The sequence below is a fragment of the Paroedura picta genome, chromosome 2, assembly GCF_049243985.1.
Source record: "Paroedura picta isolate Pp20150507F chromosome 2, Ppicta_v3.0, whole genome shotgun sequence".
In the NCBI taxonomy this organism is placed as follows: domain Eukaryota; kingdom Metazoa; phylum Chordata; class Lepidosauria; order Squamata; family Gekkonidae; genus Paroedura; species Paroedura picta.
Window position 1 is genome coordinate 155894010 of NC_135370.1, and position 144179 is coordinate 156038188.

The window sequence follows — 144179 nt, forward strand, 5'->3', positions numbered from 1 at the left end:
GTGTTTTACAACACACAGAGCCTGTTTCAAATGCCTAAAGTCTACATGTTAAAAATGGTATTTTTTTCTAAGCAGATACTCACCCAACATACTGAATAACAGAGTGATTAAAATATAGAATTCACTGCCAGAGGATGTAGTGATTGCTTTAAAAGAGGGTTAGATAGATTCATGTAAGATACATCTATCAGTGGCTACGTGCCATGGTGGCTGAGGGGAACCTTCACATACAGAGGCACTAAACCTATGAATCCCAGAGCCAGGCAGCAACATCAGGGAAAGGCCTTCCAGAGGAATTGATTGGCTACTGTGCGAGACAGGATGCTGAACTAGATGGACCACTAGGTTAATCGAGCAGGGTTTTTCTTAACCTATGGCAGTTCTGATGAGGTCATAACTCATTTTTCCCCTATGGAACAAGGGAGAGGGAGTGTCTCTCCAGAGCAGTTAACGATGCTTCTCTGAATCAGCATTTTTCTTTTTTCTTTTTTAAGTCATCAGGATTACAAATTTAAAAGCCCATCCTAGCCACAACAACATTTTTTCCAGGAATTATTTTATTACAGGTCTGCTTTTGATTTTTCTTTTAATAGTTACAGAAGAAAACCATTGGTATAGTTCTGGAGCACTGCTTACCTCTGATGCAGTACATAAGACAGTCTGAGTCAGTGCAGAAGTACACTGATGCTTTTACACACATACACACAAGTGAGGCCCCACAAGAAATCTGTGGAGTTGTTATCCCATTTGTGGCAGAATGGGTCGGCTTCAGCCTGCTGACCCTATTCTACTCTGCAAACTCCAAGGGGTATCCAGTTCTCTCTCTCTCTCTCTGTCTGTCTCAAGTAATTACTTCTACCATTGATATCCACACAGAATTGCCCATTGAGAGGGTCAGAACTTCCAATTTTCCTTTTTAATTCTGAGGCCTTGCCTCTCTACCTCCTACTGCCCAGTGCCTGGCCACAATGGGAACAGGCCTGTCCCTGAAACAACAGCTGCATGCCAATTGCCAGCCTCCCTCCCTCCCTCTCTATGGCTCCCCTTTTCCAACAGCATTTCCAAAGTGGTGTGTATGTGTGGGGGGTGTCTATGTGGTGCAAAAAACCACTACTAGCATCAAAAGTTGTAGATCTTTACAGAGTATCTATTGAGCTTGTGACCATGTGGTCCATGGCAGACTTCAGGTGAGAGCTTTGTCTCCCCTACTGGAATCCACACCAAAGAGAACTCTTTCCTGGCTGCTAAGAGATTTTTATCACCTCTCCTTTTCCTCACCCACTGACCAGGTAAAGCTAGGTCAGAGAAGCATATCCTGAAGAGTCTACATGAATTCCCTTCCTGATGATGCTCTAGTACAGCCTTTCCATCTCGAACCCCTTCCCTGCAGACTCTGCCTAGGAAAACGACAGTTTTTTCTCCACAGTTGGAACCAAAGTAGCTTACAATATGCCCTCCTTGTTTTCATCAGCACAACAACCCTCTGAGGTGGATGAGGCTGTAAGTATGTAACTGGTTCAAAATCACCCAGTGACCTTCCACAGCAAGATCTAAACCTGGGTCTTGCAGAACCTACCTTAAATTTATAACTGCTGCAGGGCATTGGCTTCCATAGGATTCCTGATGTTAAAATGTTGCAAACAGCCAGGCCTACTTCAGTCATGCAAGTCCAGTAGTAACAAGTCATCCGGAGATTCATAGAATGATAGAGTTTGAAGATACCTCCACGGACATCTAGTCCAACCCCCTGCACAATGCAGGAGTTCACAACTACCTGCCTACCCACAGTGACCCCAATTTCATGCCCAAGTGATCCCCCCAAAAAAATCTCCAGGATCCAGCCTAGCCTGGATGAAATTCACCTACCATCCCTACCAGACCTAGGGTTCCCAACCTCCAGGTGGCACCTGGAGGGACTCCCCCCCCCAAAAAAAAATACAGCTGAATCTAGACAATAGAGATCTGTCTCCCTGGAGAAAGTGGCTGCTTTGGAGGGTGGATTCTATGGCCAGCTGAAGTTTCTTTCCTCCCCATAACTTGCCCTCCTCAGATTCTACCACAAAATCTTTAGGAATGTCCCAGCCCAGCGCTGGCAACTCTTGTCAAACCTAACCCCAAGAATCCTTCCCTCAAAGGCAGAGAAAGGGCCCTCCCCTGGCCTTTTACTGACAAAACCAGCAGATTTGGAAAGCAGTGGTTGCCTAGCAACAGCCAGAGGGAATTCATTATCTTAAAGCTACAGACACTCTTTTTATCATTTCTAACTTTTAAAAGCTGCCGCGTGTGTGTGTATGAATATGTATGCATATGTATATATAAGATTTCACATTTTTGTCTGCAGACCCTTTTCAGATTTTTAGAAATATCTGTCTTGCCCTTTTACAGCTTGTCACTGAATCCAGAGACATCCCAATTTTGCTATATAAACCGGAGAAGCTCGGAATTGACTCCAAGACTCCCCTACAGCCCCAGCTGATGCTCTACTTCTGTACCATTGCCCTTCCTAAAAGGGAGCAGAGCACCTTCTCTATGCTTTTTGGCCTGAAATGAGTCAAGGGGACACATTACATCCCAGAAGGCAACGTCCAACCACCTCTCTGCTCATCTTATGCCTCCAGCTGCCAAGAGTCAAGAAGACTGGCCCTCCTTCTTTAAGGCTACCAATAAGAGCAGGCTCTGTGAATAGTGACCGGTGGGTCCCCTTCTGAAACCCAGGAGAATTTACCTATTCCATATTTGTGTTTGGGTTTGCCCCCTTCTAGCCCTTTTGCAAGGAGAGAAGACACATTTTATAATAAAAAATATTTTTAAACACTCTGTGCTGCTGCCTTTTATTTTTTAAGGCAGTGTTTAAGAGTTAAGTAATCAGACTATAACCAAGATTAATAATTCAGAGGAGGAAAAAATAAATCACCCTAAACCAAGGGGGAAGAGGGAGTTTGGGATAGGCGGTTAAACGCCCGGCGTGTTCCTACTTGTCAGATTATTTTTTTTCTTCGTCTTCTTCTTCCCCTCCTGGGCTTCTCTGGCTGCTGCTTCTGGCGCCTCCAAACGGCCTCCTCCGATGCTCTACTGCCACCTTCACTAAAGGAGCGGATTTGCAAGGCGCTCCGAGACCAACCTGCCGGCAGTCTGGCTGAGGAGCCCTTTTTGCACCGCGATGGGGGTTTCCTTCCTGCCCTACAGCCAGGAATGGGATTTTATTCTCGAGGCAGGTTTGGAAATCGAGGAAGCAGAAGCGAGGGAAGGTTTTCTGAAAGGGAAAAGCGCCGACTTGCTTTCGTCCCCGCAGTTAATCACACGGGGGCTCTGGACCATTTTTCATCCGGCGTAATCTGGATATGAAGCGTGTCGGGACTCAACCAGGGCGCAGCTGCCATTCAGAGACTAGTCCCCAGTCACCCTTCTCACTGCCCGGGCGCTCTCCTTGGAGTCCTGCCGGTTCCTTTGAATGACAAGGCGACTGGGGCAAGAACCGAGCCTTGCCTTCCCTTTGGATAGATTCAAATGAGTAGCCGTGTTGATCTGAAGCAGCACAATAAAATCAGAGTCCAGTGGCACCTTTAAGACCAACAAAGATTTATTCAGGGCGTGAGCTTTCGAGTGCAAGCACTTCGTCTGACGAAGAGCGCTTGCACTCGAAAGCTCACGCCTTGCATTAATCTTTGTTGGTCTTCCCTTCGGAGTCACTCTGCGCGCCAGCACTCCTCTGGGTGGAAAAAACACAGCCGAGGAACAGCCATCTGCCGAAAGCGGATTACGTCCCTGGTCCCCACCCACCGTTCTTAACTCTTCGCGGTTTGACCGAGATGGAAGATGTCTATCAGCACGTTGCCCCAGGCGGCTTTTGACACACACACACACAGCTCCTTTCTCAGTGTGTCCCGACAGTCCCCACCCCACCCCTTTCGGCAAAACGGTCTCCAGCGCTCATTCTCGTCTCCTAAAGTGAGCGCACGAGCACCCTAAACCGTCCGGATCTTAAGGCGATCGGAACTCGTGGGTGGAAAGCAAAGCAGCAAAGCAGCACGAGGGCCAAGCTCCGCTCCAGGTGGCGGCAGGGAGGCAGCGCCAGAGGAGGCGAGAGCCCGTCGCTGTGCTACCCCCGAAAACACGCTCCCCCAGTGGTTGAGTCACGCACACACGGACGCAGCGCCCGCCGACCTTCGTCTTGGTTCTCCACTGGGAGGACAGAAGCCGAAAGTAGAGAGCTGGGGGTCGCGGACTAAAAGTGCAGAATTCAACTTCCACCCCCGCCAAAGAGGAGGTGAATGCTCGCCCCCCCTTTCAGAAACAGCGTTTAAGTCTGGGAGAATTCCAGGCTCGACCCCCCCCCCCTTCATTCATCCATTCATTCATCCCTTCATTCATTCGCAACCCTGTAAAGAGATAGGCACAGCTGATCCGCTCATCTCCCCCTCCCCAAGCCGGGGTTGTGTCCTTTTGCGGGCGCTTCCCCTCCAAAAAAGCCTCCCCTCCAGACACTCCGGGGCCAGCCATAACATAAACCTCTCGCTGGCAGCAGGAGGGACGGAGCCGCTCGCCTCTTCCCAGCGGCCCCGCCCGCAAAGGGTTAAGCGGCTGCTTCCCGTCTCCCCCCCCCCTTTTTTTTTTTTTTTTTGCTAGACGGTCGAGTTTCGAGGAAGGCGCTGTTCAGGGCGGGCGACGCTGCGTGTTGCCGCCGCCGCTGCTGTTGCAGCTCCTGGCTTGAAATCCGTCCGCCCGCGCTTGGAGAAGCTGGGAAGGCACCGCGGGGTCTGTCTCGTTGCCCGAGCCCTTCGCCGTCCGGGATCTGCGGCGGGGACCGAGGTTCGCTTCCCTCGCCCTTCACGCCCCCCCCCCCCGAGGGGCTTTGGGGAGGAAAGAAAGAAAACCCTCCACTCTTGGCGCATCTGGGCTGGATGACCGGCTGGACGGAGACTCGTCGCCCTCTGGGAGAGGGACTCCTCTAGTCGGGGGAAGGCGGTGATTATGAGGAGGATCGGGGCGCTTGCCAGCTATGGAACAAAGCCAGGCCTTGGCGGTGATCCTTAAATCAGTACAATGCAGGAATCCGGCTGCTTCCCTCTCCACCTTCCTGACCCAGTGGGGTTTGGGTGAGATCCAAAGGAAGAGCCCCGGCTGTCTCGTCAGGTAAAAAGCGGCTTCTTTGCGCCTTCGGCAGATGCTGCCCTTCGCCATCTGCCTCTTTTTCTTTCTTTTTTTAAGGAAAGGGACCCGGGGCATTGCTGCCTCCCGGGATTAAGTTGCAGAGGGGGAATGAGATGCGTGTAGGTTCGGCTCTGCGTGGCTGGAAAAGGGGAGAGGGGCACCTGGGGAAACTCTCCAGGCAGTGAGGGTCGCCTCTCTGCAGGAAAGTCGCCCGCCTGCCAGCCTGCCAGCCATCCTGCAGCCCCTTCTGCAGAGTCGGTTCTCCGCAGGGCACTACCGTCCGGCTTTCAGCGGGCAGACCCGGCTTGGTGGTGTTCGCTCAGGTGGATCCTGCGGCGGCATCTATTTCCCAGCCAACAGGTTTAGGCGCGCATCTTCGCAGTGCCTCCGTCCCGCTCCGCTCATCCACGTGGAACTGGACGAGGTCTTGCTGCCTGCGCGCTTCGGAGACGGTCGGCGATCGGAGCCATTCGTTCGCCCGTTCCACCTGTTTGCACTGCGCGGCTTCCCGTCCGGCAACGTCTACTCGGGAGTAAGATCAGTCGAGGCCCGCGAGATTTACACCTAGGCCCGGAGGAAAAATCGAGCTGCAGGGATAAGATCATGGGGGGGGGGGGAGGGGGCAGAGGGGAGGAAGCCTAAACGGGTCTGCCCCTATTAAGTCCCATTTTATTCAGTGGGACCGACTTCCAGGAACATATTGTCTCCCTAGCAGCCAGAATCAATTAACTGGAGAAATTCGGTCTCGTTTGTGGAAGCCACCCCTTTAGCGCCCCCCCCCGCACCCGAACACACCATTAAAGAAAACAAAGCCCCCTCTTATCCCCCCGACCGTCAGTCATTCCTTGCCTTCGCAGGCGAGGGGTGCTGCTTGCAAACTCTCTCGCTCTTCCCAAGGGCTGTTTTAACTCATTGGAGCCTGGCTCTTTTCTGAATTCTTCCGAAGGCCCCAGGAAACCGCCCCGATAACGGCACCCCCTCCCGGGCCCTGGTCGTCGGGTTCACGCTGTGGTTCGCCTCTGGTTGCCAGTTCTCCCGGCCTGACAACGCTTCCGCTCCAGACGTGGCTGGGCTCGCTGCCTCGATCTCTTCCCTCCAGGGTCAGATCAGGGGTGATTCCCCAGGGGATTGTGGGCCTCCGCGGCGAGCGGACTCATTCGTCGGGGGAAGGCCCTGCCTCTAGGCTCCCACGAGGGGCTTGGAGCCGCGCTGTCCCGCGAGCGTGAAGGCCGGCGTAATGGATCCCCACGCGGATCCGAGGACAGCTACGAGCCAAGGGGGCTGCTGCGGGAAGAAGTGCAGGTCTAGAGGGTCCTCTGGGGAGGAGGCCTTGCTGAGAAAGGCCCGGCAAGCCGCCTTCCCTTGGGACTCACTGCCCCTTTCCCTTTGCTCTGCTGCAGCTGGGTTGGCTTGGGAGAGCCTTAGGCCCGCTTAGAAACGGCTCGCTCCGCCTTTCAGTGCATTGCAGCGAACGCGGAAAGCCAATTGGCCAAGGCAAAAGAGAAGGGGATGATTATACGTGTGGACGGGGAGGAAGGAGGTTTTCCGCGAGGCGCTTAGCGTAGGCAAGGCGTTTCGCTCCAGTTACCTGCAGGCTGGAGCAGCCAGCAGGATTTAGGCCTGGCTCGCGCAGGCGTGTGCGCATCACTTGAGTGCTCTGTATTTGATCCCTGTGCACTTGATTGGCAGCTGAACGTCTGAAAAGACTTGGCGCGTGAGAGGGAAAGAGCCCTCCATCGTTGGTATGATGTCTGTTTCGGAGGGGGCCCGTTTGCCCATGGTAATCCATCACTTTCATCCTGCTGATGAAAATGCACGTGTGAAAGCCCCGGGAGCTCACTTTTCAGTGAATTTAGAATAAAATTGAGACATCCGCGTCAACTGACTCCGGTTTTGAACTCCAGATGGTCATAAAATAGAAGTCAGCGGGGAGAGGAATGGAAAATCCCTACAGGATTTCAAATGCTTAAAAAAAAAATCTCCCCCTAACCCTTCTATTGGACACATGGCATTGATCAGTTTTACCAATTTTCTTCCACCCTTGGCGCTAAAAATAATGTAAAACATGCAGTCTGGTTAATGTATATTTTAACCAGTAAGATCCAGCTGATACAACCTTTTTCTCTTTCTGTTGTAACAGCACCCACAGAATATAGCAATGTCAATGGATTGTAGAGCTATCAAAACAGGCCGGGAGTCCCATCCCATTTCCAACTCTGAATCTTCGCCTTTCGCCCTCCCCTTTTTAATGGCTTTCTGGTTTATGCCACATGCCGGGGGGGGGGGGTTGTATATATGTATATCTGCGGCAGGGAGACATGTGGCGATAAATACTCGTGGGTTTCTCCAGCAGTTTAGAAAAGTCAAAATAACAGAAAACAGACCCCTTCCTTCCCCGTGGGGAAATCGGCTGATCTATGTATTGATTGGATAGTCCCAGACTGAGAAGTGCATTTTCAAGTTCGCGTGAAAGCACACCCTTTAGGTGAAGTGCCCCTCCCCCCTTTCCCGGTCCCCATCTTAGCAACTATCACGAATAGATCCCAGCCAGGGAAGTTTATTCCTTTCATGTTCTCTGCCTCCATCTGCTCTCTGGCACCAAAAGCCCAAACAAACCCAGCTGCCGGCTGGGAACCTGTTGGGCAGGGCGTCCGGGATCCCAGCGGCCTCGTCTGCTGGGAAGGTTTGACAGAGTGCCTGCATCGGGGCAATTAAAGCTGCTAATCGCACACGCGCCCGCCCGCGAGCCCCGGGCAGAACGCAGGCGGATTTCGGAGCTCCGAGGCTGCCTGTCAGGAGACTCTTTCCCGTATTCTGTCTGATAGATGCGCGCCCCTAAATATCCTCCAAGGCAGACGCGCCGCTTGGGCGGAGATCTTTTCGGCGAAGGGTGGGTTAAAGTTTTTTTTTTTCTTAAAGGAGGGGGAGGGAAGGGGAAGAAGCCCCCCCCCCCAGCCCTCCTTTGCCTCTTGGAAAGCTTTCAGGTTGCAGCCCTGCCTTCCAAGCATTCTTGAAACTCGACCGGTGGGAGGGGCTCCGGAGCCGAGCGAGGGAGCGATGGCTATCAAGTGAATTCATTACTGTAAACATCTCCCTGGGGTGTCAGGCAAGGAAAAGGGGGAGGGGAAAAAAAGGCACGGCTTCCATTAGCAGGGAATAGTCAGATTGGAGACCTCATTACTGCGAAGATCAACCTACAAAGCCCCGGGTGGAGGCGGGCAGGGAGGCGCGCACCGGCACTCTCACACACGCAGGCACGTCTGCATGGGCTGCTGCTGCTGCTCGAGGTTTCCCCGGGACCTGCCCGCCGGCGTTTGCTCCGCGCCGCGAAGCCTGGCGGCGGCTCCCCCCAGACCGAGAGGCAACTGACAGCGAACGAGCGAACAGGCGGCACCTCCGCGCCGCCTTCGCCTGGGAGGCGTCCCCGGAGCGCGGGCGACAGAGGCGGGGAAGGGGGCGATCGGGGATGCCGGAGCTCTGGGCGGCGCGTTGGAGGAGCGCGGGGGAGCATGAGGATGCCGCCGCCGCCGCCGCCGCGGCCACCTTGTAAGAGAGGAAGGCGCAAGAAAGTGAAGGGATCCCTCCGCAGCAGTAGCAGCGGCGGCATAGAAACCAGCGCCGGCACCCGCCGGAGGGGCGGCCGAGGAAGCGGCGGGGATCCCGGCTGCATTTTTGTCCCGCATTGGATATCGCCCGAGGCAACGGCCGCCGCGCCGGAGGCGACGCCAAGGCTGCCAAAGTTTGGTCGCCGGAGGGGGCGCCGAGAGGATTACCAGGCGAGCCGGAGGAGGGCGACTGGCCGAGGAGCCTGCAGGTACCCCGGGGGCTTCGGGGGCTCCCCTCTGCCCTTCACCCCCCGCCTCAGCCCTCCCCTCCCCGGAGAGACAGAAAGTTAGTCAGCCGAGCCGCCCGAGACGGCCTCGGTGGGGAGCCGCCTGGCGCAGGCAGGGGCGCGCGTGCCCGTGCCAGCCTCGCAGGCAGACCCGTCCCGGGCCGCCCGGGGGTGGGTGGCGGGGGGCGACTGAGGGGAGGGCGCGACAGCACGGCCAGGTAAAGGACCTCTCTCTCTCTCGCGCGCGCCTTTTCGCTCCGACGCCATTCGCCGACGGCCCCTCAGTGCTTCGAAATGTCGCCTCCGTCCGTTTTCTCGCTCGGCTTGAGACCGGCGCAGCCCACGCGAGCTTCGGGAGCCGCTCCTGTGCGGCTACAAAGATAACTTGGAGGCGGCCTGGGCAGGGACCCCAGCTTCGTCAGGGCTGCTGACAAGCCCCGGGGAAGGCCGGTGGAGGCGACGCCGGGGGGGGGGCAACGGCTACTCGCCTCCCTCTTCCTCACTTTCCCATCAAACATCGTCGATCAATAGCTTCATAAAGGCAGATGGTTATGGGGGGGGGGGAGGTGAAGGCAGAAACTGGATTTGGAGGCTCTTCAATGGGCAGCAGCCCTGTCTCATATCGGCTGGTCAGACAAATGGTGACTCTGGAGAAGCCAAAAAGGAAGCGGGGTGGGGTGGGGTGGGGTGGGGGTCTAGCCCAGCTTTTGAAAGGTTTCTAGAGTGTGTGATAAAGCACGCATTTTTTTTAAACATAAAATTTGTAAGAAAAGCTGCAAACTCAGAGATAAGCTATCAGCCTTCTCTGGAATGAGAGTCAGTCAACAGGCGCTTTTAATTAATTTTAATGGAGGAAATCTGTTTTAAAGCTTACAATAAGCTAATAAAGTCCAAGGCACAATTCCAAAAAGAAAAAAAAGGGAAAAAAAGCCCCAAACCTGTGTTGGCATATTGAAAGCGCTGATGAGATCTCTCCTATTCCTGGATTTATTTATTTTTTTAATGTGCTCTCATGAAGGATACAATTTAGCAGGGCAAGAAAGGAAGAAGAGAGGCAGAGGTTTAGGTGGGGGGGGGTGTCAAAGAAGTATGTAACCACACATGCATGTGTGCACATGCACACACGCACACACACTCTGACCAGTCAGGTATATCCACTGACTGCCTAATCAAATCCGTCCTAACTTAATCCACTCTTGGATAAGACTCTCATGGAGTTCCTTCACATATTCAGCCACCATGGTCTAGGTGGCTGGTGGAAAGAAGTCTTCTCTGAAGACATTTAGTAATCCATCCTGGATTACATAAACACCAGAAGTATAGGCCCTTAAGGGAAGGTGTATACAGCATCTCCCTTTCACTATCTCCCCCTCAGACTTGACTACCTTTATAGTTAAAGAAGAAAAGGCCCAGGGTGGGATTGATGCTGCTGTTGGCTGTGGCGGCTATACATCTAGCAACAAAAATGGCAGATAAGTCTTCTGAGATGACTGCTATTCATTTTCTTTCAAAAATTGCAGTAGCTGTTCTCAATGAAGGATGCATAGAGGGATGGATTCCTTGTACAACTAGCCCTTTCTGTTTAGGTGTGATAGGACATGGGCACTTATATTATGTTTGCCTTAAGATAAGATGACCATCACCCTCTACTTCTCTGCTTGGTTTCCAGTGGAAGGAGTGAGATGCCCCCCCTTCCCAGTCATTTCTGATTCTCCAGGACCATTTTACTTTACCTGCATCACTGTTAGTTTCCCAAGTGTCCTGCTCTTTCATTCTGTGAACTGGATTAGCTTTCCTTCAACCTATTCCCACAGGCCCTCTCTGGAGGCATGGAATTAAATACACATGCATCTTGATCTCATTTCAAAGCTTGACCTGGTTATTTTCAGGTGGTATGGAAATATTTTTTTTTTTTTAAAATAGCAAGGTAGAGGCTGAGTGCTGCCAACAGGTGGACCCAGCCATTGTGACCAGGGCTTGCTGGCAAACTGGCCGATTGTCAGTGCAGCGGACACTGCTCTTCAGAAGTGCAGGGTTTATAGAAATCGCTGGATTGTAAGCAGACTCTATTGCAGATTTTCTCATTCATGAACATCCGTATATGTGGAAGGTTAGGATCAGGATGTGTTTTTTATCTGCATTTTACTTAAAGTCTCTGATTTTAATTTGCCCCATTGCTATAAATCATTGCTAATTTATAGCCATTTCTATAAATCAAGATTATATCCTGGTATGCTGAGGAGTTTGATATAAAGCAAGTCTTCTCAGCCAGCAGCAACCCCATCGCCACCCATTTTGGGGGGGGGGGGAGCATTTGGATGGTTTTAGGCACAAATCAGGAATGTAAATTTTAATAGAGCAGCAAATCTTCTGTGTCTTTGCTGGTTTGTTTCTTTGCTCCTTTCCCTGGTAACGGAGATGTAGGTCTACTTGTTTGAAAACAGGCAGGAGTGTCCAAGCAGATTAGGAACTACAGGTTAAATTCTGCTGCACTTTATAGATGAAGGAAAGGGTTCTTCTTAAGATAACATTGTTTGTTTCCATGAAGGAGAGTGTTTTAGTCATCTCTGTGCCCGGTGCTTTTAATCTCAAAGTGAGTTCATTTTTCACTAGATTACTTTCACATAACTTTGTGGTTTTTCAGTCAGTGATTCAAATTCAGTCCATTAGTGACCTCTATCTGTGAGAAGTATACAATCAATGAATGTCTCTCTCCTCTTCAACCCTCTCCTTTTCTACTGCAAAGTGTATTGAAATGTAGAAAGCAAATAATCCAACATCTGAATTCCTTTGATTTTTTAATAGTCTAATCCAATTGCTTTCTGCATTCTGAAACTGTTTTTCAGCAGGGCCTGGTATTTTAGCAGCAAATTCAAACAAATTAAATTAACTCACTCCTGTTGTTAATTGAAAGAAACACCAAATTGATTCAGACAATGGATTTAGGAGTTCACTAATGCATTGACCAAGAGATAGAATGGAGCTCGGTCTATCCAGTGGCTTGTGCTGAATCCAAAGTGTGCCGATTTATCTTAGATACATAAAAATTGGTACTTGAGATGCATATACTGAAACGATATACAGTTGCTTACTGTAGGAACAGAGCACTCTTAGTAATAACAGCCTCAAGATCCATCTGTGTTGATATTGTGAATGCATGTCAGAGATCAAGAGAAAGGATTGTTATTAACAGATGGTCCCTTTTAGATGATTATTAAACCCAGCCTTCTAATACTAATTTGTCTCTTACTTGTATCCAGAACCATATTTCATGTTATAGTTAATTATTGTGACTATCAATCGAGGGCTTAAATAACTACATTGCTTTGATTAAGGGAATAGCCTAGTCTGACATTTTCCAGATGATATCTGATGCATTAGTGCCAGGGAATATGGTAGAATCAGGGAGCTGATGGTTTCTTTTGGTTAGTCTTTGTCCAGAACTAAGTCTTTGGAGGATTTTTTTTTAAAAGCCATATTACAAGAGCTGAAGGACTCATGCATTTTGGGGGGGGGGGGTAGAGAAATGAACTAAATCTGCAGTGGCTATTCTGAGGAACAGACGTCAGCAGAGACTGATTGCATCCAACTCCATCCCCCAAGCAGAGTCTGACCTACAGACACATTCTTCAGCTTTTTTTTTTAAAGAAATAGAAGAATCTTGTCTTCAATTTTTTCCAAATCATAAAAATAATTGCATACAAAACTGGAGGCAAATGTTATCTATGGGAAAGGGAGGGAGGAATCCAGGTTCTTTCTTCCTGAATCTCTTCCAGTTCCGTATTCTAGTATAACCTCCTCAACTAGTACAATGGGCAATGTATTTTCAGTAAGTGGCCCAAATTTTTGGGATCTTCCTGTTCTTTGGTTGTTTCTGAATTTTTGCAGCAAATGGTCTTTATTTCTCTTTGATTCTTCCTCCTGATCTGACCCTTTTGAATTCACAGTTCTAGTAAGCTCTTAGAACAAATTTATCATGTTAAGGATTACAGAAAATGCAGTGGTCCATACAGAAATCTGTAAAACATCTTTATTTTTTCCTTCAAAAAGAAAGCATTCTGTGTTTCCAGATCTGCTGTTTAAAGCCCCCCTGCCTATTTTATATTGGCTTTGATCTGAGTTGCTTGTTTGTTTTAAAGCCAGACCCTTCTGATTCTGGACTTCTGCACGTCAGTTGAAGAATTCATACCTCGTTGGTGAAAACAGATCTATACAAACCTATCCTGCATTCAGATGAATTGCCTGTTGAGATTTAGGCTTCAGTTCCCAAATTGTTTGCTCCCATTTAGCCTGATTTAAGTGGAGTTGTTCTACAGGGAAGAGTGCAGAATTTTGAAAACCCCTGCTTGGTTCAGAGTCTGCTGTTGAACCTTTCCTAAAAAATCCAAAGGCAACATTCATGTTACAACTGGGCTCCTTGAATGTATTCCAGTCTTGTGTCTTGTAAGGGTTATGCCATGGACTTAGTCCTCCAGTTTCTGTCCCCGTTATGCATTGGTACCTGTCCACACATATCCTGTCATCTCTCTGAAGATGAAAGGTGCTCAGTACCTTATGGATTGTCCTCACCCCCCCCATCAGTCCTCAAAAGGTCACAACAAATATTCCGACATGACTTCTTGAATCCTTCATAATTATTAATCACTGGGCAGCTAGTCAGCTGATAAATTAATAGAGTAATTCCCTGTGACAGTTTATGGGCTAAGGACCACAGTCACAGAAATTAACATAAAGGGAAATGATTTGCAAACGTATTGAGGGTGATAACCTTTAAATAGTCATGATAATTAAAGAGTCAGATCCTGATAAGCTCTCGTTCATGGGGGACCTGTGCCTGTCGAAGGAATTTGTAGTGTCAAGATATTTTATTGGTGATTCTCTCTCATTTCTGGCCTTGGAAACTTGCAAAGGCTGGCTTTCCATATCCTATGGTGGCACTATCCAGGATAAATTAAGTTGTATGAATAATTGTTGCCATAATTTGTTAGAAACTAAATCAGGAGTTGTCCTGCTGCCTGTCGGGAGCCTGTTTCAATGGGGCGTTTGAAAAATGGATTTGCATTGCTTTAGACCATATACTACGTTCCTGTGAACATTTAATCAATCCACTTCTCGAAATGTTTTTTAAACCTATCCAAAGATTTGTCTTGTATTCCTCATTGCAAAGTTTGTATATCCACTATAAGCAGTTGTCTTCCCTCCCCACAAAACCCCATTGGCAAACAATATTCACTCTCCGGCAAATTCATTTTCATCTTTACAGTGAATTAGTTCTGGCCACTGATTTGGCTTGCAGCGATCTTAAGGTCAGTGAAACAGTTCCTACTTAGCAATACAACTGAGGAAGAAAGTAGTATGTCTATTACATTTTTGTGCCAGCCTTCCTCCAAGGAGCTCAGGGCCATAGCTACTTTCTCCCTTCCATTTTATCCTCCCAGCAACCTTGCTAAGTAGGCTAGGCCAGGGTGACTTAGTGAGCTTTGTGGCAAAGTATGGGTTTGAATCTACTTCTGGACTGCTCAAAGCTACTGTACAGCACTGGGTCTCAATATGAGACAGATCTATACAGAAGCTTTTGAATAATGTTCCACTGAATACCGAGGACAAGAAATGTAGGAGCAAAGCAAAAAAGCCTCCCCCCTCCTCCCCCAAAACATGTCATGGCCTGTCTGCTCAGGGATTTCTAGACAACCAGATCCTTGGCATGTTTCTGAAAGTAGCCGTGGTAAACTGCTTGCACATGATGCATCCATGTAAAAGGTCAGAGCCCAGAATGGAAACTAAATTCAGTACCTTATCAGGACAGACATGGGTTAATGGTGCCAAGAGCGACACTCCCCACTGCAGCTGGTGGCTCATGTCACTCACATAAGCAGGAACAAAAGGGACAGCCGTGGGTCACAGGGAAGGAAATAATCCAGCCTTAATGGTTGGATCAAAGGGGGGCATTAACCCAGTGTGTGTGTGTGTGTGTGTGTTCTTATCTATGAGAAAAGACACACTTCCACGGCTGGTATGTGGCCCAAATACAAAGCCACATTAGCTATTAAACACTACAAACAACGCAAAGCACCACTGCTGTGTGTTTTAGGTGAAGGTCCAAACAGCGTATGGCTGTTTTTGTTTTGTGTTTTGATATCAAGACACAGCCAATTTACAACAATCCCATAGGATTTTCAAGGCAAGAGATGTTTTCAGGTGGTTTGCCACTGCCTGCCTCTGGGTTGTGAATCGGGTATTTCTTGGATGTCTCTCTTCCAAATACGAGCTAGGCCACCCCTGTTTAGCTTCCAAGAGCTAATGAGATTGGGCTAGACTGGGCGATCTAGGTCAGGGCATATTGCTGTTACTATCTTTTAATGGAGAGTAGAGCAAAACAGTTTCTATTAGATTGTTCATGGAAAAAAGAAAGCCAGAGTGGTGGTCATATTAGGAACTGGGAGACTTGGGTCCAAATCCCCACTACAGTATGGAAGTTCAGTGGGTGACCTTGGGTGAGTACTTATCTCCCAGTCTAACCTCCCTCACAGGATAGATTCAAATTAGCCGTGTTGTTGTTTTTTTGTGCCCCTCTCAGATAAAATGAAGGGGGGGGGATGGAATTACTTTAAGGGAAGAGAGAATAAAAATGTACTGAATGTACAAAAGGGCCTGTAAGTCAGAGCTCTTCCACCAGGTCTTTGAGGGAGGCCAGGGTAATTAGACGTACCCCCCCCCATTGACTAGAGCAACAGCCATTCCCCCGATGACCAACTGTTACCATCTATCCCCTGAGGCAGTAGGTTAGAAAGTTGCTGACTGGGAAAGGGTGATTTTTTGGTTGTCAGGATGGGATAGAGCATTTTACTGGGGTTTTAAATGTGTAACCCACCAGGAGCCAGCTTGGCTCAGAGTGGTGGGCTATAAATAAAATAATAAATTAAATAATAAAACAATAAATAAAAAAAATGTGACCCAATATGCTTACCCACTCTTTTTCAGTGGGGGAATGGCTATATGTACATCCTTCCGCTTACCTGTATGCTAGGGTGTGTGATCTGGTATGCATCTCTGCTTTGTGAGAAGGATCATATGAACAGGATGGCTTATTTATGTCCTACCTGCAGGGCCGGATTTACATGAAAAGAGGCCCTAGGCTATTCCACTTATATGGCCCTTTCACCTCCCATTTTTAAGTTTGTAAATTACTTGAGAGATAATAAAATACATAATTACTGTGGTATATATCAATATGTTAAATGAAAAATGTTGTGATTGGTACTAACCTTTATAAAAAATGTGGAATATAGGACCCTCTTGATCTTGAGGCCCTAGGCTGAAGCCTAGTTAGCCTATAGGAAAATCTGGCCTTGCCTTGCTGAGGATGCCCACTCCTTTGACTGGGAACACAGGTGTCCCTGGCTATGTAAATCGGCACTCAGTGGATGAAGCAATACGCTGTCCTCTGGACTAGATTCATGGAGGATGTGATTCAAGGCGGACAATGATTAACTAGGGAGGCTGACAACAGAGCTTCCCACCCAGATTTCCCTCTCTTTTATTTAATGACATTGGGGAAGTGTAGGCTGTTGGCTTTTTTTGAAGGAGAACAAAAAAAGAAAAAAACAACAACAACTCAGAGTGACTTAAATGTTTATTTCAATAGTAATTTAATCATAAAAGCTCAATGCTAGAAGGTACAGAACAGCTACCAAGTCTAACACCTCCTGTTTCAAAAATGGGGCCATCTGTCTTCCAGAGAGCCATCTATGCAATTCAGAAATCCTTATTGACTTGGTGTACAACAGGCTTACAGAAGGCATTTGCAGAGCAAACATCTCCAGATGGCCCAAGCAATCAAGCCAGTCTTCACACAACTCTGTCCTGCCTCCAAGTCGCTGATCATAAATAAGGCTTGAAGTGCAACTCTCAAGCAGAGGTCTGTGGGCCTGTAATGGATGCAATTCTGCTTAGAATGACACCATATCTTTCAGACATTTAAAATGCTTCCCATACCTTCTTCTGTTGTAGTCCTCGCAACAACCGTGTAAGGTAGGTGAGTATAATTAAATCTGTGTTTTAGATGAGGGATGAGCTGAGAGAGAAACTTATCTAAAGCTGTCATATCTCAACTAGGTAGTGTTAGATCAGTTTCTCTCAAACTAGTAATAAATGCACTTGCCCATTTGCATGATTTTTGTTTTCATTGTGGACTTCTGTTCTAATACTTAAAAAGCAAGCCATTTCAGTTGGCACAAATGATGTATTTAGAGCAATTGCAGGATCAAATTTCCCTGATGCTGATGGGAATTAAGAACAAACTAAGAGCAATTGACAGCTGAGGGCATAGGCTGACAGTCCAAAACGTTAATAAAAGATTATGAAGGTGATGTGCATATATGTGTGTCTGGCCATGCACATGTGCACAGTTGAAAGCTTTGACATATTTTGATGCCTGAAAAACAAACAAAAATTAGGAAACTGGCATTTTAAAATGTGGCTTCAGTGGTTTTTACAGCTTACCGTATTGATAAAATCTCTGCTGAACAGCCTTTCATATGTCAAAATAATGTGTGTGAAGGAATCAGCTTTGTTTTGTGCCAGAGCTAATATTAATTGGGAATGCAGTGGCAAGCTTAAAACTAGAAGTGCAAGCTTCTGTTAAAATAGATGGATAGGCATTTCAAGGAAATGCCCCAGAGAAGAGGGAATAGGCATTCTCTTGGCACAATTCTAGTGTAGATCTTGCTATTAGATGTGTGATCTTCTAGATGCACTAACAGGATCCAGTGATTGTATGTACATTCTATGTAACAGCATCCTTATCTACTCCGTATTCAGGGCAAAATGTAGTCAGACCCTGGGATAGGTATGATGTGATCTTGTCAGAGACATTTATGGTCAAAAAGCACTCACGTGGAACCTCAATTTGGATCAGTTTAACCCCTCTCCCCATACAGACTCACCACTCCCATGCTGTTATAACTAGAACTGTAAGGGGGGGATACATGTAACTTGTCTTTGCTTGCTCCCCCCCCACCCCTTTTGCAGGGCTAAAAAAGTATGTTTGGGACAGAGTCAATTCTCATTGGCAAAAGCATGTGCGAGTGAAACTGTTGCATACCTTCTTCTTCCCTACTGCAGCCAGTCCTAATCCATATCCAGTCCCCACAGGACTGCTAACTGACTGGGAGGGTTGCATTTGGATCTTCCCATGTTTAGGGTTGTCAACTCTGAGCTGATCTGGGGAGATCTGTGGATGGAACTGGGGCAGGAGTGAGCTCAGTAGGGACCTCATGAAGTTGCCAAGTCTCCAGGGGATCTGATCTCTGTCATTTGGAGTTCACTCATCATTCTGGGAGAATTCTGGAGGCTAGCAACCATTTAAAAGTCCACACAATGGGGAATAGCTTGTGGGAGGAACAGCAGAAGCATTACGTATTCATCTAACCCAGGGGCCCTCAAACCTTTTGAACTTGCAGGTACTTTTGGAATTCTGATACAGCATAGTGGGCTGCCACGGAACTAGCCAAATAATGGCTTCCACAGCTTGTCTTCACTCATAAAGATTCTTGTGCTATGGTGGCACTGCTGGTGGGTCTAAAATAGATCAATAAAGACATAAATAAAATATGCAGAACCAGTAAATCTCCAGTGCTCAATGAGAAGCCATGTTGGGCTAAAACATACCAAAAGAGGGGTGGTCTACCCCTGGAGCAGCTTAAGGAAGGCCATTGAAAGGAGTCCTTGTAGCCAGCATTGTCCTGCTGCCTTCTGCCCAAAGTCCTCCCCTTTTATTTTTAAAATATTAATGAGATACAGTTCTGGCTGCAGCCACTTGGGGCTCATGGAAGACTGAGCATAGAAAAAGCTCTAAGAGCTGCTAAGCTTCCCTTGTCTCCAAGACTCAAGCAGACTTCTTTAAAGGATTGTGCTGATAGTTGCTACAGTAATTGCCAGACTACAGAGATCAGTTCCCCTGGAGAAAATGGCCAGACTATATGGTAATGCATCCTTGCTGATCTCTTTTCTCAAGCTCTTCCATACACAGACCCTTCTCCCAAATCTCCAGGAATTTCCCAAGATAGACAACCCTAATTTATACCCTGATCTAGGACTTTTGGCATATACCTGTTTACAAGCACTTATCAGCCTGTGTCCCCTTCCTTAAATTTCTGCATATCATCATCATTAATAATAATCCTGATGACAATAAAGAAGGAAACAGATTTGGTTGAGACTTGCTTAAAAAGTACCAAGCAAACATATTAATGGCCTGTATCCATATTACATGGTTCTTTACCAATTTAGACACATCCTCCCAATATATTATTTACTGGATCAGAATATGAAGAGTAGGTCCATTTCAGTTTCATCTTCAGGATCTAGCCTTCTAAGGAGCAGTCAGAGCTGATCTAATCTAGGACTCACCGGTTTGTTCGCCTTGCAGGCCAAGGGACTTGCAAGAGTCCTCTCCAGCACCAGAGTTCAAAAGCCTTCCTTATGGTCCAACTTTCATAGCCATACATTGCAACTGGGAAAACCATAGCCATGACTAGATGCACTTTTGTTGGCAGGGTGATGTCTCTGCTTTTTAGGATGCTGTCTAGATTTGCCACAGCTTTCCTCCCCAGGAGCAAGCATCTTTTAATTGCTTTGCTGTAGTCCCCATCTGCAGTGATCTTGGAGCTCAGGAAAATAAAATCTGTCACTACCTCCATTTCTTCCCCATCTATTTACCAGGAATTGAGAGGGCTGGATGCCATTATCTTCGTTTTCTTGATGTTGAGTTTCAAGCCAACTTTTGCACTCTTCTCCTTCACCTGCATCAAGAGACTCGTTCCTCTTTGCTTTCTGCCGATAGAGTGGTATTATCTGCATATCTGAGGTTGTTGATATTTCTCCCTGCAATCTTGATCAGTTTCTTTAGTGCCTGGTTATTTACTTTATGTGCAATTGTATGCTTGTTCTGAAACATTGCATTTCTCCAGTGCCTTCCCCATGAAGGTTATATGGGTTGTCTTCAAAGCAGAAGTGCAGATAAGGCAACAGTCATGCTAAAAAGAACAGAATAGCTAAATTCTTTGCAGTTGATCAATCTGGGCCTAACAGTGAGTTTTGTAATGTCTTTCTTTGGCTTCTAGCCAAAATGCTCAATGGAAACCCCTCTCTTTTGCCACCCTTTCCCACAGTTGATCCACAGTTCACTAGGAAATTGAAGAACACCTCTTTGCTTGTAATAATCTGTTTTTTATTTGAGAAATAACTTTCACCGTTTGATGAAATTAATTTCAGTTGCTGCCTCCTCTAGAAGTGATCTGTAGCACAATAATAGTCTTTACTCAGGGAGAAAAGTATCCACTATTACAACGTGGAAAATAGCTGAGCAATAAAAAGACACAGTAGACATCTCTCCTCTTAAAAACTAAAATGCCTTGGAGCAGAGTTTGCGGATCTTCTTGTGCCATGTACAGATAAACTCTTCTTAGCGTTTGCAGCAGACCACATGGTTGGTTTTTAATTGCCACATCCTTGCACCCTTTAATGAAAATATTCTGTGTATAAAAGTGTATCTCTCAAGAAGGAATATATAAATGTCAAAAGCTCTGCATTCTGCATAGAGGACCTTTATAAATCCAGAATAAATTAGGTGTTCAGAATTACTGCCAGCATCTCTGGCAAGGGGGATAAGGGGGGGGGGAGTCTTGTTGATTTGCCCAGATACTGTTTTCTTGCAGCAAAAACAACAACAACAAAAATCTTATCAGCAGATACACACACATCCTACATGATACGATTTTGGATTTACCGATAAGGAAGCAGTTTGTCTAAATGTAGATGGATTGGACAGAAGCATCAGCTATTTGGCCAAGCTCTGCAATGTGAAACAGCTGAGTCCAGAGCGTCTGTGCACTTTCGGCAGCCAGCCGAAGGATAAGTAAGGAGTTGTCTTGCTGGAATTGTTTGGCACGGATTCTTTGCCCTTCATTTGTCCAATGTTGTAAGTGTATAAATCAGTTTGTATGGGCCATGATGACTCCACAATTCACAACTACTCATCTCTCTGTGACATTGATGGAATCTTTATTGGATCAAAAGTATTGGAATTCTAATTATGACTCTCGGCTCTTTAGTGTTTCCTTCCAGCCATCTCATAAACAATAATATTTTACAAGCTTCAGGATGATGGTTTAGTTGGGGAGATCTGGGTTTAGGACAAGATGTCCCAGGCCACATCCCAACCAGATAACTACATATAATCAATGACTAGAGTAAAACCAAAGAAAACATAGATTCTTAGAAATCACAGAAGGGATTAATAGCGGAACAAAATAATGTGGAAAGTACAGAAAGGCTGCTGTCAGAAAACCTGAATACTTTTGGTATAAATAAACATTTAAAATTATTATATCATGATTTATGTATGCCATTCTCAAAAGCAACTCTAATCAAAGTAGCATACTAGAGGCAATTTCTCCATACTAGAAAGACAGGGTTGATGTTGGTATTAAGGGTTTATGGTCAAAGGCCCATGCCCGCAGAGAGTAAGATATTTTAATGAATCCAGTAGCATGCCCTATTAAAAAGTACAGGGCATTCTATCCCACCCCCAAATTCCATTAGTTTAAAGCATGCAAGGAAATGTAAGAAAACATTACTCTATACATCTTGATTATGATTTACCATCTCATTCTCAGGGTTGCCAACCTCTGGGTGGTACCTGGAGAACTTCCACCAATATAGTTGAGCTCCAGATGACCAAGGTCAGCTCCCCTGGAGAAAATGGTTGCTTGGAGAGGTGGACTATATGCTGAGGTCCCATCCCTCCCAAAACCTCTACCACCCCAGGCTTCACGTCTAAATCCCCTGGTATTTCCAAACCCAGAGCTGGCAACCCTGTTCTCAAAACACTACATAGTTTTAACCTTATTTATTTTTAAGTTCAGCAACTTGGGCAAATGTAAGATCCAGAGGCAATCTGGAAAAAATTTCTACCTGTCAAATTTGCAGATAAGTTCCAGCTTCCATGCTGTAAGTGTGTAAGTAGTTATAGAATCACAGTGATATTAGAATTTGCTCTAGTTGAGAGCACAACAGGAGACCCAGTCCTGATTTTGTGATTTGGTGCCAGTTCAAATCATATGATACAAACTCTTTCATCTTTCTTCCTTCTCCCGCATTTCTTTGCAAGATAAAATAGAATACAGCACAGTGTTTTCTTTTCTCATTTTTATCCTATCTTTCCTCTAAGGAGCTCAATGGAACATACATTCTAAGCATTACATTATATGTTCTAAGCATTACAAGGTAATCAAAATATTTCCCACTAACTCAACAGTGTAATTTAGGCATTCCAAATTCATCCTTCTAGGGTTGCCAACTCCAGGTTAGAACATTCCTATATATTTGAGGGTGGAACCTTGGAAGGGCATGGCTTGGGGACGGGAGGGGAGAAAGAGACCTCAACACAATAAAACGCCACCCTCCAAAGCAGCCAATTTCTTCAGGGAATCTCCATTATCTGGAGATCTAATTTTGGACTCCAGACCCCCATCTGAATGCCAGTAATCCTGACTTTGATCCTCAGACATTCATATGTTCCCTAATGGAGGGAAAGAAAGCTTAAATCATTAGCACTAAACATCCCAAGAAGGCAAGGAGGGGCCTGGGCACAAAAACAGAATGACTTTGCATTCACGCATTCCTAAAATGACTGTATGCACATTCACCCAGGTTGCCATGTGTGTAGCATAACATGAAATTCTCATCAAGAAAAGGGTATTTCCCTCTCGGGTTTTGCTGATGTATTTATTTTTCTTAGTTGTTTGTAAGTTGAATGGATACACCTTTGTATGTGTGAAGTGTAAAAGTACATTATAAAAACTAGATATAATTTTGGTCAGAACCAGCTGAGAATAAACTGTAACTCAGAATAGAACAGCATTAGTTACCTTGATATTTGGAGTATGGTTCATAGCTTCAAGCTTTCAGTTTGAAGGTCAGCAACATTTGACTGACTCAAACATCCTTTCTGCCTATATCCAAGCTTAGTTCAGAGGTCAGGAAAACATTTTAATCAATAGCAAGCCCTTTTAACAAACTGGCTAACCAGTTCAGAGTTTCCATAGCATGACAGAAAATCTTCATTCCACATATAAAGGGTCAACCAGAACTATTGGGGTGGGGGGAGGTAAGTAAGAGTTATATGGAGTCTAGACTTGGATCTGGAGGTGGAGCCTGGGGGGGGGCAATGTTTCGAGAAGGGAAGATATTCAACAGGGATGTGATACTGTATAGTCCAAGGGTTGCCAAACTGTGGCTCTCCAGATGTCAATGGACTACAGTTACCATGAGCCCATATGACAAAAGCCCATCCTCAGAAGCTGTCATTTTCTCCAGGGGAGAACAATTGCAATTACAGAAGAACTGCAGCCTCCACTTGAAGATTGAAAACAGTATATGTGGGGTATTTTTTAATACTATTATTATTTATTGTGCCACCCTTCAAAACTAGGTAGTGTTTCAGAGTAACCTGAGTGAACGTTTATCTCAGATTTGTTTTATCAGACTAAAATGAGCACGGAGCCATGTGTGGGGGGAAATAATTTTCCAGGAGAAGAGACAAACCTTGGAATAGTTAACTTTCCTTTGATATTTGCTAACAGCAAGGTTTAATTTCTCAGTGGATCCAGAAAGATGCCAGATTGGGGGAAAGCACTTACTGAAAGCAGGTGGGTGTTATAGAAATATGGCCAATAAACAATGCCAGTATAAAATGAAGTCTACCAGTTTGTGGAGAGACACTGAGCAGTCACTAAAGCATGAAGTAGAGAAGCTTGAAGTGTATACCCATACACCCTGTGCCAGGGGTAGTCAAACTGCGGCCCTCCAGATGTCCATGGACTACAATTCCCAGGAGCCCCCTGCCAGCGTTCGCTGGCAGGGGGCTCCTGGGAATTGTAGTCCATGGACATCTGGAGGGCTGCAGTTTGACTACCCCTGCCCTGTGCTATCCAAGAAGCATCTGCTTCCATTAGCCTATACTACAGGTAGCAGTTCTTTCCCCCTGTAGTTCTTTCCTATAGTGTACAGCACAAACACCCGCAGTTCTTAATCTCTGTGTATGTTTGTGTGATGACAGTAAAAGAAGGGGATGATTATGGCTTGGTAGGGATATGCAGAATCCATCTACCCACAGAAATAATATTCATTTTACCTACTTTTCTGTGCTTCTTCTGACATTCTATAGATGTTGATAAAAGTCTTCCAAATTTATATGGCTTTTTTTGATAGGGGTGTGTGTGTTCCTATTTAATTGCAATCTTGAGTCAAAGGGAACAATCAGGCAGAATGCACCAATTTGACTTATAAGGTTGACAATTCTGGGTGGGAAATGCCTGGAAACTTTGGGGGGAGGGGTGGAGCTGGGATTGGGCAGGATTTGGGACAGGGAGGAACCTCAATGGAGCATAATGTTATGGATTCCACCCTCCAAAGCAGCCATTTTCTCCAGGAGAACTGATCTCTGTCGCCTGGAGATGAGGTACAATACCAGGGGATCTCCAGGTCTCACTGGGGGACTGTCATCCCTATTGACATGTTAGCAGCCAAATATCCTGTTTGCACAGCTGTTGCCCCTTGTCAGCCTTGGTATAGCGTTTGATGCATTTGGGTGAAAGAAAAAACCTCCAAGAGGTTCTCCTATGGTGGTATAAATAGCAGTCATTTCCCTGCCCTTTAATAATGAGCCAGCCATCTGAGATGGCCCACCTTCCCTTGCCTAATAGCAGGGCTGGTTTTGAGTCCGCCCCATATTGATCGAACTTTGTCTGTTCTGCTGTGCTGATCATGCTGTTTCGCTGCATGCTCAGTACCTAGCTAAACTGCTCACTGCAAAGGGGCCTTTTAATATTTTCACTTGTTTTTTCCTTCTCCCCCCCCCATCAAATATAGAGCCTTAGCATCATGATATATTTTGTGGCTGTCCCTCCCCCCAGCACGTGCATTGTTCCGCATGGGCATTTGATCATCATGGATGTATAATAAGGCTCTAAGAAATTTACTGGGCCAACTTTCGTCTTGCTGTGTCAAAAGATTGCCGGCGTAATGGCTTTTATCGATGCAGCTGTAGACATTTGGCAGTCTGCATTAAATTTGAACTGATTGGGTTTAGTGTGTTAAATACTTTTTTTCTTGCAAGAGGCACATAGCTCTGGGGAGGTAAAATTGTAGCTAGACACACCCCATGACTTCCTTCCAGGTTTGGGAGGTGTTTAATCTTCGGCTGCAGCCTGAATAGCTGTGACTAGCCCAGTCTCATCAAAGTATGGTTGTCTTGTCAGCCCTCTGCTGTGGCAGGGTATCTTGTAGCCCCAGATCCTCTCCCCCACTGCTGATCAGGTGAGGCAAGGGATTGGAGGCCTAGGCCGCTGTTACCAATGATGAGGGGAGGCAGCTTAGGCCAGCGTCACCAAGTAACACCACTTCTATTGTGTACCAAAAGTGGTGTCATCACATTGATGACACTTTGCATGGGCTAGGAAACCAGTGCAGTGTCTATGATAGGGGCCTATGGGCACCTTTGGATTTCTGGAACAATGTAGAGGGTGCAGACACAAAATGGTTGCTGCAGAAGGTGTTGTTGGCCACAAAATGGCTGTCGCAGCTTATCTTTGGTTACACAGTGAAGAGCTTGGTGTGGTAGTGGCAGCTAATGCCAAAGCAATATATATATATATTTTAAATCTGCTCAGCCAATTATATCTCTAATGGCCAATCAGAGGCCTGGATTTGACCACTTTCTTAAAATACTTGGTGGGCACCAGGAGAAGTGTAGGCAGGTTCCATGGTTCCCATTGGCACCATATTGGGGATCCTGATCCATGACTTCACTGACCGATGGAGAGACATTGCATCTGCATGGCTTGTATGAGGCTGGTTTATGCCAGAATGAGATTCATTTCTGTGCGCATTTGAATTTAGACAGGTTCACAGGTACTGTTTCCGTGTTTCTTTTTGGGGAGAGCAATTCAAGAGACGGCCATTTTGATTTCACTGTTCTGGAATTTGATGTATGTGGACAATGTAAAGGAGTATATTGCATGCCGATTATAGCAGTTAAGCTTGTTCTCTTTACATGACCCTTGTTTAACAATACAGTTAGTATTTCCAGTGTATTCATTTGGGTGATCATAAATTTTACATTGGGAATGAAGCTGTAGTTTGTGAGTAGGCCTGGGCGTGTTTTGTACATGTATGCTATGTGGGTGTGTACAGTTGCTTGCTGGAATAGCCAACGAAGATCCCTATTTCCCTTTTATGTATGCTTAGCAATACACATTATGCAGTGATGTGGATTAAGTACCTTGCTCATTATCTAATAATGCCTGCCCGACACAGATGGGAATCATTCTTGCGGTATAATTAAAATCCTGAGAGACGTCAGGTCCCCGTACAGGCAGAGGGGTCAGGGAGGACAGCTGTTAAGGTGAGGGATGAAAATAGAGTTTTGTGGCTCCCTTGGGCTTTACACCCAGAACAAACTCCTTTTAGGCAGCAGCTCTTCAAAACAGCAGGGATGGAGGAACCAAGGGACTGAAAGGCCACTTTTACAAATTCAGTTAAGGGGCTACAATGTGCTGCAGCAGCTAAAGCTAAATACTACCATTAGGGAAGCAGAGCAAAACTATCCATCTTCTCCTACAGACAGGTGAATCTGCTTTTCACTGAATATGAATATTAGTCCTTCTGGCTCAGGAGTGTCCCCCGTGACCTCTAACAGTGCTTCTGAGTCCCAAGCCCTGGTATTTTCCCAGGTCTGCTAGGTGAGGTTCTTTTAAGTGTCAATGCCAGTGATGGAGTGTGGATATCAAAAAGAATGTACTCCACTTCTGAGCTATGCTCAGTGGCCTGAAGGAAAGGGTCTTTGCTACAAAAGCATGCAAAGTAACAAAGCATCCAAAGTTACAAAGCTAGACTTGGGACTAGACATGGGCTGTTTGGCTTTGGTAAACCAAAGTGCCCGAATCAATGCTGACTCGGGAATTTTATTGCTCATTCGAGCTGACCCACCCATTGCCTGCATTTGAATGGTTTGAAACAAGATGACACAATTTGGCTGTTTAAATGATCCCTACCCCACTTTCTCAGGTAGCACCTGAGAAGGTGGGGGGGGGGGAACATACACTAACAGCTGATAATGATGTTCCTTGCTCACTCCTTTCTGGTTGGGGAGGGATTCAAAGGGAGCAGGCAGAGCCCCAAACATCATCAGCCAATCAGTGTGCTGGCTTTTCCCTTTAAATGCAGACAAGCTGTGAACTGGAGAGGGATTTAAAGGAGGTGGGTAGGACCCCTGTTATCATCAGCTGTTCAGCGCACTGACTGCTGCCTTTAAAACTCTTGCCAACTAGAGGGGGTAATACACCTATCATCATCAGCTGCTTGGTGGGTGCTCTACTTTCCCCTATGTCTCCAGCAGTGGAGATACTGCTGCTTGGGAAGGGGAGGGGGGACAGAAGCATGTCCATTAAAAGTTCTAAAACTGTTATGATTCAGCTGAATCCAAAAAGGTGAATGGGGTATTCGTGCATTTCAGATTTAGCTAAATCAAAAACAGTACACTTTTTTTTTTTTGCAATTGCCTACTTGGGAGTATTGCTGGCTCTTCTTTCTTCGTTGCTGCAGGCTCTGTGACATCCACTCACAAGGAACTGGGCAGGGACCTGTGTTTTTGCTTGAAGATCCACCAGTTTGTCTTATGTCCTATTCTCTAATAATGAACAGGGAGCCAATATTTTGTCTGAACTATTTATTAACCAGTCCATGACCAAATTTCCTATTTAACAATTCATTACGGCCCAATGGGCTTTTCCCCCTCCTACAAATGTTCTCCTACAGTCTGATTGAGTTCTGATTCCCTCCGTCTTGCTGCACCACTGCTCTGTTCAACAATCAGATGCTTAAATAGACAGTTAAATCAGTCACAAATCAAATGACATGGTCATAAATAATATAATCCTACTGCTCAGTGTTCATTTGAGTAGGCCTTAGCGATGCATTGGCTGCATCTTTGGGCCAGTACCATTTGGAAAAAAGAAAACTACAAACCTGCTTGAGTCTTTCAGACCTGAACCAAACAGACCCAGCACTCAGCTTGCATCTTATCATTGCAAAATTCACTACATCCTCCCTTTTGTTACCAATTTTGACAATGAGTGGGACCGTGGATATCCCAGGATTATATTGCATGCTGCATATCCCACATTCTCTGGGAGGTAGATGCCAGCCAACATCTCCGGGAGGAAGCCTTCTTTGACCCCAATATTTATTATGAAAATTGTCCATTTTTTCTTTAATTTGCAGTGGCATTGCTGTCACTGCTCCCCAAAAGATGGTAGAACACAAGGAACGGCCATAAGACCGGACAGCAGGCTGTCAGATTTGCAATGAGTAGCAAGGCCCAGGCTGCTGTCTCCAGATAAATGTCGCTATGCATTATTAAATGAAACAGTGGTTAAAATATAGGCTGTCAAATGCATTTGTCTTCTGAAGACATGGGAGGAATTGAAATGTATTTTCAAAGCAGGTGCATCTCATAGCTTCTTCAATCAACTCTTCATTTCTTTGTGTGTGTGTGTGTGTTTGTTTGAAGCATTAATTACAGCACTCTTCCTTTTTCCTCCCGAACCCAGAGTTTACAGTGTGGAGGCAGATCATAGGATTAGGAAAGAACTTAAGACAATTTCCTGAAGTGTTCACTGCCAGAACTTTGGCCACCTGATCTCCCTTTAAAATGGAGATGTGTTTCATCTCCTTTAGTGATCCTGGAAATATTAGATGTGCTGAGTCTCCTTAAAAAAAAAAAAAACACCTTCAAAGGCCGTGGTGTTACAAGCTCAGTCATTGCTTTCTAAAGTCAATTGCCATTATCCTATGGACTCTAAACCGAAGATACCTGTGTGCTGTCTGTTATGTATGCACATGGCTTTCTTTTGAAAAAGGACAAGTGGGATATAAGTATGAGACTAGACAATGAATTTGTTTGTACCCCACTTCAATTCAAAGGTTTTAGAGTGATAACAATAACGTGTGTGTGTGAGAGAGAGAGACAGAGAGACAGAATAAACTTTTGGTAAAAAACGTACAATTTTAAACTTCCACTACACTAAGCTCATCTATGGCACCATGGGAGGGTCAGGTATGGACATCTTTTATTGCTTTGACAGACATTGGGACATGACATGGAGTTTTGCAAGCACCTGGTGAAGAAAGTTCCACATGACACAAAGAGAAGTCCTAACCATTGAAACTAGTCACATGGGAAGTGATTGCCTCTTGGTGTTTAGGGATAAACCATGCTGGAAGTATAGAGTATGATATGTTGAGCTCCTAATGTTATCCCCCCTCCCCATTAAATACCTGGCATGGGACCCTGATTCATATTTGGATGGTGAGGTGAGTGAAACAGATTTCAGCCCCATTGGGTTGTTTCTAGTGAAGAAAATGGTGCCAGGAGGAAGGCTTAAATTCCTGTACCATGTGCTATGGTGCCAATCTGAATCCAGCACCCTTGGGCTAAGAAAAAAAAGTGGGCAGCTGTAAACATGAGAACTTCTCATGCCTCATCTGGTTTGGTTCTAGCAAGAATGGCTAAAGCAGCCGTAATGTGGGGCAGGAAGAGGTGATGACAGAGAGGGCACTGTTTCCTGAGCCAAATATTCCTATCAGCTCCTGTTTGCCTCATATGGGAGGAAATACTGATACTGTATTGGTATAGTTTCTGAATATGGAGGTTCCATTTTGCAATAACGGTTCTGTGAGCTACTACTGAAATCTGTCACACATTCCTTTAAAAGAAGACAAAACCTGCACCAGTTCCAATGAAAATAAGGGGGGACAATTGGTACTTGTAGGGAAGGAATCTTTATTATTTGTGAAACCCCAATGCATTTCACAGCAAGCTTCCTCAGGGGGATATCACTTCAGACTCTCAGTAGAACGTTACTTTCCGTTCTGTAAGTATTAAACACATTCCTTTTGGTCAGAAGAATACCTAATATTTGGGTGCTGAAATAAAAGGGTAAACATCTGTTCTGCATAGTACCTCTGCATTTGTCGATAATCTACACGGAACCTGGGTAAACTAAAACCTGTTTTAGAGAACAGTCTTTTGAACCAAATGTGGTTCTACTATGTGTTGTATGCACAGCTAAAAGCTTCCTGCTACCATGTTAGCACAGAACAGGGGAAATAGAATTAATACCTTATGGTCAGATCTCCATGCATCTGGAAAGTGCCACTGCAAATTCCCCCTTTCTTTTCCTTTAGCAGTCATAGAGGGATTGAAAGTCAGTTAGCAATGCCTGTTTTAACTAGTTATTGTAGCTGCACTTTTAATAGAAGCTGAATGTATAGCCAGTTGTTGGTTTTATGTTGATTTCCATAATATGAAAAGCAGACTGGTGCTAAAAACAAAGAGCAGACCATTTTTCTTCGCAGCTGACAAACTGAAGGGCAATGGCAAAACAATATTTTATTTACTTCATTTATAGTTTATCTTCCTTGCTGATCGAACACAGGTATAACGACAGGTAGCTCAAGAGCATAAAGGCATGAGAGGAGCTGGACTGAATAAAGTGTTAGTATAATAGCCACCTGGATGTTGGACAGTATGTTAACAGTGGTGGAGTCTAATCTGTAGAAACTGTTTTGATTCCCCAGTCCTCCACATGAAACCTGCAGGATGACTTTGGACCAGATGCAGTTCTCTCAGAACTCTCTCAGCTCCACCTATCTAACAAAGGTGACTGTTGTAAGGAAAGAAAGGGAAAGCAATTGTAAACCACCTTGAAGCTTAGGGTAGAGAAAAGCAGGGTATAAAAACTTCTTCCTCTTCCCATATTTAAAGCATAAAGATACTGTTCACCCCCCACCCTTTCTTTCAGCAGCTTGTATACATATGTGCACTGCTTGTGAACATGAAGTCGGGTTGCCAACTCGGTTGGGAGATTCCTGGAAATTTGGGAGGGTGGAGCCTATGGAGGGTAAGGTTTGGGAGGGGAGGTACTTTTACAGAGAATAATGCTATTGTCCTCCCTCCAGAGCAGCCATTTCCTCCAGCGGGGCTGATCTTTGTCATCTGGAGATCAGTTGTAATTAACCTTCAGGTTGGACTTGGGGATCCCCTGGAAATACAGCTCATTTCCAGGCTGCAGAGATCAATTCTAGAGAAAATGTCTGCTTTGGTGGGTAGATTCAATGGCATTGTACCCCACTGTGGTTTCTGTCCTGCCTAGGCTCCATCTCCAGGGGTTTCCCAACCTGGATGTGACGTCCCTGCATCTCCCACCAGTGGCAAACCTAGTTGTTGTTTCAGGAGATCCCTAGGCCCTGCATGGAGGTGGCAACCCTAACATGAAGCTTTGGGATCTAAACTTGGTTTCTGCTTATACAGTACTGGGCAGACCTCAACCATACAGTGAGTTCCTTTGGTGTTCTGTTCACAGAAGACCAGTGTTTGAGACTGAGCCAACAATACTAAGCCCAAGGAATATGCCCCATAGCTGGGGATGAGGACTGCTTCAGCATGAGCAAATGCCTCAGCACACTTAAGATCAGTGGCAGTAGTTCCAGTTAATCTTTATGGCTGGCCACTTTTGGTAGACTAAACTATGTTCTCTATAGAGCAGGGGTAGTCAACCTGTGGTCCTCCAGATGTTCATGGACTACAATTCCCATGAGCTCCTGTCAGTGGGAATTGTAGCTCATGGGAATTGTAGTCCATGAACATCTGGAGGACCACAGGTTGACTACCCCTGCTATAGACCACAAGGTTTTTCTTGGTGGGACGTTGAATTTGTTTGCGATATATTTTAAGTGCCTGAGAAGGGTAACCATGGGTGGTGCAGGGAGAATGAATGGAGAGGAAAAAACAATTAAATCACTGTGTATAAAACAACTTGAAATCATCTGCCTGCATTAGTAGGCTATCAGTTTGTGATAAACCAAAACTAAGTGATCCAGTTATTCTGGTAGCCTTTATTTAATTAGTGTCTTTCTTTCCCCTCTTGTATTTTGTGTTAATTTAGATTGCAGGCCTGTGGGTCAAAATACTTCCTTGCTTTATTTCTCTTGTATGGTACCTATTACTTTCAGGTGCATATTTAAATAATAATGACAATAATAATGACCATGTTATATTTCATAAGATATAATTAACACTTGTGCATGAAAGCCATTGCCCCAGGACGTTGTGGTTCATACTAGCATAAATGCCTTTTGAAGAGAGCCAACTGTAAAAAGATCAGGTAAAAATATATCAAGGATGGATTATCAGGCATGACTGAGAATCATAATATGAATCTCCATATTTTCAGCAATTATGACTGTAAGATATTGTTTTGCAATAAAGTTGTTGTTATGCTCAGAGGTGTAGACTTCTTTATGAAACCTGCTAGAAGACACATACAAAAAACAAAACAATCTTGTATGTATGGGGTGTTTCTTTGACTTATTATTGTAGGTTCCAAATTCCTAAATGTAGCAATAGGATTTCTTTCCACATAGTTCTTTCCATGAGATCTCCATTTGATTATTTTCATGTCATATGCAGCCTGTTTGAAGTAAAAAAAGTGACATTCTGTTACCATGAGTGGTCAGGAGGACAAGATTGTGTATACAGCCCAAATTCTCAATGGAGTAGCCTAAGCATAAGGAGAAAATACTCTCCTATTACCTTTCTCACTGCTGCTCCATTGGGTTGTGGGAGAATTTGTAAAATTGCCATTGTCACATACAAGGTGATATTGTTGGGAGAAACCTGGAAGTGATATCACATCACTGTAGGGATTGCTGGAAACTTGCTGGTTCTATAATAGTATGTCTAGTGATTCCTAGAGAGATGAGATGTCACTTCAAGTTTCCCTCAAGTGATGTCACATCATGCATGAGAATGGAGCTCCCATGTTGTCGTCCCCCCAGTCTTCCACCAGGTTCCATCTGCTCTCATTCCTAATCTAAAGAAGCTCCTGGTCTAGGTTTTATACCTGGTTTATAGAGAATCTGTCCAATGTGAGCAATGGTACACACAAGCAACTTGCAAAAATGTCAAACTTTGGTGGAAGTGTATTGAGGATGATAATGAGTATACACAAGCAGTCACGATACTATCAGGAATATAGTTACTGTATACCAGAACACCCACGTTCAGTTACAGATATTACAAATGCCCCCACCCACTGCAATGTTTATTATTAAAGAAGTATAGGCAAGAGGCCAAAGGTGCCACTGGGCTCCTGTTTTATTTTACCGCATTATGTCGATTACGTATGAGGCCCACCCCCATGACTGAAACTATAACCTGGAAAGTGAACACTTGAAAGAAAGAAAATAATAACAAGGAAATGAAGATGAGCTATAGCAGAGCTTCAGTCAGTCCACATTGTGGAAGGCTGGATTAATCTTGAGGCAGCGTGTAGTAGCTCCCTAAATTACCGGAATGGAGTCTGGCATAAAACGCTAAGGATTTGGTTTCTTTTTAACCACTGGGGTTTCCATGTAGATTATCCACCTCAGGCATCAAAATGTCTCACACCATCTCTGCGTTCAACATAATGTACCCTTTGAGAGATGCACGGTAGCCATTTCACAGGTAATCAAAAATGCATGAGGGATGAATGCTACCCCTTCTCACGTGACTCATTCCCTTCAGAACGGTAATCAAGCTCTCCTGCAAACCAAGCCTGTAGGGTAAAGCCTGAATTTTTGTCTGGAGCGTGCTGTTTTGCCGATGACAAAAAAGCTTAAAAGATTCATTAATGTGTGTCTTCACCTTTATAATAAATTGCCAATAAAATAAAGTGTTCGAAGTTGCTGCCTCTGGATCTTGCACTTTCCACTGCATGCCTTAAATTATGCCTGGAGTGACAGGGTTATGGTTGAAATCAGGTGAATAATTAAAGCAATAGAATAATTGGAGTTGTCCCGTTTTCACGGCTGTGAGGTGAAAGGGATAACTGTGCTGCTTGGCTTCCAATATACCATAGGAGATATTGGGAAACATCATTCAATGAGAGCAGAATAAAGAAATGGTTTTTCAGAGCTTCCCTTGCTCGTTTTGGAACATACATTTTCTTGGGACTGTCAGAAAGCCTGGGCCAAGTCAAGAGCACTGCTAGTTTTCTGCCATCCCTTGTCTATCCTCTTGTCAATTCTCTTCACCTTCCACTTTCCCCAGTGTACCTTGTGATGTGGAACAGGACTTGGGTTGCCGGCTGCAGCCGACAGCAACACACACACCAGAGGAAATGGGCAGCTGATGACAGGGGTGCAAAAAACCCCCAAATGACATCATTATGTTGGGGCGATGTTCTATGATTACCTGAAACTATGACACAGGAAAAAGTAAGAACAGGAGAAGGCCCATTAGAAGTTCTCCTTTTTCATTAGCAAAATGGAGGCTTCTGGTTTTTGTTAGGCCTGAGAACATGAACATACAAAGTTAGCTTGTTCCAAATCAAATCATTTGTCTTTGTGGCTCAATATTTGACTAGCAGCAGCTCTACAAGGTCTGGGCAGAGAAAGGTCTTTCCTGCTAGAGATTCTTTCAATTGGGGTGCCAGGAATTGAACCTTGCTGTCTTATTCTTGAGCTATAGCCTCTGGGCCCTTATCGATATGTGTGAACGAGACCTTGGGGTACTTGTGGATTGTAAACTAAACATGAGCAGGCAGTGTGATGCAGCGGTAAAAAAGGCAAATGCCATTTTGGGCTGTATCAACAGAGGCATCACATCAAAATCACAAGATGTCATAGTCCCATTGTATACGGCACTGGTCAGACCACACCTGGAGTACTGTGTGCAGTTCTGGAGGCCTCACTTCAAGAAGGACGTAGATAAAATTGAAAGGGTACAGAGGAGAGCGACGAAGATGATCTGGGGCCAAGGGACCAAGCCCTATGAAGATAGGTTGAGGGACTTGGGAATGTTCAGCCTGGAGAAAAGGAGGTTGAGAGGGGACATGATAGCCCTCTTTAAGTATTTGAAAGGTTGTCACTTGGAGGAGGGCAGGATGCTGTTTCTGCTGGCTGTAGAGGAGAGGACACGCAGTAATGGGTTTAAACTTCAAGTACAACGATATAGGCTAGATATCAGGAAAAAGTTTTTCACAGTCAGAGTAGTTCAGCAGTGGAATAGGCTGCCTAAGGAGGTGGTGAGCTCCCCCTCACTGGAAGTCTTCAAGCAAAGGTTGGATACACACTTTTCTTGGATGCTTTAGGATGCTTAGGGCTAATCCTGCGTTGAGCAGGGGGTTGGACTAGATGGCCTGTATGGCCCCTTCCAACTCTATGATTCTATGATTCTATGATATGTGAGATCATGGCACCCCTGAGATGGCTTCCCTGAAACATTTGTTGGTAGAAGGCCAGTGATCCAGAGAGTGGGCAAGTGTCGTCGCTGCCAGGGGGTGGTTGTAGTTAGGGTTTTAATGTTAAGACTGGGGTTTTATGATTGTTTTATGGAAATTTTATTGTGGGGGGATTTTTTATTGTGAACTGCCAAGAGCCATTCAGGAGTGGCAGTATAGAAGTCAAAATATAATTAAAAAAAAAAAACCCTACCCCAGTTGAAATATTTTGTCCAGATGAGTCAGGCCAAGAGAAGAAATGAAAGGCTTAAAGGCTAGTTTTGAGACTTTTTTTTTTTTTTTGCTGTTGTCTCAAAGATTTATATTTCCTGGTAATTTCAGTTTCTGGTGATTGCACAGAACCACACTGACTTCACAGCATATCTTGTTTGTTTTACAATTTGCTGGAATGTAGGACAGAATATGTTAGCATTGCAGATTAGACCGAATCCCTTACAAAGCAACTAGAAGTTGTCAAAGCTAGTTCGAGGTCATGTATGCCAACGGTGTGCATTATATTCATGCTCTTTGGTACAAAAAAAAGAAAAAGGGGGGGGGGGAGAGCCTGAAATACAGTTCAGCTTTCTATCAGCATTTTAAAATTATCTCTCCCCCCCCCCCACTGGTTTCTACTGCTAGTTGTTGCACATCTTTTATTATGTTATCATAAAATTAAAAACTATCTATTGGATTAAAGCTCTGGCAAAATGTTAAACTGTACTGCTGATTTAAGTCACTGTTCAGTAAAGTGGGATGAATACATACCTGCAGTGATGTTGTAAAGAATCCTTAAATATTAGATTCTTGTAGCTACCGTGTGGCCCAGGGGTAGTCAAACTGCGGCCCTCCAGATGTCCATGGACTACAATTCCCAGGGGCTCCTGGGAATTGTAGTCCATGGACATCTGGAGGGCCGCAGTTTGACTACTATTCATTCTCTTTGGTACAAAGTATTCGCTGGCAGGGGGCTCCTGGGAATTGTAGTCCATGGATATCTGGAGGGCCGCAGTTTGACTACCCCTGGTGTGGCCCATGGAAGAAGGACAGGAAGTATTAAGTGTATTTTCACATGTTAATTTAAAGAGTTGTGGATAATCCTTAGAATTTATCATCTGTGCTTGAACAGTATTGTTTACTGATAACGGATCCATCACTATAACATGGGAGGAATAACTGAGGTACATTATGATCTCTTTTAGGATCTCTAGACTTCTTGACTCTTGCTCCCTGTTTAAACAGCATTCAAAACAGTCAGCAGGGAGATTGAATAATTAGTATAGCTGATAGATGCATTGTCCAATCAAAACAGTTAGCTGATCTTTATGCCAACCAAAATAATTCCAATTAGCAATACATGCAATGTGGTACTTCCGATCAATCAATGCACCATCTCACTGTCTTTTGGAGGTATTTCTGATTCTAAGAAAAAGTGCTGTGGCTGACTTTGAGGTACTATTTTCCAGGGCTGTACTTGATGTGCATGTCTATAAGCTTGGTGTAGTGGTTAGGAGCGTGGAATTCTAATTTGGCAAGCCAGGTTTGGTTCCCTGTTCCTCCTCCACATGTAAAGTTGGGTGGCCTTGGGCTCACTACAGCACTGATAAAGCTGTTTTGACCGAGTAGTAATATCAGGGCTCTCTCAGCCTCACCCACCTCACAGGGTGTCTGTGGTGGGGAGAGGAAAGGGAAGGCAAATGTGAGCCACTTTGAGACTCCTTTGGGTTGAGAAAAGTGGCATATAAGAACCAACTTTTCTTGTTCTAAACACTCTGACAGTCAGGCAGAGGAGACTGGGGATGGCAGAGGATATGGCTCCATGAAAAGCAACTCACATGGAAACAGGGGAATGATGCCAGATATATTTGGACTTCCTTTTGACTAAGCATGCATGTTTACTTTTCAGGTCACTTACTCACCTGGTGCTTTATTCTTCTGTCAATGATAATCCACTGCAGTCATTAGTAAATGCTTAGCTTTCTCAGTAGCACTTAACCATGTCCAAATTGTATGTTCTGTTGTTCAACAGACACTTGATACCATTGTACAAATCATAGAATCGTAGAGTTGGAAGGGACCTCCAGGGTCATCTAGTCCAACTCCCTGCACTGCGCAGGAAGTCACAATTAACCTGCTCATCCATGGTGACCCCAGTTTCATACCCAAGTGATCCCTCCACCAAAAATCCCCAGAAAATCCCCAAAAATCTACCATCCCACAATGGCGATCAGCAATTCCCCGGGTACGTAAGGACGGGCCACAAGAGACAAACACTGGCACATCTCTTCCTGCCCACCCACTCACAATCTGCCTAAATGCACGTAACTGTAAGAGTGTCTCTAAAAAGGTAAAAGTATCCCCTGTGCAAGCACATGTCTGACCCTTGGGGCGACACCCTCTAGCATTTTCATGGCAGACTCAATACGGGGTGGTTTGCCAGTGCCTTCCCCAGTCATTACCGTTTACCCCCCAGCAAGTAAGCTGGGTACTCATTTTACCGACCTCGGAAGGATGGAAGGCTGAGTCAACCTTGAGCCGGCTGCTGGGATTGAACTCCCAGCCTCATGGGCAGAGCTTCAGACTGCATGTCTGCTGCCTTACTACTCGGCTCCACAAGAGGCTCCAAGAGTGTCTCTATCAGCTGCCAAATTCAACCTACCAAAAAGCCTCCACAGTTTTGAGCCTAGGAGCACCTTGGAAACCAGCAAGACTTTCAGAGTATAAGCTTTCAAGGCTCAGAGCTCCCCTCATCAGAATCCTTCGGACCCTCTGCCATTTAGCCCCTTAGCTCTGCCCCGTGAAGAACCTTTCCTCCATGGGAGGCATCTACTTTGTCTGAAGCTGGCACTTCCCTGTGAATACGGACTCCTCAGGAAACACTGACACGATGCACGGGGGAAGTTGTCGTGGCAGAAGGAGGTGAGCACAGCAGCTGAAGAAAAGCACAAGGGGCACAATGTCATAGGATCTAAGCCCGAACATCTGAGTCACTGTAGAAATCAGTGAGCTCACCAAAGTCTGGCTTACTGGAGACCTGTTTGTTCTAGCCCAGGCAGACTGTTTTAGTGTTATCAAGCTGCACAAAGCCGCCTTATCCTTTGGGGAGAGGAAACCATGCCGTAGTCAGGAGTTGTGTTGACAAGATCACACCCTTGTGTACTGTAGTCACATTCCATCCGTGCCAGTAAGTGGAAAGGTCTTTGACTTGACCCACAGGCGAATCAATATTTTAAATATTAACTCAGTAGCAAGTTCCTTTTGTGACCCTAATTCTCAGCCTGGTGATTTCTCATGGAGACGCCAGGCAAATGACAAACTTATGGAATGATGGAACAGATCCATACAATCCAAGCAATTAAATGAAAGTGGATCACGCAAGCAGAGAACAATGGAATAGAAAAGGAGATAACAAATCCAGTACAGTTTTATTACGGTCATAGACCAGCATAAGAAACATCCATTAAAACCAGGAATTAAAACATCTTAAAATATAGAGAATACAAAAGGTAGAAAATACAAAAGGTAGATAGACACAGCTGTCCAGATTCATTTAAAACAGACCATTCTATTACGAATTTTGATCGCTGCTGCGCAGAACTTAGCAACTCTATAAGTTGTGTTGTTTTCTATATCTATATAGATCACACCATTGGAAAGGAATGAAATAAACACATGGCGTTGCATCCAGTACTGCAGTATGTGTGTGTGTGTGGGGGGGGGACAGAGGGAAAGTGGGGGGAGGTCTGCTTTTTTTGCAAACAATTAAAATGGCATCCTCATTCCCTTTGTGAAAAGGCCTTCCTAAATAGTTGTCCCCTGCTGTAACTTGGAACTTGGTACATTGCAGCTGTATGGTTTAAAACCATATAGTGGCTTCCTCACTTAGTTTTAGCCTTAATCCTTTGCTTTGGTCTAACACCGTGGAGCCTTTTTTCAGTGTCTGCTTAACCAGGTTTAGCACTGATTTAGCTCCTTCATTTGAGCCGCTGCTTTGCTTTGTATTACACCCCATTGCCTTCGCTAAAGATGTTTATAGAATCTGATTCAAATTAGCTCCTTGCTGTTTGAATCAGGACTTCTCCCAGTAATGTCAATACAAACCATCCTCCCCCTCCCCCCCCCCGTGTTGAGGCAATCATAGAGCCTTCTGAGGCAGTGGGTGTGTGTGTGTGTGTGTTTGTGCGTGCGTGCGGGGGGCAGGTTACAGACAAATATCTAGCTTTTGTACTTGGATTCGCGGTGTTAGATGGTCTCATGCTTGTCAATGAGTTTTTTGCTGTAGCTACTCCCGGCATCCAATGGTAGACTTCCGAACCATTGACCTTGATATCCTTTTGAACCACCTGGCTGGGACGGGAAAATGGTATTGCATTGACTTTCTTTCACTCTTGAAAGTAGTAGACAAGCGGTGGCAGGGGTGGGGGTACTGGCGGGGGGGGGGGGAATAAATTGTCTCCTCCTCTCTATTCAGTCAGAAGAGCTGTTTTCTCAGAGAAAGGTCAGAAAAGATTCCTCAGAGGAGGAGCACAAGGGCTCTGTGGCTACCAGCTGACAGATCACTGAATCCGGCCCATTCATTAGCTGTAGGTGCTGGAAGTTTCCCAGAGTGCTTTCTTATCATATAAGATGGATTCACTGGTAGGGTCATCAGCTCTAGGATGGGAAATTTCTGGAGATTAAAGGATAAAGCCCAGTAAGCCATTTTCTGTAGGGGAACTTATCTTTAGTCTAGAGATGAATTACCAGCCTCTAGGCTCTACATCTTGGTTGGCAATGCTGTTTACCAACTGTGGCCATTTTAGGAGAATGTTCTACTATCACACATGAATTTACAGGGAAACTGTGTTTTAATCTGTTGTGGACTGTCTTGAAAACCTTTTGTAGTAAAAAGGTAGCTTAGAAGTGGGATAAATAGAACCCTTCAGCTGAGAAACTGGAGCATGGCAACCTTAATTTTAAGGATTCTTCCATACTGACATCCACTTTGAGCGTGAGACCCTCCTCTGTAGTCCATGAAGCCAGGGAGTGAGAATTTTGAGGATCTTGAGCAGATCCTTCTTGGTGCAGATGCCCCTGCTAAGGAATAGCTCTTTGCCTTGAGAGTCCCATTTGAACTGACAATGGACTCCTTCAGGAACAAGATATTTTTATTTTAGAGGCATTTTGTAAGGGAAGGAGAGATTGGGGGGGGGGGAACGGATCTAGTCTACTGACTTTATGACATTGCCGATTTTAGGTGTTTTGATAGACACAGAGCAAACAGAAAGTCCTGAGAAGTATTATTATCTTCACATTCTTTGTTATGGCAAAAACAACATTAAGGCTTACTTTATCAGAAGCCTAGAGTAGTGCCAGTGGCAGTACTATGAAAGGACAAACAGACCGCTATATGCACACGTATTAAAAGGTACCTTCCAATAGAGCACATATTTAAAACATTAAGTTGTACTTTTTTTTCCTTTTGAAGGCCTTGTAAAACAGTTCTTTTTCAAATATATAATTATTATTCAGTGATGTTGGTTGTCGTTTTCAGTCTGTTTTTTTCTGAGGAGAAAATGCTTTATGGGTGTTTGTTTTGTTAGTGTGGTTTGTGTTTTTATTTTTCTTCATAGTTGAGTGATTTTTGTTTGATCTGTTGATAGCGTCCTTGAGCCTTTCAGATTTACGCAGGTTATAAATCTGGCAAAAACATGCTAGTTCACAAATAGCTGAATGGAACAGAGATTGTTGAAATGGTATTTCAGGGGATATCAGCTGTCCTCCCTGTAGCTAGTATCCAAAGGAATATTCTTATAAGGATTTTTGTTAATTGCATAGGGTTGCCAGCCAACAGCTGGCATCAGGTGGGACCCTAGGAGGGGGATATTGTTGGATGATGGTGTGACATAGGGTTGGCAGTTTGGGTTGGGAAACACCTGGAGACTTTGGGGGTGGAGATGGAAATGAGCAGGATTTGGGTTGGGGAAGGTCCTCAATAGAGTATAATGCTATGGAGTCCACCCTCCAAAGCAGCCATTTTCTCCAGGGGAACCAATCTCTGTCACCTGGAAATGAGTTGTTAAGCCCAGGGATCCTGAAGTCCCACTTGGGAACCGGCATCTCTAGTTTGACATCTCTTCTGGTGAAAACCCAGATATGACAGCACACTTCTCTAGGGATTGCAAGGAACTCTGGGTCTGGTCATTCTTAGAGCAGACTGACATTCTTCCTAGAAGTGACATCACACCTCCTGCCAGTAGCATTTCAAGAAAAAAAATTATCCTGCTTTCCACAGGTAACAGGAGCTGAGGTCAGAAATCCCCACCCCTGTGGGTAAACTGACAAGCCTGTCATCATAATGAGCAGGGGGTTGGACTAGATGGCCTGGATGGCCCCTTCCAACTCTATGATTCTATGATTCTATAATATGGTAGATTAGAAACCTGTATGTTATACATTGTGTGTTAACCATTATGCAGGTTTGGGCATTGCAAGACTGGGAAAGCTATTCAGCAGAAGAAGAAGAAGAAGAGTTGTTTCTTATATGCCACTTTTCCCTACCCGAAGGAGGCTCAAAGCGGCTTACAGTTGCCTTCCCATTCCTCTCCCCACAACAGACACCCTGTGGGGTGGGTGAGGCTGAGAGAGCGCTGATATCACTGCTCGGTCAGAACAGTTTTATCAGTGCTGTGGCGAGCCCAAGGTCACCCAGCTGGCTGCATGTGGGGGAGCGCAGAATCGAACCCAGCATGCTAGATTAGAAGTCCGCACTCCTAACCACTACACCAAACTGGCAAAAAGTGATGCTGTTGTACCCACAGTTAGCCAACTTCCTGAGCCAAAAGAAAACTTAATTCAAGGATGTAGCGGCAGTGAGGGGAGATGTGGATAGCTTGGTCATTCCCGCCGCAAGTCTTGTCAACTGGGGACTTTTAGACACAAGGTCCCTAGTAGTAGGAATTTTCTAGGAAGTACAACTAAGCCCACTGATTCTTTGTTCATATTTCCAGGAACAGAACGCTGTCATTCCAGTTAAATTAAATGGGATTTCATTGGCACCTGAAAAAAACTAACAGCCTTTATTATCTGGATTTATCAAGAATTATCAACATAACTGGGTCTCTGCAAACTGTTCAGCCACCATTGTTGAATCTCTTATTTATTATTATTTATTTGTTTGATTATTTGATTTCTATACTGCCCTTCAATATGGCTCAGGGCAGTTTCTCCAGATATTTTATTCTTTCTACAGATGAACTGTATATATATAAACTATCAATTTTTCCACAATGCCTCCCTCATAAAGTCATGTTACTTCATTAAGCCAAAAAGCAGGATTTGTCGATCAGCATTTTAAAAAAATAGATTTTTTTTGTTTTTTTTTCTGATGGTGGTGGTGGTAGGTGTAGGGTGGATCTTGCACAATTCAAAATATATTTCCCATGGAGTTGGAAAGTGCTGGATTGATCGGAAATGACATACCCAGTTTTAAATACCGGATACTTTAACATTCCTAGAAAAAGGAATGCTTAAAAAATTGGAGAGGAAATCAGCCTAGACTATTACAAGATATTGTTAGGGAAGAAACTGTGCTACTTTAAACCAAAACAATGCTATTTAAGTTAGTTCCTTTTAGAATTTCATCTGATGACTTGCATTACTTCGTTTCCGAGGGCAAGTGCTTCTTGTGCCTGTTGCAGGGCGGATTGGCAGGGAAATTATCATACATTAGTATCTATATTAGCAGCTACCATGTAACGATTGAAAAACATGCTTTTTCTAAACTGGGCATATCGCCTTTGTGCATTAGCAAGGCTCAAGAACAGAAGGTGACAGGCTTTCACAGAGAATCATGCTGTTATAATAACACTCTCCCCTGTGCCATAGCTTCTGGCATTGGAAGCCGCCATGGCTTTGGAAATTGCTGTCATAAACAGGCTGTAATGTTAATATTATTTCCTTGACCCCTTCAAAATGATTCTTCCATGTCACATTCTCAGACAAAGACTGTGTGTCGAAGTTTCTTGGAGCACAAATCTGAAGACTGGCCTTAGGTGTTGTGACAAATCCAGCAGTGGGTTTCAGTGCTGGAGATGAAGTCTGGTGCACAGAAATTGGCCTGCCTTTCTCTCCAGGAACATAAGCTCCCTGTCTCTAAAGCCAAGGTATTAAAAAAAGAGATGATGGTACACATTAGTGCCACTGTTTATGGTCGTCATGCTCCATAGAGTAGTTGATGGGAGCTGTCCTCAAAAGACTGCAATATAGTATTGCCAAACTGCAGATAACTAATTTTGGACTACAGGGATGTTTTCCACTGGGAATAAATTGGAGCATTGAAAGTCTACTCCATAGCAACTTCTCTTCAACGAGTTCCCTGTACAACCCACATTCTGTCCTCCCCAGGTGTAGTCCCCACATCTGCAGGAATTTCCCAAGCTAGAGCTGGCAGCCCGACTCAGATTGCATTTTCTGTTTTGTGCAGCAACACAACAGCAAAAGACACTGCCAATGCAATAATGTGGTAACTGTTCTATCTGTAACTCTGACAAGTCAGGTCCCAGTGCCAGGACAAGAGCACCAGCTGTCCCCTGGAGCTTTCCCAAGGTTCTTATCCATCTGTCCTCTGGGCCACTGCTTCAAGAGCTCCCTGTCTTCATAGGATCATAGGATCAGGCCACCGGGTGTTTCTAAGAAAATGAATTAAGTCTTGCTTGGTGACAAACCAAGTGTCAGCCAAGCGATGATGGCAAGCCCTTGAGCAGCACTTGAGCAGTCTCACTGGCAACCTTCATGGGAGCTCTTTCTTATCCACCATCTGGCCTGGCGATTTTGGGAAGGAAAATCAGTCTCGTAAGGCTGTGTGGCATCCCGGGCATGGGAGTTCTGCAGTCCAATACAAACACCTTATTTCCAGATGCACTTGTCGTGTAGATGTGTGTTGTGCTGTCGAGTTCCTTCCAAGTTGCAGTGACCTTATGAATTAATGACCTCCAAAACAGCGTATCATTAAAAGCCTTGCTCAGGCCATTCTAACTGAGGGGCATGGCTTACTTTATTGAGTCAGTCCATCTCATGTTGGGTCTTCCTCTTTTCCTGTTGCCTTCAACTTCTCCTGGCATTTTTGTCAGCCAAAAAACCTTTAACACACCTTATAAAACATGCAACAAAATATCTGTACTGGAGGGCTGTTCAGGTGTGCACAGGTTCCTACATGAGCTTTCTTTCTCATCTCATTTAATTGGCAACTCCTCCCTGTTTACCTGCTGAAACTTTCACCTTTGCCATGATGTGCGGGCCTCTTACCATACTTAGAATACCATATCTTGAAACTCTGTGATCAGTTGTTTTAGTGTTTCTGAAGATCAGATATAACTGATGCATGTCTAATTGTAGCCTGGATGCAATATGTAAATAAAGTGTTTTAAATTTGCAGTGGTTAAAGTTTTTGTACCCTAACATTAGGGCAGTCAACAGCACTAGATAAAATACAGATGCAGAAAGTAAAATTTGACATCTCTTCCTTTCATTTCTAGTCTCATAGTCCTCTCTTCTTGTGGACCATCCTTTACAGAGATTATCTCACATCAGGGCATTATAAGACTTCCTTGTGTCTTTAATGACTAAAGAGGACATCTGTATCCCCACTCGTTTCGAAAGTACATACTGTCTAATACTACTTCATAGCTTATGCTAAGATGTAACACAGGACCCTGATGGTCTAAGTGTGGGCTGCTCTGTGGACCGTGGCTGCTATGCTCATTTTAGGTGTCACACAAAACCATGGGTTAGAAGAAGAGGAAGAAGAGTTGGTTCTTATATGCCGCTTTTCTCTACCCGAAGGAGACTCAGAGCGGCTTACAGTCGCCTCCCCTTTCCTCTCCCCACAACAGACACCCTGTGAGGTGGGTGAGGCTGAGAGAGCCCTGATATCACTGCTTGGTCAGAACAGCTTTATCAGTGCTGTGGCCAGCCCAAGGTCACCCAGCTGGTTGCATGTGGGGGAATGCAGAATTGCACCCGGCTTGCCAGATCTGCACTCCTAACCACTACACCAAGCTGGCTCTCTTAAACTAACCAAGGTATCTGATGAAGGACGCTTTGACTCTCAGAAGCTTACACTCTGAAGATTTTGTTGCTCTCGAGTTTATTGGTCTTGTATGTATCTAGCTGCTTAACTGGAGATCAACATGGCTACCCTCCGAAATCAAACTTCGTGTGTGAAGTGTCATCCGGATGCTTCTGACTGAAGATGACCCTATGAATATGGTTGCCAACTATGTGTTGGGAAATTCCTGGAGGCTTGAGGGTAGAGTCTTGGGGGAGGTGGCGTTTAGGGAGATGGAAGACCTCAGCAGGATATAATCCCATAGAGTTCACCCTCCAAAGTGGTTTTATTCTCCAGGGCAACTATTCTCCAGAGAATAGTTTTATTCTCTGTCACCTGGAAACCATTTGGAATTCCAAAAGATCTCCAGCTCTTACCTTGTGGCTGGCAACCTTGTCTATAAATGAACGTTCTATCATTAACAGCCTTGCTCAGGTCTTTATTAAGTTAGCCTACTTCATGTTAAGCCATCCCTTTTTTCTTCTCCCACCAACTTTTGCTAACATTGCTGGCTGAAATATGATAGTCTTTTTAGCTTCTAGGGAGAGTTCATGCTTGATTTGATCTAGCACCCACTTATTTGCCTCTTTGGCAGTCCACAGTCTCTATAAAACTCTCACCCAACACCAGTTAATGGATCAACCAAACATCCTGTATCATCGTATTAACTGTGGTTGGTTTAAGTACTTCAAATCAAATTTTGATGCCAGAATCCAAGGCTGGTTTATTTTAACCAAAGTAGTATTTTTTACTGTGGTTTGGTGTTGAAAACAAATGTGCTATCCTGGTTTGTTTACTCACCACTCCTCTTTGCCTGCACCACCTTGACCGTTTACACACTGGAGGTTTCATGCTGGGCTGCAGGCTGGAGCTTTAGTCGTGGCAGGTTGCCCCACCTCTTCCTGCACCCACACTGGGGAGCATTTGGCCCCCAATTTGTGCTCTAGCACGGGAGCTGGGGCAGTGAAATTCTCAGTGCATGAATGGTACTACAAAGTTGCCTGGCAAGAACAACTTGAAAACAAAACCACTCTTGTCCTCAGTAATCAATGTCTCCCTGTCATCAAAACTCACTGGGAAGGCAAACTCCCAGTCCCAATGTGTGCCACACCAAAACCCTGTCCCCTTTTAATATCACCCTTCTAAGTTCACATTAACCGTGGTGGGGTGAGGAGGCTGTTCTAGAGGCTGTGTTGGGTTTGGGGCTTTGTATGTGAGCACTCTAGGCATGTGCTTTGCAGGGGGTGTTTTCAGGGAGACAGAAACCTGGTGGGTTATATGAGAGAAGTTGGGTTAGAAAGAGGAAATGTCTGCTTTGAGAATCAGGTATGGCACGGAGCAGAGATGGAACACTTGAATGACTGCTCGTGGTAGTGTTTCCGTGTGCTTGGTAGTACACAAAAATTAGAATACAGAGGCTGCCTTCCTAGAGGGGTTTTTTTGTGATGAAAGGGTTAATGTGAAAACTAGCTAGTTTCCTTGGGCAGCCTCTAAACAAGAGCATGACTCATGGCTCTGCAGCCAGTTGCTATTCTTCTCCATCCTTACTTTGCTGGCAGTCACTGGAAAGTGATTTAGTAGTATGACATGTCCTAGGGGCCTGGAGGTCACCCTGAGTTAAGAATTATCTATCTCCAGATGACTGAGATTAATTCCCCTGGAGAAAATGGCTGTTTTGGTGGGTGGACTCTGTGTCATTATATTCTGCTGAGCTACCTCCTCAAACCCTTCCTTCCCCAGGCTCCACCCCAAATCCTCAACATTTCCCAACCTGGGTTGGCAACCCAAGGCTAAGCTTTATCACCATTTAGGCACCACAAGGCATGCTGAGATATAATCTGGATATCTGGTAGGAAACAGGGTGGTGGTTAACTGATTAAGTAGCCCAGCTGATTTTTTTAACCACAATTAGTCTTTGCGATATTTGTCACATGAGATCTGGAAGCAGGCATTCTGGTTTTAATCTTGGCAACACCCTTCTGCACTACAGATAATGGTGCTAGTATCTGTCCAGGCAAACTAGGATTGAAGTGATCATCTCTGAGATGAATCTAGATAGCTGTATACATGTCCACCTATAGGTACACCTAAAATCTATGACTCCAACAAATACATAGCTGTATAGCACACTTTGGGTTCTTCTCATGGTCATCACTTGTGTGTCCCTGTTGCTTCCTTCCCCCTCGCTTTCCCCTCTTTTTGCATGAGTTTTGTATTCTCTAGTGGTCAGTTCAGTGTGTAGCCACTGGGCATACAGAGCTGTAATATCAAAGTGACCACTAGAGGGAGCAAAGCATGTGCACAAAAGGAGGGGGGGAAACAAGCAGTAGGGACACACAAGCAAGATGATTGAGCATGGAGAGAAAATTGATGTCAGCAGCAACATCTGTGGCAACTCTGGGTTTGGTGCAGTGCAATAGACTGGCTGTCAGCAACAAATAATCCATTGCAAAGTTGCCAGCATTCATACTGAATGTTATATGTGTAAACACTGAAAAATAGTTAAACTGAAGATGCATGTTTTTAAACCTAGCTTTTCGTCCGTGCGCATAAAATCCTTGTCCTTTTCGGAGCATTTAAATCCTGACCTTCAAACTGACTCTCTCTTGAACCATTAAAAAAATGTTTTTAGCATTCCAACTAGCATTTATTGATTATTGTCTGGCATGTGTGTTATATAGCCAGGAGAGCCTAAGGTTGTCTGGTTGCCGGGCAAGAGATGTTCGGAGGTGGTTTGCCATTGGCTGCCCCAGTGTCATGACCCTGGAATACCTTGGAGGCTGCTTTTCCAAGTGCTAGCCAGGAATGGCCCTGCTTAGCTTCTGAGATCTGATGGAATCAGTCTTGCCTGGGCTATTCATGTCGGGGCAAGGCCAACTTTGCATTCAAATTCATGATACAGGATTGAAGAAAGGGGGCCTTCTGGTAAAATATGAACATGCTATGAAACTGCAAGACCTCCTACAATTGAAGGCCATGTTTTTTCTACCTGTTCAGTGGCTTGGATCCTACGAACCATAAACAGAGCCAAGTTTATACAGGATGTTTTTTTTTTCTTTTTTACTCCTCTCCCTTTTTTCTGGAGTCTCTTCCCTTCCCTTTGAGATCAGTTCCTGTGGGATGGGGTGCATCAAGAATAGAGTGATGTGTGGCAAGGAGGCTGCAACTAGAGGGAGAATTGGCAGAAATTGTCACTCGCTTGGATGAGCTACAATGATAGGAAATGTTCCCCCTCTCCTGCTACCATGTCCCATATCCTTCTCAAAGGTCTTTCGATTTTCAAGAATGTCTAGATAAGGGGTTTACATGGTAGAAAGCAGAAAACAGTGTTTTGTGAATTCTGCTCTGTTTGCTATTCTTTGGTTCTTTCTTTCTCTTTGCAATATTGAGCTTACAAATTCCTAATACGAAAGACAGGCTAATGTGGCGTTAGCTATTCCCTCCACCCCCAGAAAATCTCACTAAGCTTGACTGTAGCTGCCTTTGCCATCTTAATGCTCTTACAGCATCAGTAAGTAGATTGACCGCTTTGCCCTTCTGGCCAGACAGCAATCCTGGTTGTCCATTCACAAAAATGTCTGCTGTTCCATTCATAAACTAGTTAAGATCCACCTGTCTTCAGTATGTTCCAGTCCTTTGTTACCAGATAGGAAGACTTCATTCATGGAATCTGAATGCCAGGCAATGAATGTAAAAATAGAGCCCAGAGATGCTTCTTATTAATGGGGGGGGGGATTCTGCTTAATAATGGGTCCTTCTATATTACTGTAGAATTTTTGATGATGCTATCAGTGAGTGTATTACATCATTTCCAAAATCCAGAAGTAATATTAGCCCATTCAAGATATTACCAGAATATCTATGATTTTACTATAGAGTTTCCAGTGATTCCTAGAGAAACATGATGCCACTTATGGGTTTTCCCTAGGAGTGATGTCATACCAAACTGACAGAAGTACTCCATGTCCCCACCCTTTCCCCAGACTCTTGCTTTTGCCAGGCTATGTCTGGCAACCCTAGATGTGAACCAGGGCCCACATAATCAGATGTATTGCAACCTCAGGACTGTAGCTGTTTCATGTTTTGTGGTTAGATGCCAACGACAGAAGGCAGGATTTAGAACAGAAGGTTTTATTTTTCTGTCCTTACAACCCATTCTACATTTCTTTCTTTCCTCTTTCTATTCTGCTTTCCCTTTCAGTATGGAGGGGTCTGGTTTGCCCAGAAATAGACTATGGATCACCTAAAGCAGGGGTAGTCAACCTGTGGTCCTCCAGATGTTCATGGACTACAATTCCCATGAGCTCCTGCCAGTGTTTGCTGGCAAGGGCTCATGGGAATTGTAGTCCGTGAACATCTGGAGGACCACAGGTTAACTACCCCTGCCCTAAAGGACAAACTTCTAAACACCAACAATAAATAAATTGTAGCTATTAAAACACAACATCCACTTACAGCCTGAACAAACAGAATACAATCAAGTTATAGTATTCTTGCCAGACTATAATGCAACCCAAGCACCTTCCAGTCAATAGATTCCCTTTATGTTCTTCTGTTCTCCTGGCAACCAGACTGAGGACATAACTGAGGGGAAATGGAACATTCTTAAGTTTTTCTGTGCCAGCAGAGTTTAAATATGCAAAGGGGCACAGCACAAAGCTGCTTAAAAGCAAGATGATTTAATTACAAAGGGAAACAACTATGCAAAGAGAGAGAAGAGAGACTCTCAAACTGACTTAATGTCCTTCTGGAGGCAACCAGGGTGGAAATGTGCTCAGAGGAGCAGGAAATCTCCACTTGAACTAACCAGGACACAGGAGGAAAAAATACTAGGATGTTCCTAACCAAATATGCTAACTCCACATCCCCTGCAATGCCCCCTAGGATATTCTTCGTGTGCCATTGAATCATGCACATTATAGAACTTGCATATTCCAACACTCTGAACAACCTGCCCCAAAGCCAAAGAATGCCTGGCCTCCTCTAATTGGCATGTAGTGTTATGTCATTTATTTCCGCCACTTCATGGCAGCTTTGCAGCAGTTTTCAGCACACTGACAATAAGAGACTTGGCTTGTAGATGTATCCACATGCTATTAAAGCCTGCAAAGCAACGGAATGGGCTAGGGTCCATGTCCAATCTGGACCACAATTTATTAATTTTTTTCTTCATTAGTGCTGCCAACTGCAGGTTGGGAAATTCCTAGAGAATTGGGGTGGATCCTGAGGAGGATTAGTCTGGGAAGGGGAGGGACCTCTGCAAGGTCTCTCAAGCAGCCGTGAGTTCCAGGGGAACTGGTCTCTGTAGTCTGGAGATCAGTTATAACTTTGGAAGGTCTCTTGCACACTCCTGGTGGCTGGCAGCCCAAGTCCCATGTGACAGGCATTCTCCCACTCCCAGGCTCCAGTCCCCACCAAGGCTCTTTACTTTGGTGGGAGCACAAAGCAGGGGCAGGGGCAGGGGCAGGGAATGGCATGGCAGAACATCACAACGTCGCTTCTGCTTTAGGAATTAACTGATCTCTTTGGTAAAAAGCACACCGATGCAGCACTTCCTTGAGTGTCATGATGTTCCTTCTAGTCACATTGCAGTATCACGTAGCAGCTCTCCTTGTCTCCCGAATGTGCCCACTGGTTTCATCGCTTGGCTGATGACTCTAGATGTGATCAGCAAAACAATTTTGATGCGTGAAAGAAGGCAGAGACGATATACAGTACCTCCTCAAAAGATAGCCGTTACTTGGGCTGATCAACCTTTCATTAGGTATTCCGTTCTAGCATTCATCTGCAGCTTGATTTTCCTGTGCAGGCAAGTCAATTCCAGAGTCCTATGATTACTATAGCATGAGTATAGCAGGGTATTCAACAAGTTGTAGATGCAGGTTTCAATGGCTAGAGAGCTGTCAGCAGCCTCTAGCCAGGCCATTCAGAATCTGACAGAAAGTGGGCGACAGAATTAAGGCAGTGGGTGACAGAAGGGGATTCTTAAAAGCTTAGGCTGCCAGAAAGTTTTTCCCTTTATCACTCTTTCTCTCTCTCTTAACAACCCATTTACAGCAGGAAAAGCAATTCAACAGGTGAAATAAAGGGAATGTAACAATTCTAAGCAACTATTATTTGGCTGAATCCCTCTTTATGTACAGTTTGCGGCTCCTGCCTTGTCTCTCTGGCACAGGTTGTGCTATTTATTTCTTGTCTTGTTTGTCAGAAATGAATACAGACATTCTCAAATCCTCAGTTTTTGAGACAGCCCTACCAATGGATGTGTTTGTATATTTAATGTGTTCCTTTTTGTTCAGAACACGACAATTAAGGGCAAAGCCAGTACAGTGCATGACATGTTGGGTTATTCGATCTTGTAGCAGCTTGTGATGATGATATTTTTCCATATAGTGAGGGTTCGACTGCACATAAGTGTACTCTTCTGTATTTATGTTAAATGACAGCCTTTTCTTTCACAAACTCAGCTGCCAAGCTTGCTTTAGCAACAGGAGAATGGGGGAAACCTTAATTCTTTCCTCCCCTGCTATTTTCTTGCCAGGAAGAAGGTTTTCGTGAGCTGCTTTAACCCCTCCTAGAAGTGGCCGGGGAGGTCATAATACCCATATGCTTTCCCCTTATGAGTTGAAAGCAGCTCGGGAGTGACTTTTTTCAGTGATAAGGAAGAAAGGGTTAAAGTTTCTCTGCCTCTCCACATGTCTTCCTCTTTGAAACCTTGAACACGACTTTGTTGGTCTTGAAGAGGCAAACTTTGTTGTGCTGCTTCAAACAAACACAGCTACCCACCTGAATTTTTGATAAAGTAATCCCAGCCGCTGAATTTGCAAGAGAAAAATGTTGTTTAGCATAAAAACACAAGAAGTTTTAATGTACCCATGGCTTTATACAAGCACAAAAACCTCTATCCAGGGATGATCATGTTATAAAACAGTGTTGCTTGGGTTAGGAAGAGCAGGAGTCGATATTATGAGAAACCTGAAGCTGCCTCTGAAAATGGTACTCTTGCATCACATCCTACCATAGCATCAGTGGATACCTACCATAGCATCAGTGAAATGCTGTGCGTTTCTCCACCCTAGCAAGCATCAGCCAATAAAGTGGACTTTAGGGCTGGGAATAATCCTAGGATCATGAAGCCATGACATGTTCCGAGTATCCTTAGATGTCGGGGGGGGGGGGGGAGTCACACAGGATAGACATGAGGCTTCTTTTTTAGTGGCAGGCCTGTGTCTGCTGCAATGTATACTTCCACCCTTAGTAGGATATCCAGTTTTATCTCCCCTTTCACTGTGGCTGAATATTCCCTGGTGCTGTTTCAAGATCCTATTACCATCGTTGCCTTCACACCAAGGATTTCCCACATTTTAGCCACCTGACTTTGTTTCCCTTTTTTAAAAAAATGCTATCATATAATGTTGACCTCCGTTTGTGCACAGACCATTAATGGCCCATTCTTCCCACTTAAAAAATCTGCTTCATTTTAGACCTGTTTTTTTTTGAAAACTGTATTTCCTGGGCAGGATGCTATTGCATAAGCTCTTCCTTTTGCTTGAAGGGGAAGTGTCATAATTGCAGGATTTCTGTGAAGTGCTAATCAGTTACTCTCTTCATTTGTTGAGGACTGCAAAAGGGACAGACCCTGGAAACAATTAAGGTAGTAGAATAATATCACTGCCTTTTTGACAGTGGAGTGGATCCTTGGAGGTTCTGTAAATACCAGGAAGTATTTAAAAAATAGGTATCCCACAGCGGCCTACACTGGCCTGAGCTCAGAAGGGAACCAGGGTCAGCTCTGGTTAGTACTTGGATGAGAGACCACCAAGGGGGACTGGGGCTAGTGTGTAGAAAGATAATTGCAAACCACCTCAGCTCACCTTTTTGTCCTAAGAATTATCAGTCAGTTGTAACTCTACAGCACACTTTCCCTTTTAAAGGCATTGCATTATTCATATCCAGTGTTACTTATGGTTACTTTTTAAAGAGAACCGAAGAGGAATCATCTACCACTCAACCTGCCTTTTAGAGAGGAGTGATTGTTGGAAGTGTCTGCAGGTATATTGAGTTTAAAGAATTTTTTTTAAGTAATGGTATAATTTCTGTACAGTACAGCGATACCCATGCTCATAAAATAAAACAATTAAAAACAGGGTAGGCGGAGAGTCCTGAGAGTCATGTTGTCAATGCAGCGGGGGGGGGGGCACTTCAGGGTGCATCAGGCGTGAAAGGGAAGCCACTGCCACTAAAAATGGAGCAAAAACAGATCACCCAAGGCTGACTGGAATGTCTATTGCAGATTTGATTCCACGTGAAATCAAATCACAACGAGAATACCCCAGAAAATGGCCTTGGTGTGGAAGAGGTAGTGGAGAGTACTGTCAAGTCACAGCTGCCTTAAGACAACCCCATAGGATTTTCAGGGCAAGAGATGGTCAGAGGTGGTTGCCATTGCCTGCCTCTGGGTAGCAACCCTACACTTCCTTGGTGGTCTCCCGTCTCATCCAAATATTAACCAGGGTCAACCCTGCTTAGCTACTGAGAATTGACAAGAGAGCGCTAACCTGGATCGTTTATGTCAGGGTGGGGTGGAAGTAGCAATGTGATATCCATGGTTTTAAGCAAAAGCCAGCATTGCAAGAAGAGACAGCTTCGGTGATTTTTAATGTTTATCATTTCAACATTCCCAGGCGTAATTATCTTTTCTTGCTTACTTCAGATTCTCTCCAGTTTGCTAATATTTCGTTACAATGGGTGATTTTCCTTTTCTATTACACTTCTTGTAAAGTCTGTAATGAGTTTCACCTACTCATCTCACAGAAGCCACTGAGCTACCATCAAAGCATAATAACATTGGGATGGTTATTATTAACCTGAGCTAGATTATAATCAGTGCACTAAAGTTTAAAAGTCTCATAAGCCTATCACCAATCACTTGAGCCATTTAATCCCTCATCGTTTTATTATTCTGTTACTGTGGCAGTATACAATGTTCTTATCGGGTCAAAAGTTTTTGATGGTGGTGTGAAATGGAATAAGAAAGCATAGAACTGGCCCATTAGACAGAAATGAATGCCAGTTCTGTTTGATCACTGTAATATACCCAATTGAGAAGTTATATGTTTTTCATTCTTGGCTCAATTTTTTTGGTGTGTTCAGTGATAAAAGGATTCATTCAGCAAGATAACAGCTGGCAATTCTGAATGCAAATAACGAATCTATAAGAGTAATTTCATTTCACAATTGAGTTTTTCAGATATGTGAAATATGTATCCACATGAGAATCAACTGCCATATTTCCTAAGTGTGCTATACACTGAATAATATCTGGTTGAGGCAAAGGAGATAAAGTGTGGATAAAAGGCAAGCTCAGATGGAATTTATTTTCAGCTCCAGGCAAAACTGGGATCTATAAACCATAGGAAGGCAGTCAGGGGATAGGGTTGCCAACTTCCAGGGGATGTGTAGGGATGGGCATGGACCAGAAAGATACAGTTTGGTTCAGTTCATGGTTCATGGCAACCACAAACCAGCACAAACTATGAGCTGCTTCACAAACTGGTTCAGTTTTTGATGTGGTTGAATGGCTTCTGGTACACTAAAGACATCAGACTCCCAGGGGATCTCTGGCTGACGCTTCTCTACTTGTCCATCGTGATGACTGGATTTGCAAGGTCCAAGTTATTGCCTGCCAAAGAAAAGTAGATGGTCATTTCCCCAAAAAGCATTTTCTTGGGAGCACTTTCTTCAGGGGACCGTCACTCAAACCCCATAAATCCAGTCCTCACCAAATTTGGAGGGCAGTTAGAAGAGATGTATCCAGAAGTCTCTTGTGAGCCTGGTTTCTCTAGCTTGCACAAGGACCATTTTATACACTCTTGAATCTCCTGAACCCGTGCCTGTCAAAATGGTCACCAGTCAGCTATCATATTTGACAAGTGCAGGTTCAGGTATCTATAAAGGGGTCCTGTGAAAGCTAGAGACTTCAGAGTCCCAGGGGACCTCCCCCCCCCCCCATGGATTCTCCTCTACATGCCTTCCAAGTTATTGCTTAGAAGTATTTTCAACATTTTGATTGAGCAGTCAGTCTGGATATATCTCTGCTCACAGGCACAAACCACCATGAACAGCTTGAATGTTTGTGGAAAATTCATGCTTGTTGACCTGCCACGAACTTGACTTCACAAGCCAGCTTAGTTTGTGAGCTGGTTTGTGCCCATTCCTAGTGATGTCTGGAAATCTCCTAGAATTACAAATGACCTCCAAACCATACAGGTCAGTTCCCCTGGAGAAAATGGATACACTTGAGAATGGATTCTATGACATTATATACCTGGCTGAAGTCCCTTCCATCCCCAAACCCCACCCTCCCCTATCTTATCTCTTCCAAATCTCTAGAAATTTCCCAACCTAGATCACACTTAGTAGGAGACCGTAGGAATGCTGGTAAGAAGAAGGATCAGATGGATAACAAGAGACTTTAAAAAAAAAACAGTCTTACCCAGTTCTCACACTTTTTATGTATGTATGAATAACGTAAAGTTCAAATCTATTTTCTGTTTCTTCCGTCAAAGCCTTTATAGAATCATAGAACCTTAGAGTTGGAAGAGACCCTCAGTGTCATCTAATAAAGCCCCATGCAGAATCCAGGAAATGGTTACAAGAGCCAAGCACACAATCCCTTCTGTCCACCCACTTACAATCTGCCTAAATTCACAGAATTAGCAGGGATAGGAAGGATATCACTTAGGTCTTACTATTTGGTGGCAGTCTTCTTGTGTGTGTCTTAGTATTCTCCATCTGTAAATGTTGTCTCCAATGGAATGCTGTCATAACATAGCACTGTTCTGAGCATTCTGCCTGTGCAAGTCTTGGTGAAAGAGCAGGAAGAGTTACAATTGATGTCCAAGTGGCAGAGATCAGTTCACCTGAAGAAAATGGGTGCTTTGGAAGGAAGAAAATGGAAGGAAGAAAATGGAAGGAAGAAATGGAAGGAAGAAAATGGGTGCTATGGCATTATGACCCAAGGAAGTCCATTCTCTCCCCAAGCCCCCACACTTCTGAGGATCCACCCCCTCCCACATATTTCCCAACCTGGAGTTGGTACCCTTACTTTTTCAACATCTGGCTTGGTGATTGGATACAGAAGGGGCAGTTTAGATGCAGTGAACCTTTTTCAGTGCAGTGTTTCTTGCTAAGTATAAGAGATCTTCTGTTAGTAGAAGATCTTCTGTTAGTAGAAGAACATCAAAACCCAATCCAACTCAGAATATTTTCCTCCCCAAACCTTTCGTGTTCTAATGCATTTGGAGGTACATGCATTTTAAAATTAAATCTAGAGTACCGAACTGTTCCAGTCACTGACTGGAAGCAAATTCCAGTAATTTTGGTTGGAGGACTTCTTCCTGTCAATTTGCTTAGGTGCACATCTAATATTTTTGAATAGAAGGATTCGCTGGAATTACATGGACAGTAGATGTGAGGGACTATTGAGGGCTCATCAGGCACTTTGTTCCCTGCAGTTGTGTTTGTTTGATAATGATTCCTGATTTCTGTATTTCTTTTTTAATGCTGAATTGCATGACCAGCACCGTGGAACACTAGATGTGACAATAAAGGATACTATCCTACTAATTTATTGTGTCCTTTTGGGATGACACACAGGGCTTATTTTTAGGTTTGAAAGATGGCAGGATCTGATTGTTTCTTGGATCTTTCTCTTCACTGTGGGTCAGAGATACTGCATTATCTTACAAGTTGATTTCATAGCTAAATTACCCAGAGAGAAGCAGGTGTAGAACTCCAGATCATTTGCATTTGCCGAACTGACTTTCAGTTTGTTGGTGTTCAGCAGATTGACAAAGGAGGAATCGAGTAATGACATAGTATCTCAACAGTTCATTTCCCAAGTATCAGAAGTAACTAGTGGGTATTTATAAAAGTTTTATTACATTGTTTTCCATAGCAAAGGACATCTTTGACCTTGGAAATTCTCTTCATGGCAATATTTGACTTGGAGCATTATGGCAACTCAAAAGAATGCCCATTTTCTATTTCCTCATGCATTATTTACATCACAAGACAGTGATGCGGATACTCTTCAAGGGCTGGCTTCCTTTGTAGCACCCTTGCTCTGAAGAAAATGGCATGTTGACCGCTATCATGGAGCCTGCGATCTTCTGGTCTCATTGAGTGTTTACATGGATCCCTCCAGAGACACAGTTCCTTTACACATCGTCCCCCCCCCCATTTGTTCTGATCCTATACTGCTTTGGTTTATCCCCTGAATTCTGCATGCATTTTCTTGCCTTTAGCTTTCGTTCCCCCTACCCCTGTCCACCCTCCACCCCCCAGTTCTTTGGATACTACTTTCACCTCATTTTTCATGCTTGTCAAATTTGAGTCGGCATTTTCCTAGTCCATAGTGTTTCTATCGGTTTCCTTGCTCCCCCACACCTCCAAGCCCTCTTCAATGATGTGACTGTCTAACCCACTCCCTGAAGATTTGTGATTTCAGGGTTTTTATTTTTAATGGCTGTAAAATATCTATCGATATATTGCCATAGTGTTGTAATAACAGTTTAAGCAGTCTTTTCATTTTAAAAAGGTAAGTGTCTAGGTTCTTCCCTTGCAGAAATACAAAGGGAAAAGGCATGTTTCAATGAGGGATGAGCCTAGAGACCCATTTTATCACCATAACACTACAGTGCTACATTGGTAACTTAGGGCCATTTTAAAAATATAGGGGTGTGTGGGGGGGATGCTATGATACCACTGATAATGATTCCAATGAGGACAGCAACCTTCTTTAAAAAGTGCCATTATTTAAGCCATGCACAGAATAAACGAAATTGACACCACACTAAAACATGCACAGGGAGGGCAGAGGTGTGGAAGAACCCTGTCCATGCCAATGTCAATGCAAGTGGAATAACTCCCATGTGCAGAAAAGGTCACTATCACTATCAGCAAGTTGACTATAAGCCAGCGAAAGGATTACTCTTCTTCAAATAGGTGTAGCTGACAAGAGACAGCTGGGAAGTGAGAGGGGAAAGGGGATGTGAACCAAAATGCATCACTCATTCTGACAAGCCACTAGGGAAGGGGGTTCTTTGCATTGTAATGAGGATGAAAAGTAGGGTGGGGTAAGTAAGAGACAGTGCTGTAGAGTCCACCCTCCAAAGCATCCCTTTTCTCCAGGGGAACTGATCTTTGTAGTCTGGAAATGAGTGGTAATTCCGGAGAATCCCCAGGCCCCATCTGGAGTCTTGCATCCCTCCCCACTTTCTCTGCCTACTGGTTTGTGGAATAAGACAGTGAACAATGTCTGCTATTGTCCTGCTGAAGCATCCATTGTGAATCGCACCCTAGAGGTGTATGTGTTGGTTTCTGCTTTTTTGTTGTTGTTCTTGTCTTAATTATCCTGTCCTTTTTTCTGCTGGGCTATAAGGTAAGGTAAAGGTATCCCCTGTGCAAGCACCGAGTCATGTCTGACCCTTGGGGTGACGCCCTCTAGCGTTTTCATGGCAGACTCAATACGGGGTGGTTTGCCAGTGCCTTCCCCAGTCATGACCGTTTACCCCCCAGCAAGCTGGGTACTCATTTTAGCGACCTCGGAAGGATGGAAGGCTGAGTCAACCTTGAGCCGGCTGCTGGGATTGAACTCCCAGCCTTATGGGCAAAGCTTTCAGACGGCTGCCTTACCACTCTGTGCCACAAGAGGCTCTTGCTGGGCTATAAACCCTGAGGCTAATGTTTGCAAAGATGGCCAGTGAGAAGGTGGCTGCCCTTAACTATATTTAGTTCAGAGGATTTCTTTGAGGGAATGACGGAATGCAGGGGTGGGGGAGTGTGACTTTTCTCAATGTTGTTCCTTTGATACAATCTTGACAAAATAGCCACATATTAAAGGGGGGGAAGCAGGCTTGGTTCTGAAACCCAAGGAGACCCTACTAAACTTATTTGCTCTAATGTTCAAGGGAAAGAAGAAAAGTTCTCAGAAGTGGTGTTCTGAACCATTATGAATCAAAGAGACAATCCATTTTTGAATGACACATCTTGAATGTGCTTCTCTGTGAGACATAGGATGCAACTTTGAATTGTGCTAGTTGCAAGCGAAGAAAGCACAGTGGCTTTCTTTATTTTATTTAAAATATCTTCATGCTGCTTTTCCACCCTGCTTAGGACCTCCATGGTGGTTAACAATCTAAAACATTAAAGCAAGCTTCCAAAATACATAATATAAAAGCAACAGTGAAACCACATGCATGCACAATTAAAACGCATAGCATATTAAAACACATAAAACATATTTTAGACATAATTAACCATATATTCAAGCCTCCAGGACAAGTTTTTCCAGGGCTAAATATTACTCTGCCCAGAATGGCACCCTCTTACACAGCCAACAACAGCTCAAGTTCTTTTCTTTTTTTTTTCGGGGGGGGGTTGTTGTTTTCACTTGTGGCAATGGTGAACATGCATGAACCTGGATCAGGCGCCAGGTTGCTACAATTTCCCTGTCCCTCATGAACCGGGTTGGTAGCTCTGAGTGGGAAAGTACCTGGAGAGTTTGGGGGTGGAGTGTGGGGAGTACAGGATTTGGGGAAGGGAGGGGTCTCAGAAGGATGAAATGCCATAAAGTCTACCCTACAAAGCAGCCATTTTTTCCCCCAGGGAAACCGATCTTCATTATCAGGAGATTTGTTGTAAGGTTGCCAGGTGCTGCCAAGCTGTCAGAAGAGGAGGGGTCACTCTCTGGGAGCTCCCTCACTTACATTTACTCCAAACCAGAAGAGCATCTGATGTGTTGACATCACCTGGAAGTGATGTTGGCATGTTGGGAGTGACAGTTTGGCTTTTGGGGAAAACTCTGTGGTGAAGAATCAGTCTCAAGCTTAGAGTTTTTCCTGGATCCCAGAGTTTCATCCCCCCAATGACCATGGTATGCTGACATCACTTCCTCGTGATGTCAGCATGTCAGGACATTCTTCCTGGTTCTAGTGAGTGTGGTGGTGAGGATCTGGTTGGGCAAGGATCACCATGAAAGCAGATGTTTTTTGCAGGATTCCAGTCTACTTTCTGAAACCATCAAACTGGATGGAGAAATGCAAAAAAAGGGTTGCCCTGGCCTAAACGGTGGTCTGGCATCCCTAACCAGTTATAATAGTAGGAAATCTTCCCACCTAGAGGTTGGCAATCCTGTTCATGAAATCCTCTCAAGAGAAGAAACCAGATATGTGGCAGAACTCAAGCAAGAAGAGCATAATCTAGCAAATGTGTAGCTTGGAACACTATTTTAAAAGGGGCCTGGGGGAGCAAGAAGCTGATAATCTCCTGGGCTTCTGGGGGGGGGGGGGCAATAGGAAAACAGCTAGTTGTCAGTCAATGGGAGGATTATGGCAGGATTGGAGAGTTGCTATTTGAGGAGACTGCCTCAGTTTATCTGCAGTGGCTGGTTTTGTACTGAAATCTTACATTGGAAATAGGGGCAAACTGCCAGAAGAAAGGGGCACTGTCTAAATTGGACACATAGCTCACCTATCTCTTTTCTGAACTTTTCCCCAACTGCTTATTTTACTAGCTCTCTTGTTTAGCTAGTAAGTGGTCAGATGCTTGGAAACTGTCACCATCTTCATATTTGGAGCGAAGAGGAATGAAGGAAGAGGGAACTGAAGTGTGTTAAGCAATTGATGGGAACACATTAAAGAGGTTGTTTGTTTTGGAGGTCGTTCACTTTACCACCCCACTTCCACTATAGGTGGGATCATCCTGGCTATCTCTTCAAGGTTTTACGGACCATCAACAGTCATTCAGCACCTACTAATCTCTAAGGCCTTTTGCAATTTCTTTGCGCCTTGTAAGTGAAAATCCTCTGTATCCTGTAGGCGGAAAATTGAGAAATTGAGAGATTTAGTTTATCCAAATTAGATAAGTTCTTTTGCAAGACAACTCCTTCAAGCCTTGTCAACAAAGATATCCTTGATACTTCAAGGCTAATAAATATTTGTTTCTTTGGAGAAGAAATGAGTCATAAAACTCTTCTAACAAACAATATAGATTCTTTAAACCAAAATCACTGGCATTTGCAGAACAATAGGACAGAAAAGCAGCCAGGATTAAAATTTCAGTTGGCCAGCCTAGAGAGAAAAGTTCTCTCTAAATTGTAGTCATATTTTTATCCTTTCATCAAATGAAATCAAAAGAGACTTATTAGATTTTATGGAGTGTTTGATGGTACATTGCATCACTAGCTGAATCTTCAGGGCTAAATGTTCATTTTGAACAGCAAATTAAATGCTTAAGTATTCTTCAGAAGTGACTGAATCCATTATCTTGTTTTGTTATTCAGGTCTTTAAAGAATCCCTTGCTGCAGCCCTAATTGCCTGCCAGAATCACCTGATTTTGGTTTTCTTGTTTGTTTTAATGGAAGAACAGTTTTAGATGTTTTCCTCAAAATACTGTTCTCAAACCTAGTATACAGAATCATCAAGATGGTCCCATGAAAGGGAGAGAAAATTGTTGTGTTCTTTTGTTTTCTGATATATCAAATGGTTTTTGAGTATTTGTTTCTTTGTTATTCTGCAGATTGGCAGAATTTATGAACTCAGTCGTTTTGGAACATTGACATTATCTTATGAATTGTGGAGTTACATAATATGAATTATGAATTATAAAATGTATTGAAGCAGTGTGATGAAATGTCAGGGTCTGTTGCTGGATGGCTGAAAGGAGTTGTGATGCTTTAAGATTAATTTTATTTAAATTAGATCAGGTGAAGTGAGGTTTGGATATTAGGTGAGAATCTTACAGTCCTAACCTGACTTCAGTGGATTCAGAAGAATATAACTCTACTTAGGACTGTACTGTTGATGAATGGTGGCAAACCAGCAAAGTGAGTTTGCAGCTCTAGCATTCAACTTGCTGCCTTTGCCAGATGTAATTTATGTATCACTATTATTATTATTATTATTATTATTATTATTATTATTATTATTATTATTATTATTATTATTATTATTATTATTATTATTATTACCCACCATTCCCAAGTGGCTCGTGGCAGGCTACAGTAGTCTGAATAAAATCCCCAATTAACCCCCCCTCATTAAAACCCCAGACATAGATCCAGTAATCACAATACAAAAAAGAGGTACGACAGAAAAAAAACAATTCAAAACACTATCTATTCCCCCAATAAAAATCTCATATAGGGAGGTGGGAAGAGGGGGGGGGCAGATGGAACCCACAGCTGCTATTCACATCTAAATCAAAATATGAATGAATAGTAGAGAAAGTGATGAGGATCCATGGACACTTCAAGGACAAGAAAGCAATGGCTGAAATAAGTAGGATTCTGTAGTTTAGCTATCATATGAAAGGCATATAAGGACATACTTCTTCTCTCACTGAATTTCCTTCCCTTTGACTTCCCTTTCTTTCCACCTTTTATTTTTATTTATAGTTTGCCTTTCTCACTGAGATTCAAGGAGAATTAGATAGTGTAAATAGATTGCCACCACCAGGTTATGAAATATCTGGGGATTTAGGAGGGGAGCTTGGAGTATAATGTTCTGTAGTTCCCCCCTCCCTACTCTTTTCTTTAGATCTCTGTAATCTGGAGATCTGTTGTAGTTCTGGGATTTGTCCAGGCTTCTATGGAGTTTGGCAACCGATTCCCTCCTTCCTGCCCTGCCCTTGTGAACCAGACATAAAAAGGTAAGTTGGGACCCAGGAAGATTCCCCACCACCCTTTCAAATCATAGTTGTGTTATCAACACTGCACAGCAATGTCATTGCACCAATAAATTCCCAGCATGCAACACCAATCACACAGTACCTGGAGAGTCAATTATTCTGGAGAAAATGGCTGCTTTAGATGGTGGACACCATAGCATTATATCCTGCTGAGGTCACTCCCCTGCACAACCCCCCAAATCTCCAGGTATTTCCCAATGATTTGCCCTATTCCAACTTAGACAGCTGGACACGTTCCACCCCTCAGTTTGTTTCACAAATAGAGGAACCATGGATAAGGATTATATGTTGTACACTGCCCTGAGCTGTATGCAAAGGTGGTATATAAATTAAATAAATATAATAATAATAACATGGAGCTCACAGCCCTACTCCATCTACCATATTGGATCCTGCTTTTTATGCTGCTTGGATTTTCCAAATTCAACTTGAAACCAAGGGGTATGTTTACTCTGGTGTTTCAGCCTCTGTTCTCATTCTAGTAAATCTTGTCCTGAACCTCAAAGCCATCTTTCATGGCTTCCAAGTCAGTAGTCATGGATACCAGCACATCCTTGTGAGCAGCTGAACGTACTCAGTTGTTTGTTTGTTTTTAAGGGGGGTTGTTGTTAGCCACAATGCAGCTTGAAAGCTTTATGATGAGTCATCAGCTTAAGTGGCCACCCTACCACCTCTCTCTGTGTCTCACTCTGCCTCCCATGCAGCAGGAGAGATAGGAGGGAATGAGGGCTCATCATGTTTGCCATTAATTTTTATGTATTAGATGGTGCTAAGCAGGCCACCATCTCTCAGCCAACACCATTGCAATATTTATGGCATAAACATAGAAGAAGGACGGGGACGATGATGATGACGACGACAACGGGGATGACGACAATGGGGAAGATGAAGACGACGGGGAAGGAAGGAAGGGGAAGGAAGAAGAAAGAAGTTCTTATATACCACTTTTCTTTACCAGAAGGAGTCTCAACGTGGCTTACAGTTGTCTTCCTTGTCCTCTCCCCACAACAGACACACTGTGAGGTACATGAGGAGCCCTGATATTACTGTTCGGTCAGAACAACTTTATCAGTGTTGTTAAAGCAGCTGGCTGCATGTTGGGAGTGGGGATCAATCCCAGATTAGAAATCAGCACTCCTAGGCACTACAACAGGCTGGGTCTCTAAATGCTAAGGAATAGCCATCTTAAAAGAGCCATCCCATGGTCACTTATCCAGGTCAAAAGTGATCCCCTGATTTTTTTACTTCAACCTCTACTTCACCCCTTGAAGGGATAAACAAATGGGAGATTTTATAATAAATTTGGTAGTTGTTCTATGACAGTCGAGAGTGTAAACAGAGTCCCATGACAGCATTTCACCTCGTATGTATGAGGCTGAAGTGTATAGCAACTGAAGGCCCAGGCATGCACTTAATTCTTTAACAACACTTCTTCAATTCAGGAAGCACTCAGAACCAGATTTTGATCTAAATTATTCCAGTGTTACTGTACACCTCTCCAACTGAGATCTGAATCTTGTTCCTTGCATTTCAACCTTTTTCCTTAGAAGTGGAGAGGTTATAACGACTTTGGAAACAATAAACAATCCTTCTCCTTGAATCAGATCTGAAATTAGCTCCCGTTTCATGGAGAAACAGAGACTATGAAAAGCATGCAGTTACTCTCCCCCTTTCCCACCCCAATATATTTCATTTTCTCTCTGCTTTTTAAATCCTGGAACCCAGCCACAAATCTTAATTGTCAGTGCCAATGTTTTGTAATTCAGACTCTTTGAGTCAATTGCACAGAGCATTCCAGCAAGGAATCCGGCCCTCAAAGCTGGATTGCAAGGCGCCCATGAAGGAACTGAGAGAAATATTCATTGGATCCTGTACACCAAATCCCTTCAGATGTATTCATATCCTTTTATCTTGGCTGCCCAGGTGCATTTGCATGACTGGATTTTGAGGGAGGGTGTGAGATGTACATTCCAAGCTCTCTGGTAAAGTTAGTTTTAAATGTTAGTTTCATGCAACTTTTATGCTGCTTACCAGAGGCTAGGGATTCTATTCATTATTGTTACACTTATACACTGCCATCATTATGAAGCTTCTTGAACAAATAAACATGCATATTTCTGTCCGCAAAGCGCTTACAATTTAAAACTGACAGTAAGGCAAACAACAGGGGACTGAGAGGAAGAAACTTGGGTTGTGAGGAAAAATGGGGGGAGAGGAAGAGAGCAAATGGAATTGCTGAAACTTAAATCCCATTACCATGGCAATAAAAGGAAAGATGTCTGAATGAACTGTATGACCAGGTCAGTGGTATGACCATCCCCTGACTGCGACTGTCTCCCCAAAACATACATATATCCATTAAAGACGCCCTTCCATGACTGAACAAATTTGATCTCCCCAGTGTTATTGTTATTTATGTTGTGTTATAAATTGTTACTTGGTTGTTATGATGTTGTATTGAAACTGTATGTTATAGATTAAATTATTATAATGTTCCATGTAAGTTATATAATGTTCCATGTAAACCGTCCAGAGCTGTAAAGAATGGGTTGGTATAAAAATCCAAATAAATAAAATCCAAAAGAAATAAATTCATTCATTCAATCATTAATTTATTCATAATTTTATTTATTATAATAATTAGATTGACCCGTCTCGAGCCTCTGGGGGGAGGCGGGATATAAATTAAATAACAATAACAATAGATTATAGAACTGCCCCTCTAGGTCCACTCATCTCAGGGTGGCGTACAACAATTTAAAACCAGCATGAATGAAAACAGTCATTAACCTGCCTAAAACAACAATCGGCATTTCTCGCTCCTGGACCTCTTCACATTGCTCATCACAGTATTCTCCCATATTATTTGCCATATCCAAGATGTTACAAGAGAGAGTGTTTCAATTGGGGGGGGGGGTGTTTTTAGATGTTTCTGGTAACCCAGCCTCAACCACATGTTTGGTGGAGGAGTGATTCTTCTGGGAGCTCATTCCACCAGGCCCTGAAAAGTCCCTGCCTGGCCCCAGGTAAACCTCTTTTGGACCAGGGACCACTAGCCTGTTGGAATCAGCTGAGCATAATGCTCCTTGGGGGACAAATTTGGAGAGGTGGTCCTTCAGGTATGCCAAGCCCAGACTACATATTGAATTAAAGGTAAAAACCAATACCTTAAACCTAATCTAGTATTCCAGTGGGAGCCAGTGCAGCTGCCTAAGCGCAGGGCATATATGAGCCCTCCGCTGTGTTCTGGTGAGGACTCTGGTTTTGAACCAGATGTAATTTCCAGAGTAAGGACAAGGGAAAGCCCATGTTGTTGTATTTTTTTCTGCCTGTTTTCTATTATCCTGTGTTTTTTTTTTTTTTTCTCCCTTCTCCCATTCTCTAGAAAGTCAGTATGATGAGGCTAGGCTAGGCTTACCAGGCCCTGCTAGGGGTAGGGGAATCCAACTTGCAATGGGCACTTTCCTGATGCTCAATTGGACAGAGGGTATGTAGAAAAATGTTGGGGCATAAACAATGTACCAGTGCACTGATGTGTGTCCAGAAGTGATGTCACTCTGCTTCTTGGCCTACAAAAATGGAAGCCTGTGCATTGTTGTTGCTTGTGAAGGGCCCTGCCTTGAGTAAGTCACCCTCACACCCAACTGTACCCTAGGTGAGTTGGTTAAAGGGTTGGATGAAGGGTAAATGATTGCACAAGCACTGGGGAAGATTGGGTTGAAATTCCCAATTATCATGGAAATGTATTATGTTACATTGGGCCTGCTAATTGCCGCTGTGGGATTTCCTCCAGGCCAGGCTGGATTCCAGAGATTTTTAGTGGAGGTATCACTTGGGCATGAAATTGGGGTCACCATAGGTGGGCAGGTAGTTAGACTAGATGACCCTGGAGGTCCCTTCCAATGATATGATTCTATTCTCTCTCTTTCTCTCTAATCTACTGCAAAGGGAAGTCATAAGGGGAAAAATGGAATAGTGGAGAGCCCTTTGTGATCCTTGGAAGAACAGTGGCATAAAAATGCACTAAATTATGTGTATTTTAAATCACCTATACATTCAGTGATGAATGAAGAAGCTATAATACAGGGATGCCCTAGTAACAATTTGAGATTATTTATCTGCCCTCTAAGTGCATAGTTGCTGACCTGCAACTAGATGACCTGTTAATCAGATTTGCGGCTGGCATCATGATGGGGAGACTACCTCATCAGCAAACACAGAGCATACTAACCCCTGTCCCACCTCAGTCCTCTGCTCTGTAACCCTTCCCCTTCCCATTTCTCCCAGAGGATGCCAAAAAATCTAGGTAACCCCTGCTGCTATCATCACCTGCTAAACTGAGTCCTATCTGTAGTGTGTTGCAGTGAGATGATCACTCAATCCTTGTAGTACACTCTACAAGCTGATGTCACTCCGCATTTTTGAGCTGTCATACTTCAGGATTGGTGAGCTTTCCTACTGCCCTATCCTTACCAAATTTAAGACCAAATGTATGTGGCATGTTTCTGGAGATGTGAATTGAGGCATTCAAATATAAGATAATTTAATACATAAAAGGAGTGCACATTTTCTTCTCAAGTATACAGGAAGGGAAGAAAGAAAAAGTGAAAACACGTAGCCTGCTTTCCTTATACCTGGAACTTATATTGAATTAGAACAAGCTTACTTTACTGGAAGCTGAGATAGTTAATTTTAAAACAGAACCATAGTTTATGTGGTTGGGGCTCATCCCCAATGTCCCTTGCCACATGGACGAAATGGAGTCCCTAGTTAAAAGCTTAGCCACATACAGCATGATGAAGCTACCTGGACAGAAGCTGTAGAATCTGAGTAGGAATTTGTTCTGTGTCCTCAATTTTATAATCTACCCTGGGGAGTCTGTCCTACCTTGGGGTCATTGTGATTTGACTGTTTCCATGTTTGTCCAACAGTTGTCCTTAGCAACTGTGTGGGGTAATAAACCATTGCCCTAGTTCAGTGGTTGTTAGCATAACCAAGAGGTCAAGTGATCTGTCCTTGGAGCTTGATGGCTCCTTCCTTCAAACCCTTTTTTCTGCCAGCTATTAGTTTCCAGCTGTGTTCCTGCTCATGGACAGAGTATAATCCCAATGCCTAAAATGTTGAGGTGGCTTCTTAGGCTAGCCAGCTCTAGGCTGGGGAATTCCTGGAGATTTGGGGGAGGGGGGTAGATGGAACATGAGGAGGGTGGGGTTTGAGAGAGAGAGAGAGCTCAACAGGGCATAATGGCATAGAGTCCACCCTCCAAAGCAGCAATTTCCCTTAGGGGGACAGGTTTCTATCATCTGGAATTCCAGGAGTTCTCCAGGGCTCCACAGAGTGCTATAGGTATACTTTGTTGCACAGTGCATGAACAAGCTAGCTCCTCAAGGCTGCAAATGCATATGATGCCTTACAAGTTTGCCATCCCTGATCTATTCCAGAAAATATGGCAGGAACACAGGCAGAAAGATAAGGGAGAAGCAGATGAGCTTGTTCATTAAATCACATGGCTCTGGGAGGTATCCGGAATTCCATAAGAAACAGTATTCTCTTATTAGGAGACGTCCAGCCAAACTGTAGATTTTTAAAAATGAAGCATGCTGACCTGAATAATTACCTGATGTGAACCCAAATTCTTACCTGCAGGGTCTCAGTAGTACATGTAATTTCACAATCCACCTGTGGCTTGGCAACACACTTGCCTCGGTGATTCTCTCTTGCTGTTGTTTGTGGCAACTCCAGGAGTGGTCTACATTTTTTAAAACTCCAATACAATGCTTCAGCCACATGGGATTTATTATCTGTAGAGACTGACCACGGGAAAGTGCCCCTCTTGGTTCTGCTTTTCCCAGTCTACTCTGAAATGTCGCAAAACCCAATCCATTCTTCACGTGAGGTTAGGGAATGCTGTTAAAGGCATACAGACTCTTTGTGCCTGTGTTATCTCCTCTTTCAAAGAGCCAAACAAACAAAGGATCCTAATAATTGGACTGGCAGTTGGAGCCACAAAGATCTTGTGCCTTCCTTTGCTGGTGTGCGAGAATTGTTCCCTGCATGTCCGATGCAGCCATTCCCTGGCTGTTGAAAGCACAGCATCCGAACAAGCATGCAGTCCTTTAATTTTAACCTTGTAAATCACACTGCCCATTTGCACTCTTCCAGTAAACAGAGGGACTTCAGCAAGAGCTTTCATTACCCTGAATTCCCCACTGAGACTCCCAATTCCCTGCCTTCCACTTGCATTGAATTATTTGGAAGTTGGTACAACAGGCAGAAGAAAGGAAAGCAAGAGACACAGCAGGACTGCGGCCATTATGGGCCAAGTTTTTCAAAGTGTCGATTTAGAAGCATGAAAAAGTGTGGTTCAGTGGTTTAAGCATGTGTGTGTGTGTAGGGGGTTGCAAAGAGACATGAACTCATGACTTTAGGTTATGTTCCTTGGTGTGTATATTTGTCCCGGAGGGTGTTGGCTCTGTGGCTAACGCTTCCTGTTGCGTATTTGAAATGAAGCCCGAGAGAAACCAGAGAATGGCTTGCCATTTCCCTTACAGGAATAGAAGCAGCTATTTTTTCCCCCTCCTGTTGCATATAGTAAATCATTTAAATGTATGCAGATTTAAAATGGCCTTTTCGCATAGCAATGAACCCAAGTTGAAAGCAAATCATTAGTCACCAGAAGAAGGCAAAAGAAACCTTGCTGAGCTGAGTGAAAAACGTACGAGTGCCTGTGCTAGGGTCACCAGCCCCATGTTGGGAAATACCTGGAGATTTTGGGGGGGGGGTGCCTTTCCCTCCTGCTTCAGGGATTCAAGAAACGGGAGGGGGGAATCTCCTCCCAAACAGGCAAGAAGTCTGGGGAAAAAATGACATTTTTATATAAGCTGGAAGTGATGTAGGGACATTGGTGATGGGGGTGGGATGCGATGGTCCATGCGATGGTCAATTCTAGACTAAACTTCTGCAACTCGCTCTACACAGGCCTATTCTTATCCTTGATCCGGAAACTACAACTGGTGCAGAGAGACCTCAGTAGGGTATAATGCCATGCAGTCCACCTTCCAAAGCAGCCATTTGTGCCAGGGAAATGGAACCCTGTAGACTGGAGATCAGGCCTCTTGTGGCGCAGGGTGGTAAGGCAGCAGACATGCAGTCTGAAAGCTCTGCTCATGAGGCTGGGAGTTCAATCCCAACAGCCGGCTCAAGGTTGACTCAGCCTTCCATCCTTCCGAGGTCGGTAAAATGAGTACCCAGCTTGCTGGGGGGTAAATGGTAATGACTGGGAAAGGGAATGGCAAACCACCCCGTATTGAGTCTGCCAAGAAAAGGCTAGAGGGCGTCACCCCAAAGGTCACACATGACTCGGTGCTTGCACAGGGGATACCTTTACCTTTACCTTTAGACTGGAGATCAGTTGTATTTTGAAGAGATCTCCAGAACCTTCCTGGAGAGGGGTAACCATAATAGTTGCCAGCTCAGGGTTGGGAAATACCTGATGACTTTGGGGGTGGAGCCAGGTGTGGGCAGGATTTGGGGCAGGGAAGGACATCAGCGGAGCATAGTGCTGTGCAGTCCACCCTCCAAAGCAACTGTTTTCTCTAGGGGAATTGATCTATTTAGTCTGGAGATGAGCTATTAGTCCAAAGGATCCCCAGGTCCCACCTGGAGACTGGCACCTCTAGACCCTAGTGCCTGATAAAGTAAATAGAAATGCAAGGAATTTCATATATGGAACTTGCATTGTATTGTTGTAATAAGGACCTCTGATCAGGTTTTTATTTTCCAAATTCAGCAGCCAGTCAATAAAGTTCTGGCTTGGCTAGCAGAATCTTGGCTGGATGTTGAACCTGTGGATGCACAGTGACAAAACTATACAAATGCGCTATGGGCAGGAGACATATGGCAGAGGCACATTGTTGCTGTGTCATTTTTTCTTTTCTGCAACACAGCTCTAATTAAACCTAACCGTCAGGAGGATTAGTTGGACACCTTGGCTGAGGTTCAGGGCTTTGGTCCCCATGAGGAGACAAGAGGTGCCAGTTTCAGTTCACTGCAAAATGAAATCCCCTTACCCATCTAACACCTGGCTAATGGTGCAATCTCAAATCAACCAGAAAATTAACCAGTTTCTCCGGTGACAACTGCCTAGTTATTGTGCATGCTGGGAGTGAAGCTAGCGTGCATTTATAATGCCCAAATCCCAAACTGGCCTATGCAAATGGATACTGTATTTACTTAGGCAAATCTGATACTGATATGCCCAAGGTTGGTCCCCTGAAAAACAATACAAGGTAGGGTTCACATGCAAATAAGAGGGCTTTCTGGTTAGGGGAAAATCCTATTTAAAAAAAACAAACCCTGAAGCTGAAATGAAGCTGCAAAATCCCCCTGTTTAGAATCTGATGACCAAATCATAAATTGTAAGAATGTGCTAAACCCATTCCTTTTAATCTTACGCCCTGTCTTGTTGAACACAAGCCAGGGAAGGATATTCTATCATGTTTGCTTTCATTACTCTTGCAGCAAGATATCTGGGACAGGCTGGCTACCTAGCTTAATGGAAGATGCCGCTGAAGGTGCTTTGCTTCATTTTACCTGCTGTTGTGCTGGGAGTGGGTGGGATAGTGTTACTGTAAATATTTCACTGGAGGGCCAAGTGGGGCAGTTGGAGCGATGATCAGTCATATTTACTTAATGTTTACCTTCAGCTCAACAAGCATCGCTGTTAGTTTGTATTTATCTCCTCTTTCTCCCACGCGTATTATTGTGATGCCATGGCCCAATGGCTCTTTGCAAGACATTCTTTAGTCTCTTATTGAGTTTTCATCTAGGCAAAATGCACAAATGTAATATGCACTAGATCAATAGACTTATAACCTCTGAAAATATCGGAAGGGAAAAGATTATAATGGAAGTGGCATGAGCAGAAGGGGAACTAAAAAGCAAGGCTATTATGTTTTCTAAAAAATGGACGTTGGAATACAGTGATGAGAATGAATAGGTATATTATAAAGGCCTAAATGTATTGATTATTCAGCATTAATTAGTCCAATATAATCAATTGCTGAAGTCCAGAATGACACTGAACAATTCTCTGGCTGTGTAGTATATTCATTCATTGTCGTTTGCTTGATAAGGCCCGTTTTGATCTGCTCATTTGCCTGAGATACTGAGCAAGTATCTTGCGTCGCAAATGTAATATTTGCTTTCCATGGTTACGTGGCTTTGCAACTTTGAAATTCACCTTCTCCAAAGATTAATGTCATCAGGAAAATGGAACAGCTGAAGTTGACATGGGAACGATATGAGGAATGACAGAAATGGAAAGTGAATACCAAAGAGTACACTGCCAGAATTAATTTCAGGGCTGAAATGGAGAATATTCTTCTTCTATTATTAATAATTATTTATTTATTTTCCAGCATTCATCTGTCACTAACAAAAAGAATTTGGCTATCAATAATAACAACCCCAGGCTGTTACACTGACGTTCCACTCACTTGTAAAATCCCTTCAGCAGAGGAGATGAGTCAAACAAGATGAATCTTGTAAAATGTCTGCAATATTTGCCTTGAACAGGAAAAAGAGTATTTCCCTCCCTTTTGTATACAAGATGTTTTTTCTGCTTCATTGGTACCTAGGAGCAAGCATTTTCCCAGGTGCGTGAAAACACTGAAGACAATTATTGGGGAGACATGGCCTAGCATTAGCTGATGCTTAGAATTAAGCATGTCGTATGCTTGTCTCTTAGGAAGTGTAGTTCCAGGGAATGCAGTTTATTGATTCAAGTTTCAACAAATTTGAACACACAGAGAGATTAGTGTTTTATGAATAACACTGCCTGCACCAGGTAGGTCTGAGTGAAAACTGCTTAAGGCAAGAAAGCCTGAGCATCGCACCATGTTAACAGTATGTAAATTTTACACTGAGCAAATAACACACCAATTCTCCAGGTGGTGGATTGACTTGAAAGGGTTTGGGAAGCTACATCGTAAGGTTTTAAATAAGGCCTAGTTCCCTGGTGCATGGTCAGTGGAATTGCCAATGCTACAAGTGGATGGAGGTGTGAGGCAAAAATGATAGAAACTGGCACAGGTAGATTTATCTTCCATTGCAGAGAATTATTTATTTATTGTATGACCTATGTGTAGTGCAGCCAGAAGATCCCGGGATTATCTTTCAGCCAGACAGGGGGGCATTTGGAGTTGGCCATTGCCTGCCTTTGTGTCATGACCCTCGTGTTCATTGGAGGTCTCCCGTCCAAGGCCAACCCTGCTTAGCTCTTGAGAGCTAAAAAGATTGGGCATGCCTGGGCTATCCAGGTCAGGCCATTGTGGAAGAAACAAAACTATTTTTTTGTTGATCTACATTATGTCCTGTCTTCGGAAACTCGGGGTAGATTACTAATTTATATCATCTTCCAATTCCTGACAGTCTCTGCATGTGTAACTAGGGTTACCAGATATTTTCTATTTAGAGGATATATCCATTTTCTTTTCTTTTCTTTTTCCTTTTATGTCTGTCTGCTTTTGGGCTCTTATGAAAACTGCTGAAAGTGCCTTTTGGGGGGTTGGAAGGTTAGGAATATTCCTAGTTCATAGCAAGTATGATTGATTAAATAGTAGTGACGTTTAAAATGAGAGTTTTCATATTGATTGTTTGTTTGAAGTAGTCGATCAGGATATATGTCCATTTTTATTTTTTATTTTTTATCAATTTTTATACCGCCGTTCTCAAAAAGTCTTGCAGTGGTTTACAAGTATAAAACAATAATTCCAGAAAAAAACCCCCATAAAAACAGCCCTTATCAGAAACCAAACAGATGGAGATCACTACCCTAAGATTCTAAACACTCTACCCCCTATCCTCCAATTCAGCCCGGGGGCCAAGTTCACTTCCAATGGGAGAGGGGAACCAGATCTAAGCTATCCAGGGAATCCTCTGATAGTAACACCAAAACCTCGCCCTGGCCTCAACCATATGCCTGGCGGAAGAGCTCCATCTTGCAGGCCCTAATGCAACAGGCTTTTAGCCATCTTTCCTCTTCAGAAGCACTGAGTGTCATGCATGGCTCTCCATTCCTCTGTTGTAACCGCACAGAAACCTCTGGCATTCTTTGGGTTGCAAGAGACCAACTGACCCAACATGAATCAATGAACCTCGTGGATCTGTATGAATCTTAGTCTGACCAGACTAGCCCTTGCTAGTTGTTTGCATATGAAAGCAGTGGGGATGGGGGACTGGAAACTGTCCCCAAAGCTCCCTTTTCTGATGTCTACACATTTTTCTGAACTTCAGGCACTCAGAAACCAACCCAGTGGAATTCTGCAGTACAGACTCAATCTGCTTGACTAAGGAAACACACTCCTGACACCACTGTCAAAAAATGCATTCCTCCTCACCAGCAGTGCCCACCCAGGCCAAGCAACTACCAGATGTTGCTCCATCTGTCTTTATGATTTGGTCATGAATTACTGATTTTGCTGGCTAGCTGGAAACTCTAAATTTCCTCCCAAGATCCCAGTGCTGATCTAGCTGAAAGATACCATCTTATGACTCCCTCCTTGTGATGTGAAAAGGTCTTTATTTTGCCTACAGGAGAGGCTGACCAAAACAGATTTGAACACCCTGCACTGAACTTCATCTTTAAATAATGGTTTCAGAGATCCTCTGGAGTTAAATCAATATATGAGAGTAAGAAACGTTGAACATTGTATTGTTCTTTGGAGGCCTATCTCAAGTGGCAGGGGGCATGCCTATTTCATAGCCTGTTAGGTTTGAGGAAAGCAGAACAACATGTACATTGTACCAGTTCTCCTTTTCTTCATGGTTTTCTTTCCAATAGAAGATTAGCCCTGGTGGACAGATCTCTTTTCTACAACCACACAGACCCAGAAAGAGAAAGAAAAGTGGGGTTGGAAAAAGCACACTGTGTTCTCCAGTTTGTCCCGTGCAAAAGCCTTGAGTCTGAGAACAAGAGAATTGGCAGAGCTCAAGCTACACGTAATAATCTAATAGATTCAATCGGTGGAAGTTGACAAGGGTGACTGAAGGTTATGTATAAACATGCACAGATAAGAGAATTCTTTTTGCCAATGACTGTAGAACAGAATCCTTATGGGAAAAGTTAGGGGTTTGCAGTCTTATCCCATATACTATTCCTGACCAAGTTTTGTTTGGATTGTGCAAAGCATGCTCAAAAGTGACCAAGAATGTCAACCTGATTTTAAGTTCATAAGCAGACTTCCATTGTTTGGGTAACGCCAGAATGCTGTACTGGCATTCAGCACGACAAATGTATTATGTAGAGATGAAGAGTTGATTCTCTTCGTCCACAGTCTTAATATTTCTTCCTCTTGATGCATCATATGTAGAGAATCTCAGTGCTAGGTAGTGTTGTCAGTCTCCAAGCAGGGCCTGAAATTCTCCAGGAATTTCAACTGAGTTCTGTGGAGGAAATATCAGCTTTGGAGGGTGGATTCTGTGGCATCACATCCTTACTGACCTCCCCAGGCAGCTGCTCCCAATTCTGCAGGACTTTTCCAGCCCACGTTGGCAACTCTGTTGCTAGGTCCTATACATTGATAGCTATATGCATAAAACAGTCTGGAGAGAGTGTAAGGTTGCCAGGTCCATCCGCACTACTGGTGGGGAACGGGGGGAACTTTCCTGGAGTGACACTGTCTGCTGACATCATCAGGAAGTGACATTGGAGATGTCAGGAGGGGTAATGCTTTTGGTCAAAAACTCTATGATAGAATTTGCTTCTAACCCTAGAGTTTTGCTCGAAAACCAGTATCACCCTCCCAGGTGACCGCAACATGTCAACATCACTTCCAGGTGACATCAGCTGTGTTCTTCTAGTTTTGGGTAAGTTTGGGGAGGAGTCTGGGGGAGCAAGGTGTGTCTGGAAAGTGTGAAATCCTGGCAACCCAAGCAGAGGGTCATTTAAATCCACTTAAGTTCTTTGGAAGAGAAGTAGTTGTGATAGTTGAAAGGTCTGTGGTACCTGGACGGCTAGGCTGTTATGAAATATCCACATGTTTTAAAAAGAGATTCAAAATGCTGACGAGTGGTCAGAGATTAAGAAGAATAAAATATTTGTTGGGCTGCATAAAACTAAAAAAAATTAACAGTCCTTTGAGACTAAGAAAAAGTAGTAGCCTTTTGATATGACCACTTGACATTCAGGCCATAAAGGGCCCGGCACATGTTTTGAACAGAGAATGAGGTTTAAGTATAGGCAGTAGGAATGAATGATTGACAGCAGAAAAATATATGCTCTAATAATACAAAAAACGTTTAGTGAAAAAAGGGGGGTGAAGTTTTAGAAACCATAATAATTGAGAAATTACTTTAAGAGAGGTTATGTGAAGCATATATTCATCTTCTGTAAGTTTCCTCTTGCCTGGTTATTATGATTTATAAAAAAACCTTGCACATGTTAATTAATATTATTCTCTCTTGATGTGATTTCTCTAAGTCTTGCTGATGTCAAGAAGCAGAAGAGGTCATTTATAAGTGTCCCAAGATTAGAGACCACCCCCAAGGGCATGAACATGGCTCAGGTATTGCGGAACAATAAGTAAGGATGAGATGTGATTGAGGGCTTGCCATGGGTCCCCAGCAGTAAAAGCTTCCTTGTTAAGACACATGTCAACTAACTGTGACGTATGCACAAATTTCAGATACACCAAGGCAGCTGGGATCATCTCTAACACCCAATCAAAGGTGATGACTAAAATGGTCTGACCCCGGGAACCATTGGGAACACAGAACCTAGTCTTGTTATATACAGCTGCCTCCCTTATTTCCTTGGATATCTTTTGCAGCTGTTTGATCTCAATTATTGGCTTAAAAGTTGCATCTCCCCCCCCCCCCGTCAGCCAGTCGCACACTTAGTCATAGATTTATCTTCCTCTGCATGTGGTTAGCACAGAGAACAGCTAACAGTAGGATAGTCTCTGTGAGGCCCTAGTTCTCAAATTGCTTAGGCTGTCCACAAGGAGTGTCACATCAGAGCACTGGTTTATCTGGAATGGCTTAAAGCGATGGCTCCTTTCCAAGCTGGAATGGTGTGGCTGAATCTCAGAAAAAAACAGTACCACATTTAGGTCAGACTGCAAAAGCTAGACCTGGGAAAATAGAACACAGAGAGAAGTAAGGTCATGTGATGCTTACTTGCAATATATGGGCCCCTTTCCCCTTATTATTTGCAGCAGATAGAACTGTAATCTAAACAGCAAGAGACAAGATGGGAATTCTCCTAATGTAACCAAAACCAATCATCTGACTTCTCCAAATCCTCCTTGTGCTTTGTTTACTTGTTTGTTTAAACTAGATAGGGCTCGATCCTGTACTCCTGTACATCAGTACCTGCTTCATGTTAGAATTATCTTCTCTCTCACTCACTGATCAGTGTAGGATTGCCAACTCTGGGTGGTGGCTGGAGATCTACTGGGGTTACAACTGATCTCCGGATAATGGTGACCAGCTCACCTGGAGAAAATGGTCACTGGAAGGTGAACTTGATAGCATTATAAACTACTCAAAGTCCCCCCCCCCTTCTCAAAGCCTACCCTCTTCAGGCTTCACCCCTCAAAACCTCCAGGTTTTTCCCAACCCAGAGCTGGCAACCCTAGACAAGTTCCCACCAACCAGCTGTTATTCTTCCATTATGGCTCCTCTCTTGCCTTTTCCCCAGATAGAGTATAAAGGTGAAAACATGTCCAATAGGATCTTCTGTTTGATAGGCTTGCCGTCTCTGGATTGTAAAATCCCTGGAGATTTGGCTGGTGGAGGCTGAGGAAGGCCTTTGGGGAGGGTTGGGAAGAGATCCCAGTGGGGTTTAATACCTTATAGTCCAACTTCCTAAGCAGCCATTTCCTCTGGAGAACTTATCACTTTTACCTGGAGACCAGTTGTAATTCTGGGAGATATCCATCTACTTCCTGGAGACTGTAATACTGATAACTGTTTTCCTTGTATTAATTAATCACCTTGCGCATTTATCAATTTGGTAGTCTTTTGGTCTACAGAGTGTTGCCAAGTTCTGAACCTTACCCCTCCTGGGATTTCTGATCATGTGCAGAAGTGAGCTAAGGCAATACTGTTACATACACACTGTGCTTAGTTATCAGTGGGTAAAAGGTGGCTCTGGCAGAAGATCCATCTGAGAAAGGATCCTTAGGCTGGAGGAAGGCTTCAGGCACTGCTGAGCAGAACAGAAGGATATAAACCAGAATCTTTCTGGGCTTGAACTGAGCACCCAGCCCATCCTATTTAGTTTTAACTGGCATTAAAATATGTTTTATATAATTTCAAGGCAACATTTTGAACTAACATTTGCTACTGCTGATAAGTTGGGGACCCTAAGCTAGGCGATTTGGGGGGTGGGATTTTAGGTGGGCAGGGTTGGGGGCATAATGCCATAGAATCTAACTTACAAAATGGCCATTTTCTTCAGGTGAACTTGGAGATCAGTTGTAATAGTGGGAGATCTTCAGCCATCATTTAGAATCATAGAATCATAGAGTTGTAAGGGGCCATACAGGCCATCTAGTCCAACCCCCTGCTCAACACAGGATCAGCCCAAAGCATCCTAAAGCATCCAAGAAAAGTGTGTATCCAACCTTTGCTTGAAGACTGCCAGTGGCAACACCACATGGACACCACATTTAGTTGGCAACATCTCATAGACCAGCATCTGAAATGTTGAGCTCATTCTTTACTTATTTATTTATTATTTATTTATTATTTGGGTTTATATACCGCCATTCCCAATTGGGCTCACGGCGGTTTACACAATAAAATGATAAAATACAATAAGACGCATAAATACCCGAATTACGTTGCTAGAATTTATTAAGACTAAGGTGGCAGAAAACTATTGACTCAATTTATCCTCTCGACAAGCCAGGACCAACAATCCTACTATCCTACTGATGAGAGTTCTTTAATGAATGCAAGCAGATACAATTTGGGACAGGTGGATACACATTAGGAGGGAAGAGCATCTCGACTTGAACTCGGGTTTGTAATGTATCCCCAGGCTCTCTTCACATTTAATTATTTGCATTTTAAATGGCTGCCCCTAGCAAAGAGGGTCTCTAGAAGGAATGTCCACCAAAAATAAAATGTAGACTTCATGGAGATTTTGTAGATTCATGACTTGTCCACGAGTCTGTAAATGCAGTAGGAAATTAGGATCACTCAGAGACTATTGTATTTTCATTCAGAATTATTGCAGCTTCACTCGGCAGAAGCTAACTGCCCCCGCCTCGGTTACCAAGATCTACTGTGAGTGTATGTGTTAAATAATTCAGATACTAAGAAGCAGGTTAAAATTGTAAAAGATGAAGAGGAGTTTTCCCCTTCCCCTGTTTCAGTAGTCTGTATTAAATTGTCCATATCCTTTCTATCCTTTTTTTTAAGAACTTCAGTTTAAGCCCCATCCCCACCCCATCAATGTCAAATTTCCTTGGTTTACATCAATCTCTGGTATAATAGATTCATGTCATGATAGCCTGAATGTAGAGTTTTTCTGGGGACAACTTCTCTGTGCCAGGGCAATAATGTCTTAAGAATCCTTAATGGGCATCTTTTACGGTCCTGAAGCAAGGAGACTGAAGTCAGGAATAATCTTTCAAGAAGAAGAATCTCCTAAGAATAATTTGAAGAATGAACATTGGTATGAGAGCTGCATTGAGAGTTCCTAAACTGTGAGGCAGCCTGCATGCGGAGAAGTACTGAAAAGGAGGAATAAGTTTTGTGAAGCTAAGCTGGAAAAAGCTTTCAGTGTACACTTGCCAAGCTTCACAGAATGGGAACTGTCAAATTGTCAAAGCATGCCTCCCTAAACCCAAGGGGGAAAATTATTGGAACACTAACTACCAAGTATTAAAAACTTGGAGGTAGGGGGCTAGTCCAAAAACTTTGTCTTGCTTTATTCTCCTCCCTAAGATGGAGGGCAACCAGGTCAAAGGCCACATAAAATGGTGATCCACATGGAGGTTGCTTGTGTGCTAGGCCCTGGTTGTACGGTTCTTGAGGTTAGCATGTGCATTGCCCAACTCATGTGACATAATTGGGGCACCGAAGAGTTAGAGGATGTGTGCTAGAGCAGTAGCCCCCAACCTTTTTAAGGCTGGGAACCGCTAGCAGGGGTGGAAGGGAGAGGGCGGCCTGGTGCACACACGGCAGTTCCGTGCAAATGCGCATGCGTGGAGCTATTGTGCATGTGTGTTTGCACCTGCCAGGGGTACGAACGTGCATGTATGACAGTTCTGTGCAAACACGCATGCACAAAGTGGTCACACATGCGCATTTGCGCCCTGCTGGGGGATGCAAACGCGCCTGCATGGAGCTCCACACATGTGCGTTTGCATCCGCCCGAGTGCCTTGAGCGAAGGCCTGGCGAGCGTTGCGCTATGGGGGGGAGGTGCCTCCCTCTCCCCCGCTGCGGCCCGGTGGCAAGGCTTTTGTGGCCCGCCACCAGGCTGACTGGGGGTTGACAACCACTGTGCTAGAGGGGGAAGGAAGTTTGTTCATGCTGCTCCATTATGAAATATGTAGAGCAGTGGTTCTCAACTTTTCTGATGCTGTGACCCTTTAATACCATTCCTCATGTTGTGGTGACCCCCAACCATAAAATTATGCAAGTGTTCTTTCACAGAAATTAAACCGTAACTGACCAATGGCATGAAGATCCATTGTTCATGATGGTATATAAACTGTTTTTTGACCAGGGTTTCTTGGTTCCTTTCTGCCTCTTGTCCCACCATGCCGATCTCGCTCTTTCCCACTTCTCCAGACAGATGAATGTTCTATCTCGATCTACCCCACAAGGCTGTTGTGTGGATGGTGCCCCCTCCCGGCCAAGCTGCTTGCCCTGCCGCGATCCCTGTGAAAGGGACATTCAACCCCAAAACCACTGATGTAGAGGGAAGTAGGCATGGCTGTCATGAGAACTAGCCTACAGCTGCTGCAATAGTTAATTAGCTCAGGGTGCTACTTGCATCTCTTCCGAGCATCATTCTCCTGTGTGGCATGCACTCCATGTTCCAGGAAAGTGGGCAAGGAGATTGCCCAGTAGGGCTTAAGGTTGCCATATGTATCTCACTGGAGAGAAAGCAGTAGGAGGAAACATCAACCCTCCCTGAATTGTGGGCCTCATGATGCATGGAAGCATCGGTTCATCTTCTCAGACTAGGCTTGCCAGCCTCCAGGTAAGATCTGGAAATCTCTCAGAATTAGAACTGAACTCCTGATGTGAGGAGATAAGTTTTACTGAAGAAAATGGTTGTTTCAGAGGGTGGGATTGATGGCCTTATACCCCTCTGAAGTTTTGCCCTTCCCTCCCCCAAGCACCATGCCTCAAATCTCAAGTCATTTTTTTCACTCAGTTGGCAACTCTATCTCAAGTACACACACCTACCTACCTTCCTCTGAAGCCCCTGTGCTGTCATCCCATCACCAAAGTGGCTCTTAGAAAGAGAGCAAGATGTCTGCAAAAAGAAAGTCAAACCACCAGCAGCAGCATCCATCTGGGAAAAGAACAAGCTGGCCACAGTAGCCCTTTTACTCCCTTTTCCTCATAGCCAGCTTGCTGTCCTCAAAGTGCCTTGGAAATCCCACTCTTAGGAAGAGTGTATGATGTCATAGTCCTGACAGGGCCACCCACCTGCCACTTGGAACCCCATGACTGAGAAGGCTCCGACTCTACAGGAACCTGTTTCTTCCGTCATACTGGCATATCCATCTATATGACAAGGAAGAGGCAATAAAGTGATCTGTCCTCTGGCCTTGTTGCTGCTGTGTCTTGCCGTTACACCTATTAGAGATGCAGGGCCATGCAACACGATACAAATGTGTCAAGATTATGTCTCTGCACTTGCAAAGTTTAGTCGCTTGGGCCAGTAGAAGCAGCTTTTTATTTGTGTTTGTTTTTTTTCAAATTATCTGCAGACATTTTGCCAGGCTGCCGACTTCCTCTAGATAAAAGAAAGCACTATAGAATAATTTATAGGTAGAGGCCAATTTGTTTGCAAAGGCACAGCAGGTTGTTCCCTCTCTTCTCCCCTGTTTGAAATACAAAATGCATTGGGCTACTTGTGAAACAGAGCATTTTGTGGTCCAAGAGGGCAATTCTTTTTAATTAATTTGGCCTTATTAGTTTCACCAAGCAGGCAGGCCTCATTTTTTGCCAAAGAGAAAAATAAAACCTTTTTTTTTTTTTTAAGGACTAGGATGAATATCTTATTTTCACTTTCAGACTGAGATGTGTTTTGTAAGTCTTGCTTTCATTAACAGATTGCACAGTTCCATGTCATTTGTAGTACTCTTTTTTTGTCACTCAGAGGGCATGTTTTTAAGATGAAAGCCAGCATAGTGTAGCATTAGAATACCGAGCGAAGAGCTGCAAGACCCGGGTTCAGATCTCCAGTCCGCTGCAGAAGGAAACTGGGTAAAACCTTTCAGGGTTATTGTAAGGATAACCCACTCCTGCCCTCCATCACTCATGCTCAATCAGTGGAATAGCAGGAGAAACCAGGGTGGGGGCTATGTCATTGGTGCTGTGATGTCACTTTTGGTGATCACCTGGAAGTGACAGCACATTCATTTAGCACACTAGGAATTCATCTAATTTCTATGGTCTTTACCATAGATATTAGAGGCCAGGTTCCTAAAGAGTGGGAATTTGGACAGTGAGGTGTTAACTCCCAATTTGGCCAGATTTCTTCTAATCCTGCCCAGTTAGAAAGAGGAAATCAGGAGTGTGTATTTCCTTAGTCTTGTGTCTGTGAAAAAGATCTTCTGACTTTTCAGTAAAGCAGAGGGATACTGTTTTTTATAGGAAGGAAAAGTGGAAAGAATACCCACCTATAGGAAGGAAAAGTGGAAAATACCCACCTATAGGAAGGAAAAGTGGAAAGAATACCCATCCAGGTGAGTTTAGGGGAACACAATAGATAAAAAGATAAAAGAAAAAACAGACATGTTTTAGGATAAACAATAACGAAATAACTTATAAGAATAAACTTATAAACATCTCAAAACCTGTAACTCAGAACTTCTGAATAATATAATTTTATATGTAAAAGCTTGACTCCTCATTCCAACTACCCTGTTCCTCTTTGTAAAATACAACCTTCTACTTGTTTGTAGTTAAAAATGCGTCAGTGCATTTCTGACAATGGGATATAAGAATAAAGGGCTCTACAACTTCCCAAAAGGATTCTAGGACTGCGTAAAGCCCAAAAAGATCAAACAGTGACAGGATGGGACAGCGAGCTTTACTTTTATAACTAAGGAACCACGCAAGGAGCGTTACTCTGTGATGGAACATTATTTCATTTCTGAGGGGAAATTTTACCTCAGCGTAGGGTAGTGTGTAAAGGTAACTATCATAGCAGCACACCTCACAGATCTTTATAAAGAGGACAGTATAGAAAAATGAACCCTATTATTTGCACTTCTTGACTACTGCAGGAGCAATTCAAAACTCAGAAAAGAGAACATTAAATTGTAGTATTAAAGTTGAACTAATAGTGAGTAAGACATTTCAGGAGTGTTTATTCTACAAGGGCAGTGTTTTGTGTATATGGCACCTGTTTTTACTGTATGTGGCTCAGCGGAGATCATCAGCTGGGTATGTAGAAGGTCTTTGATTCTATCTAAAATATCTAATCAAAAGGATCAGATCGATACCATGTGAAAGAGCTCATCCAGAGATCCTGGTGAGCTGTTGCCACACCGCATGGACAGTAGTGACTTGGTGAACCAGTCGCCTGCTTCTCTGTAAGCATGCTTCTCATGTATGTCTATGTGTATGGTCGAGGTCAGGGCTTCTCATGAATGGGAACTCTCGAGCTGTATCTGCTTGATGCTGGTTGAAGTGAGGCACAGTTCACAAGTCTTGAATTCGACATTTTGAATTCTGAGGAAATAGCTGCTGGTTAGCAACAGGCATATGCAATGTACTTCCTTAGGAAACACCCTTGCCTCCTTAGCATGCCCCATTTTATTTCAAGTTTCCATTTGTACAAGGTTTACACTGTTAATACGGTGATAAATGTGGCCTTGAGGGAAGGTGAATCAAGACACCAACTGCTCTGTTCCCTAGCCATCTCCTCTTAGCGATGGAACTCAGTTTAATATCGGTCTTGGAGGTGATCATCTGTTCCTCTCGGCCCAGTGGAGTGAAAATGGCATAGTGGTGACCATCTGGAGGAAGATTATCCGGAATTGCAGCGCTCATCTTTTTTTTTTTTATAGAGCGAAAACAGCAATTCACTCATTCACAGGTGAACGCTTCATCATCGCGGACTCCAAGCTGACACCAAAGAACACTTTTAAACTGTCAGGCTAGAGCAGGATGGCGGAACACATTTGCTTAGCAGCACTGAGCAGATTACACCTGTGTTTCACGTGCTGTGCTGGGCTGCCATCTGCCTCTGACTGTGGTCAAGTGTTAGCTTTATTTTACAAAAGAGGCTTTTGTGGTCTGTGCCTGATGCTGCACCGCTTGTAGGTTTTGAAAGGTGAGATCACCTGAGTTAATTCAGTCAACAGATAATATCACTCTGGGAGATTGTGAGGCCAACGGGAAGCCTTCAGAACCTGGCGATTTCCCTACTTCCAGTATTTACAAAGGTGACTCACCAATCAAATGTGGTATTTTCTTTGGGACTCTCTTGTCAGCTCCGACCTTGACACCAAATTTCACCATGCTAATAGTATTTGTTTAAGGGTTTTATGGCACATAGGCAGCAAAGTTGATATAGTTTCCATAAACACAAAATGAAATTCTTTGTGGATGTGTGAGAGAGTAGGAGCTATAGGAATAGAGCTCTTGGTGGTCTAAAATGGGGGGGGGGATGTTTCTATCTTCTCAAAAGATTTTTTTAAAGTCTTTCATTGTTTAAAAAGAACAGTGCTTATGAATGCTGCTGTTTAATATTTATCTACCATGAGGAAGTGGCAATATCCCAGCCAAAGCACTTAAAGGGCTAAGGAAAGATTGGTAATTGGCCACTTCTGTCAAGGAAATCCACTGGGCTTCCCCCATCCCATGTGACTATTTAATGGGGCAGTGGGGGGGGGGCAACAATGTACAATCATGTCTTCCTTTAAAAACCAGAAGGGATGTGAATGCATTGTGCAGTGCTCCCAGAATCCCTGTGAACTCTATGGTGAACACAATAGTGATGCTTTGACATCACTTCTGGATTGGGGGCAGAAATGATGTTGTGTTTATGACAGTGGATAGGCATACAGGCATGCTTTCTTTTTTCCCATATGCTATAGCAATAATTTGTGACTGGCATTTTTCTGTGTGGATCACTTGTTAAGAACATAAGAACAGTAGTGCTGGATCAGACCAATGGCCCGCCTAGTCCAGTATCCTATCTCATGCAGTGCAAGCCTGATCCCATCAGATCTCAGATGCTAGACTATGGCTGGTATTTGGATTAGAGACCTTCTAGCATTTGGGTGGTAGTTCTTCCAAGGAACATTAGAGATCATGATACAAAGGTGGGCAGTGGCATACCACCTCTGAATGTCCCTTGCCTGACAGCCAGACAATCCTTGGATCTCCTGGCTATGCTACACATACCATACAATCATTAAAGAGTAGCCAACCAGGTCCTCTGGATGGCCAACAGCAGGGCACAGAGGTTGTCACCTTCCCCTGATGTTGCCTCCTGGCTGAGGGATTCAGAGGCTTAGTACCTCTGAATGTGGAGGTTTCCTGCAATCACTGTGGCTAGTATCCATTGATAGATTTATCCTCCGTGAATCCATCTAATTCTCTTTTAAAGCTTTTATTCCAGTGACTATTACTACATTCTCTAGCAACGAATTCCACATTTTAATCACTCTCTGTGTAAAGCACTACTTCCTTTTGTCTGTCTTGAACCTACTCTCCATCAGATTAATTGTTGCAAACCAACAAAGATGTCAACACAGCAAAAGTGCAGTATCCAAAAATATGGGGACCCAACCATAAAATGCTTCCAGCTCTTGTGAGTTTGTCAATCATTGATGTTCTTCCAACTTTTTCAGCCTTTTGTTTTCCAAAATGCCCCTCCAAGTAGTCTTTGCTAGATCACAGTGCTAGAGCTGCTCTCAGAGATGACCCAGGGTTCCTAAACCACTCTTGCTTCTCCTGTGTTCATGTGATCCCTAGCCCATTTATTTAGTCAAAGTCCGTGAGAGAATCAGTTATCAGGATATAAAGGTTCAAAGCAGGTTGTCATATTGTGTCACATTACTCTATATTATACACATTACTCTTGTAAATCCTACACACACACCTAGAAGTGCTATTGTTTGACATATATTTTATGTTGTTGTGAGAACCCTTATGGAAACTCATGGTCTTTGCAAGACATTCAAAAGTCTCTTGCCTTCACTTTTGTCTCTTGCCTCTGCCGGCATAATCAAGCACCTCTAAAGCTTCTAATTTAGAATGTTAAAAAGTAGATCCTTTCTGGTAAGCTGTAAAATTAGAGTTAGTCATGTGGCCAAGGTGCTCCTTAGATAAGAAAACTAAAACTCTCTTCTTTAGTCGCCTCCTCCTCCCTCACTTCTAAACTTGGGCAACTATTCAAGGCCTAGGAAAACAAAATCAATATATGCTTTTTTGGGAATATCTTGCTGAATACTGTAATTATATCCACAGCATCCTTTATTTTTGAAATAAAAAGAAGGTGGCATAACAAAACAGTAGCTGCTGTGTGAGCTCCCCCTAGTGCCAGTTCGAAATAAAACTCTTCTGGGTTGCTCTTGGATGGAAAATGCAAGGCATCAAGATGGCTCCACTTTCGAAAGGCAAAGCCATTGTGAACAAGACCACATTGCTGGATTCTATTTTTCAGAGTTTATGTTGTATGTCCTGACCCCTGCATCTTCCAGTGAGATTACCTCTAGCATTATGTGCGAGTACAGCTGGACAAAAATAAGACTGGAGCCAAGGTAAAGAGAACATGTTTGGGGTGGGAGCAGAGGGGGATATTGGGCCTGATGTTTTTGAATGGTGCCACTTACCATAATGCCTTGAAAAAAATACTCTGACAGGAACAGATCCCCCCATGAACAGGCTAGAAGTTTATATGTCATAGAATCATAGAGTTGGAAGTGGCCATACAGGCCATCTAGTCCAACCCCCTGCTCAACGCAGGATCAGCCCAAAGCATCCTAAAGCAATGTCCAGAAGCAATGTCACATTGAGGAAGGCTGTAGCCTCTGTGCCCTGTGAGTTGGCCCTATGGAGCTACTGTTTGGTCTCTGTGTAAAGCTGGTCTGATCCAGCAGGCACCTTTTATGTTCCTATTTACCACAGTATAGCACACTTTACACCTGATAGTGTGTAAGCTAGTCAATAAAAAATATTGTGGGAAGTGGCTCAATGGAAGCTGACATGCTTTGTCTGTTGAGATCCATGTTCAATATCTCATTCATCTGAAGTAGGCAATAATTTATGAAAGCTCATGCTCTGCAAATAATAAAAAAAAGAAAATTCTGTGAGTCTGAAAGGATGAAGTGGATTGCTTAAAGAGTATGAAGGCTAACACAACCACACTTGAACACTCACTTATCTAGTTAAGGGAGGATATCAAACAACTCTGTCTGAGTCAATGGGGAGTTTGTTTATAAAGTGTATGTCCCATTTCTCCCCCGCAGAATATCCAAGGCTCCGTTCATGATGTTGTCTGGCTTTATCCTCACACAATCATGTTAGTCTGGGAGACTGTCAGAAAGGAATAGCAATGGTCTTTCCTGGTCTACAGTTTTAAACAATCAGATTGTTTTCATCCTTATGGAAAATCGAAGAGACAGGTGTGCACAGGAAGTAACATCGCCCCTGATATGCCTATGCTATTTCTTGGTTAAATAGGCATATGACGTCTAATTCCAGCTTCTTCTGTCTTTTCTCCCAGTACGTTGACTTCCATCCCCCGTCGGCTGACTCAATAGACCTGACAACCCTAAAATAGGTGTGCTCATGGCATGATGTGGGGTCCTTGAGAAATGTGAGGAAGGAATTGGGCCAGTACAGATCAAACAACATATGTGTCAGAAGCAGAGAGCAAGAAATAAGAAAAAGCACGCAGAGTTGTAGATTCCAAGTTTGTAATGAAAGTGAGCCAATGTTTAGAAGGTCCTGTATCTAACCACAGAAAAACGCAAATTTCTTATCAACAGGGGTGACAGTTTTTGAAAGTTCCATCCTGCCAGTGCTGTCCACTGAACCCCACCCGAAATTGTTCCTGGGACGGGGTCAGTGGACTGTCAGGAACAGTATAGTGATGGGTTGGTAGCAGGATGGAGGAATTAGGGGCAATTGGGGTCCATTTTAAAGACAGAGGAACAGTGCCGAAAATTAGGAAGATAGCATCAGGTTATTTAAGTACAAAGTATGGAAATTAGTCCGTGTACATGTTGTATTGATTGCTTGAAAGTTCAGGCAGCCAGAATAAATTTCAGATTCACATGAGTGAAAAGCTGTCATTCAAACGGCTGTGCCACGAGAAAGGGTTGATAAAATGCTGCACAATGCAAAGTGGGTTCTTCAATAGATTAATCTATTGGCTAACAGAATTTAAATGGATCAGGCCATGACTGCCAGGTCACAAACCTCAGGAAAAAATGTGCATGCGTGTGTGGATACTTTCAAGAAGAAGCGCATGCTGTCGAGGTGCAGCCAACCCATGGCAGCCCCACCCGTGGGGCATACTAGGCAAGAGACAAGCGGAGATGGTTTGCCATTGCTTTCTCCATATAACAACCCCAAAACTACTAATCATGGACAAACCTGCATAGCTTCCAAGCTCTCATGAGCTCAGGCTAAATGTGGTTCTTCGGCCTGCTTAGTAGACAGAGAACAATGTCAACTCACTTGGGGTCCCCACTATGGGCCTTGTTTGTTAGTTTTGTTCTAAAGGAAGTAATGATGAGCAGAAATCCAGTTGTGAAACCTGGTGCCCTCGGGTATTTATTTTTCATGATTACAAAGACCATAAAGCAATTAGATTTCCTCAGAACTGAAGGAATGACACTCTGTACGTGCTTAATGCCTCTCCACCTCCGGAAAATCATGATCTAGTATAATACTTTTGCCTGTTGCCTCTTACGAAGCCATGGTTGTTATTGTTGGTGTTGCCCCACATCCGATTGCTAGAAATTAGGTGTCCATTGTGTTTCTGAGGGGTTTTTGACAATCGCACAAGATAGCAGAGGGAGGGTTGACTCAGCAGACAATCTAAGTGGCTGGGACAGCTCCTGACCAGTAAAGGGAGCAGATATGCCAGCTGCAGTGTCCTGTGATAGCGCTGCATCTATGACTGCTCCCTCTCAGTGGCTTTCAGAAGGAATCTGGATTCTATATACAATGACAGTGTGGCACCATTACCCAGTCCACGTGAGTACTTTCTCTGGGAGACTATGCATTTATGGGTTCTTTTGTTGCCATTAGCAAATGCTTGCTGATGTATTGAGCTGTCTGAGACAGTGTGAGATTTGCTGTTATGTGCATATTAAAAGGTGTCTCTATTTAGACAATGTTTAACGGCACTTCCCTGATTCCTTTCCTTCTAGTATTCCTTTCCTCCAATATAGTTTTCTGCACTTAGTCTTCACTTTATGTGTGCATTACTGCGCCATTCTAGTATGCACAAATATAGAATTGCTGGGTTGCCAAATATGCCTGTTTTGTGCATGCTTTATAACTTTCTCTGCCTTTAGGGGGTTGACAAACAGTTCCTAGTATAAGGATACCAGCCCCCAGGTGGTACCTAAGGATCCACAAGAATGACAGCTCATCTCCAGACCAGCTTGGTGTAGTGGTTAAGAGTGATGGCTTCTAATCTGGTGAGTCGGGTTTGATTTCCCGCTTCTCCACAAACAGCCAGCTGGGTGGCCTTGGGCTTGTCACAGCCCTGATCTCTCTGATCTCACCTACCTCACAGGGTGTCTGTTGTGGGGAAAGGAAGGGAAGGCAATTTTAAGCCACTCTGAGACTCCTTTTGGTGGAGAAAAGCAAGGTATAAAAACCAGCTATTCTTCAGAGAAAAGTGATGCTTTGGAGAGTGGACTCTATGGTATTATACTCCGGTGTGGGGTCTCTGTCCTGCCCAGGTTTCCCAATCTGGTGCTGTCAACTCTAACTCTACTCCATGCCAGTGACCAGGGAGGACAATGCTATACTAGCGCCTTCCTCACAAGCCAGACTTTTCATCATCAGTAAAACAGGGACACTTTCTCCCTTGTCTCAGAGTCAGTTATGAGAATCCCTTTTGTGTAGGGTACAATTTCAGAGAAGCTTTTTTTAATGGACTTAGCAGCCCTTCCTTTTTCTTTGGTAGTCACAATGCCAAATTGATAAAACTGCCCTTTGCTTTTCTTCCTGTTGTTAGAATCATAGTATCATAGAGTTGGAAGGTACCTCCTGGGTAATCTAGTCCAACCCCCTGTACCATGCAGGACACTCACAACCCTATTGCTCATCCACTGTAACCTGCCACCCCCTTGAGCCTTCACAGAATCAGCCTCTGTTTAAAAATTTCCAAACTTCAGCATAAAGACAGAGAAGCGCTCATTCCAGTTCCCTCTCCTTAGATATATAAAGTGCTTATTCTTTATACACAGTGATGCAGTTTTTACATCTGTTTATTGAAGTTCGTCAAAATAGAGCTAGACACGTACCATTGCTGAACAACATGGTAAGGTTTGACCTTAATAACTCTCAGTGTTTGGATTTTTCCCCACTCTTATCGCATCTGCTAAGAACAGCTAGCAGATAAAAGCTCCTTATATTATACTTCTCACTGCTCTTGATTAGACAAAGATTGTGCTAATCACCTTGAAAAATCAAAGTGCATTTGAACAGTCCTTGGGGGCTGACCACTTCCCAGCTAATCTCTGTATATACAATTAAACAGTTAAATTGTAAGCCTGCCAGGAAGAAGATAAAGGAAGCCTTGCATTCTTCCCCACCCTGAAGCAATCCACACTGGTTTCATCCAAACCAAGCAAGCCCCACTTCCTTCCTAGGACTCAGAAGTGCCCCTTGGGCAAGAACTGTTTGAGTAGGCCAAATGCCATGAGTCTTTTCTTTCTGCTCTGTAACCAGGTGTGCACGGATGCCTCTTCAGTGTTTCATGTAAAGCACCAGGGTAGTGCACATGATATGTTCTGCAAATTCTCATTGAGCCACTGGGCGCTGTAGGACGCCAACTTCCAGGTAGTGGCTGATGATTTCATACTATTACAACTAACCTCCGGGTGATAGAGAACAGTTCACCTGGAGAAAATGGATGCTCTGAAATCATTGTGTAAAAAAAAAAAAAAAGAAGCCGCGTCTGGGAAACCGAACTGCACAGTGTATTTTTACAGAAATGTTATATTCAGTTTCTTAGAACAATTACAGATAAAGATATAGTCTGCACATGGCTTTTTACTCACTCCCAGTTTGAATGAATCCCTCCCATCTACACTGAATTTGACTTCCATTTTTATTTTGGGTGCTTTAAATTTTCCCTCTGCAACATCCATGATTGATTAGAAGTGACCCTACCTTTCCCCCGCAATATCCAGAAATTGATATAAACCTCGATATTTGAAAAACCGGAATCAGTAAGTGTGCAGATTTTTGCTTTTTTGAATTAATTCCATTCTCCACGCCTCGTAGCAAAGCAGTCTTCCCTGATTGGCCAGGGTGTCAGTTCAAAGACTTCCTGGTTCCCAGTTGCAAGATTTGTCTTAAAGTGATTGGGCTCCAGAAGCCCTAACTTCTCTCAGCAGAGATTTGCCACTTGAATTTAATCCCTCTCATCTGCTGTCTCCAATCCTCCCCCCCCCCTTTGTTCAAGAAAAGAAAGAGGTTCCTGCTGTGCTTGGCCCCCTCCCTGCTCTGAGCTTTCTCAATGAGTGCAGAACACTTTCTAGTTTCAATTGGGGGGAGGTGGGTAGAGGAAAACCCGAGTTCAAATTGATCTGATTTTAGCAGGATCCACAATGGAAAAAACAAAGTAAGTGCAGAATCAGGCAAAGTTTGCAAAATTGCTGTCAGTTTCTCATTTCAAATGTCACACAGTTGTCCTCACGAAGATCCAGAAAATCTCAATTTTGTCAGACTCTTGCTTCTTCCATGGATTCATAATAATAGGACCACGTCCAAGTGCGTGCCCACAAAAAGAGACCTCTCAATTTACATGTCCCAGAAGAATTCTCCAGAGCCTCCAACAATTTCAAAGAGCCTTTCCATTCAAAGAAACATTTCTTCTTCCAGAAACTCTGGTATGACCCAGGATAGAGAACAGTGTGTTATTTGAAATGAGAAATTGAAAATAAATTTTTAAACCTTATCCGTAATTGTTCTAAGAAAGTGAATATAACATTTTTGTAAAAAAGTATTTTGGTTTGTGCAGTTGGATTTACCATACAGGGCTTTCTTGCACAGTGATTTCCAGTTTGTTGTATAACCTCCAAGTGGGGGCTGGGGATCTCCTGAAATTACAACCAAATTACATAAATTGCTTATTTGTTGTTTGTTTATTAAAGATTGAAGATATCGGCTCCACTTCTTCCAGAGCAAATAGCTGCTTTGGAAGGTGGATTACATGGTATGGTAAAATACTAAGATCCCTCTCTTCCCCACAGCCTACTCTCCCAGGCTCCATCCTCAAATCTCTGTGCATTTCTGAAGCCAGGGTTGGCAACCTAGGGATAGATGGTTTGAAGGGTGGATTTAGGATTGCCAACCGTAAGGTGCTGGATATAAGTTCATTCTCTTGGGGAAAATGGCTGCTTTTACAGGTAGACTCTATGGCGTTGTACCCCATTGAAGTCCCGGTCCTCTCTGGACTCCATCCCCCAAATTTCTAGGAGTTTCCCCACCTGGAGCTGACAACACTATTCCCACCCCACTCCCATGCCAATGTCCCAGGGAGACCTGGATATCCTATGGTAACCCTAGCCATAAATCAGTAGGCAGGACAAGGTCTTGTGTTTTCCTTTGGTGGTGATTTACCTCAGATTAACAGGAGGTTGTTAAGATTGTCTTGGTGAAATACAAGTGACATCAAACACTAAATACAATTCTGCAGGGTTATTGGGTATTTTTCTTGCTCATCGACCCCCATCTGGCATTCTCAGTGATCAAGGTCTGGAGCAGTAATATTTATTCTCAACAGTAACTTGGTGCAAAGTTTTGCAGAATCATGAATACTCCCCCCCCTCCAGCTCCTAGTTCATCCCTCTGTGGCAAAAACTGCACCTTTAGCCACACAGTGTGAATGAGCAATGTGACCAGTAGCCAGGGAAACATGTTTTTTGAAGCATGTCTGAACCGTGTAATCATATTCAGGCTTCTGCCTGACTTCACGATGAAGTCACCTTAGATTATGGACCTTTAATGTGGCCCTTTTTTGCCACATTTTCTATCTCATTATTTTGCTTAGTTCAAGATATTTTCCATTAGTATATGACATCCCATCCCTTGGGAATAGAAAATTCCTGCATCAATGTGATATGCTTTATGTAACACCTTACTAGCCTGATAGTGTGCAACTCATACAGTAAAAATTAAATAGATGACATCTTACTTGATCTTATTTTAGTTGGCAACTACCGTACTTCATCCTGATGTAAACTACCTTGAGCTGGGAGTGGTGGTAAATAAATGCAATAATAAATAAACAAACAAACAAATAATAAATAAATAACATGTAAAGATAGTAAGAGTGCAACACTGTGGTCCTGAACACGCTGGTGGCTACTTACAGCAGCATGTTATATTAATGTATTAATGGTCCTATGCTCTTATTCTGAAGAGAAACTGATTCCAGGGGTGTAAACTAGGCCTCTGTGGTGTGCATATATATATATACATACTTTAGAAAAATTATCATTTAGTTGATTGTGTAGTTCTTGCCCTGCAGAATATACAGGTGAAAGAGATAAATACTGACCAAGCAGACAGTAGCCATTGCTTTAGGATGCTTAGGGCTGATCCTGCGTTGAGCAGGGGGTTGGATTAGATGGCCTGTATGGCCCCTTCCAACTCTATGATTCTATGATTCTATGATTCATATGAGCATTAGGGCATGAAATAGGTTGGTGAATTCCTTTGTACTTGGTGTGTTTTCTCTGCAGTTTTATCTCCTTTTCCTTATTCCAGTTGCATTACTGGATTTATGTGTATCATGTTGGCTGGTTTCTAATTTTGAGCTTTCCTGTTAATGAGACAGAAAAAGAGGTGCAACAGAAATATTGGTATCAAGAATGTTATGAATCAGGAGAACATTATTTTGAAGAGCTTAGGCTAGTTTTCAGATATCCATAACAAATGCTCTGCTAAGGTCCCTCCCCAAGCTCCACACCCAATCTGTAATAGTTTCCCAATCTGAAGTTGACTTTGAAGATTTTTTAAAGGAAAAAAAATAGCCGAAAATATGCACTGTGCACATCCATATTTCTGAACATGTATAGAATGTTAGTGACAGTGTTTGTAACAGAAAATGGGAAATATGAGACCGCATACAGGAATAAATATGGTGGCAGGACGAATATGAGAACACCTGTTAAGTGACAATTTGACAGGTTTATACCTTTGAAAAAACTTCTGCTGATTGATTGCAACATGCTTAGATTGTGTGTGTGGAAAAAACATATTCTGGAGCAATGTCTGAATCTATGAATACTGGAGAAAATTGACAGGCAACAGACCACAGGATGGAAAGATGGGGCAGAAAAAACCATACCATCAGTTAAAAAGAGAGGGAACAAAAACCATAAGGAAAAGAAGGGGAAACATTTTACTTGTAAGGAGAAAATAAAATTGGGGGGGGGGCAGCCACTGGTAGATAGAAAATGTGGATGAGGTGTTCAAGTTGCAAGCACTAGTACTCTGGAAATAAATTACGGGAACTTAAATAAGAGGGAAATGAAAATTATGTGACTGCAAACAGCAATCCAGGAAATGAAAGGAATTTTAGCTGTTGACAGCATCACAAACAATTCTGAAAAGAAACAACTAACAATTTGGAAATTAAGTTGAATAAACTCAGCACAGGAGAGCATTATGTATACAAAATTGGAAGAAATGATTAATATGCAGTCACAAAAAAAAAACATGGTAAGGAAAAATGTCGACACCAGTTATGTATCGTCTTAAAATTAGCAATTCACTGAAGTAATGTAATAAATTCAGATAAAGAACACACACAAATTCAATTCTTCCCCAACCTTCCGCTACACTCACCCATTGAGACCTCTGAATGTTTTGTGAATGTTGTCTGGAGTGAAAAGCCTCAGCCCATGTTGCTGGGGGCTAGGCTGGCACTGTGCCACTGGAATTTGTGATAACCCAAGAGGAACTGGGAGGGGCATTTAAATCTCATTTTAGTTCTTCTCTGCATTTTTGTGGCTTCATTTTTATTGTGCTAATCCCATAATCAATAGTTAAAGGTATTGGCGGGGTGGCTATGGGAAGAGGGAGTCCAGCAAAGAACCATGTCCTTATGTGCTTTCTTTATATCTGAGCTGTTTTAGAGGTGTATCCAATTCCAGATTTATGGTTGATACAGAAGTACCAATTTTGTTTGAAAATATGGCAGCAAGTACCATCCAGTTGCAGTGACTTACGGTGATCCCATATGGTTTTAGAGACAAGAGATGTTCAGAAGTGATTTGCTATTGCTTGCTTCTGGACTGAGTAGGTTTCCCCTCTTTTTGTTGCTTGCTGTGGTAGGCTATGTGAACACTTTTCAGGGTTCGAGAAATCCCAAAAGTAGCACAATCATACAGTATGTGGTTGGGAAGCATGTCTGTGTACATGTCCACTCGGGGCCCCTCCAACTCCAGGCCCATCATTGGCCATTTTTAAGGGGGGGGGGAATTTGACATGACTATATATTGTCATATCACCCAATAAATATTTATCATTTTTTTAAAAAAATCTATAACAAATTAACTCCCACCCATTCAGAAAACCCATCCAGAGCCATCAGGAAACTCTGGTTGAGAAAGCCTGTTATAAACTTATATTTTGTGTATTTAAAAAGATCTTCAGTATAATCCTAAGTGAAAGTGGCAACTTCAAAGTCCTGACAGCTGTTAACCTGCAGTTCAGAGAGAAACAGTGGGACTTTAATTCAAACAAGTCTTTTTTCCACTACTTTCCTATATTAAATAGGTTATAGCAGGACAAACTAATGCCATCGCTTAAAATAAATGTACTGAAATGTAAGCAATAGGAGCATTAACTTCTTACTTTTAAAAAATGGTAAGTTAATCATCAAGGGTGAGTTCCTTCATAACCAATGGAATTTAACATGCTGAAAGGTATTAAATAATGAAAGATGTAGGGGGAAAGAACAAAATTAAGGACTTTTTCAAATGTTATCAATTTTATATGTGAAAAAAAACCTTTGGCGTTGAAAAAAAGTACAAAACCCACATGAATCTATACTTGTTATCTTTTTATTAGATTGTTATTCCACCTTTGCTTGAAAGAGTTTATAACAGTATAGAGTTCTCCCAATTTTATCCTCATCACAATCCTGAGATGGAAATTAGAGCGAGAGAGAGAGAGATTTCACCCCAGATCACAATGAATTTCAGGGTGAAATGGGGATTTGAATCCTGGTCTGTCAAGTCCTTGTTCAGTACTCTAATTTTATTTTATTTGTTCCAAAAGCTGTAATCCTGCTCACAGTTAACTCAAACCCAACTTGTTAGCCTTCCCTTGGAAGATTTGCACTCTGATTTCATTGTATTACTAGACATCAAGCCCGTTGCATGCAAGAACGCAATGGGTGCTAGCGGCATGTGCAGTCAGAGGGGGCAGGTGGCGGCCGACATACCTGAGGTACTGGTGGTGCGGCAGTAGAGCGGGGCGCAGTGCTGGCAGCCATGGAACATGGCTGGGGGTGGTCAGGCTATAGCACGCCACTGGAGGCAACAGGCTCACTGGAGGGTGGGGTGATGTGCGAGCTGGCAGTTGGGCCAGCATGGCTGCTGGCAGGCGGGTTGAGCGGCAGAGAACGCACAGAACCACGGGAATGTCCTCCGCACCAGCCAGGACGCATCTGGGGGTGAGGCTGGCTGAGCGCATCGTGGCCAGCTTCTGGAGGCAGGAGCTCCAGGGGCTGGCCCAGATTGGCCTGTGCAGGTGGAAGGTGTCCCGGATAGCGCTCTGCCCAGAATGGCTTTTCCAAAATATTAGAGCCAGCAAATAGTTAGGATTATTTTTCCCTTTGCCAGATAAGTAGTATGTATTGTGTACATTTTTTTCCCTTGTATTTTACTTGCTAGTCAAGTTGGTTGATTTCTACGGCTGCTGAGGTCATAAAGGCATTGCTTCCTCCCCTGTAGCAGAGGGAGCTAGTGCTATTCTTCATTGCTGTTCTGGGGGGAGACTTGCTCCTGAGTGAAAAAGTGCAAATTGTCTGCCCCCCCCCTCAAGACACGGGGAAGAACAGGTCAAAGAGACAGATGCCTCAAGGTGTGGAGGCAGAATGATATATAGCAGTGGTCCCCAACCTGCGGGCCGCGGCCCGGTGCCGGGCCGTGAAGGCCATGACGCCGGGCCGCGGCTCCCTCTCCTCGTCCCCCCCCCCCGGCAGTAAAAAACTTCCCAGGCCGCAAGCTTGCGGCCCGGGAAGCTTCTTACTGCAGGAGGGCGGGGAGAGGGAATCAGGGCCGGGCCGCGCCCGATGCGTGGGCGTGGCCCGCAGGGCGCGGCCGATGAGTGGGCGTGGCCCATGGGCGCGGCCGGTGCGTGGGCGCGGCCCGTGGGTGCGGCCGGTGCGTGGGCGCGGCCCGATGAAAAGTGGGGTATAAAAAGCCAACTCCTCTTCCTCCTCTTCATCTTCTTCATCTTCTTCTTTGTTGCCGTCTTCTTTGTTGGTTTTCTGGAGATCAATTGTAATAGTGGGAGATCTCCAGGTGTTACCTGAAGGCTGGCAACCTTAGTGTTACAGGACTCAACTCTTGTTCTTCTCTTGTTCTAAATGTATTACAATTTCAGATTCAGAAATAAAAACTTTAAAAGAGCAAACCCTTCTTAGTTCCCCAGTGCACAATGGGTACTGCCCTCATTTATTCATTTACATGATTTATATCCTACTTTTCACCTTGTAGACTTGGATCCTATGAAGAAGGATTTAAATACAAAAATAAAATAAATAAAATTAGTTCTGTGCACCATAGATGTCAGCAAGCACACTTCTTCTGCCACTTAAATCTTCCATTTGTGCAAGGGCCCACTGAAAATCACTAATCTTATGCAAACACATTTTTTCACAGGAAATACTCTCTGTGGCAGACACTATCTGGGCTCCCCAAACTCATTTATAGATTCTGTGCCAAAAGGGGGCTTAAGGTGTCTTATACATCAATATGCTATCAAGCCTAAAAGAGCCATTAAAATAAAACAGGTCTACTTGTCAAACACTATTCACCAGAGCCTAATAAAAGCCCAGTGAAAAGCCCTCTGAAACAGAACTGTTATATGTTTGAAAAGACCACCAGAGAAGGTGCTCTTCTGACCTCTGGTAAACCAGCCAGAAGGTTCAGGCAAAGACCTGCTTAGCCCAAAGAAAATCACATAATCCTCAGAGATGGTATGCAAATAGGAATCTCCATCACTCCCAGCTTTCATTATGCCAAGGTAGTCTAAGATACCTATTTCAGCATTCTATAAGCTGTAACCATCATCATAGCAGCCGGAGAACAAATCTTCCAATCTGTTCTCCATGTTGATCTTTTACTGTTGCTGTGTTTAAAGCTGAAGGAAAATAAGAGAGATCAAGTCAGAGATATGTACATTATGATTTCATGGATGCAATGGTTTTCTGTGCACAAGATGTTTGTCATGTAACAATGCCACATAATTTCTTTCCTTTCTCTCCACAGATTTCACAACATCCAGCTTCAAGCCGAAATGAATACCTTGCAGATTGAAGGAAACTGAGTGGGTTGTCGTCACCAAGGCCACAGTGGAAGATATATTCTAATCTGGCCATTCTGTCTTTGGTCAGCGATTGGTACCTTACCTTGACTATTGACCAACTGCAGAAGACTGTTTTCTTACCCTTTGGCATACATGGAGAGAGACAGCAGAGTGTGTAAGCCTGGCTAAGGACACAGCACATGTTCTAGCCAGAGTAGGAGGCAGTCCAATTATACAAAGATTATTTTACAGTTGGCCTCTAGAACATCGCCTCCCGCCTGCACACAGGACACAAATATAAAACCTATTTGCCTTTTTATTTTATTTTTGCTAGTATTTTATTTTCCTTTTTTGACATTTTTGTGGGAGTTTTTTTGAGTTAGAAATGGGCCCGTGGACTAGAATGTGGTCCATGGACAGAGTTGCTTTCTTGAAGTCATGGCTTGTGTTTTCCCTGGGGCTCTACATGCAGTTTTCCAAAGTTCTGGCCTGTCCAAGTGTGTGTCGCTGTGACCGAAACTTTGTCTATTGTAATGAGCGAAGCTTGACCTCAGTGCCTCTTGGAATACCGGAGGGTGTAACCGTACTCTACCTCCACAACAACCAAATTAATAATGCTGGGTTTCCTGCAGAGCTGCACAATGTCCAGTCTGTGCACACTGTCTACCTGTACGGCAACCAGTTGGATGAGTTCCCTATGAATCTGCCGAAGAATGTTAGGGTTCTCCACCTGCAAGAAAACAACATCCAGACTATTTCTCGGGCTGCTCTAGCACAGTTGTTGAAACTGGAAGAGTTGCACCTGGATGACAATTCCATCTCTACTGTAGGGGTTGAGGATGGGGCATTCCGAGAAGCTGTTAGCCTCAAACTTCTTTTCTTGTCCAAGAACCACTTGAGCAGCGTACCAGTTGGCCTTCCAGTGGACTTACAAGAACTACGCGTTGATGAAAACCGAATTGCCATCATATCAGACATGGCCTTCCAGAATCTCACAAGCTTGGAACGTCTTATAGTGGACGGCAACCTCCTTACCAACAAAGGAATTGCAGATGGCACTTTCAGCCACTTATCCAAACTCAAGGAATTCTCTATAGTACGGAATTCACTAACATACCCTCCCCCTGAACTCCCAGGTACAAATCTACTGAGGCTTTCTCTACAGGATAACCAGATATCACACATACCACTCTCAGCCTTTTCCAACCTCCACCAGCTGGAGCGACTTGATATTTCCAACAATCAGCTTCGGATGCTGTCCAAGGGTGTCTTTGACAACCTTCGCAACCTGAAGCAACTCACAGCAAGGAATAATCCCTGGCTCTGCGATTGCAGTATTAAATGGGTCACTGAATGGCTCAAGTTAATTCCTTCCTCCATCAACGTCCGGGGATTCATGTGTCAGGGACCAGAACATGTCCGAGGAATGGCCGTCAGGGAACTCAACATGAATATGTTATCATGCCCCACAACCACCCCCGATTTGTCACTGGTTACCCAAGCTCCCACTACATTCTTGCCAACCACAGTTGCCCCTACATCATCAGCCCTAATCCCAAGTAACAAACACACCCCTCTGACCCCTACGATATCCACACTTCCCACTGTGCCTGAGAGGGGCGTTGGAGAAAAAGTGACCCCTCCCGCCTTTGAACGGTTTCAGCTCTCCGTCCATGTTCTGAATGACACTTGCATCCAAGTTAGCTGGCAGACCCTTTATTATGTAATGTCGTACAAACTGACCTGGGTTAAAATGGGTCACAGCCTGGAAGGAGGCATTATTCAGGAACGGATAGTTCATGACGAGGGGCAAAACATAAGCTTGACAAATCTAGAGCCCAAATCTACATATCGGATTTGCTTGGTTCCCCTGGATGATTTTAACAATTACCGAACTGGTGAGGACACTGTCTGTTCTGAAGGTACCACCAGTGCTTCCTTACTAAGCAATGGAAGCAACACTGCTTCCAGCCATGAGCAAACGACATCCCATAGCATTGGCTCCCCATTTCTCTTGGCAGGCTTAATTGGGGGGGCAGTGGTGTTTGTGCTGGTGGTTCTGCTCAGCATCTTCTGCTGGCATATGCACAAAAAGGGGCGCTACACCTCTCAGAAGTGGAAATACAACCGAGGCCGGCGGAAAGACGACTACTGTGAGGCGGGGACCAAGAAGGATAACTCCATCCTGGAGATGACAGAAACCAGCTTTCAGATTGTCTCCTTAAATAATGATCAACTCCTTAAAGGAGATTTCAGACTGCAGCCCATTTATACCCCGAACGGGGGCATTAACTACACAGACTGCCACGTCCCCAATAATATGCGATATTGCAACAGTGGTGTCTCAGACCTGGAGCACTGCCATACGTGATAATGAGGGATGGCAAGATCCCACCAACTCGAAGCAAAAACTTTGGGAGGAGACATAATAAACCTACTCACAAACACACACATACACACACACACACACAAATTACATTTGATAAATGTTACACAGATGCGTTTGTGCATTTGAATACTCTGTAATTTATATGGTGTACTATATAATGGGATTTTAAAAAGTGCTATCTTTTCTATTTCAAGTTAATTGCAAACAGTTTTGTAACTCTTTGCTTTTTAAATCTTAAAAAAAATTATATTGCTGAAGTACTGTACAGGGTTGTACAATAAGAACCCAATGCCATGGCAAAAGAAAAGAATGCCTCATTCTTCAAACATTAACCACTTTTGCTTTTGGAGCTGCCCAAGGGATGCTGGTTCTTACACCTTCTGCTAGCTTGTACGTTCACATTCAAAGGTGAATCGTTAGGAATGCCTAAACTAGACTAAATGAAAGGAGGTATACAACTTAAAGCTATGATGTGGTTCATAAAATTAGAGTAAGTCATGTTAAAACTGTGTTGGTCACTTTTACTGGACTTTGTACTTTGTGGTACCAAAATGGGAGGGGAAATGAGGGACTTGGGGAGATCAAATACAGTTCCTCCTGCTGTTATCCTTCTTCATATAAGCTGGAATGAAAAGTCTCAAGGCTTTCACATTCTCATCAAAATTGGGATTTTTTAAAAAAGAGATCTGACCAGCTTTTATAATGAGGATTCTCAGCTCCCATCAAGAACTTCATTTCTATTTTCTCTTAAAAGCACATTTCTGTAGCCCCAGTCTGGCCAAATTAATGAGCGCAATTCGTTCCAGTAGTCCAAGTACAGATGATACGTTGGCCAGAGTTGCAAGCAATATTGATATTCTCATAACCGAAAGTGTAATCCAAAATGCATTAAAGTCAATGAAAGTTTTCCCTTGGCTGTTTCTCAATTTCACATCTATCCCCGACTAATTGAATGACTTAAATTAGATTTTTCTCCATGAGAAAAAAAAAGTGAGCCCCAATGGGCATAAAAGTCACTAAACTCTTCCATATGAAATATTCTCATCTTTTTTCATGGCGACAGGGCCACCCTTCCAAGTTAAATTTAAGTTGGGCAGATGACGTTACATGAGGGAAAAGACTGACATACTCAAAAATGGCAAGTAGCCTACCACAGCAAGCAACAAAAAGAGGGGAAACCTACTCAGTCCAGAATTTTACAAAAGGGTCACGCTACAACAAATAAAAATTCAAATATTTATTATAGTGTGTGCACATACAAAAACAAAACAGAGGTCTGAATGTCAGACTGTGCAATTTACAAACATTCCTAGTGGATTAATATGTCCTATGAACCACATAAAACAACGTGTTTCAGCATCTACAGCTTTCCTCTGGCTGCAGATACAATAAATAGACACAATCAGAGAGTATTCTATATTGTTCACAACCAGATGTTCTCTCCTATGCTGTGTGGTTGGGCAAAGAATTTCCCATACATAAGAATGATTCAAGTCAATCTACTGGCTGATGTTGCACACTATCAGAGTGATTGGAAATTCCAGACCAGACCAAAGTTGTCTGAGTAGAGGCATCATGAGGAGGAACCCATGGCCGTATATATATAAGAAATTCTTAGCCCAACCACACAGCATAGGAGAGAACAGTGAAAAATACAGAATACTCTTGGAATGTGTTATGTATAGTTAATGTATTTGTCAGTACTGAGGAAGGCTGTGGAAGCCAAGCTGCGTCTGGTTTTATGTGGTTCATAGGGTATATTCATCCATCAGGAATGTTTATAAATTGTACAGTCTGACATTCAGACCCCCTAATGTTTTTTTTTTTAATTTTATATGTGGACACCACATAATAAATTATTTTTATTCGTTCTAGCTTGATCCTTTTGACACAAAATGTAGCCTAGCATGTCTCTGAGCAAAGATTGACACTTTCCTTCAACTTAAGTGGTTTTCCATTGGACAAAGAGCCACGTAAGTTGGAGAGAGGCCCTTAGGGCTGGAGGAACTGCTTCTCACTGAAGGTAGGATAAATGCCAGCATGGAATTCCTATCAGACCACTTTTGTCAAACATCTTGTGTTTAACTTGGGACACTACATGAGCATTCAGGATTTTGTTTGTTTCTCTCCACCATTTTGTCTCAATCAATCAATCAATCAATCAATATTTATTGACGGTCATTCAGACCAAAATTAAAATACAAGCAATTGAAAACTAAGACAATTTAAAAAGAGAAAAAAACAGTCATTTTGTCTCATATTTGTGATGCACAAGTCCTATCTTCTTTTTTAAAAAATCCCCTCAGTTGCAGAGAGACTTGTGCAGAAGATGCGCAACTTAACTGGAGCAACTTTTTATAACGCGTCGTAACTGTGTGGAGCATTCTGATGCAGCTTATAATGTATCACCAGATCCTGTCAGCTGCAGGCTAATTAACACCCTCATCCTAATACTGCAAGTATAAGAAAAGCAGGGTTCTGCATATGGTGGTGGTGGTTTTGTTTCTGAAACAGTCTCTACTTACAAAGTGCCACCTGTGTTAGAGGGCTTCTGTGTCCACCAAGTATATCACCTACACAATGGGCTAAACCAGTGGTAGTCAAACTGTGTCCCTCCAGATGTCCATGGACTACAATTCCCATGAGCCCCTGCCAGCAAACGCTGGATTGTAGTCCATGGACATCTGGAAGGCCGCAGCTTGACTACCCCTGGGCTAAACTGTCCCTTATCTTTCACGCTTGTGCTTGTTGAAAGCCTTGACCCCCCCCCCATTTCACCTTTTCTAATTCGACTCCTATTTTCTTTAAAAGTTTTGTAGACAGGATACCAAAACATGTGAGCAGAGCATGCAATCATCAGCTAGCAGATACATGCACATCTAATTGGTATGGATTGATTTTCTTGACTAACTGGGGGACGGGGGGGGGGAGGGGAGGAGAAACAACACCAAAATCTTTCCTAACATCAAAAGAGCCTGCACGAGATGTCTCAATAAAAATGGAGGTGTTTTAATTGAGGATTAAAGAAAGCCAGTTTGCAAATCTCGGGTCATTCAAGGTGTTTGTGCTGAGGGAGAGTCACTGTTCTCTCTCCTTCATGGATTTTCCTTTTCTCAGTCCTGTACTCCTCACATTCAAAACATTCAAGTTTTTCAGTTGCTTGGGAACATTCATTCTCTACACTGAGAAGGTGGGTCAGCACTTTGGTGTAACATGGCAGAGTACAATCATTTCCTGAGGAATTATGTCTTTCCCCACCTGACACGTTTTATAACCACATTTTGGATTTCCATTCTATATTCTGTATATTTGCTATTTTCTCCAGCTATAACAGGTATTTTAGGCAACCTGTGTGGCTACTGTAATAGTGGAGTCACTGAACCTTTGCTAAATAAAAGGCTGCCATATGGTTTGAAATGGTGTAATTTTAGCTAGAAAACTCTTGTGCACAGTGGACTTTTTTTAATTTGATTATACAGCCTCTTTGCCTGAGTTGACAAATGGAACTTTATTTTTTTTCTTTGCTTAATTCTTTTAAAATATATATTTCAGCGCTAAAAAACTCCTCCCCACGACAAGCATAAGGCTTGTTTATACACACAGATTCATGTGGGCTGTTTCTCCTTTCTGTTTTGCAATGGAGAACTCAGAAGGATTTTTCTGTCCTTTCTCAGCTGAGGAGGTGGAGAGAATGGAGAGAAAGGAGGTCTTTCCCTTTTGCAAGGGAGAACTGAATAGGGTTGCTTCTGCCCACGCTCAGCTTGAAAGGCAGGAGAAAGAAACAAGATCTTTCTCCTGTCTTTTTCCCAGTCCCAATCTTTTGTTGAGGGGCGTGGGTCAGAACCAGACTCCGGGCTGATCTCCCAATCAGCTGTGAATCTGACCAAGGGGCAGTTGCAAAGTTGTATGGCAGCTGTTTTTGAGTTGCTCAGAGCCATCAGATTGACTCACCATCTGATCATGAGTGCTGAATAAGGGAAGTTCAGCCACCAAACCTTAGATGAGAAATGTCATCCCTTATGAAAGTTCTTAGGATTTGAGGTGGGATCACTGAAGTACAAGGCATTCACTTGGCTCCTATGAATAAGTCCTGTTTGTGGCCTTGAGCATGCTTGCTCTTATGCTGAAATCTCTGTTTCTCCTAGTGTAGCCTCAGCTTGTAGGTTCCGTGGGGCAGAACTTCGAATGAATCTTGCAATAATTAAAAGAAAATATGTTTTTTTTCTTTTTACTTAACATCATACAATGTAACAAAAACATAGAACTTAGTAACACAACAGAACAATGATCGTTTAAAGTCCAAACAATTAACCTTTCGCTCCTTCACAGCTTGCTAACCCCAAAGTCTCCTTCCTCTTATTGGTGTCCCAAGAAGTCTCCAGCTAAACACTCTGTCCTAAATAAATTGCCCATTTTGAGATGCCAGTCCCCCAGGTCCCCCAGAATTACAGCTCATCTCCAGGTGACAAAGTTCAGTTCCCCTGGAGAAAAAGGCTGCTTTGGAGGGCAGACTTCATAATATTATATGCCACTGAAGTCCTTCCCTGCCCCAAATCCCACCCACTCTTGGCTCTACTCCCAAAGCCTCTAGGTATTTCCCAACCTAGAGCTGGCAACCCTATCCCCATTTGATAACACAGCCCTGAAACAATAATTCTAAAATGTACAATTGAGAACAAAAGTCTCCCTCCCTTGACAGTTTCCACAAATCATAGTTTGTACGAATCATAGTCTAAACCAGGGGTAGTCAAACTGCAGCCCTCCAGATGTCCAGATTCGCTGGCAGGGGCTCATGGGAATTGTAGTCCATGGACATCTGGAGGGCCGCAATTTGACTACCCCTGCTCTAAACAATGCATTAAGAGCCTACAATTAAGGTTCAAGCTCCCCTGCAGGACTGCCTTGCCTCTCCCTTCTACTTTCCACACATTTTCTGTACCCTTCTGCATGTAAAGGCTCATTCCATTCTTAGCTAGGCATTACACAAGGGCCCGCCGAAAACCATTTATCACGTGCAAACAGAGGTTTTAGTGGAATAGGGCACATGCCATAGGCCAGAGACACTCTAGTGTAAGACTTCTGTAGGACCCAAGCCATAATTTCATTATCACATCATTTAAAATCAACACTGGAGGTAGAAAACTAAAAAGACTAAGGTGGTATGAAATTGTATGTATGTCATATTTCATAGCTGCTATATCACAAAGAGTGTGATATGATGACAATGAATAGCGTATGTTAACGAAGTTCAGAGACCTGTTAGTACTATACAATCCAGCCATGTCTATGATGTACAGTCTGGAAGAGGATTATCCAGTTTACCAACGTTTTATTTTTATTATTATTTATTTGGCTTTATACCACCCTTTCCTACAAGCAGGCTCAGGGCGATTTACAAAATAATAGCAATAAAACATTTAAAAATTGATAAACATTAAAATAATAAAATCCAATATGTCCCCTGTTCTCACTAGCAGCTTCTCTCCTGACCACCAATATATTTCCCCTGAATAAAATAGGAGGGGAAAACAAGGAGGGTGAAGTCCACGGTAGTAGTTAGCAGCCGTGGCCTCTGTGATAGGCCTGGGCGAAGAGTACCATTTCACAGGTCTTGCAGCACTTTGACAGGTCCATCAAGGTCCGGATCTCAGCTGGCAACTCATTTCATCAGGCCAGAGTCGAGCCAGATGGATGTCCGGAGCCAGGGATCACCAACAAGTTGGAATTTGCTGAACATAAGGCTCTCTGGGGAACATATTAGGAGAGCTCAGATATACAAATATTTCAACAGATTGTTGGGAAGATTAGTAGCTCTACTTGCTAAATGTGTAATAGAACGTGAAAAGCATAAAAGTGTAATACTTAACAGAATAGCCCCCTTTCAAATCTACTTAAATCAGTGCACTTTGATGGATATAACTCTGTTTAGGATTGCACTGATGGACATAACTCTGTTTGGGCTTGCACTGTTCAGAGAATGGTCTTAGTTTAGTCTCCTCAGAATACTACACATCTCTAATGGAACTTATTCCTAAGCAAGTTGTGTTAGAATTGCACTGTAAATAAAATAAATATTACAAATAGTTGCTGATTTCTTTGCTAGCACATAATGTTCCTTTTATGAAGAGTAGAGAGAATTTGGGAGAAAGATCCTTAAAATTATGACTCCTAAAATGTTAGTGCAGAAAGGATCAATTGTATGTAAGCCAGCATTGTTAAAATGGTGGAGACATGCAAGAAATTCAAGAACATATTCCAAGGACAGGAGACAATATTGAAGTTCTGTACCCTTTGAAAGTTTAAATCCAAACAATTGCAGACTGGCCGGGAAGCATCTAGCAAGATGATTGAGTGATTGGCCCTGGAGATGTAAGTCATCTGTCCCATATATGTCTAATGGTCAAAATTCTGGTGTTACTTTCAAAAATCCAACCCCATAAGCTACCCTGACTAGAAAAAAAACAGATTTTAGACTGGAGAGAGTTGGGTTTAAAGCCTCTGTTGAGTCTTGAGGGATATTGGGTAGGATCTGTCTTCTATTATAATTTTCTTTAAGCATTGTAAATAGAGAAACACATTTTCATCCCTATACACTCATGCCTATACACTCAAGGGGGGGGGGGAGCCTAAGAATTTACCTTGGGACAAATAATTTATTCAATCAGCATTCTTTATCAAAATCCCCCCTCTATTCTCACCTTTTCAAAGAAACAGAAGGGCAAACCCTGCATGCAGAAACTCCCCAGAAATATGCCAATTAGGCAGAGAAGGGCTGGGAACATAATTAGGATGGTTGAGGCACACATTTCTGTCTTGTACCAAGATATTTAACATTCTGAAATGATGGTTTTCCAACCATGTATCTTCTGTCTACCATGAAACCATGATCCTTGCTGAGGATTCCAGGTCATGTTTTAAAGGGTACATTCAGCTTATGTACACCATGGCCTAGATTTCTGTTGAGGAGAGGATGCAGGTTAAATTAGAGTAAATAAATAAAATTCAGAACCCCCTTATATACTTTGTGAAACCTTGTGTTCATTAGAACATAGTTCAAGAAGTACTTTCATTGAATACACATCTGAATGAATGGAGAAGCACTTGCACCCAATTTGCTAGCAAACTGCTCTTTGGCTTCAGTAACTTTCACCTCTAGTCTCCCTCTTCTCCTCAAACTTTGCTTGTAGTTCTGTGTCTCTTCTATTGTCTATTTTAACACATTGATTTTTGACTCATTTTATGATGTGCACAGATGAGAGAGAAGGCAAGAAGTGTCATGCACAATATAGTTTGAGAACAATGACCGACCTCTGGAGGATGCCAGTCGAAAGCCTGAACTACAGATCCCTTAGAAGGAAATCTGTACTTTCAGATATAGAACTGTAGCAGAAGATAAAATAACATTTTTTTTTGCTTCTCCAATATTTGGTGAGCAAGTTAATAAAGTTAATTTAACTCCATTAAATTAGCACTTAGTACACTGAGAAATCTGAACAGTAGTATTGGTTGCATATTAAACAGGTACACAATGGAATGTTTACTAGACCCCCTGAAACTCAAAACAAAGGTATGTATTAGAGTGATAGTTAGTATTCTGGAATAACTTGGTTCATTAGGGATTGGTCCCAAAGTATATAAACTCTGTCCACTCAAGTAATATTCATGGTATCACAAGTTAGAAACCATTGTCTTCAGGTGTGTGATATGCCGACATCATTCCATGAGCGATAAATGAACACTTGAAAGTCTGACATGCTTATATCCTACCTTTCTCCATGAATCTGAGATAGCTAAATGATGTCACTAAAATCCCCCCCCCCAAACAAAACACCAAATCATGCCATAAGGACAGAAATCACTAACATTAGCACAACACAGGGACTGCAGCTCAGTGGAAGAGCTTCTGCTTTGAATGCAGAAGGTCCCAGGTTCAAGCTCTGGGATTACCAGTTAACAGTCCGGGCAGGAGGTGATATGAAAGACTTTGTCCTGAGAACCTGGAGAGCCACTGCCGGTCTGCGTAAACAATACTCTGATGGGCCATATAAGGCAGCTTCATGTGTGTTCAAATACAGCCAGCCAATGATAAATTCATTTCCTTTATAATTTTAATGTAATCTTTACCTTTAACTACAAAGGCACAGTCTCTACACAATAAATTAAGGTTATGGCCTTGCACACCTTTGATCCAGGTGTACATATTGTCTACCACTGTCCATATTGTCTACTCTAACTGGCAGTATCTCAGAGATCTTTCATGCCACCTGCTACCTAATCCCTTCAATGGAACCAAACTTGAGTTCTTATTCATACAAAGGAGATACTTTAGCTTTGAACTGCAGACCCTTCCTTTCTAGGATGGTTATAAAACTAAAGGAACTGGAGTGTATGTTACCATTTCTGATTCTTGTCACCCCAATAATGAGGACTATGTTGTTCCAAATGTACTAAAGGAATCTTACCTATTGATTCATTTTAATAATCTTGCTGGATCAGCTAGTCCAGCACCCTGTCTTACACAGTAGCCAACCAGTTCCTCTGTAGGGCCAACAACAGGGCATAGAGACCAAGGCCTTCCCCCGATAGTGCCTTCTGGCATTGGGATTCAGAGCTGAACGTGTAAGTTCCCTTTCATTACCATGTCTAGCAGCCACTGATAAGCCTATCCTCCATGAATCTGTCAAAGCCCCTTTTGCAGCTCTCCTTGTTGTCTTTGAGCTTTGCTGAGGGTTTTGTCTAAGCAGGAACCACCAATCTCCAGACTTAACTTGCTTTGGGCAAAACATGGTAGGATATCTATGTGTCCACTGATTCGGCATTCCGTATAGCTACACATCTGAGGTACAATCCTACAGAATGACCTTTTTTGTGGGAGAAGTTATGCAGATGCAAATGTGTTAGGCTGACACCCATTCCTTCTTGAATTGTTTTTTAAACAACGTTTTCTCATCACTTTGTATCTAGTCTTTTCTCTGTGGGGCATCAATCAAAATCAAATAAATAAACATAATCTCAAAGAACAGCGACGGCAAAAAAGCGAATGGCTCCAATTGTGATTTTAACAGCACTCCGTTTTTCTCTTGATTATTTGACGCTTTCCAGAGAATGAGAAAAATTCCTCCCAACGGGGAAGGAATCAGTCCTAATATTACAAGTCAAGAAACCAAACATTTACCAAGCAAGCAGGCAGGCATGAGCTTTGGGGGAATGAATCACATTTTTTTTTTAATGGCATTAAATAGTAGGTTCAGCCTCAGCTTTTGACGGTGAAGTGGCTCATGGCTACTGATGCCTCTTGGATTCACTTTTAACAAAGAGACATTAAGGCTTTACTGAGGGAGGTTAAATTATCGAATGGACACATGGCTTATCTTAACAGCTGTATAAAAACCGCAAAACAGAAAGAGATGCCAAAAAGAAAGTAACTAACTCAGAGCTTTGACAGGATCCAATGGTTTTATTTTATTATTTTTTTTTAACTTAGGAGAATTCTGTAAAATGTTTGCTCAGATGCAGGGGAAGGTTGGGCCTTATGTTTACCGGAAAACTTGCAGATGGGCCTCAGCCCTGGATAGCCAGAAGCAGTCAGAAGCAAGCAAAGCTGAATGTCTCCCGTGGTGCTAACCTCCCCTGGCACATGCATACCTCGTACCAGCGGCTTTTACAATCCCATATTCATTGTCATGGATACCATTTGCTTAGTCCAAGTCAAGCAGCCCCCAATACCCCTGGACCCTTCTCACCACATCTTCTTGCTAGGCTCTGTTGATGTCCAGTCTTCCCTGTGGCTTGGAGCAGAGACCTGTTTTCTGCTTAGAAGGCATTTAGGAAGGCTTGTTTAATGGTTACAAATTACCAACTATGACACTAAATTTGCTTCTAAATATGCCAATACTTTTCAACAGAATCCTACAAATGGGCCATAGCAGGCTGAGGCAACAATGTGCTGCCAAAATCGCTACACCCGTGTCAGGGAAGACATGTCCCCCTGCCTTCACAGACCAGAGGCATGTCCTTTGGCATGCTGAAATATTTGGGACCGTTTTGCCTTGTGCATGGATCTATTCAGATCAACATTGGGAGAAATGAGGGGGAAATCTTTAACAAAGGTTGTTTTTTTAATTACTAGCAGGAAAATGCAGCGTTCCGTGCAATAGGGTAAAGCACTAATTAGTGAAAAATACAGAAACACAATATTGCAAAATAGCAATAATAACCTTGCCTTAGATGCCCACGTAAGAGGAATAACCCTATAAGAAAAAATAGAACATGCAAGTCTGATGAGCAGAGAGCAAAGAAGGGGGGAGGGTGTCCATGGTGGTGAAGATGTTGCATCTAGAGCTGACACTGACTGCATGAAGGAAGAGTGTAGCAGAAGTTTGGGACCATGAAGATGCAAGAGACCAACCATGAAGCTGGAGGTAACAGGGTGTTTCTAAATTGACTACAGAAACTGGGACTGAAGAGTGATTTTTTAAAAAAATACCGTTTTGCCTAAGAAGTGGAGTTGAAAGGCTGTCTTGGCAATGGAATGGAATAAGAATAATAACACTACAACATGGAGATGGGGGGCAAGTGTCAAAAAAGTTCCTGTGGGAAGAACTGGAAATCAGATGTGTTGGAAACTATTGCCACATATTTGCCATGACTGGGGAAGGGCTGGAAACTTTTTGCCTGGCCAATTAGACTGGAAATTACTAGGACCTGTCCCTTTCTTATTGTTTGTGAAATGGTCATTGGTTTTGATCACATTAGATGGGAGGAAGTTCTAGGGTCCTTGGGGAATATAACTCATGAATGAATCTCACCCAGAGTGGCCTTACATATGACAGATAAAGAAGTGTCCTTGAATTCCTTTTCTCCTTGGCATAACTCACTGGTTTTGCTACCAGTTCAATCCAGCCTCTTCCTATCTTTCTTGGGCCCATGCTCAGGCATATATATGTGTATAGAATCATAGAATCATAGAATCATAGAGTTGTAAGGGGCCATAAAGGCCATCTAGTCCAACCCCCTGCTCAACGCAGGATCAGCCCTAAGCATCCTAAAGCATCCAAGAAAAGTGTGTATCTAACCTTTGCTTGAAGACTGCCAGTGAGGGTGAGCTCACCACCTCCTTAGGCAGACTATTCCATTGCTGAACTACTCTGACTGTGAAATTTTTTTCCTGATATCTAGCCTATATTGTTGTACTTGTAGTTTAAACCCATTACTGCGTGTCCTTTCCTCTGCAGAACAAAGCAAAAAAAAATGGGGCAGGGTCCTCTTGGACAAGGGTCTTGTGAGCATCAAATGCAAAAATACTGACAGTTACATCTTTGATTTCATCTTTGATTTCTTCTCATTGGAAGAGAAACAAACCCCACTGCAATGAAAGGGTGAAAATGTAATGAAATGCTTGCCCTTTAGATCAGGGGCAGTCAACCTGTGGTCCTCCAGATGTCCATGGACTACAATTCCCATGAGCCCCTGCCAGCATTTGCTGGCAGGGGCTCATGGGAATTGTAGTCCATGGACATCTGGAGGACCACAGGCTGACTACCCCTGCTTTAGATGATTGGATATGTTTTTATCCCACTCCAAGCAGTTCAGGGTGTCAGATATCTTACTATTTTCTCCTCACAACAGCCTGAAGCTGCGAAACTGGCTTCCAGGTTGAGTAGGGATTTGATCCAGGGACTCCCCAGTTCTAATCCAGTATCCTAACTACTAAATCACAACATGCAAACTAGACACTGAACAAGAGATTACAAAGGCAACAGCATTGTCTTGGGGTACTGGAAAGATGGAATTATTTCCAGTGCAATACTAAATGCAATCACATCCTTCAATGTCCTTTGAGGTCCGTGTGCTCAGCAATTCTGCTTAGCTTTTACACTGTTACTAACACCCAAGTTTTCATTGGTCAGAATCATTTTCATCAGACTCATCAAGCTATTGGGTTGTTTTGCAAGAACATCAAATAATGATGCCCCTTGGGCAAATTAGGCGGTGTTTCCCCCTTTACCATAGATTTGCCATAATCTAGAAGTATTTGGGCTTCAAGACATGCGCTAATCTTTGCATGCTTGGGTTGCTCCATTCTGTCCATGGGAGGAGCAATGGAATCAGTACAAGTGCTTGAGTTTCCTTCATTGAAGTAAAAGGAGGGTTCTTTCTATAGCCAGTAAGTTCCATAGGCATACTGGTGCTCCAAAATACAATGGGACATGGATTTACAACCCAGATGGGGAATGAATGTGGATTTTTCTGTAACTAAAATGAAAGTTTATTTCTAACTTTCACAGTAAAAACTTGTTAAAATAAAGAGTCACATCTATGAGCTGTCAAATATTAATTTAAATGGACACGTCTCAAAAAGCACCTTCTTCCCTTATTAGATGTGCTATTAATAATGCTGCTTGCATATGAGGCAACTTTCTACTCCCTCTGCCATGTTGCATCCCAAGATGTTGCCAAAAATCCCTGACCCCCTCCCCCTTGGGATAATCTTTTCGGGGAGCCCAGCAAGCAGCATGGGGAGGGGGAGAGGAGAAAGAGGAACACGTTTTGCTTCAAGACACTAATATGCTTGCATGTTGAGGACCCAGTTCATGATCTCTTACCTATAAAACCTTTGAGGATTTAAAATAATTATTTTGGCTAAAGCAAGGACTGAACCTTAGACATTTGGTCTTAGAAATCAGAGCCTGATCCAAAGAGAAAATGGGAAAGGCAGAAAGGAGGGATAATTGTGATTCCTCTATGCTAATTTTAATTCCTTTTTAAGAATCCCGGAAGTGTGATTTTATTGAATAATTGGTTTTGCCTCTCTAATATGAATGTTCTGGCTTTATGATTTTAGTTCATCTCATTTTTATGCATCAATGTCCTTCGCCTTGCAATCTCTTACTATAGATTTCACTGTAAAATTATGATTCAGAGCACCTACACTACACTACACATTCACTTGGGGGAGGTCTATTGAGATTCACAGGAATTCCACTAAGTTTCTGATCAATACAATTCTTTTCTTATTTGTTTCTATAATATATACATTCCTCTGATTTCTGAGACTTCAGAATTGCATGCAACTCAGCTCCTTAAAGGGATTTTCTTGGGTTTATCTCTGAGCCATTTAAACCCCTGCTTTCTGCTTACTGCAAAAAATGATAGGGAGCAGAAAGCAGGGCTCACAAACCCATACAAACTTCCCAGTTTTTATAGATTCATAGTTTGGTTTGCAGTTTAGCCATGAACCAAGAACCAAATCACAAGAATAAAGTTCATGCACATCCCTTGTGTGAGATAACTACTCTACCTTGACCTTGGGCAACTGACTCTCTCATAACCTAACTTACTTTACAAGGTTATTCTGGTAATAATAACAGGTGAAATCTATATATTTTGGTAAAGAATAGTCATCTCATGAGCCTCTTGTGGCGCAGAGTGATAAGGCAGCCGCCTGAAAACTTTGCCCATGAGGTTGGGAGTTCAATCCCAGCAGCCGGCTCAAGGTTGGCTCAGCCTTCCATCCTTCCGAGGTCGGTAAAATGAGTACCCAGCTTGCTGGGGGGTAAACGGTCATGACTGGGGAAGGCACTGGCAAACCACCCTGTATTGAGTCTGCCATGAAAACGCTAGAGGGCGTCACCCCAAGGGTCAGACATGACTCGGTGCTTGCACAGGGGATACCTTTACCTTTACCTTTACTAGTCATCTCACAGCCTAAGGTTTCCATGTCCTTCATGGCAACTGGTGGGGAATGGGAGGACTTACCAGGAGAGAGAAGAAGGCCCTGGTGGGGTGGTGACATCATTTCTGACTTGCACAGGAAGTGACATCATCATGCTGCAATGTCGGTCTGCTATTAGGGCAAAAACTCTGTGATAAATATCGTTTCTATTGCTGTTCTTTTGCTCAAATTTCAGAGCATCACCCAGACATCACTTTGTGTGCACCAGAAGTGATATCACCACATCACTAGCAATGTTGCCTGAGCCTTTCTCTGTCTCTTGTTATGTCCCCCTGCTTGCCAACTGATTGGACCTGCTGGGGGAATGCCTCTGTGTCCATTGTGGGGGCCGACAACCCTATCACAGCCACCGAAGTTTAAGTAAGGCATCTTGAAAAGATCTTAATAATCTGCCTCTCACACACAAAATATTCAAAGTTGCTGATGTATACTAGAATTTTAGGGCATTTCCACAAGGGATAAATATAGTGTATTGTTTGCTGAATATAGGCGGCATATTCCGGCCCCTCCATATGATGTCACCTACATCCAGCATCTGGGCACCAGTCAGCTTGCTACAACCTCCATTTTAAAGCGCAACTTTGGGAATCCCAAAAAAATGGACTCTTTTATTCTCCATTAAACCTGTACAAGTGATGGGGGAAGAAAAATACGCATAATGTACACCTGTGCATATGTCACATTTCCTACTAAACATTGACCTTTGCTGCTGTGTATGGCATGTGCACATCTATGCTAGACCCATGCCTTGCATGAATGAACTGTGTTTTCCCAAACTGTACTTTGTATGATCCAAAGAGAGAAACCTTTCCTCTGATGTTTTGTCCTCCTTTTTGCTTCCAGTCCTAGCAGAAGTGAGTGTTACAACATTGAACACACATCTAGAATAAGGTGACCAGATTTTAACATTGGTAAAGCGGGACACCATTGACGGGGGGGGGGGTTCTTGATTAAAAATTTGGTCTATATGGAGCAACAAAAAGTTTTATAGAATGCATAGAACGCAAAAATAGTATTGTAATATATATATTTTAATTTCAACATAAGTACCATTTGCCAGGTACACCCAGATGTCCCCCCAAAAGTGGGACAATCTGGTCACCTTAATCTAGAAAGTAATGTGCCTCTAAACCTGAACGTAGGCCAGTTTTAGGAGTCTTTAACACAGCAAGGGAGCTCCAACATGAGCCTGGCTGCAAAATAATCAGCAACAGTAAAAAACACACGGATACTTCTTATGCTCAGATCCAGCAATATCATACTTGTCCACACTGTACAACGAGGACAAAAGTCTAAGTGCATCTGAATGCATTGGTTCAAGATCCAGATGTTACTAAAAGAAGACTGAGCCCAACAGGAGTCCAACCTCCAAAGTCTAAGACAAGGTTTCTAGTCAGTAAGACCCACACAAAAGAAGTGTCCTTAAGTCAATCTGAGCAAAGGGCAAAACTAGAATGAAAAGACCTGCACTGGCCTGATTCTAATTAACCAGTCAAATGTACAGCAAGTAGGGTTGCCAGGTCCCCTGGTCCGGGCAGGAGTCCCCCAGTTTACGGATGCACCTTGCCCCCACCAAACCCCTCCCAAACCGGAAAAAACACCTTGTTTTGCTGACATCACCCAGAAGTGATGTCGACATGTTGTGTTAGCCGAGGGGTGCCTACCAGAATGTCACTTGAGAAACGTCCAGGTGCTGCCAGCACATCGAAGTGTTCCTCCACACTCCTAGAAAGTGGCAGCCAGCCCCCTTCAACAGCGCTGATGGACCTGGTGATGCTATTAGCAAGTGATATAACTTGACCATCAGGGTGTATTGCTAAGCAGGGGATCTAACTAATCAGAGAGATTTGCCAGCTAACCCAGACACCCTGCAGCTACATTGGGCTAAACTGAAGAAACACCTTCTCCCACTCATGAGCTCAGGCGCTAGCAAGATGGAATGTACCCTTGTGGATTCTCATGTCCTTGAAGATACCAGGCCTTATGGTGTGACAGGCAGCTCCCATCCCCCTTATCTGCCTTTAAAGCTACGAACAGCTTGCTACGCTTCAGAGAAAAAAATGTCCATCTTTTACTAGGCCTCAGTCTGAACCATTGCTTGGATGTGAACAAAAGAACTGCTTCTTTCTTGACAGAGGGATTGTCTGTCCTTTTCTGTACTTGGGGTCATTTGGGGTGGCTTGTAATTCCCAGGTCTGACGATCTAAGAGGATCTTGCACCAGCATTAACCTGAAAGTTAGTTCCAGGAATTTCAACATCTTGGCACAGTTGCCAAATGAGGAATCTGGGCAACGTTTCAGACAATAAATCCATGAAAGGGCTGGAGAGTAGAACAGATGGACAAAGACAGAGACTAACAAGCGAGTCAAGATCCAGGGTACACCAAGCACAGGGAGGCCATTGGTTTTATGGGGATCAGGAATAATAGAAACAAAGGCTTGGCTTGGGGGAGGTTGGAGGAAAGAGGAGGCATCTGAAGCAAGTCTTGGGATTGGCTGAGGAGGAAGAAAAGAAAGAAGGTTTGACACAAAGTCGAGGATAGTCTCAAACGGGAATGCTTTAATAAATGAGACCTTGAATGAGACTGAATCTGGGCACCCTGGCAATAGTTTGCAGGGTTTTGCAATCTCTGGAGGTACTTTCTGTAAGGCTACATGAAGGCTGGACAATTAGGATATAGAGTTTTGATTGAATCAAGACATCCTAGAGTAGTATCTACAGAGCTTACTGATAAATTGCTTCATTTCCATAGCTAAGTTTGCGGGTCATTCTGTTCCATGACTAAATTTCTTTCATGACTTTGGTTGGTAAGTCTTTGCACACGAGGCTGGGCCAGATGGGTCACTAATCTGATCAAACCTGTAGTAGTTAAGAACAGCGACTTCTAATTTGGAGAGCTAGGTTTGATTCCCCACTTCTCCACATGCAGCCATGGGCTGGGTGACCATGGGCTAAGTGCAGTTCTGTTAGAGCTCTTCTTACAGAACAGTTCTGTCAGAGCTCTCTCATCCCCACCTACCTCACGAGGTGTCTGTTGTGAGGAGAGGAAGAGAAGACAATTGTAAGCCACTTTGGGACTCCTTTTGTGGAAAAAAGCAGGATATAAAAATCAGCTTTTCATCTTCTTTTGCTTGCTAATGATGAAGTCATTGGCCTGATCCAGCACAGCCCTCTTATATATCAAGGTTTACATTGATTCAAAGCTCATGCTTCCAGTGATATAGCTCTTTCCCTGCTCATGGGCATGTTTCAGGAATGAGTCACATTTTTTTTTAAGTTCATTTCTTAGTGAAATCTGGGACCAATTCCACACAAGGAATTTACCCCAGGATGGCATTTCGTTGCTCTCGGGTTTTAGTGCTGCTTCCACATGACGTTGGCAGAAACCTGGAGTTCTCAAGGGGCTGGTGTGAATTTTAGTCAAATTTGCTCCACAGTGAGGGAAATTGCCAAAATTCAGTTTGCCACTTCTTGCCACGCAGCGATCCAGGGAGTAAATGGGGCAAGCCTGTGTGGAGGGAGAAACATGTGGCAGTCTCAGCAGTGTTATGCCCACCCTCGCGCCCATCCTCCCCTCTCCATTTCCTGATTGTGATTTTTTTTTAATGGTGCAGTCCACGTTGCTGTGGGACCACAAAGCTACATTCCCCATGTAAAAATAAAATGTTCTCCTCACTGTGCATGGTCATTTTAGGACCGGGCAACCAAAACACATTCCTGTTTGCATTTTCTGGTGGTTTGGCTGAAGATCTGGGGATCAAAAGGACAAAGAAGAAGAAGAGGGTCAAGAGCAGAGATAAATAAAATGCACCGAGGTTTCTGAAAGGCCTGTAGCAAATAGAGTTTTCTATACTTTAAGAATGAATTATTTCCTACTGTCCCCATCTCTCAGAGCATGTTCACTATTTCTTCACATTCACGTCAAAGTCTGGGGGAAATCATTTTCTCGTGGGGAATTCTTAATATCTGACCCACTATCCTCCTCATAAATAGCTTCTTATATCTACCCTTTCTCTTGCTACAAAAATACAAATGGTAGAATCCCATTTTACCTGGCAAATGTGTTGATGACACATAGCACAATGCATAGAGCACAAGGGTATTTACGATGCAGTTCAGAAAAACAGGGTGGAAGGGGGAGGTCATGCAGCTGAACAGAAGTGGTAGAAATGCCGCAAGCTGATTTGGGGTAAAAGTAACAGTGACCTTCTTCTTCAATGTGGTGCCTTCTCAGTAGGGAAAAAAGATATTATATGCCAGTCCCACTATTACAAGATTACATGGCCTTTGACTCTTCAAGACAATATTGGCTATGTCCTCTTTGAAGAAATCTCTACCAATATAGCAGCCATCCTCTTGTTTATTGTTTTCAGCAATACTCTTTTGTGGAAGAGAAAATTATTTTCAGCACCATTCATGCATTCACAAAATCTAGAATTCCCTTAAAATAGTCCTTTATGACAGAGATTTTGAAAGCATAAATTGACCAAATCACCCAAAGAAGAACTCTCATATTTGGGGCAGAGATTGTTCCTCTCTTACCAAGATTTTACTTCACATCAGCTGCTCACATCAGCTAGGACCTAGATTCCGTAAAACGGTTCAGAACAATCCTTCTGTGGACTGTTCTCAGATACCCATTCCATGCATCAAATGACTTCATTTCAGGCAGCACTCACATATGCAGAGGCAAAAGAGCTATGTTACATCTGTATACCTTATTTGAGAAGATATATTGTAGGGCTAATCAACACATGGCATTGATTTAGATGGGTGTAACCTTGTTTACGACTTCACTGAAGACTGAAGATTTGGGCCATACAAAATTAGCTAAAAGGGCCTCAGTGTATTAACTCTTCCTCTCACCCTATTTACCCAATTGGAAATACCCCTTTGCTGCCATGATCCCTAAAAGGGATCGCTGTCCACCTCCCAATACACCAAAATAAGCTCAAAGCAGTGGGGGAACACTTAAATCCCCCTTCACCAACACTGTGGCCCTTGTCCATATTGAACCCCCCTTCATGCCCCCCACCCCCTGCTGCTTGCCATGTCATTTATGAAATTTATATCTCCAGTACCTGGTATTACATTTTATGACACACAAGATCTGTTCCAATAAAATTACATTAAAAAATGAGTTTGACACCTCTGTCCTAAACAAACAAAATACTGAGGGCATAGAATGGGTAACATCAAATTCAAAACTGCTCTTTGAAAAAGAATGGTGGATAGACACCCACTTACCTTTGAGTCATGTGAGCCCAGTTTATGTTCTCATGACTACATTATTTAAATGTTTTGCTTCTGAAGTTTGGGGGCATTTTATGGAATTATCATCTCTGGAGCACCTCAGATTACCAAAACAATTTTAGAGCTCCATCCTCCCACATTTTCAGACGTAAAAAGGCCAATACATCCAACACCTTGCCTGTCTTTTTAGGTATTAGCCCTGTTCTTGGTTAAGCCATCCCTCTAGATGCAGACCTAGCTATGCTTCATTCAGTGCACACATCTGAAGAGCAGTCAAGTGTTTTGTCATTGTTGTAAGATATTTACATATTCTTCAGACATTCTTCACATATTCTGTGTCTGGTAATTTGGAAAATATGAAAACATAGCAGATTTGCAAGCTAGCTACATTACCACAGCAGCACACTAAGTACTGATTTTACTCTCCATCCGAAGCAAGAGGCTTAATATATATTTAAACATCAAAAAGGCAGGGCGTATAAATATGCTAAATAAAAAAGTATAGTTAAATTAGCTGCACTTCATTTATTTAAAATATTTATAAACCTGACTTTCTGCTGAAGACTCAAAGTGGTTAACAATGACTACATTACATAAGAATATATTTTTTAAAAAGCCCTACTGGATCAAACCAGTAATCCATGTTTTCCACAGTGCTAACCAATTACCCTACTTTATAAACTGCAGATGGCCTCCAATTCCAGAAGATTTCCAGGCTACACCTTGAGGTTGATGACCCCTGGGTTAGGAATGTTCCTTGAGGTTTGGAGGTAGAGCCCCAAGAGTCTGGTGAGGGGGGGGGGTGCAGGAGAAAGAGTAAAGGATGCCCGCCAGTCCCATGAGACCCAACTTGGCCTGCCTTCCTTCCTTCCTTCCTTCCTTCCTTCCTTCCTTCCTTCCTTCCTTCCTTCCTTCCTTCCTTCCTTCCTTCCTTCCTTCCTTCCTTCCTTCCTTCTCCCTCCCATGATTTATGCTTTTGCCATGTAGCCAGAACTCAGGAAGTTCACAGTGCAGGTGTGCATCCTAGTGCCCATCATTTCCCTGATATAGTGATTGTACCTAAGTATTATTGTGATGAATCTGAATTGGAAAGCTACATGGTTGGTGATACAGTGCAGTTGGAAATTAGGCTAGTCATATATCCATTTATAAAAACACAGGTGCTTTCAATCATGATTTAGATATTGATGGAGATGGTGGAGTGAGTTGTGGAAGAGACAAAGGTAGCGAAACCATAGAGTGGGGAAAGGAATCTAAGAGTGGTAGAGCAAAAGGGTGAGGAGCAGAATGAATTAGAGCAGGGATAGTCAACCTGTGGTCCTCCAGATGTTCGTGGACTACAATTCCCACGAGCTCCTGCCAGCGAATGCTGGCAGGGGCTCATGGGAATTGTAGTCCACGAACATCTGGAGGACCACAGGTTGACTACCCCTGAATTAGAGAGTCAAGAGACACAAGAAAAAAATGTGGGGGGAAAAATCAAGTTTCCTGTATTCAGTTTGAAATTCAGTAAGCTAAAATCTTGCAGGTATGACTAGATTCCAAAAAATACTTTTCAGCTCTATTTTTAGTCTTCCGCAGCTCAAGTAAACACAGGAGGAAAGCACAGACAATTCCCAGCCCTTATTCCTAGAGGCACATTCCCAAAGCAATAAAAAGTTGATCCAACAATCTTTCTGACTCAATATACCTTGATTTAAAATTTCTCACCTCTGCTTTTTGGATTAAAACATTTTGATTCTCTTTGATGCAAATCAAATTTTGCACCATTTTCTGTATACATATTTTACTGTTGAACAATATACATATTTTCCGGATCAATATATATCATAACATATATTTCATTTCCCATGATGTTGAATCATGCACACCACAGAGCTGGCATATTCCACATTTTATCCTTACAACAATCCTGTCGGAAACTTAGGCTGAGACCATTTCTGCATTTGAGACATTACTTGATTAAGCCTCATTTTGGATTTTCATTGGATGCTGCAAGTCAACACTAGGTTTTCCACTTAGGGGCTTTCCTCCTTTCATTTCCCAGGCTGAAATTTGTTATATGTTTTCTGCATCAGGTTCAGAAGGAAGCAGGCTCCCATTATGTTTGCTCCCTTCCTCTTTTCCAAAAAGTTTTTTTTTTTTGCAAAATGGTGCCTGCCTGCACCTTTCTTTTCATCGTGCCTCTTAATTCCACCATCCTATGCCTCCCTCTGATATACCAATCACCTCTCCCCTTTCTCTCCAAGTATACGGGATGTGATTTTGGTTTTTAAAAACTTGGCCTATCGCATTACAACACTGCTGCAGCATACACCGCAGGACTGAATGCCACTATTTGTTTATGGATAGAGACAGTGTTGTAATGTAATCACCCCCTTTAAAAAAAAGTCAGATGTTTCAGGGGGGAGGGAGGAGGGTGGATAACAATGAGGAAGGGGCCATGCACAAACAAATCAAAATGGCAGCCAGGAGGGGAAATCAGAATACAAGGTAGCCATTGGGTAGCCTTGAATTATAAATCGGCCTTAAAAAAGAAATTGTTATAACTGGGGAATCCTTAACCATGGGGTGAGTAAAATCAGAGTCCAGTGGCCCCTTTAAGACCAACAAAGATTTATTCCAAGCATGAGCTTTCGAGTGCAAGCACTCTTCCTCAGACTATGAACTCCCTACATGACAGTGGGAATACATGTTGTTGTTGTTATGTGCGAAGTCGTGTCCGACCCATCGCGACCCCATGGACAATGATCCTCCAGGCCTTCCTGTCCTCTACCATTCCCTGGAGTCCTTTTAAGTTTGCACCTACTGCTTCAGTGACTCCATCCATCCACCTCATTCTCTGTCGTCCCCTTCTTCTTTTGCCCTCGATCACTCCCAGCCTTAGGCTCTTCTCCAGGGAGTCCTTCCTTCTCATGAGGTGGCCAAAGTATTTGAGTTTCATCTTCAGGATCTGGCCTTCTAAAGAGCAGTCAGGGCTGATCTCCTCTAGGACTGACCGGTTTGTTCACCTTGCAGTCCAAGGGACTCACAAGAGTCTTCTCCAGCACCAGAGTTCAAAAGCCTCAATTCTTTGACGCTCGGCCTTCCTTATGGTCCAACTTTCGCAGCCATACATTGCAACTGGGAATACCATAGCCTTGACTAAACGCACTTTTGTTGGTAGGCTGATGTCTCTGCTTTTTAGGATGCTGTCTAGATTTGCCATAGCTTTCCTCCCTAGGAGCAAGCGTCTTTTAATTTCTTTGCTGCAGTCCCCATCTGCAGTGATCTTGGAGCCGAGGAAAATAAAATCTGTCACTATCTCCATTTCTTCCCCATCTATTTGCCAGGAATTGAGAGGGCCGGCTGCCATGATCTTTGTTTTCTTGATGTTGAGTTTCAAGCCAACTTTTGCACTCTCCTCCTTCACCCGCATCAACAGGCTCTTTAGTTCCTCTTCACTTTCTGCCATTAGAGTGGTATCATCTGCATATCTGAGGTTGTTGATATTTCTCCCTGCAATCTTGATCCCAATTGGTGACTCCTCTAATCCCGCCTTTCTCATGATGTGCTCCGCATACAAGTTAAATAGGCAAGGCGACAGTATACAGCCTTGCCGAACTCCTTTCTCAATTTTGAACCAATCCGTGATTCCATGTTCAGTTCTCACTGTTGCTTCTTGACCTGCATATAAATTTCTCAGGAGACAAATAAGATGCTCTGGTATTCCCATCTCTTTAAGAACTTGCCACAATTTGTTGTGCTCCACACAATCAAAGGCTTTAGCATAGTCAATGAAGCAGAAGTAGATGTTCTTCTGGAACTCCCTAGCTTTTTCCATGATCCAGCGTATGTTGGCAATTTGATCTCTAGTTCCTCTACCTCTTCGAAATCCTGCCTGTACTTCTGGAAGTTCTCGGTCCACATATTGCTGGAGCCTAGCTTGTAGGATTTTGAGCATAACTTTGCTAGCATGAGAAATGAGTGCAATGGTGCGGTAGTTTGAACATTCTTTGGCATTGCCCTTCTTTGGGATTGGAATGTAAACTGACCTTTTCCAATCCTGTGGCCATTGCTGAGTTTTCCAAATTTGCTGGCATATTGAGTGTAGCACTTTTACTGCATCGTCCTTTAAGATTTTGAATAGTTCAACTGGAATGCTGTCACCACCACTAGCTTTATTGTTGCTCAGACTTCCTAAGGCCCATTTGACTTCACATTCCAGGATGTCTGGCTCCAGGTCAGTAACTACCCCACTGTGGGAATACATAGCAAAAAATAATTCTGTTGCATTAGTAAACTGTGTCACACATCCAAATACAGCCATATGATAATTCTTTGCCAAAACAGCCAATCGGTCCCCTGGAATTCAGTTGTAATTCACAAAAACCTATGAGAAATAAAACTGTCTATGTCAGTGATCAAAGACTCCCACCCCACCATTTGCTGCTGGCTCCATCTGTCTCCATACAAGTGTGAAACATTCCTACAAGGGAATTGCTGGCAACTATGCCATCCCAAGACCAGGGAGTTAAACTCAAAATCCCATTCCATTGCCACCACCATTACATTACCATGGGATGAGTGTACAATTTGGGCCTGTTGCTTGAAAGGCAAAATTAGGTGTGGACATGAACACAAAGTCCAGCACTTTAAAAAGTCAAAAGCAAGGGATATGACTAGTGCAGAAATAGTCAGAATTTGTGCCACTGTCCCAAGTTCAGCTTCCATGATTCTCCATGGTGGTGATGATTCAAACTTGGGTGTTCCAGATCCTAGTCTGAAACTCTAACCTCTTTATGGGCCCTCTGGCCCAGCTGGTGCAGAGCTTTGGGCTGGGATGCCATCAGTACGCTGATGACACCCAGCTCTATCTCCTGATGGGCAGCCACCTGGATTTCCCCCCAGAACCATTTGCCAGATGTTTGGAAGCAGAGACAGAATGGTTCGAGCAGAGTTGCCTGAGACTCAACACCTCTAAAATGGAGGTCCTGTGGTTGGGTGGTAGGGGGCAGGATCAGGAAGTGCACTTACCCACCCTGGCAGGAACGCAACTTATGATCGTGCCCCACATCAGGAATCTGGGTGTGACCATCGATGTCTCACTTACCATGGAAGTGCAGGTCAAGAAGGTAGCTGGCCAGGTGTTTTTCCATCTCAGGCCCGGCTACTAGCGCCCTACCTGTCCCCCAAACACTTGGCCACAGTGTGTCAGAATCTACTGATTACTGCCATTTCAAGTCTGTCATCCTGACAGTAAGCCCTTCCCTTCACAGACTTGTTGAAAATGAAAGGGGGGCGGGGGATTGAAAGCACTGAAACCCAGTGCCGCGCTTCCTTAGGCACCAAAATGTCAAACAGCCTTTGAAACCCTAAAATCGTTATTTACCACGGAACCTATACTCAGGCATGCTGACTCCTAAAAGAGCTTTGTTGATTTCTTCTTTGTAACATGGAGAAAAGCTTACTCATGATATCTCGCTGCACATTTCTATGACATACCTTTGTCTGCCACAGGCAAGGGAGGTTGGAGGAGAGTTAGTTTAAACGCACAGAACAAAGGGGAAGAACATGACATGAGGCAGCACCTTGTTTATTGTTATATGTCGCCCCACCCTCAGAGACACACTGTGATCCACTTCCTGATAATCGTTTCCTCCTTCTTTCGGTTGCATTTTATATGACTGGTTCAGTACAACAGAAGCACAGAAGCTAACACCCTTGCCAAACGTAACAAGAAAGTTATTTATAATAGGATATTATGTTATTGTTCAAGACTGCGCTCCAGTACATCCTCAGCCATACATTAAAGGGTGGTTGCACAATAGTAGGATGCTTCCCCTAACTTAATGAATTAAACAGAATCTTTAATGTCTTTGAACGCCATAGGCTACTGTGTGGTCTGTTTCCACTCTCTTTAATCTGACAGCCCCAAAGACTGTGCTATCCCTTTGAAAGGGAGTCTGCTCATTCCAGCCGAAATGTATATAGAAACAGCACAATTGCTTTTTTCTTGTTCTCATATTGCCACACGGCACTGCCTCCTCTACTAGTTTCCCTTCTAAATTGTCCATATTACCATTTAAATTGCTGTGGAATTCCACATCCTCTAAAATTGCTTAAATAATAGCCAGTTCAGCTCATTTTCCAATCCCTGGTTAGGCTGGGGAATACCTGTAGATATCGGTGGTGGAGTCTGGAGAGGGAGGTGTTTGGGGAAAGGAAGAACTTCAGTGGGGTGTAATTCTATAAAGTCCACCATCCAAGGCAGCCATTATGTTGGGGAAAATGATCTCTGCCCATAGTAACTCTGGGACTGCTGAAGTTCCCACATTCACCTGAGCCAAGACACGCCCACACTGATGGTGGTGGTGGGCATAATTGGGGATTTTCCCCGATGCCCTGCCAGTGCAGGCGGGCCAGCCTGTGCAAAATGGGTCTAAGTTAGCATCTGAAACAGTGATAGGGCAACTTTTTCAATAGCCTGGATACTCAGAGTATGCAAAATGGTATGCTGCTGGGTCTCCTGCTTTGGTAGGTGACCCCCTGCCAGCAACCATCCTCACCCACCTACAAGCAGATTAGGTGGGAGCTCATATCACAGCAGTGGTGTCCTCTAGACTTCTCCATCATCTTCTCCTACTCCTGTCTGGAGGGGCACAGAAAGAAAGAAAAAACAAAACAAAATAAATGCCATCAGGTCAATGGTGGTGACGTCACTTCTGGGGAAAACTTGGGAGTGTTACTCCTCTCTAGATATCACCAGAAACTCTATGGTTTTACCATTGAGATTCCAGTGATTCCTAGAGTGGGAAACCCAAAAGTGACATCATGCCATTGCCGATGGAAGCACTCATGCACCTTCCCCTAGGATTCCTGCTATTTTTCAGGTTGTTCCTGGTAATGCTACTATAAACTGTGCAATGTTGGAGATTTGGCAACTTGTTTGGCTTCAGGTAGTCTAATGGGTTAAAGTAAAGCCAAAGATGTATCGCCCCAAATGACTGATGTCAGAGTCAAAACTAGATTTGGTTGAAATACATAAATAAATAAAACAATAGCATTTCTCTGCTGGGTTCCTTTCTGAATTTCAAAATCCAGCTTTCAACTGCACGATGGTTCCATTAATAGCACTGTTTCTACTGAAGGCAGCTGCTAACATTCCACACCGTAAAATTAACACAGTAATTGGCAGGGCCCATATTAGATTTGTCCTCGTTACAAGTTTATTAGGGAGACTTTTTTTAACAGCTGTCTGGGCAGAAAGTTGTTAATGGTGAGAGCAAAAAAATGCCTTCTAAAAAGGTGTCTTTAAGATCAACTTCTGGAATAAGCCCCAAATAAACAAAAGAGAAACACTGGGCAAACACGAGAAGGAAAGGAGCAGATTGAATCCAGAGGCCTACATGCTGCTTACAAATCAAGCCTGTCTTTATGCACCGTATGGCTCAAACATCACTTGGAAGGTATCTTTACGGTGTTAAAAATACTCATCTAAAATACATTATGGCTTTATTGTTGTTAGTAACACAGCTATGTGAAGAACAGACCTCTTTGTGTTGCTATACATTTTAAAGCATCCGTTTAATTGTGACTCATAACATAAAAGCAGCAGCCATGAAACCTCAGCTGCTCCCCTGTTAGCATACTGTTTGCCATTGGTTACGTTAGGCTGAGCCTATGAGTCTTTCTTCCACAAACACTACCGTATCAGCAACTTCACTGCGTAACTTGCACATCAAAGCTGCTCTAGTAGTTTGTCGTATCTGTCTAGTAGTCAAAATTAATATCCAGAGTGATGAATTCAAAAATGCAAGCCCACAGCTACTTGTGTGGAATACCATTTAATGCTGAAGAAAATGGCGGGTGAGAATTGAGCATCACTGGATGAACTGTCAAGAGAAGCAGGCTGGGTTGCCAGTTCTGGGTTGGGAAATACTTGAAGACTTTGGGTTGGGAGTTGATGTGATTTAGGGCAGGGAGGAACCTCAGTGGAGGTCCATAGTGCCTTGGTGTCCACCCTCCAAAGCAGCCATTTTCTCCAGGGGAACTGATCTCTGTTGCCTGGAGATGGGCTATCATTCCAGGGGATCCCCAGGTCCCACCTGGAAACTAGTAACCCTAGTTTCAGGTCAGGTTGCCAACTTCATTTAAAGAAATTCCTAGAGATGTGGAGGCAGTGCCTGGGAGGTGGGAGTTTGGGATGGAAAGGTAGCTCAGCAGGGATGTGATGACATTAGAGATGCCAGCCTCCAGTTCAGAGTACAGAGAGCAGTTCCCTTGGAGAAAATGGTGCTTTTGAGGGTGGACTGTACAGCATTGTACTCCACTGAGATATCTCTCCTCTCCAGACACCCCAGGAGTCTCCTAACCTCCATCCCCTACTCCAGTGGCCAGGGAGGCCTGGCAATCCTAGATGCCATAGAGTTCACCTGCCAAGCTGACATTTCTTCCATGGAGCTGATCTCTGTAACTTGAGATCAGCTGAAGTTCCCGGAGAAGCTAGGGTCTGCCTTGGAGTAGTTAAGCCTAGCAGGGGGGTGCTATGCTAGTGTGTTGCAGCAAAAAATAAAGAGTAGACTTATGGCACCTAGGTTTGTTTTTTCTCATCCTCCGACTAAGGCTGCCAAACCCTTGGTAGGGATGGGGAATCCCTCTCCTTCATGTCCAGTTCCCCAACTCTGAGCAGCAATGGGAAATTTTATTTTACAGCATAAATGTCTGGTGATTCCTAGAGCTACTCTGTCACTTCCGGTAACAACTTCCAAAAAATACATTAGGCTTCATTTTAAAAACTCCATTACGCTGCACCCCCCTCCCCCGCCCCAAATCCTCCCACCAATTACCAAGCACTGCTTGGCAAACCTACCTTCTACATAATATGCATGCATAATGATGAATTACTTATTGCATCTGAAGGCTTTAGTCCATTAAAATTATGCTGGAATACATTTGCTTTAGTCTTTAAGGTGTCATACAACTCCTGTTTATTCTGACAATAGCGTGCTTCAATATTACAGAAGTCTTCTGCAATATTTCCTATTGCTGCAACCACTGCTGCTAACATTTCTTTTAATCTAGGATGTGCTACTTCTTGTACCTTGAATGTGCAGAATTGATATGGTCCCAAGAGAGATGAACATTTACAGAATCAGAATGGAGAGAGACAGAGTAGTCAATAAGTAGCAATGTTTAGGATATGAAACAGAATATCAAACCAGCAGGGATGAGCAGATAATGTGTAGCTAATGTTCAGGAAGCACTTTTAATAGAATCAGTGGGTCTTCAGGAGCGACTTGGGGAATAGCTCTTCCCGGAATTTGTATGCAAAGGGGAAAATGGAACCAAACAGTGAGGAAGAATCAATGTTGTTTTGCTTGAGGTTAGTGGAGAGAAAAAAAGAATACGAGAACAGGGAGAGATTTAAGAAGAGGTAGCCCAGGGTGAGGAATTGATGAGTAAATATCTCCATGCTTGATCTGAAACTGCTAGACCACTTGTAAGCATCTCCTTCAAGCCCTCAACAACACTGAATGGGCCCATATAAAGGCCTGTGCACGAGCATAACAGAATTGGCAGAGTTTAAATATGCAGAGGAGCTAAGCACCAGGGAGCTTAAAAGATTCAAATACAAAATAGTTTTATTATAAAAAGACACAACTATGTTAGAAAGAGGAGAGGAGAGAGTCCTAACCAACTGTCTAATGGTTGCCTGCAGGCATTCTGTCTGTTGAGGAGACAAGCAGGGAGGAAGAAAGCTCAAAGGCACAGGAAGTATCCAATTGAGCCAAGCAGGGCACAGGAGGAGATAACTTGCGGGGGGGGGGGATCAGGAAGTTCCTGTTCTAACTATGCTACTATGCTAAATACACATCTTCCCTGAAGCTATGTGGTGCTCTCCTCCTTGAGAGGAAACAGGGATTTGTCACCAGGGGGGAAGTTCAGTTTTCGAACAAGTTCTTTATAAAAAATCACAGCCCAAGATTCAGAAAGGGGATGGGCGTCAAGGAAGAAAATGTTGAGATTGAAATGAACACAAGATTCTGCTCTCTGTTGCAGAAGGCAGTGGATAGGGAGATGAATGCAGATTCACTTTTATGTCTTCTGTCTTCCTCCCAATTGGCTGGATTTTTTTGATGGGGAGAGAGATGCAGGAGAAGGAGAGCAGTTGGAGAAGAGAAGAATGAAAGCAGAGGTCTGTGATGCGGGATGAATTAAGGGGAAGTTCTTATGATTCCTTCTTGAGGAAGAGTGCAGAGCAGGAGGAGAAAAGGATGATTTTAAACTAAAACCACATGAGATACTTTGTTGGTTTTTTAATGCCTGGTGGCTTTAGGGGGACATTTGGGGACGGCTGTGGTTCAGTGGCAAGAACATCTACTTTCTACATCAAGGTCCTAAATTGAATCCATGGTACAATTATTTGCCCTCCCTCATAGGATTTCCCTTTATCCTGTTCTTCACTGAGCAGCCCCATTTTCCTTTTCTTATTTATTTCTCTCTGGCTGTGCTAACCAGTCTTTTGAATGTATACTGTTAGATGCTGACCCAGCCTAGGGAACTGAGGGAAGGGGGGGACTTTTTTATCCTGGTTTGATAATAGCATATGAGAGGCTGATGGCAAATAAAAAACAGCAAATTTTTATTTAATTTTGTGGGAAATGGTCAGGTAGAAATCAGGTATAGAGCATGAGATGAACAGGCAACAGGAATGAAGGAACTCTGTATAAAAATAAACCCCTGATAATTTGTCACAAACTCTTTCTGGAATTCAGGCAAGTCTTTAAAACTTGAGGAAAGAGATTTCTTGGTAGTTCATGAAGGCAGGAACATTCAAACAAGCTCCAGTTTCCTTCCTTATCTGCAGCCTAGGGATCACCCCAATCTTATGGGAACTGGTTCTCTCAGACTTGTTAGGAATGAGATCAGCTTTCCAGTTCTTTAACCCGGGATCCTTCTTGATCTTCTCTCAATCTACTTTTCCTTCCTTCCTAGTCAATTGACATTTCTTAATTGCCAATCTTAATTGACTCTCTCAACTGAAGAATTCCATTAAAATTCCATTAAAATTCCCTGTCAGGCTTCTCAGACCAGGTTACAGCATGAACCATCTCACATGGCATCTCCAGCTAAAGATCAGGTGGTGGCTGATATGCAAATCATCTGCCTGAGATCCTGAAAAGCTGCTACCAGTCAAAGTAGACAATAGAAAAAGAAGATGTTGGTTTTTATACCCTGCTTTTCACTACCTTTTCACTGGCAGTCTTCAAGCAAAGGCTGGATACACACTTTTCTTGGATGCTTTAGGATGCTTAGGGCTAATCCTGCGTTGAGCAGGGGGTTGGAATAGATGGCCTGTATGGCCCCTTCCAACTCTATGATTCTATGATTCTACCTGAAGAAGTCTCAAAGTGGCTTACAATCACCATCCCTTCCTCTCCCCACAACAGACACCCTGTGAGGTAGGTGGGGCTGAGAAGGTTCTGAGAAAAATCGCTCAATGATTACAGCTCTAACAGCACAGTGACTAGCTAATCAGAACTGCGATTGTCTAGCAAGGTCACCTAGCTGGCTGCATGTGGAGGAGTGGAGAATCCAACCCAGCTCACCAGATTATAAGTCAGCGCTCTTAACCGCTACACCAAGCTGGCTCCCATACTGACCTTTATACCACAATAGCTCTATGCAGACAACCTGTCTGTAGGTTAGTTCACTGTGAAGGGATGGAGAGCAGACATAAACATGCTGGCCCTGCCTCTTACTTCCATGTATTCATCAAGTCATCAGCCCAGTGCAAACATCCATGTTTATGCATTTTCACCATGCTCAGTGATGCTCCTTTATACATGTTGCTGCTTATGGAGAGGGGCCCTGTGCTTGGACCGTTCTACAATTTCAAATTGTACAGAGGAATCAGCCATTGCATGGTGGTGGGTTGGTGGGGCCATTGTGTTCATGTCCATTCTCCCTCCCTACACAGTGAACCAATGTGCAGACCAGGACCAGTCAAGGCAGCGTTGCATTAACATGTATTCATTTGCATAAGAGAACTAGCTGTCAAGATGCGTGTGCGAAACACTTTCTGTAGCCACTGATTCTTATGCATCTCCAGTCCCCTGGCCACCCCCACCCTCTGTTTTTCTCTGAGCATAAAAGAGTTCCAGAGAAAAGCTGATGAACATGGGGGAAATTACACACTGTTGCCACCTGGCAATTCTTCTTTGAATATTCATCCCTTGTCCAGAGCTACTAGCAAACTCATGCTTAGGAAATCCGGGATGCCATCTAATAGGGTTGCAAAGTTTCCCCTGGCCACCAGCAGGGAATGAGGGGTTGGGAAATATTAGGAGATTCGGGGTGGAACCTGGAGAGGACAGAGATCTCAGTGAGGTGCAGTGCCAAAGTCCACCCACCTAAGCAGGCATTTCCTCCTGGGGGAAGCTTATCTCTGTAGTCTGGAGATGACTTGTCATTCCAGGGGAATGCTCAGGCCTGACCTGGAGGCTGGCATCTGAAAAGAGGATGCCTGCTTGAAACCCTTCCCTAGCTAAAGAATATCCTGCCCCCCTGAGAATATCCTGCCGTCCTTTGGAGCACAGAATGCACTTCCAGTCAAATGCCTGCTTTCGTGCAAATCAAATACCAGAAGAGGGCAAGCTGGGAAGCTCAATCACCATGAATAAATCATGCAAATAGCGCCGGTGTTGTTGAGGCAGGGCTGCACGGTGCTTTTTGTGGCATTAATTTTTATACCGAGATTTGCATTTTCAATAGGGGAGAGATTTTCAGCTGATCAGTAGTCAAATTATCTGAAGAAGAGATTTTGTAAAGGGGAGTGGGGGGGGGCTTTTACATTATTAGGGCTGCTGCTTTGGCCTCTGTCAAGGGACTGTAAATAATATCCGAATAACCAAATTCAATCTGACATCTCAGTCAGCCTCCCTCACAATATGGGGCATCAAAGACATCAGCGATTGTCTCGTAACCTGCATAAACCAAGCCGAAATGTTGTTGTGTGTCTAATTATTATTATTATTATTATTATTATTATTATTATTATTATTATTATTATTATTATTATTATTTTGATATATTGACTGCCCCTCCTAGTCAACAGGCTTTCGTTGGCTGACAGCATCTCGTCTGCTGTCCTGTGTGCATAAGCTGACCTCAACCATATGCCTGGTGGAAAAGTGCCTTTGTTGCTGGCCCTTTGGAACTGTGGCTGCACCAGCAGGGCCCAGATCATGGCTGGCAACTCATTCCACAAGGCTGGAGTCAGGCCTGAAAAGGCCTTGGCTCAGGTCAAGGCCAGCCCTACTTCTTTGGAGCCAAGGACTACGAGTAAGTTGGAATTTGCGGCCAGGACTCACCTAGGTCACAATTGATGCAGTGGCAGGCTGGGTGGGACGGCAAACAGTAGGGAAAGCCACAGAAGCTTGCTGTTAGATCTTGAGCCAGTCACACATTAACCTACCTCACAGGGTTATTGTTAAAAGAAGTATAGTGTCCAGATCACATGAGGTGATGTTATAGCTTTACTCCTCTCTGGTAAGACCTTACTTGGAGTACTGTGTTCAGTTTTGGGCACCACAACTGAAAAAAGATGTAGACAAACTGGAGCGTGACCAGAGGAGGGCTACGAAGATGGTGAGGGGTTTGGAGACCAAGTTGTTTGAGGAAAGGTTAAGGGAGATTGGTCTGTTTGGCCTGGAGATAAGGTGACTAAGGGGTGATATGATATCCATCTTCAAAGACTTGAGGGGTTGTCATATAGAAGATGGAATAGAGTTGTTTTCTGTTGCCCCAGAGGGTCAGACCAGAACCAATGGGTTGAAATTAATTCAAAAGAAGTTTCAGCTAAACACCCGGAAGAAGTTTCTGACAGTTAGAGTGGTTCCTCAGAGGAACAGGCTTTTTGGTGGAGGCATGAAATTGGAGTCACTTGGGCATGACATTGGAGTCACTGTGGATGGGCAGGTAGTTGTGAGTTCTTGCATTGAGCAGGACTAGATGAGCCTGGAGGACCCTTCCAATGCTATGATTGTGAAGGTAAAATGGTGGAAAGTTGTAAGTTTGTTTGGGTAGAACAAGTGAGGGTATACATGAAATAAATAATTAATAATTGTAATTTTGATGATCATATTTCTGCGATGTTTCTCTAAAGCTGTTTTATTTGACACATGATTTCTGACCTAACTTACAGTACTGGTGCTATTTCTTTCTTTCTTTCTTTCTTTCTTTCTTTCTTTCTTTCTTTCTTTCTTTCTTTCTTTCTTTCTTTCTTTCTTTCTTTCTTTCTTTCTTTCTTTCTTTCTTTCTTTCTTTCTTTCTTTCTTGTCTCAAATTTTTCTGTATCCTGCCACCTTTTAAAAACTGTTGAAGTCATTATTTATTGATTATATGCTGCTTAGTTGCTTTTAAGTGTTTTTTAAAAGGGGGATTACTGCTGTTTATTATTTAGTATACATGTTTTTACATTTGCTCTCAATGAATTGAACGTTTCGCCAAAAAATCCAGGTATGGTTGAGTGTGTGGGGTAGAAAGGTTTTAGATGAACACTGATGAGCTGAATAAAATATATTGCATAAAATATGCAACCTTAAGGCCCTTACTTGGTATTTGCTATTGTTAATATTAATGCAATGCCCAAGGTGGCCAAGAGTGAATGCTTAAAAAGGGATATGGAATCTAAAAACACAATCATTTAGAACTGGAAGAGGCCTGACTTCTGGAGCATCTTCCCCAAACTATCACCATGCACAGGACTATTCCCCTGATTTTGTATACAAGAGCAAGTGTGATGTCATGTTTACTGCATTGGACTAGTCTCTCGGAGCAGGGGTAGTCAACCTGTGCTCCTCCAGATGTCCATGGACTACAATTCCCATGAGACCCTGCCAGTGTTGGCAGGGGCTCATGGGAATTGTAGTCCACGAACATCTGGAGGACCACAGGTTGACTACCCCTGCCTTGGAAAACCAAGTTCGAATTTCCATTCTGGCATGGATGCTTGCCGGGTGACCTTGGTTCAGTCCTACCTTCTTAGCCTCATTGTTGTGTGAAATGGATGACACCACCCAGCAATATGCTGACACCACCCAGCTCCATATCTCTCAATTCAAATCTAGTAGATCTAGTAGAGGTCCTGAATTGCTATTTGATACCGTGATGGACTGCACTTTTTAAAGGCTTAGATGTGGTGTACAAACAGCTGAAGGGCAGTGAAGGGTTAATTCTTCACAGAAACAGAATACTTGAGTGACAGGCTGCTCCAAGCAATCTTATTGGTCAGCACCAGATGAGCAGCAAAAAGACTTGAGAGCTGCATGCTGAGGAGAGAGTCGGTGGCCATCACATACAAAACTCTTCATGGCCTTGGATCCTCCTATTTGTGAGACCACCGTTCTTCCGAAGCTCCCGCAAGACAGCTTCATTCATGTCAACAGGGATTTCTGCAGGTGCCAGCCTCAAAAAGGGCAAAATCAAAAATTGCCAGTACATGTGCATTCTTTCTTCTGAACCCAAACACCTGGAATCTCCTGCCGGAAGAGATCAGGAAAGCGCCCACTGTCCTGGCTTTCTGCACACCCCACAAAACTGAACTATTCAAGAGGACTTTTATTTTGCAGAGTTAATGTGTTGTTACTGTTGTGTATGTGGATTAGCGGAACCGCAGAACAGGAACTGCGATTCAAAAAGGGGGACTCATAATTGTATTAAATGGTCCAATTAGTTTGAACTTGGGGAACTCACACTGGGCCAATCACAAGCTTTGGCAGTAATCTACACTGTATATAAGTTCGGGCGGTGGGCTGTTGAGTCCATTCCAACTGTGTGTAGTGATTAGCTTGGTGTAGTAGTTAGGAGAACCAACTTCTAATCTGGTGAGCCAAGTTTGATTCCCCATTCCTCCCCCACATGTAGACAGCTGGGTGACCTTGGGGTCACCAGAGCACTGATAAAGCTGTTCTGACCAAGCAGTGATATCAGGGCTCTCTCAACTTCATCCACCTCACAGGGTGTCTGTTGTGGGGAGAGGAAAGGGAAGGCTGCTGTAAGCTGCTTTGAGACTCCTTCTGGTGGAGAAAAGTGGCATATAAGAACTCTTCTTGTGTGTGATCTAATAAAGAGCTAATGTTTTGGCACACGAGCGACTCTTTATTCAACCCACTATTCAATAGTTGCTGTAACAAAAGAGTGAAGATATTTGAGTAAAGGTTGAGGTACTGTGGACTATACTACTGTATATAGCCTACACTGTGTATTGCTATAAGCAGGGTCCTACTGTATGATTTTTGCATTGATGTATCACATTAATGCTTATGCTTTGTTCAGTTCTGTTCTGCTTGTTTCCAGATTTTTGCAATGCAAATGCTATTGTATTATCAATGGATGTCCTATTCTGTTGACTGAATTAGCTTAACACTGCACAATCCATACTGTGCCTCACAGAGAAAAATGGGTTACAAATAAATATTTTTTTTTAAAAAAAAGACTCTTTGTTCTATAGTACAGACCTAGACATCTGGAGAGTTCCAATCTAAGAGCCATCAGTCCAGTTCTGTGGAGTTTTCACGTGATGGAAGAAAGCGATGTCCCTTAAAACAAGGGACATCTGGCAGTTCTACACCAGCCGAGACCACCAACCCATATCTGATAGGTCATCAAAAGGAATGGCTTTGAATGCCTGTCACTGGCGGCTGGTCTTGAACTTGTGACCCAGAAGTAAAACATTCTGTATTCTATTACAAGAGCCTCCAGCAACACAGCCTCATTACTGTGCAGCAGCCAAAGATTTCCGTTCCTGATACCAAGGCTGTGGCAGAAGGTTTGGGCCAAATGTTCAGCTCCGGTTTTTGTCATCTGGAGATAGTATCTCTCTTAAGGAGATAATTGAACTTTGCCCACTGGCCATGGAAATGTCGAAAATAATAGGAAAAGTTTATTTATATGTTATCTTGGTAGTCATAAGAACTTTCCCTAAAAACCTTTCATCGAATGAGCAGAGGCAGGACATGTGTGTGTGTGTGTGTGTGTGTGTGTGTGTGTGTGTGTGTGTGTGTGTGTGTGTGTGTGAGAGAGAGAGAGAGAGATGCAGCAATAAAAATATTCATTTTCACCAAACCAATTCAGCAACCAGGATTACAATTACCAAGATCCATTTCACTGGTTTTTATAACATGGATTAAAAGGGGGGAAAAAAGAAAGAAAAAATTGAAATGATCGCCTGGTGTTGATGAAGTGCATTCTGCTCTCATGGCCCTCCATTCCCTTTGTTATAAAACCATTGATTTGCAACAGTAAAGATTATTTTCTTTCCCCTTCCCATGTGACTTCTTCATATATGGGCTTCATTGTCTGTAAAATGCATGCCCGTACACACAAAGAAATGGAGGAGGAGATGTATGAAAGAAAATGCTTCCAAAATTCTTAGCTCCATTCCCCCTGAATTTGGGAGCTTTGAATTGCTTGGGCTTGTTTCCAAAGCACAATCGATGGTTCCATTGTTTCCTCTTGTATATTCTCTCCCCCTGACTGCTGCTCATACAGTTTGTGACACTTCAAACTCCTGCTGTGTATATATTTATTTATTTACTATTTATTTATGGCATGGCATGCCAGATTGTCCCACTTTTGGAGGGACATCTAGGGGCATGTGGCAAATTGTACTTATGTAAAAATTGTATGTGTGTGTGTATATATATATATATATATATATATATATATATATATATATATGCAATTTGTACATAGGTGTGTGTGTGTGTATATATATATATATAACTGGACAGCCAGTTTGGTGTAGTGGTTAGGAGTGTGGACTTCTAATCTGGCAAGCCAGGTTCGATTCTGCACTCCCCCACATGCAGCCAGCTGGGTGACCTTGGGCTCTCCACGGCACTGATAAAACTGTTCTGACCGGGCAGTGATATCAGGGCTCTCTCAGCCTCACCCTCCTCACAGGGTGTCTGTTGTGGGGAGAGGAAAGGGAAGGCGACTGTAAGCCGCTTTGAGCCTCCTTTGGGTAGGGAAAAGCGGCATATAAGAACCAACTCTTCTTCTTCTTCTTCTCTCTCTCTCTAGATATATATATATATATATAAACAATACTATTTTTGCGTTCTATGCGTTCTATGCAACTTTTTGTTGCTCTATATAGACCAAATTTTTAATCAAGAACCCCCCCCCCCCCGGTCAATGGTGTCCCACTTTACCAATGTTAAAAACTGGTCACCTTAGTGTAGCCAGGAGATCCTTGGATGGCCTGGCAGCCTGGCAAGGGACATTCAGAGGTACTTTGTCAAGGCCCCTAGCATTCCTTGGAGGAACTCTGACCCAAATCCTTGACGTCTCTTCTCCAAATACTAGCCAGGGTCAGCCCTGCTTAGTTTCTGATAGCTAACAGGATCATCTTGCCTGAGCTATTCATGAAATCCGCATATTTCCCCACTCTGTATTTCCAAAATACAAGTACACATAGATGAAACACTGGGGGAGAAAGGTCATGGTCAGGCTGCATCCATGCATCAATGACTATGGCAGGGTCATCCATTCATATCACTATTGGAGAGATTTGCAAATAGAGTTTCATTTGTGGACAGGACAATCCAGGACAATAGTACAATATCCATTGATATGAGGACATAGCCATACGACTGAATCAAGATTCCTTGTGTGTGGTGTATTGACTTGCAGGTGTGTCTGGTGGGGTGGAAGGATGACACTGAAACTTAGATGGCTCAAACATGGCCACAGCTTTTATTTTTTAACACACCAAGTTGGCAACAAAATAGGCACGGTTGAAGAGAGCCTAACCCAGCGGTTCAACCGCAAACCTTCTGGCCCAGTGCCACTGATGCTCCTGTCTCCCTCCATGGGTCATCCCTGAGCACTGAGCCCCTAACAGGGAAGTGTTCCAACCTAATATGCCAGAGAGAGGGGCAGACCTCCTCTGACCTCCACCTGGCTCAGCAAGCATCCAGCCTTCCCCTCCGGGTTGGCCTAGCTTGCTCCAAGCCGCCTATGGCTTGAGGCCCCACTCATCAAGTCCGATGCCCTCATCGAACTATCTAAGAGGCTCCTTCACCATACCATTTCTGCCCCGCAAAAGCTGTGACAAATTTATATAAACAAATCCAGCAAACAGTAAGTGAACAGCACAATATACCAGCAAATAGGGTGGGTGGGTGGGATCCGACTACTCGTTGCCCTGTAAGCCGGGTGTGGGGAAGAAGAGGGCGGGCCAGTGCTTGTTGCTCCTTAAATAGGCACAAGGAACACATGGGCATCACCTGAGCCCACGCATCCTTCTCCTTCCTGGCCCGCCTTCCCATATGTGCTGTGGACACATAGCATCCTCTTTCACCCGCCCCACCGTCTTGCCAATGGAAGCTTTGGGGACAAGGTAAGTCTCCAGCCCGATTTGTCAAAATTCAGAAGCATGTCTGTTTTAGTAAGGTGCTTGATAAAAAGTTGTTGTTATCCTCCCCCCCCCCCCGAGTTTCATCAATGCATTCTTGTGCCTTCATTGGGGGGGGGGGGGGAGAAGACAATGAATGGAAGCACATGCCAAACCAGACATGCTCAAAAGTCGGCATCTTACACATTTCCTTATTTAAACAGGAATGAAGAAGTAGAACTCAGTGCAAAACAAAATTCCAGAACATGAAGGGAACTGAAAAGGGAAAATACATTCATCCTTGAAAGAGGAAAGAGAAGATGAGATTTTGTTTCCGATCTGCTTGGATTGTTAAAAATCGCAGGGATAAAAAGGTTTATTTATATGTTTTTACCCAAATTGCCATCTGTAGAGCTTTGTTTAATTATTTACCATGCCAATGTGTTTCTTTCAAATTAGACTCCTGTGTGTTATATATGAAGCTGCTAAAAATGCAGAACAAGCAATATCAAGGAAAGGAGTACGAAAGAGGAAGGATGATGACAAGATGGCTCATAAAATTCTCCAACCAGATGGCTTCACTCAGGAGCTACACTCTAGCCTAACACCATGCAAAAAAAAACAGAAGCTTTTCTGCAAATTTTCTGCAAAGGAGTCCTGAATATATGAGAAGAGTGATGACCAGGCTGATACTGAGGTCACAATACTGTCAGTGTTCACTGGCAGTGTTCAAGCAAAGGTTGGATACACACTTTTCTTGGATGCTTTAGGATGCTTAGGGCTGATCCTGCGTTGAGCAGGGGGTTGGACTAGATGGTCTGTATGGCCCCTTCCAACTCTATGATTCTATGAATACAGGGTTGTTAGAAATCAGATGTTTTTGATTTGAGCATGGTCTCCCAAATGTGCACAGGAAGAGGATATTAGAGGGGATCAATCCAAAAACATGGGCTTGGATCCTGCGCACATGTCCCATGTACACTAGGTTGTCACTGCCATGGAACATGTTCCCTCTTTCTCTAAAAAAAATTGGTCAATATTTTTCAGTGGGCCCTTGCACAAATGGAAGATTTAGGGAAAGAGGGACTAAGCTCTGTGACAAAGACTATTTAATGCACATGGAACTTGTTTGGAGGATCCAAGCCAAAATAACTGTATGACAGAAGGTGAAATCTTGGGTCCAAGGTTTTTCTAGGGTGGCCATAAGTTTTCTAGGGGCAAGAAAACACCACATGATGATTGTTTCCTTATTTTGTGAACTTGTTTTCAAATTATGGAGGAGGCATTAGGCGCTACTACCCGAAACATTCTCTGTTGTGGCCCTGAGAAGGTCAATAAAGCTCCCACATGATAATAAAAGAAGGAAACAAATAATAAATGTTTGATGATGGATGCACACCTACAAATTATCATTCTGAGAAAGGAACTATATCTCATTTGCCGTTTACCCATCATAAAGTGGGTGGAATACAAACCCACTAAACAAGCCAGTTTCATCAAAACCATCAGAATACATGGTCAAAAGATCTATGAAACTATTAAAAAGCAGTATTAGCCTTGTTTGACTATTAGAAATCTTAAAACTTAAAACTTCATCTTGAGACCAAAAAGGCAAATGCCATTTTGGGCTGTATCAACATGGGCATCACATCAAAATCACAAGATGTCATAGTCCCATTGTATACAGCACTGGTCAGACCACACCTGGAGTACTGTATGCAGTTCTGGAGGACTCACTTCAAGAAGGATGTAGATAAAATTGAAAGGGTGCAGAGGAGAGCGATGAGGATGATCTGGGGCCAGATGTCCTGTGAAATGTCCTAGCTGGGAATACAGAATGAAGAAAGAAAACATTGCTTGCACAAAAAAAGGCTTCAAATGGTCTCACTGATCTTCCATTTTATGGAATCCATGTTCAAAATGGTGTACAAAAATGATTTAGAATGCTTGCGTTCTTGTGAATTTCCCCAGGTAGAATCTATACATGTGTCAGCTCTAAAGGGCTTTCTAATAAGGTCACATAGACATGCATTAATTCCAGGTGGGGGTGTATTTCTAAACCATCAGCCTCCAGACAGCAAATACATACTTGGATATTTGGAGAAGGGACAGTACGATTGGTTTGATGCATTAGCACCAACATTGGAAGTTGATGACTATTTTATTTGTGTTTTGTTAAATTGCCAACACAACTCTAGTACGTGCCGGACCTGGACACTGCAGTATGGATCCTTGAGCTCAGAGTTAATAGTCCTAGCCATAGAGTGCTGGCATGATGCAAATGGATGGAAAGGACTGGGCTAGATCAAGGAGTGACGAAGCTGAGATTTGGCGGAGTTTACTGACAGTGGATAGCAGAGGGGAAACGAGATTAACAGGAAGAAAGGAAAAGTTACACAAAGAGGGCTTTGAGGAAAAGTATGAGTAGTGTTTGGATACTGGTTCAGGCACATGGCTATAGAGGTGGCCAAGCACTGAATGGGAAAAAAATCACTTTTTAATGTTCTAATCCATCCATCCATCATCTGTCTGAGGGGCACTGGGCAGGGGGGAATGGATGTGACAATTGGAGTTGTACCAATGGCACAACACCACTTCCAGTGACTATTCAGAGGTAGCATCACTTTGTCATTGTGAAACTACTGAATTCACCCCAAACTAAAACCTAGAGCATCATACCAATGTGGTGATATCATTTCATTGTGCTAGCAGAAGACAATGTCTGGCATCTCTAGAACATATCCATTGAGAAAATACAATTTAGGGTTGCCTCTGCTTATCCATGCAGAACAAGATAGATGACCAATGAGTTTCTCTACCTAGCAAAAAAAAAAAAACGGTCATATTTTCCCTTGGCTGGAAAGTGCCACTGTGAAAGTTCTCCTGTGGACTAATTCCACTGTGGAGTGATTTCACTGATTGCTGTCTTAAGCAACAACTTATAAAGGTCCCCACGGTTTCATCTGACCTTTATCTAAAAACTATATCTACTCAGAAATACATCTTCTTGGTCCCTGGTATGGACACTTAAGACAGGTTTTGTTATGTGCCAAACACAATAAACAATTCCAAGGTACTGCTCTACACAAATACTTTCAGAACCAACGTATGACTCCGTAACGGTAGCTTGAAAGATCTGTGTAAGACAATGAGTTCAATATATGGGCTGTTCCTTCCCAGATAGCATCACGAAAAAGGTTACCTAAAGAACTCAGCACATCTAAGCTGTTCAGTCTTGCTTTGTGATCATGATTATATCTCCCTCATCTCTGTTTAACTGGTGCTTATAAAGAAACTCTAGCACTCTAATGCGATGGGTGGATATAAAATTCCGGGACACAAGAAATGGCCTATGTTGGGACATATAAAACACAATCCTAAATGCTTCATCTAATGTATGAGGCAAAGCCTACATATAAATCACCCTGGTACAGTGGTTGGATGTAGGAGGCCCAGGTTCAAATCCACACTTTGCCAGAGGATTCCAAGGTTTGCTACCCTGAGGTTGTTAGTGGAAGGGCAAAATAAAGATGTATCAAATGAAAAAAAAAAAAAGAGCAAACTGTACCTTCTTTTCTAGGGGCACTATTTCTCCCTTGAGGTATTTGTTTCCACTTCATCGTGGTCATTTGGCATGTGCTGTGTGCTATACAATGCATAGCAAGGGTTTTAATATCCTTGATCTTTGTCACTGAGGCATAATACAGCCCTCCTTTCTTTTTAGTGGGAATACTGTAATAGCAGAAGGTAAGGTTTGGGCTTACCAGACTAGATAATGTCACTTGAACAATAACCTTTTGGTGCTCATATACAATGAGGATTAATTATTGATTGATATTATGAAAAATCAAAAGTTGTGACATTTCAATATTTAATGGCCTGTTCTGTTTTCAGAATAAGCAGAGATGCAAAGAAAGAACTTTCCATGGTATTGGTTTTGCACTCAGGAACAAATAAACCAACACCTTTCATAAGACAACTACAGGGCAATTGGGCCTTAGGCCTCTAACTATCACATTTGGATCCTGCTCTTTCTTGAAGGATTGCAGGGCAGCATAGACTAAGGATGAGCACCAATCATGCTTTTGCAGCTTAGTTCAGTTTGTTGTTCATTGCTGAACCATATACCAAACCATGAACCTACACAAGCTAGGAATTTGGTTTGCAAACTGAACCAGTTTGCAAGGATTTTTCACTTTTGCTTTCTGTTCCCCATCACATTTCATAAAGAGCAGAACGCTGGTATTTAAATAGC

General features: G+C 43.4%; 1 protein-coding gene across 2 annotated transcripts; it reads left to right on the forward strand.

The window, feature by feature from the left end:
- Positions 1 to 4619: 4619 nt before the first annotated feature.
- Positions 4620 to 102458, forward strand: FLRT2 (fibronectin leucine rich transmembrane protein 2). Of its 2 annotated transcripts, none has more exons than XM_077323408.1 (2): positions 4620 to 5133; positions 99126 to 102458. In XM_077323408.1, the coding sequence occupies exon 2, from the start codon at positions 99548 to 99550 to the stop codon at positions 101531 to 101533; it is 1986 nt and encodes a 661-aa protein (XP_077179523.1). In that variant the 5' UTR covers positions 4620 to 5133; positions 99126 to 99547; the 3' UTR covers positions 101534 to 102458. The 2 variants fall into 2 exon arrangements, with proteins under 2 accessions (XP_077179523.1, XP_077179524.1); XM_077323409.1 differs by lacking the exon at positions 4620 to 5133 and adding an exon at positions 8197 to 8965.
- Positions 102459 to 144179: the final 41721 nt, after the last annotated feature.

Coding starts and splice junctions, on each gene's coding strand:
- FLRT2 (XM_077323408.1), top strand. CDS start 99,548: ATGGGCCCGTGGACTAGAATGTGGTCCATGGACAGAGTTGCTTTCTTG.